Source organism: Dendrobates tinctorius, unplaced genomic scaffold (assembly GCF_039654945.1).
Source record: "Dendrobates tinctorius isolate UK_male_01 unplaced genomic scaffold, ASM3965494v1 ptg000107l, whole genome shotgun sequence".
Lineage (NCBI taxonomy): Eukaryota > Metazoa > Chordata > Amphibia > Anura > Dendrobatidae > Dendrobates > Dendrobates tinctorius.
In genome coordinates, this window is record NW_027361775.1 from 8194097 (window position 1) to 8315992 (window position 121896).

General features: G+C 43.5%; 1 protein-coding gene across 2 annotated transcripts; it reads left to right on the forward strand.

Moving 5' to 3' along the window:
* The first annotated feature begins 26924 nt into the window (after positions 1-26924).
* Positions 26925-121495, forward strand: GCM1 (glial cells missing transcription factor 1). Of its 2 annotated transcripts, XM_073589450.1 has the most exons (6): positions 26925-27082; positions 87426-87549; positions 89458-89710; positions 94922-95034; positions 98749-98877; positions 120747-121495. In XM_073589450.1, exons 3-6 carry the CDS (start codon positions 89563-89565, stop codon positions 121275-121277), a joined length of 921 nt encoding a protein of 306 aa, XP_073445551.1. In that variant the 5' UTR covers positions 26925-27082; positions 87426-87549; positions 89458-89562; the 3' UTR covers positions 121278-121495. The 2 variants fall into 2 exon arrangements, with proteins under 2 accessions (XP_073445551.1, XP_073445550.1); XM_073589449.1 differs by lacking the exon at positions 87426-87549.
* Positions 121496-121896: the final 401 nt, after the last annotated feature.

Consider the following 121896-nt stretch of genomic DNA (forward strand, 5'->3'; position numbering starts at 1 on the left):
AGATTGGTTGGGTTTCTTATGTGTTGCAGGATAGGAGTTAGAAATAGAAGTGTATGGAGGCACAGGGTTTGGAGAGATGTTGTCAGCGACTAGGACAAGGAGAAAAAAGAGAGCAGATGGTTCAATGATTTGTGTGAGCATTTTGTGTGCTGTATGGTGGTAATGGATGGTTTTGTATAATTGAGTAATGTCAGTAGGGCCTCAGAGTTGTACATGGAAGAGGGCGGGAGAGAGGGACTGATGTATAGAGACTGTGTAGAATATTCAAAGGGTGGTAGAGGTAAAGGGGAGCAGCAGTTAGAATTGGTGTAGTGCAACTGAACAAGAAGCATGTTTGTTTTAATGTCTGGCATAGCTTACCTGTCTCCTGCCCTGTCAACTTCCCATGATTAGCTGGCGAGATACTTTAAAAAACACATAGAATAAATTTCACATGTGCCCCAGCACACGTGCTCTCTTTAAGGCTTCTTTTCCACTTGCTGTGTTTTTGCAGGCCGTTTTTACGGCCCTAATAGATTTCTATGGGGCCGTAAAAATTTGTCGGAGCGCCGTATGGCCATGAGGGCTGTATTTACGGCCATGAAAAAAAGATCAAGCCTGCTCGATATTTTTCCCGGCTTACGGACACGGCCCCCATTGAAATCAATGGAGCCGCAGAAACAACGGAAGCTTGCTCAGTGTGCTGATTTTGCACTACACAGTGAAGACCGTATTTGCGGAACGCCGTATTTTTACTAGGACACTCCCATGTACTTTCTGTTTATCACTTCGAAGGCCTGCAGAAATCCGAGAAGATTTTTGCTGCCCGTTTTTGCAGCAGACCGTGAAAATTATGGCAATACTACCCGCAAAAAAAAACACAGCAAGTGTAGAAAAAAAAGCCTAAGCCAGATCTGGATATACAGTGGGTATGGAAAGTAATCATACCCCTTTAAATTTTTCACTTTGTTTCATTGTAGCCATTTGGTAAAATCAAAAAAGTTCATTTTTTTTCTCATTAATGTACAATCTGCACCCCATCTTGACTGAAAAATCAGAAATGTAGAAATTTTTGCAAATTTATTAAAAAAGAAAAACTGAAATGTCACATGGTCATAAGTATTCAGACCCTTTACTCAGTCTTGAGTAGAAGCACCCTTTTGAACTAGCACAGCCTTGAGTCTTCTTGGGAATGATGCAACAAGTTTTTCACATCTGGGTTTGGGGATCCTCTGCCATTCTTTCTTGCAGATCCTCTCCAGTTCTGTAAGGTTGGATGGTGATCATTGGTGGACAGCTATTTTCGGGTCTCTCCAGAAATGCTCAATTGGGTTTAGGTCAGGGCTCTGGCTGGGCCAGTCAAGAATGGTCATAGAGTTGTTCCAAAGCCACTCCTTTGTTATTTTAGCTATGTGCTTAGGGTCATTGTCTTGTTGGAAGGTGAACCTTCGGCCAAGTCTGAGGTTTTCATCCAGGATATCTCTGTACTTTGCCACATTCATGTTTCCTTCAATTGCAACCAGTCGTCCTGTCCGTGCAGCTGAAAAACACCCTCATAGCATGATGCTGCTACCACCATGTTTCACTGTTGGGATTGTATTGGGAAGGTGATGAGCAGTGCCTGGTTTTCGCCACACATACCACTTAGAATTATCAACAAAAGATCTGTCTTTGTCTCATCAGACCAGAGAATCTTATTTCTCATAGTCTGGGAGTCCTTCATGTGTTTTTTAGCAAACTCTATGCGGGCTTTCATATGTCTGGCACTAAGGAAAGGCTTCCATCGGGCCATTCTGCTATAAAGGCCCGACTGGTGGAGGGCTGCAGTGATAGTTGACTTTGTTGAACTTTCTCCCATCTCCCTACTGCATCTGTTGAGCTCAGCCATAGTGATCTTGGGTTTCTTTTTTACCTCTCTCACAAAGGCTCTTCTCCCACGATTGCCCAGTTTGGCTGGACGGCCAGCTCTAGGAAGACTTCTGGTGGCCCCAATCTTCTTCCATTTAAGGATTATGGAGGCCACTATGCTCTAAGGAACCTTGAGTACAGCTGAAATTCTTTTGTAACCTTGGCCAGATCTGTGCCTTGCCACAATTCTGTCTGAGCTCCTTGGCCAGTTCCTTTGACCTCATGATTCTCATTTGGTCTGACATGCACTGTGAGTTGTGAGGTCTTAGGGTACGTGCACACGCTGCGGATTGCAGTGTGGATTTGGCCGCGCGGATTTTGTAAAATCCGCAGGTAAATCTGCAGGTCAAAAGTCCTGCGGTTTTACCTGCGGATTTCTAGGTTGAATCCAGGGTGAGCCGACGGTGAGCGGGGGCACCATATTGCACACAAGTTAGGGTGCCAACCTCCACTGTAAGGAAGGCTGTACTAGGGTTTAATAGGGCATTTTAGGGTATATTGCAAATCACAGCCACTCAGCTCTTTTGCTGTTTGCAGTCTTTTGATAAATTTGTCTGTGAGAATATTTTAATTGTTTAATAAAATTTTGTTTTAGGTTATAGTATTCATGATAGACTTATATGTGTAACCATTGCTTATATAGTGTATTGTCTAGTGTGTCCTTAAGGCAATTAAATGAATAATTTAACCTGGGGCTGCTCTTTTATCCCAATCCACGAATCCACACGTCTGTTTCTCGGTTTAACTTTCCATGCTACCAGGGCTGGTTTCTGGTCCAGCATAATCCCATTAATAGACCAGGCTTATATCTAGCGAGGAACTTGTGGCAGTCCTACCGGGCTGGCAGGGCTCTGTTTCACTGGTGCTAGTGAAAGGGGCCTCTCAGCCTGTCAGGATAGGGAGTGAGTGTGCATTAATCAGAGCCTGGATGTGCAACTACAGACAGGTTTGTATTACTCTGAAATTCTTTTGTGGTTCAGATTGAACATTATTTTAAAGGCTTCTCCCTGCCCCTCTCAAGTTGATTGACAGGTCTATCCTTACAGCCTCTGACTTTCCAAGCTATGGAGCTGATTCGTCAAAGTTTTTACAACAGAAAAGTGAAATAAAAGTTTTGCAAACTTTGCAACTTTTTTTTTCACCCCAAGTTGAATCAGCTCCATTGAAATGAGCAAAGCTTGAAAGGAGCCAAGATGGGGCATGGCCATGCATGCTCTCCTGTTCAATTAATGAAAATTACCTGCTTTTTAAATGCAGAAATGCGAATGGAGTAGCATTTTTGCCACAGTGTATGGAAGTGCAGGCTACTCAGAAGATAACCCTAATTTATAAAGTTGTGTGTGCTACTTAATTAATTTGATGCTTTGCACTCCAGTAAGAATGTTTAAGTACGAGAATGGGCTATGCCAGTCTCATTGAATTGACCCTGTTGTTTATAGGCTGTGATGTACCGGGACTAAAATGGTGAATATAAATTCCATAATTATTTTACCGTCTGTATGCAGCTCATTTATTATCTTGGAAACCCCTGCATAGATTTTGCCATATATATTTAAAAAAATGTATACATAAAGCACTCAGCAATTTTATTTAAAGGGGTTTTCCAGGCCAGGCAGCAACTTAAGCTGTCATGATTGGGCTCCACTTACTGTTTTGAGAAGCTGCCCTGTGACACTTCATACATGCATTTTTGTCATGGTTTTTCGACAATCACTTAAAAATGTTCCTCATACTCCCTCCTGTGACATCATTTCTTTTTAAAAGAAGCTATGCTTAAATATTAATGGCTAGATCACAATGCAGCTCCACATGGGACAAGTGTGATTGTGATTTTTACAAATGCAGCTTTCATGGCCTGGGAAAATAAGTTGATGTTAAGGGTTTACCATTAAAAGAATACAAATTTTCAAGTTTATACAAGAAAATACCGTATATTCGCGTGTATAAGCCGAGATTTTTAGCCCATTTTTTGGGCTGAAAGTCCCCCTCTCAGCTTATACGCCAGTCATATACCAGGTGCGGGTGGGGGAGGGGGAGTGGGGGTATCAGAGACCATACTCACCGCCTCCTGGCATGTTTCTGCAGCCCCTTCTTCTCCCTCGGTCATCTGCTTTCTGCGTTCAGCGGTCACGTGGTACCGCTCATTAAACTCATGAATATGCGCATATTTGAGTTTAATGAGCGGTACCACGTGACCGCTGAATGCAGGAAGCAGACGACCGAGGGAGAAGCAGGGGCTGCAAAGAAGATGCCAGGAGGGGTGAATATGATTGGGCAGAGCAATATTCACCTGTTCCCGTTCCATCGCTTGTCCCCGTTCCTTGCCAATCCCGGACATACATACATACATACACTTTTTCCCCATTATGTACCTAGGGGCAAAATTGTTTGGTGAATTGGAACGCGCAGGGTTAAAATTTCACCTCACAACATAGCCTATGACGCTCTCGGGGCCCAGACATGTGACTGTGCAAAATTTTGTGGCTGTAGCTACGACAGTGCAGATGCCAATCCCGGACATACATACATACATACATACATACATACATACACACATACATACATACACACACACACACACACACATTCAGCTTTATATATTAGATTACCCCTTATGCCAGCATTTATAAATAACCCATACTGTGCAACGAGGACCCTTAGGACTTATGTTTGTTGCCCCCCATAGGTTAACCAGGTACCTTTAATCTGGTGTTGAGTGACTATTTAGTTCACTTTACATTTTCCCCTGTAGTAAAAGAATTTACAAAGTTTGGCAATCTTCTTTTAATAATTACCCATAGGCTTTTCAGAAATGTTACAATGATTGGTAGACACAATTCTTAAATGCGAAGGATTCATATTACAAGAACTCACGTTTCACTTTTTAATGCTGACTAGAAGTAGCTATAGGGTTTCTAGGTAAAAAAAACAATCACACAACACGGCAAAGCTTTCAGCGCAGGAAAATAGCCCAACTAGAAACCCGATTTGTAGAAACTTATTTTGGGATATTTTCCCCTCATCACTGCAAAGCAGTAGATCTAATTTGATCAAGTGAGAAACCTCTGAGAAATGGTCTAAGGAGGAACGTTTCTCTTTGTAGAGTGCCAAGCCAGCATAAGAAAACTAATAGGCCATGCAATGCTCCCATGTTAATTTACATATGCAAGTAGCCTCTTAAAAGAGAAAGAGAATTTGAACTCTAGTGCCACTTATTGGATGTAGCAATCCTAAAAGTTTCTATCAACTTTTAAACAAGCCTTGCCACATGACTTAGAATAAGAAGCAGAAATTTAAACTCCATTTTTATGGTATGAATATGGTACAAATATGACACGAATATGGCACATCGGATTTGGCGATCGTTTTCCGATTATATTCACTCATCTCTACTAAACACCAATGATAATGGAAGATGCGAGATAATAAACTTTATAAACCTCCCACAAAGTCTGTTAAGTTGCAAACTTTGTAGTGATTACACTCTATTTTTTAAAACCATGGAACTTTTGGGAACATCCTTTGACTTGTTTCTGGATTGTAAAAGTAAATGTATCATGAGAATGAAAGTCCCACCTTCTCTTTGAGGGGTTTAGGCCTTTACCCTAAATTCCACTTGGCATCATAAAGCCCTTTAAAGATGCTCTAGGTTATACTTTCATATGACTTGAATAATATCTGTTTCCAGTCCATTATTTCATACCTATCCCCTATAATGGATTATTTTGCGATTATCTCTCAATGGAGCTCATATAAATAAATAACAAAAATCAAGAACCACTTTATATTCATGGTGCTGTTTAACAGAATACTGTCACTATGTTCAGTACGTCAATCCATGACCAAAGGTGCATGATCAGTTAAAGTTCTTTATTGTATTTCACGAAGCGGATTCAGGTAGAACATGACGTCAATGAGTTCATCAAAATGAATGTAACTTTTTCACCATTAATCCAGTGTTAGCTTCACATTTTGTCGTCACATTTATGTTATCTGTACATTTGCCTTAGTTTTGTGAAGTAACTTCTGAAACTAGTTTTTCAGGCAAGACAAGATGGATTTTTCCTCTAAACTATCTTGTTTGTGTCACTTGTTGCAGTAGAGTTAGGAAGTGACTTCCTTGTCATAACTGCTTGGAAGTGGTCAGATCTAGCTAAAAGCGCACATTCTGTCCACAGACCCCCAGCAATCACTGCATGCTCAAGTGTAGCCAGTCTACCATGGAGCAGAAGGTCCTACTTTCCCAAAACAAAGTTCTCAACTGGGACATTAATGATATGAAGCTTCCACAGGTATGGCTCTTATTATGCAAACTTGCTGTTTTCTCTCTTTATCACTTTCAGTGTTGATGAACTTCGCACCGGGCTCTAAGATGTATGGGCTTTCAGCTCCTTTTCACTCCATACTTGTCCTTCTAGGTATTGTAACTTTCTCTATCCATGAGCTACAAAGCAGTGATTCACCACAAATCTATGAGAGACACTCTCCTATTGTACAGATGTGGCAGAGTTACACTTGTCATTTGTGACCTGAAGTCCTATGAAGAGTGGAACCCTAACTAACAAACTTAGAACTGCTATATTATGTTAATTATATATTATGCTATATTATGTAAATTTCATATATAGACTTTTTCATTAGCTAAGAAACGTAGTGTATGTATATGAGTATATATCAGAGTCTATTATAATGTATGCGAACATTCATGATTGAAATGTGATCGGAGCTTTATAATTATGTGCAACATAAGCACAGCAATTTCAGATTTCTTGCAAGAATAGACAATCTGTAATTTGAGAAAATTGTAAATTGTATCAATGAGTTTTTTGAGAGATATATATATACATATAAATGCACATATACAGTACAGTTAGGTTCAGAAATATTTAAACAGTGGCTGAATCTTTGTGATTTGGTCTCTGCATGACACTATTTTTGATTTAAAAAGAATCAACTGAGATTCAAGTGAAGTGAAGACTTTCATGTCTGATTAAAAGTGTTGAACACAAATATCCAGTGAAATGTTTGAAAACTGCAGCCATTTTTTTTACAATGCCTCCTCATTTCAGGAGCTCAGAAGTAAATGGAAAAATTACGGTAACATTACCATAAATAAAATGAATAAAATGTTCAATTTTAGTATTTTGTAGAAAAATTAGTCAATGACTGCCTAATGTCTGGAAGCAGGGCCGGGTTTTGCAAAGTGGGGACCTGGGAAAAAGTTTAAAGTCGGGCCCCAAATGCTCACATATTGCACCCTCACACTCAAACATTTAGGTTTGCATTTACATATGCTGAGTTCAGACCATTAATCAAGCGCTATTGACAATATTGAGGTCGTTCGGCATTTGTTTCTAGGCCCTTTTTACACAGGTTGACAAATAATGATGGGCACAGAACAATCGTTATTAGATCAATCTGTCCTCATATATCATATCATGTTATCAGCAGCACATCTGCAGTTTACTCCAGGTGATGTGCACTGAGAACAATGATTTTTGTTCCACCATAAGCAATTCAAATAACTGACGAATGAGCAGCAGTTTGCTCATTCCTTAAAGGGAATCTGTCACCCATATTTAGTGATATCATGTAAAGATATCACCCAATCGTGCGTCCCATAAGGATTCTATTAGGGCTTTTCACTCCCCCAACCCCGCACCTTTGAGGCATAAATACCTTTTTTATCTTGTTGGGGATGTATGCAAATCGCCGCGGTCCGGTCCGATGGCCGTGGCTTAGTCGGCTTCTCCCCCCCTCCTCGGCTTGCTGCACGTAATCTTCATCTGTGAATATCACAGATAATGTTGGTTTCCGCGCTTGCACATTGTAAAGCCTCCGGCACCTGCGCAGTATGCTTTGCCTAACTGCGGGCGAAGCATATAATCACTAATGCGCATGCGCCGGTATTTTCCAGCGCGGTCTATGCCCCGGAAGTGTGTCCTGCATGTGAAGACTTCCGGGGCATAGACCGCGCTGGACAATACCGGCGCATGCGCAGTAGTGATTATATGCTTCGCCCACAGTTGGGCAACGCATACTGCGCAGGCGCCGGAGGCTTTACAATGCGCAAGCGCAGAAACCAACGTTATCTGTGATATTCACAGATGAAGATTACGTGCAGCAAGCCGAGGAGGGGGGGAAAGAAGCCGACTAAGCTACGCCAATCGGACCGAACCATGGCGATTTGCATACATCCCCAACAAGATAAAAAAGGTATTTATGCCTCAAAGGTGCGGGGTCGGGGGAGTCAATATGTATAGTCATCTTTTACTTTTTAAAAATTACAAAAAGAAAAATGGGCCGATGCAAAAGTTTTTCATGGTTAGTACTTCGAAGCACCCCCTTTTCAAGATATCACAGCTTGTAAGTGCTTTTAGTAGCCAGCCAAGAGGTTTTCAATAGTTCTTTGAGGAATTCTCATCCATTCTTCTTTGGAAAATTCTTTCACTTCTGTGAGATTCCTGGGTTGTCTTGCATTCACTGCTATTTTGAGGTCTAGCCACAGATTTTCATTAATGATCAGAACAGGGGACTGTGAGGGCCATTGTAAAACCTTCAGCTTACACCTTTTGAGGTAGTCTATTGTGGATTTTGATGTATGATTAGGATCATTATCCATTTGTAGAAGCCATACTCTTTTGAACTTCAGCTTTTTTATAGATGATGTTACGTTTGCATGAAGAATTTGATGAAATTTCATTGAATCCATTCTTTCCTCTACTCGTGAAATGTTCCCTGTGCCATTGGCTGCAACACAACCCCAAAAGCATGATTGATCCACCCCCATGATTAATGGTAGGTGAGATGTTCTTTTCCTGAAATTTTGTGTAATTTTTTCTCCACACCTACCTGTGATCATTATGACCAAAGAGTACCATTTTAACCTAATCAGTCCACATGACTTGTTTCCAAAATTTATCAGATTTGTTGAGATGTTCTTTTGAATTCTTCTGAAGCTGAATTTTATGGTGAGGATGCAGGAGAGGTTTTCTTTTGCTGACACTTCCATGAAGGCTATATTTATGTAGGTGTTTCTGAACAGTAGAGCAATGTACCACAACTCCAGAATCTGGTAAATCTTTCTGATGGTGTTTTGCAGTCATGCAGGGGTTCTGAGTTTCCTGCATGTAGCCCTCACTGAAATTTTGTTTGGTCTTCCAGACCTTATCTTCACCTCCACTGTTCCGGTTAACTGACATTTCTTAATTATATTTAGAACTGACGAAAGGGAAACTTGAAAACACTTTGCTGTCTTCTTATAGCCTTCAGATGCTTTGTGGTCCTCCACCATTTTCAGAGTGCTAGGTAGCTTCTAAGAAGAACCCTGGCTGCTGTTTTTTGGCACAAGGTTAGATGAGGCTGCGTCTTTATAAAGCTGGGAAATTTGCATCACCTGGCCTTTCCTAACGATGATAGTGAACAAGCCATAACCCTAGCAGGATATTTAAGATCTGAAATCTTGATCAAAGTCATTCAAGCACACAAATCTCCAAAGATGCCTAAACTTTTGCATCAGTTCATTTTCCTTTTTGGAATTTTTAAAATGTAAAAAAAATCACTATATATAGACCACTGCACAGCTTTCTAAAAATTACCATCTCTACATGTTTGAGAGCCATTCCATTCCAGTGTCAGTTGAATTCCAACCAAAGTACACCTCATTCTACTTAATGTGCTTCTGATTAGGTGATCATCACCTGAACCAAATATTATTTAACGAGGGAAAGTATAAAAAACCCTGCTGTGGTGTTCACAATCCTCTTGCAATAGGACTGTCATGATCACGTGTGTCAGGACGCAGATGTTTCCGCAAGGCGAACCCATATGACACACGTGACCCTGGATACACCGCCTCCAGTGGGGCGCATTTAAATAATAAAACGTGCAGGTGGATACGCCGCCTCCACCTGGCGAATTTGGGTATTACACGTTATATACATAAAATCTGGAAACCCCGCCTCCAGTACGGCGAATTTAAATAATAAAGGGGGAACCTGGGAAACTTTAACAATGGTGGGCCCTGCGATAGGGAAGGGGACATGGAGACCTCCTAAGCTCCCCTGAGCCAGTGTCCCTGCACTCCTGACATTCCCTATACAGGCTCCGAACCTGTCGCCGCACTCGTACCTTAACGCCCTTGCTCACCCTGACCCTAAACCCTCATTAGGGAATGGGTCGGTGCGGAGACTAATCCCACCACTGCACTAATAACACACATGAGGAAAGAGACAATACAGGGGAAACACCACTTAGCTTTGCTCTGTTGCGTGCACTCCTAGCAACAGAGCCCTCCACCTGAGTGCATCTTCTCCTCCACCCGGATCCATCACCATAACAGGATCCTTCACCTTAGTGCAGCCTTGGAGCAGAGTCCACCACCAGTTGCAGCTGCTTAGAACCAGAGTCCCAAGGATGAGTTCAGCTGCTGACACGAAGTCGAGCATGCTTGAGTCCAGCTCAGCGGCCAAGTCCCACATGGTGAGTGCCACTCTCCATAGTCGCCACTCCACCAGCCCATGCAGACACTTCCCGCTGACACCATCACTGCGACTCCACCACGCCATGCCAGCCCTTCGTCCAGACACCATAGCTGAAACACATCCCCCCTGGCTAAGCTGCGCAGGACTCCTCACCAGCTCCATCCTTCATCCAGGCTCTCCAACTCAAAGTGAACACAAACTCACAATATCACAGGCCGTGATTGCACCCCCTAGCACACCTTTATAGGGTGTCACACCTGATCCCTAATTAAGTGCACAAAAACCTAAATAAAATGCAATACTGCTAACCACCACCGGGGACAGTCAAGACACCTTGGAACTTTCCAAAGTAAAAAAAGTTCACCCAGTGCAATTTAAAACTGTCAGATCATGACAGTACCCCCCCCTTAATGAGGGGCCTCTGGACCCTCAAGACCACCCCTCATTAGGGAAACACCTACAGCGGGGACGCCCAGATCCTGAGTTCACCCCACCACTACCTGACACTTCAGGTTTATGACAAACACACCGCTGGTATTGGCAATAAAGTTCCTTTTGGAGGCACCACTCATCTCCAGAGCGCCGACCTGGGGAACGAAATTATGTATGTGTATGTTTGTTTGTTATGAGCTGATCAGGCTCCACAACACACTTCCACGATGTTTTTTGGTGGCACACATACATGCTCGTTCACACACAGGTCCGGACCTGAACGTTTATTGCACACATACATTTGTCATTTTTTGGTGAACTCACTCTGAACTAGACAACAGAGGCGTCCCCCTGTGTCACCACACTCACACCCCCGCTATTCACCAAGGGACACCACCCTCCAACCCTTTCACCATGAGGACTGCGCCTCCTAGGGTTGGTTAATGGCGAGGGTTGAGATTTGTCCCTACTCCCCCGCAGCACACCTGCTGCTCACACCAGGAGGAGAGGGAACGCATATGGAGGAAATATACACTCACTGGCCGCCTCCACACGGAAAAGTCCCACATGGTGAGTGCCACTCACCATAGTCGCCACTCCACCAGCCCATGCAGACACTTCCCGCTGACACCATCACTGCGACTCCACCACGCCATGCCAGCCCTTCGTCCAGACACCATAGCTGAAACACATCCCCCCTGGCTAAGCTGCGCAGGACTCCTCACCAGCTCCATCCTTCATCCAGGCTCTCCAACTCAAAGTGAACACAAACTCACAATATCACAGGCCGTGATAATGTCATGATCACGTGTGTCAGGACGCAGATGTTTCCGCAAGGCGAACCCATATGACACACGAGACCCTGGATACACCGCCTCCAGTGGGGCGCATTTAAATAATAAAACGTGCAGGTGGATACGCCGCCTCCACCCGGCGAATTTGGGTATTACACGTTATATACATAAAATCTGGAAACCCCGCCTCCAGTACGGCGAATTTAAATAATAAAGGGGGAACCTGGGAAACTTTAACAATGGTGAGCCCTGCGATAGGGAAGGGGACATGGAGACCTCCTAAGCTCCCCTGAGCCAGTGTCCCTGCACTCCTGACATTCCCTATACAGGCTCCGAACCTGTCGCCGCACGCGTACCTTAACGCCCTTGCTCACCCTGACCCTAAACCCTCATTAGGGAATGGGTCGGTGCGGAGACTAATCCCACCACTGCACTAATAACACACATGAGGAAAGAGACAATACAGGGGAAACACCACTTAGCTTTACTCTGTTGCGTGCGCTCCTAGCAACAGAGCCCTCCACCTGAGTGCATCTTCTCCTCCACCCGGATCCATCACCATAACAGGATCCTTCACCTTAGTGCAGCCTTGGAGCAGAGTCCACCACCAGTTGCAGCTGCTTAGAACCAGAGTCCCAAGGATGAGTTCAGCTGCTAACACGAAGTCGAGCATGCTTGAGTCCAGCTCAGCGGCCAAGTCCCACATGGTGAGTGCCACTCTCCATAGTCGCCACTCCACCAGCCCATGCAGACACTTCCCGCTGACACCATCACTGCGACTCCACCACACCATGCCAGCCCTTCGTCCAGACACCATAGCTGAAACACATCCCCCCTGGCTAAGCTGCGCAGGACTCCTCACCAGCTCCATCCTTCCTCCAGGCTCTCCAAAAACAGAGTGAACACAAACTCACAATATCACAGGCCGTGATTGCACCCCCTAGCACACCTTTATAGGGTGTCACACCTGATCCCTAATTAAGTGCACAAAAACCTAAAGTGCAATACTGCTAACCACCACCGGGGACAGTCAAGACACCTTGGAACTTTCCAAAGTAAAAAAAGTTCACCCAGTGCAATTTAAAACTGTCAGATCATGACAAGGACAAGCTGGATGGCCAAACAAGTGTTAGGAATAGCTCAAAATTAATTTGAATGAAAAAATAACTTTTAACCATGCCAAAGGAATTGAAAATAAAAGTCTTGAGTGAGATAAAGAAGGGCTCAATTCTGGCTTTACTAGCAGAGTGATACAGTGAGCGTCATGTTGCCTCCATTCTTAAAATTTCTAAGACGGCAGTCCATTACAAGGTCAAGCAGCAGACATTGGGGACAACAAAGCTACAGACCGGCAGAGGGCGAAAGCGACTCTCCGCTGACTGTCATCTTATTCGTCACTCAGCAACTGCAGGATGACATCAAGTGATCTACAAAAGGAATGGCAAATGGCAGCTGGGGTGAAGTGCACGGCAAGAACAGTTCGTAACAGGCTCCTAGAGGCAGGGATCAAGTCATGTAAAGCTAGAAAAAAAGCCTTTCATCAATGAGAAGCAAAGGAGAGACAGGTTGAAGTTTGCTAAAGACCATAAGGATTGGACCATAGAGGACTAGAGTAAGGTAACCTTCTCTGATGAGTCTAATTTTCAGCTTTGCCCAACACCTGGTCATCTAATGGTTAGATGGAGACCTGTAGAGGTGTACAAGCCAGAGTGTCTTGCACCCACTGTAAAATTTGGTGGTGGATCAGTGATGACCTGGGGATGCTTCAGCAAGGCTGGAATTGGGCAGGTTAATCTTTGCAAAGGACATATGAATCAATCTGTATACAAGGTTATCCTTGAAAAATACACGCTTCATTCTGCTCAGGCAATGTTCCCCAACTCTGAGGACTGTTTTTTCCAGCAGGACAATGCCCCATGCCACACAGCTAGGTAAATCAATGTGTGGATGAAGGAGCACCACATCAAGACACTGTCATGGCCAGCCCAATCTCCAGACCTGAACCCCACTCAAAACCTCTGGAATGTAATCAAGAGGAAGATGGATAGTCACAAGCCAACAAAGAAGAACTGCTTAAATTTTTGTGCTAGGAGTGGCAAAAGGTCACCGAAAATCAATGTGAAAGACTGGTGGAAAGCATACCAAGACGCATGAAAGCTGTGATTAAAAATCATAGCTATTTGACCAAATATTGATTTCTGAACTCTTCCTGAGTTAAAACATGAGTATTGTTGTTTCTACATGAATAATAACTTGTTTTCTTTGCATTATTTGAGGTCTGAAAGCACTAGTTTTTTTTTGTTATTTTGTCGATTTCTCATTTGCTGCAAATAAATACAAAATTTTTAGCTTTAAATTTGGGAGACATGTTGTCAGTAGTTTATAGAATAATGCAACAAAGTACATTTTACTCAAAAAATATACCTATAAAGAGAAAAATCAGAGAAACAGAAAATTTTGCAGTGATCTCTTAATTTTTGCCAGAGCTGTATGTGCCGGAAATACAAAGAAAATGTGTCATCTTTAACTTTAGGCCTTTTAGAGATCATTTCATCTTCTACTTGCTTAACTGTTCACAATAACAGTCATTTTGGCCAGGGGTGCCAAACTTTTACATGTAACTGAATATACGTACCAGGAGCCCATACATTCTGATGACTTCACTCATATATACCTACCAAGAACTCATACATTCTAGGCTCAACCACACAAAGAGAGACACACAGAGACACAAACATACACAGATTGATACAAAGACAGACACACAAACAATAGAGGACTTGCCACCAGTCCATCTCCTCTTCAGCTCTTCTGACTCCCACATAGCGCAGGACCTGTGATTATATCATGGTAATATGACTTTCCACATGATTGTGATGTCATCAAAGGTCCTAAATTCCCGAAGAGTACAAGACCTGAGGTGACATCACTGTCAAATGATTGGTCATGTGATTGTAATATCATCATCATCAAAGTTCCTGAAGTCCCACAGAGTACAAGAATTGAGGTGACATCATGGTCACATGACTGGGCATATGATCGTGATGTCACCAAACGTCCTGAAGCAGTCTCCACATAGGAAGCTACAGTGATAAAGCCATTAGTGTAGCTCAAACTGTAAAAACTGAGGGCCCCGAAGGGAGTGGGGACTTTGAACAAATGCCTAGTGTTTTTCTTCCCTAACGTTGGCCCTATCTGGAAGCCATGGATGTCACGAAACGCTGTGATGCTTTACCAGGATGTTACTGTAGCTAACTTCAGTTGTTGGTTGTTTGTGGGTCTTTCTGTCTTAAGTTTTGCCTTAAGCATGTGAAATGTATGCTCAATGGGGTTGAAATCTGGTGTTTGACTCGACTATTGCAGAAGATTCCACTTTTTTGCATAAAAAAAACTCCTGGGTTACTATTTCAGTATGTTTTGGGTCATTGTCTGTACGGTGAAGTGCTGTTCAATCAACCATGCTGCATTTGGTTGAATCTGAGCAGAAAGTGTCGCACTCAGAATTCATGCTTTTGCCTTCAGTCACATCATCAAAAAGCACTAGTAATCCAGTGCTATTGGAAGCCATGCATGCCCATGCCATTCCACTGCCTCCGCCATGTTTTACAGAGGATGTGGTGTGCTTTGGATCATGAGCCGTTCTAAGCCTTCGACATACATTTTTCTTCCCATCATTCTGGTATAAGTTGATCTTAGTTTCACCTGATCAAAAAATGCTTTTCCAGAACTAGGTTGTCTGATTTTTTTGGCAAAGTCTAATCTGGTCTAGTCTATTTTTAAGGCTGACTAATAGTTTTCACCTTGTGGTGAAAACTCTCTATTTACTCTTATTAAGTCTTCTCTTTGCTACGAGGTAAATGCAGAAACACATACTTCCTGGAGAGTGTTCTTCATTTCGATTGATGTTGTGAAGGGTTTTTATTCTCTATGGAAAGCATTATCACCTCTGATGTCTTCCCTGAATATCCAGGCATTCCAAGTTCATCATTGTGCTCATTTTTTTGCATAACCAAACTGTTGATTTGGCCACTCCTAACATTTTTGCTATCTCTCTGCTGCATTTCTTTTTTTTTTTTCAGCTTAATGATGGTCTGTTTCTTTTACATTGAGAGCTTCCTTGCCCACTTGTTGTGGGTTCGCAGCGACAGACTCCAAATGCAAATGCTACATCTAGTATCAGCTCCATAACTTTTACTTGCTTACTTGATGATAGATTAACGAGGGAACAGCCCATACAGCCCATTAAAAAGCTTTCGCGATAACTGTCCAGTTACTTTTGGTCCCTTGAAAAAGAGGCAGCTACATATTAAAGAACTATAATTCCTTATCTCATGCTTCAATTAGGATGTACAGTGGGGAAAAAAAGTATTTAGTCAGTCAGCAATAGTGCAAGTTCCACCACTTAAAAAGATGAGAGGCGTCTGTAATTTACATCATAGGTAGACCTCAACTATGGGAGACAAACTGAGAAAAAAAAATCCAGAAAATCACATTGTCTGTTTTTTTTTCATTTTATTTGCATATTATGGTGGAAAATAAGTATTTGGTCAGAAACAAGCAATCAAGATTTCTGGCTCTCACAGACCTGTAACTTCTTCTTTAAGAGTCTCCTCTTTCCTCCACTCATTACCTGTAGTAATGGCACCTGTTTAAACTTGTTATCAGTATAAAAAGACACCTGTGCACACCCTCAAACAGTCTGACTCCAAACTCCACTATGGTGAATACCAAAGAGCTGTCAAAGGACACCAGAAACAAAATTGTAGCCCTGCACCAGGCTGGGAAGACTGAATCTGCAATAGCCAACCAGCTTGGAGTGAAGAAATCAACTGTGGGAGCAATAATTAGAAAATGGAAGACATACAAGACCACTGATAATCTCCCTCGATCTGGTGCTCCACGCAAAATCCCACCCCGTGGGGTCAGAATGATCACAAGAACGGTGAGCAAAAATCCCAGAACCACGCGGGGGGACCTAGTGAATGAACTGCAGAGAGCTGGGACCAATGTAACAAGGCCTACCATAAGTAACACACTACGCCACCATGGACTCAGACCCTGCAGTGCCAGACGTGTCCCACTGCTTAAGCCTGTACATGTCCGGGCCCGTCTGAAGTTTGCTAGAGAGCATTTGGATGATCCAGAGGAGTTTTGGGAGAATGTCCTATGGTCTGATGAAACCAAACTGGAACTGTTTGGTAGAAACACAACTTGTCGTGTTTGGAGGAAAAAGAATACTGAGTTGCATCCATCAAACACCATACCTACTGTAAAGCATGGTGGTGGAAACATCATGCTTTGGGGCTGTTTCTATGCAAAGGGGCCAGGACGACTGATCCGGGTACATGAAAGAATGAATGGGGCCATGTATCGTGAGATTTTGAGTGCAAACCTCCTTCCATCAGCAAGGGCATTGAAGTTGAAACGTGGCTGGGTCTTTCAACATGACAATGATCCAAAGCACACCGCCAGGGCAACGAAGGAGTGGCTTCGTAAGAAGCATTTCAAGGTCCTGGAGTGGCCTAGCCAGTCTCCAGATCTCAACCCTATAGAAAACCTTTGGAGGGAGTTGAAAGTCCGTGTTGCCAAGCGAAAAGCCAAAAACATCACTGCTCTAGAGGAGATCTGCATGGAGGAGTGGGCCAACATACCAACAACAGTGTGTGGCAACCTTGTGAAGACTTACAGAAAACGTTTGACCTCTGTCATTGCCAACAAAGGATATATCACAAAGTATTGAGATGAAATTTTGTTTCTGACCAAATACTTATTTTCCACCATAATATGCAAATAAAATGAAAAAAAAACAGACAATGTGATTTTCTGGATTTTTTTTTCTCAGTTTGTCTCCCATAGTTGAGGTCTACCTATGATGTAAATTACAGACGCCTCTCATCTTTTTAAGTGGTGGAACTTGCACTATTGCTGACTGACTAAATACTTTTTTTCCCCACTGTAAATGCCCTCAAATTAAAGCTGAGAATCTTCACTTTAAGCCCACATCTCTATATATAAAAATTAATGTGTGTGTATCACCAACCAATCACGAAGCATCTTTCATTTCACCAGAGCTGTTCAGAAGCACCGGAGCTGTGATTGGTTGCTATGAGCAACAGTTTTCCTTGCAAACAATTACTAAGCATCTCTCATTTCACCAGAGCTGGTTAAAAGACATACTGAAAGGGAATTTAGATTGTGAGCCCCATCGGGGACAGTGATGATAATGTGTGCAAACTGTAAAGCGCTGCGGAATATGTTAGCGCTATATAAAAATAAAGATTATTATTATTATTATTATTATTATTATTAAAAGTAGCTGAGCTGTGATTGATTGCTATGACCAACAGTTTTCCCACTTGACAACACCTCAGCAGACACTGACATGGTGGTAGAAATAGAGCATCCCTGTGAACATAAGCTCCCAGCCATTGTCTGCCCCCCTGAAAGGAGCAGAGAGCACATGACAGAAATGAATCCCCCCACCCGTGCCTATATCCCCATCACACATCCTCCATCCTGAAGGCACATCTTCGCTATTAAAAGGGATCATTGGTATGGAAGTCAGAGCAAATCAATCCAGTGTTTGGTACTGACCCCAGGGTCTTTTAAAGGCATCATTGGTATGGAATTTAGGGCAAATCCACTCTGCGCTTTGGTACTGACCCCAGGCCTTTCTTAAAGCGATCTCCGGTATGGAAGTCAGGGCAAATCCATCCAGCGCTTTAATTCTGACCCCAGGCCTCTCTTAAAGGGATGTCCGGTATGAAAGTCACGGCAAATGCCTTCAAATGCTCTGGTATTGACCCCAGGCTCTCTAAAAGGGATCCCCGGTATGGAAGTTAGGGCAAATCCACTCAGCGCTCTGGTTCTGACCCAAGTCCCCTCTTAAAGGGATCATCAGTACAGAAGTGAGGGAAAATCCATTCTGTGCTTTGGTACTGACCCCAGGCCTCTCTTAAAAGAATCTCCGGTATGGAAGTTAGGGTAAATCCCTCTGGGCTCTGATTCTCACCTCAGGCTTCTATTAAAGGGATCATTCATATGGAAGTCAGGGCAAATCCACTCAGCGCTCTGGTTCTGATGCCAGGCCTCTCAAATGGATCCCCAGTATGGAAGTTAGGACCGTTCAACTCAGCACTCTGGTTCTGATTCCAGGCTGACGGGATGATGTGGGATAATAGTGCTAGTTGTCCGGTGGCTCTGGCTGACGGGATGATGTGGGATATTATGGGTAGTAGTCCGGTAGCTCTGGCTGACGGGATGATGTGGGATATTAGTGGTAGTAGTCCGGTGGCTCTGGCTGATGGGACAATGTGGGATATTATGGGTAGTAGTCCGGTAGCTCTGGCTGACGTAATGATGTGGGATATTAGTGGTAGTAGTCCGGTGGCTCTGGCTGATTGGACGATGTGGGATATTATGGGTAGCAGTCCGGTAGCTCTGGCTGACGGGATGATGTGGGATATTAGTGGTAGTTGTCCCAGGGCTCTGGCTGATGGGATGATGTGGGATATTAGGGGTAGTAGTCCAGTGGCTCTGGCTGACTGGATGATGTGGGATATTATGGGTAGTAGCCCGGTAGCTCTGCCTGACAGGATGATGTGGGATATTATAGTGAATGTGGCTATGCGGAATTGGCGGGGCTCTATACTCATCTTTATTTTTATAGATATAATCATTTTAATTTGTTATAGGGTACCGTTACACTTAGCGATGCACCAGCGATTCCGACAACGATATGCATCGCTAAGTGGTCGCTAGTGAGCTGCCACACAGGCAGATCTCACCAGCGACATCACTGGGGTCGGGGGTCGCTACTTACCTGTCAGACGCGGCGATCCTGACGTCCTCCCGCCCGCGTCCACGCGTCGCTCGTTGGCGCCACAGGAAGCCCAGCAGGAAGCGCCCGACGAGAAATGATCCAGGACCTTCTCGCGTGACCAGCGATAATCAGCGGGGGAGCCGGTCGGAGGTAAGTATCACATGTAGCAATATTGCTGCTACGTCACAAAATCGGTGACTTTACAGCGATATTGCTAGCGATATCACAGTGTGTAACGGGGGCTTAACTGTAGTTACTGTAGTTATTATGCCCGGGCAGCGCCGGGCTCTTCAGCTAGTTTATTATATAACTGAAATAATTGCACTATTTTTGCACTTTATTCACAATTTGGGTATATTTCAGCAGCACGCAGGAATAGAGTTACCACGTGCTCAGATTTTTCTTACTTTAGGGGTACATCTCTGATATTAGACTATTGTTAATAGGTTCATACCCTATTTTTTTTCCTGTCGTACGCTCTGTATTAATTTGTGTGGGGATATTTTGTTTAGTCCTTTTAAATTATCAGTAAAACTTATATTTTATAGGGTCACCTTTTTTTCTCTGTTTTTCTGCTCACTGGGTGGTAACTTTTTCTTTAAATCTAAAAAAATATTTTATACTGAAAGTGACATGTCTCTACCATATATTCAGGATAGTGAAAACATGAGTACTAAAGAGATACAGTGGCTTTTATACTCAGGATGACATCAGACTCTTTTGAAGCTTTCCTTGTTAAGTGAAAATAAAAGATAGATTTTTAATATGTTTTACTGTGGAAATGTATAACTTTCTGAAAACATAGGATTGCAAATAAAACTACTTTATAATGGGTGGAGAAGGAGGTATAACTAACCTGCAAGTAGGAATGAGGAGTACCTAAATCCCAAATAATAAATGTTGAAACACAAATGTCACCAGTTTTGTAAAAAAAATACCCATAACATATGACACAATATATTCTATGTAATAAACACATAGTACAGATTGTGCTACATATTTGTTGTGATTTCCTTCAATGACAGTGTAAGAACATTCAAAGCTAACAACTTCTTAAAGGGCTATATGGCTATAGCAACACACTGCTTCACAACCTCTTTCTACCTTGTTACTGTGGGGCTGGTACTACACTTTATGTGACAGTACTGATTCAGTAGCTCCATTCTACTGCTGAATTTATGCTACTTTGACATATTATCAGGCTTTCAGTGTTTGTTATGATGTCTACAGTGTTCTCACTATATTTTCATATACAGATAACAATTCTAAGGATAACAAGCCCAAGGATAAAGTGAGCAGTGAAAAGGAGAAATACTTTGGAAACTGCCTATGGTAGGGGCCATGGGCAAATGTGATTTTGCAGGACTGATAACAGCAGCTGTGGCACAGGAGCTGAAAGGGAGAGTAGGGAAGGTGAGAGGCTGTTTAGCTGCTATATAGAAATCATTATTCTACAAAGAGCTGGCTAGGATCTCAAGAGTTGTCTCCTCAGCTTGAAATGTAATCAAGGCACACACTTGGCCAGGATCTTGTGGTCGATCTCCTTTGTAACATGTTGTAAACTATGTAAGATCAAAGCTCTCATAGCAGGAGAATGAGGACAGAATGACTTGCTTTTATAACTACTTACTTTTATGTCAACTATACCAATTTTAAAACATGAGGCTGGCCTTTTAAAGTGTAACTAGCATTATACAAGTATAAATAAATACTACAGTACTGTGCAGAAGTTTTAGGTAAGTATGAAATAAATGCTACATAGTAAGAATGCTTTTAAAAATAAAGATGTTAATTGCATTTCGATAACTGATAAAAAATAAACAATGAATGAACAAAAGAGAAATCTGAAATAAAATATCTAGTGTGACCAACCCTTGTATTTAAAACAGCATCAATACATCGAGGTCACTCATTTTTTTAAAAACTTGGCAGGGAGGTTGTTCCAAGTACCTAATACAAAGAACCACAACAGATCGTCCGTAGATGTAAGCTTGCACATCCTTCTGTGTTTTTATGTAACTCCAACCAAACTCGATGATGTTGATATCAGGGCTCTGGGGCCATATCTTCACTTTCAGGACTCCTAGTTTTTCTTTGTGCGGAAGATAGTTCTTACTGATATTGGCTACAGTATATGTTTGAGGTTGTTGTCGTCCTGCTACAGAATATATAGAAAATCAGATGTTTTTTTTTTGGAGTATTGCATGACGGATAGGTACCATCGAATATTTCTTAGCATTGAGGACATCATTAATACTGACCAAATCATTAACTCCTTTTGCTGAAATGCAGCCCATAATTTGCAAGGACCCTCCACTAGAGTTGAGCGACTTTGGTCGGATCGGGTTTCATGAAACAAAATTTGTTTCAGATGAAACTGGTCCGACTAGGGCAAAAAAAGTCAGAGTTTCATCCGAAACCCGACCCCAATGCAAGTCAATGGGAAATAAAAGTCGGCATTGAGTGGATGACATTCATCCACTCAATGCCGACTTTTATTCCCCATTGACTTGCATTGGGGCCGGGTTTCGGATGAAACTACGACTTTTTTTTGCCCTAGTCGGACCAGTTTCATCTGAAACAAATTTTGTTTCATGAAACCCGATCCGACCAAAGTCGCTCAACTCTACCCTCCACCATTCTTCACTGTTACTTGCAAAAACTTATTATTGTACTGCTCTCTAGTCCTTAGGTCAACAAACCGGTCTCTGTTACAGCCAAATATTTCACATTTTGACTCATCAATCCAGAGAACCTGCTGCACTTTTTCTGCATCCGTCATGCATAGCTGAGTCGGCCTTGTATCCAGGTTGAAGGTATGGTTCTTGGTTGCAATTTTTCAATGAGCACCAGTCGTGAATCTGAGGCTCACATCGTGGCCAGGAGTAATGATCTCCTGTGCTTGAATTAAAATTATGACAGCACACTTCATTACATTAAATGACCGATCACATAAATCTCCTCATGTACCTATGATAAGTATTGGTGAAATGTGTTGAGGTGCCTAAAATGTATTGTTGGGGAGCTCCTTAACTAACAGAAAGTGTGTATTAGCATTAGATGGGTGGAAATGATATGGTCCACTGAGTGCTTAATAACATAGTGTGATGATTTAATACAACGGAGAAATGCTGATGAATAAGGACCACACAGATTTAGGAAAGAGCAACTATAAGTGCAGTTTTAGCATATTGATTGATTGCGTTAGGGTATTGTCTGATCTATAGGTGCTTCGTCTGTAGCAGTAACAATAATGAGAAACTGCTATTACAGGGGTGGATACTGACAGCTTGGTGCCCCTGTGCAAGAAATGTGCCTGGGCCCCCTTCCTTTTATTGCGACAACGCTACATATGGCTGATGGAGCATGGGAAAGCTTCCTTTCCAATGTAGGAGCTGATGGACTGGTAGTCTGGTCACCGGCTGCTCCATCAGCAGTCATTTTATATCTAAAAAGAGAGGGGAGTATGTAATAAAAGAGGGCGCTGTGAATAAGAAAATTAACAAGAATACACTATGTAAGAGAAAGCACTGTACATAACAGCAGAGGAAGCTATATAATAAGGGACAGCACCACATATAACTAGAGAGGATGGTACGTAATAAGGGACGATGTTATACATAATAAAAGAGAAAAATATGCAACTCTATGGGATGGACGATATGTATGACGGGTATATGGGCACTGGACTATGGGATGGAGGATATGTATGACGGGTATATGGGCAATGGGACTATGGGATGGAGGATGTGTGATGGGTATATGGGCACTCAACTATGGGATGGCGAATATGTATGATGGGTATATGGGCATGGGACTATGGGATGGAGGATATGTATGACGGGTATATGGGCACGTGACTATGGGATGGAGGATGTGTCATGGGTATATGGGCACTCAACTATGGGATGGAGGATATGTATGATGGGTATATGGGCACGGGCCTATGGGATCGTGGATATGTGTGATGGGTATATGGGCACGGGCCTAAGGGATCGTGGATATGTATGATAGGTATATGGGCACGGGCCTATGGGATGGAGGATAATTATAATTTGTTAGTCAGTTAGTTACTATGCCCGGGCAGCGCCGGGCCCTTCAGCTAGTACATAATAAAAGAGAAAAATATGCAACTAAGGATGGTGTTATACAGAATTAGTGAGTACACTATATACTAAGGGACTGTGTTGTACATACACTATATACTAAGGGACTGTGTTGGACATAATAAGTGAGTACACTATATACTAAGGGACTGTGTTAGACATAATATGCAATAATAATGTCTTCCTCCACCTCCCCCTGTTCCTAAGTCCTTCTCCCCATCACCCCATCATTGCTTTCTCCGCATCACCCCCATCATTGCCTTCTCCCCATCACCCCATCATTGCCTTCTCCCCATCACCCCATCATGGCCTTCTCCATCACCCCATCATTGCCTTCTCCATCACCCCATCATTTCCTACTCCCCATCATTGCCTCCTCTCCATCACCCCCATCATTGCCCTCGTCTCCACCTACACACACAGACACACACAGCACCATTCACCGCTCTGCACATTCCTGGCGCAACGCTACGCATGTACACACACACACACACACCACCCATCTCCACACACACACAGCACGTACATGCAACAAAACACACACAGCACCTCTCACCTGTTCGCACGCTCTCCCGCAGCATCACTGCCTCCGGCTGCTTCCTCTCTCTGGCACAGCCAGCCGCTGATTGATGACATCATCCAGCGGCGCTGTTGTCTGTGTCAGAGACAGGAAGTGCAGGCGCCGGGCAGGAAGCAGGAAAGATCCCTGCAGCTCCTCTCCGCTGCTATTTTCTCTTGTAGGCAGCGGAGCTGCTGGGATCGCTCCCTGCCCACCGCATATGAAGGCAAGGTGGCCAGGGGCCCCCCCGAAGCCTCGGGCCCGGAGAAACAGGTCAGATTGCCCTCATTATTAGCTGCCATGCAGGGGCCCCCCTCCACCTCTGGGCCCCGATGCAGCTTCACAGGTGGTATGTCCGCCCATGCTGCTATAATATATGATTCAATTTATTCTGGTAGTCCGTTGTCTGAATGAGGGCAAAGTGCAATAATAAGGGATTCCAATATCTATTTATTGCCGAAGGATTTAGGTGTGCAAGAAATAGAAGGAGGCACACTGGAATCATATGATAATTGATGTCCAATAGCAATATCTGAGGGCAAGTGCAAAAATGGAGGATTCGAAAATATATACATTGTGGAAATATTGAGACGAAGGAATATAAAAGTGCTTCTCACAAAATTAGAATATCATCCAAAAGTTAATTTATTTCAGTTCTTCAATACAAAAAAATTGAAACTTGTATATAATATAGATTCATTACAAACAAAGTGATTTATTTCAAGTGTTTATTTCTGTTAATCTTGATGATTATGGCTTACAGCTAGAGTTGAGCGACTTTGGTCGGATCGGGTTGCGTGAAACTCGAATGAAACAAAATTTGAGTCGGATGAAACTGATCCGACTAGGGCAAAAAAAAGTAAGAGTTTCGTCCAAAACCCGACCCCAATGCAAGTCAATGGGAAATAAAAGTCGGCATTGAGCGGATGACATTCATAGCTCGTCTGCATTGTTGGGTCTGGTGTCTCTCATCTTCCTCTTGAAAATACCCCATGGATTATTTATGGGGTTAAGGTCAGTCGAGTTTGTTGGCCAATCAAGCACAATGATTCTGTTGTTTTTAAACCAAGTATTGGTACTTTTGGCAGTGTGGACAGGTGCCAATTCCTGCTGGAGAATGAAATTTCCATCTCCCAAAAGCTTGTCGGCAGAGGGAAGCATGAAGTGCTCTAAAATTTTCTGGTAGATGGCTGTGCTGACTTTGGTCTTGATAAAACACAGTGGACCTACACCAGCAGATGAGATGGCTCCCCAAACCATCACTGATTGTGGACACTTCACACTAGACCTCAAGCAGCTTGGATTGTGTGCCTCTCCACTCTTCCTCCAGACTCTGGGACCTTGATTTCCAAATGAAATGCAAAATTGACTTTCATCTGAAAACAACACCTTGGACCACTGAGCAACAGTCCAGTTCTTTTTCTCCTTGGCCCAGGTAAGATGCATCTGGCATTGTCTATTGGTCATGGTCGGCTTGACACAAGGAATCTGACACTTGTAGCCCATGTCCTGAATACGTCTGTGTGTGGTGGCTTTAGAAGCAATGACTCCAGCAGCAGTCCACTCCTTGTGAATCTCTCCCAAATTTTTGAATGACCTTTTCTTAACAATCCTTTGCTTGGATACAGCACTCTGAACAGCCAGCTTCTTTAGCAATGACCTTTTGTGGCTTACTCTCCCTATGGAGTGTGTCGATGACTGCCTTCTGGACATCTGTCAAGTCAGCAGTCTTCACCATGATTATGGAGCCTACTGAAACAGAATAAGGGACCTTTTTAAATGCTTAGTAAGTTTTTTAATTTTTTTTTCATTAATGATTCTAATTTACTGAGATAATGACTTTTGTGTTTTCAATGGCTGCAAGCCATAATCATCAACATTAATAGAAATCAACACTTGAAATAGATCACTCTGATTGTAATGACTCTATAAAATATATGGGTTTCACTTTTTGTATTGAAGAAATGAAATAAATTATATTTTGGATGATATTCTAATTTTGTGAGAAGCGCTTGTTTAAGGCCGGTTTCACACTAGCGCATTTTCAACGCGCGCACGGCCGGGGGTAGCTCCGCCCCCGATCTGGCTCTCTGCCCGGCGTGCCCGCCCCTTCCTTGTAGCGCCGCCTCCTAGCGGACAGCGGCGCCTGCGATCGGCGCACCCTATCTTTAGCATAGGGTGCGCCGATCGTGCGCAGGCCGTGCGCTAGTTGCGCTTTGACCTGCGCTGCGCACTTTTGACGGTGCGCCGTGCGCGCCAAAATCCGAAAAGTTTGATTTTGGCGCGCACGGCGCACCGTCAAAAGTGCACAGCGCAGGTCAAAGCGCAACTAGCGCACGGCCTGCGCACGATCGGCGCACCCTATGCTAAAGATAGGGTGCGCCGATCGCAGGCGCCGCTGTCCGCTAGGAGGCGGCGCTACAAGGAAGGGGCGGGCACGCCGGGCAGAGAGCCGGATCGGGGGCGGAGCTACCCCCGGCCGTGCGCGCGTTGAAAATGCGCTAGTGTGAAACCGGCCTAAGGGTGAAAATTGAGATAATTTTGAAAACAATTGTCAAAACCTTATAAGTTGGTCTCTTCTTACCAGCAATAGGATATAGTATTGAACTAGATCATAACAATACTTGTATGTGTGTGCATATTAGTTTTTTTGTATTTGTATCCAATTTTGACACTGTTCTGCCTCTTAATAGGGCAAATAATGTTTTATTATGTGCTGGGTTAATTATAACACCATCTAGTGGTGGCTGAATTTATAGCAGTGTCTTCAATAGCATTATAAAGCCTGTGACTTTAACAGAAGCAATGCACTATGGGATTAAAGCAGTGCTTTGTGGGAAGGAAGCAAGGTATTCTGGGATGAAGAAGGGCCATTTTGCTTCTGTGGATCTCATGGGATGCACATGTTATTTTGTCCTCCTGTGTAACCTTTGTTTTTCCTGCAACTTCTCTACTTGAGTCACTACATTATGGAACAGAGTGGATAGACTGCCCATAAGGTACAGTGGTAAAATTGGCAATTTTAATTATTTGTAATACAAGTGATTTTTAAAGATAGGGATTCCACCGCAGTCATTGATTTATAAACACCGGTTCTGGCCAGACTTCTGTGAACGCTTGTTGCTACCAGTTCTGAGCAGATTCAATTTGGACATCTTCCAATTTAGAAGGATAGTATGATAGGTCTTTCATACATCTTTGAGTCTATGGTCCTCAATGTTATTTATTTCTTGGTGTACTCAATGCTGAGAAATACAGGAAGGCCCTTATACATCATGCAATCCTATAAGGGGGAGTCTGACTAGGTCCAAAATTATTGTGCAGCAAGGCAGTGACCCCAACCATGCAGCCACTGTCAATAAGAACTATCTTCATCTTAAAAAGGGAGTTCTTCAAGTGATTATACGGCCCCCACAGAACCTTGAACATGGAGTCTGTCTGGAATTACAAGAGGAGCAAAAAGATTTGCTCAAGCCTGCAGCCATAGAAGATCTGTGTTGATTCTCCAAGATGTTTGAAGCAACCTGCTGCTAAATTCCTTCAAAAACTGTGTGCAATGTACCTAGAAGAACTGATGGTTTGATGCGGCTTTGAATGGGGAAACACGTCAGGGACCCAGTCTCCGTTTTATGGATGGCTAGCAAAATTTGAGCTAGAGAACATACAGCAATAGGAAATGGTTGTCCCTCTACAAAGCCCTGGTTAGATAGAAGCTGAGCTAATTTGCATTTGGCTGCACAATCTGGATTATGATAGATGCTGTGATGGATACCGTTCTATATGTCCACACGATGAATGCGGCAGTTTCCTTTCAATTACTTGTCTTGTACTTAAGTGACAGCTTCTACAGTAACATACACACCATTAAAATAGCACCTTCACATAAGGACAGCGGCTCCATTAACATGTGGAACGCCACCGGCATTTAGCTTAGCATACAGCTTCTGCCCTAGTGTTGTCAAGATCTCATTATACCGATACTGTGTTCCAGGCATACATTCTTTTGCACAAGAACTGATGACTATTAACCCTTGGGTTGCTATCTGTCCTTTCCCCTTTATACAGTGTCATTATGGCTTCAGTGCTTTAATCTTGTGCTTCAGTGACAGTTTCTCTAATTATAGTGGTTTGAAAAAACCACTATCTTGTAATCCGAACGCTGCTAACTTATTCTTCTTATTATAGTGGTTTGAAAAAACCACTATATTGTAATCCGAACGCTGCTAACTTATTCTTCTTCTTATTATTATTATTATTATTATTAAGTTGATTTCCGCAATTAATACAGCCCGAACCGCTACACGCACAGACTCCGTTGAGGTGTCGTTTCGAAGCCAGCGTCCATGAGAGGTGTGCTAAGTATTTTTCGTGTCGATCGGATTTGTAGTTTTTGCGCAATTTGCGTTTGAAAATTTTTTTTCCCGTCATTGGAATGCACTGTCTCAATGCATTTGAATGGGGAAATGTTGCTATAGACAAAACATGCCCTGAGGCGATTGAAATGGCAGTTGAGCTCATTGATATGCGCAGGCAGACCCAGTTACTATGCCAACGCCGACGAACGTCACATGACCTCTCCAAGACAGAGCTTCTGCCATATAATATCAGCTCTTAAAGCAAAACCCACAGAACAAATGCAAATCTATCTTCATCACATGACGTATGCCCCTGAGAGAGAATGTGCGCCAAAGTGTATTTAGAAGCCCAGTGAGTCACCCTGGCTCTTAAAAGGCCGACGCGCCAAAGTGATTCTTAAAGAGCCGGCGCACTAAAATGAGTCTTAAAGGGCCGGCGCGCCAAATCGAAAGCTGAGTGACCCAAGGCTCCAAATCGGAGGCTGATAGACCCTGGCCTACAAAAAGGAGGCTGAGCCACCCTGGCATCCAAATTGGACCCAGGGTGGCCCCGCCCACCAAATCGGACCCAGAGTGGCCCAGCCCACCAAATCAGACCCAGAGTGGCCCCACCCACCAAATTGGACCCTGAGGGGCCGCACCCACAAAATCGGACCCTGAGGGGCCCCGGCCACAAAATCGGACCCTGAGGGGCCCCACCCACAAAATCGGACCCTGAGGGGTTCCGGCCACAAAATCAGACCCTGAGGGGCCCCGGCCACAACATCGGACCCTGAGGGGCCCCACCCACAAAATCGGACCCTGAAGGGCCCCGCCCACCAAATTAGACCCTGAGGGGCCCCACCCTCAAAATCAGACCCTGAGGGGCCACAGCCACAAAATCAGACCCTGAGGGTCCCCAGCCACAAAATCGGACCCTGAGGGGCCCCACCCACAAAATCGGACCCTAAGGGGCCCCACCCACAAATCCAGACCCTGAGGGGCCCCAGCCACAAAATCGGACACTGAGAGACCCCGGCCACAAAATCGGACCCTGAGGGGCCCCAACCACAAAATCAAACCCTGAGGGGCCCCACCCACAAAATCAGACCCTGAGGGACCCCAGCCACAAAATCAGACCCTGAGGGGCCCCAGCCACAAAATCGGACCCTGAGGGGCCCCACCCACAAAATCGGACCCTGAGGGGCCCCGCCCACCAAATTAGACCCTGAGGGGCCCCACCCTCAAAATCGGTCCCTGAGGGGCCCCGGCCACAAAATCGGACCCTGAGGGGCCCCGGCCAAAAAATCGGACCCTGAGGGGCCCCAACCACAAAATCGGACCCTGAGGGGCCCCAACCACAAAATCGGACCCTGAGAGACCCCGGCCACAAAATCGAACCCAGAAGGGCCCCACCCACAAAATTGGACCCTGAGGGGCCCCGCCCACAAAATCGGACCCTGAGGGGCCCCGCCCTCAAAATCGGACCCTGAGGGGCCCCGCCCTCAAAATCGGACCCTGAGAGGCCCCGCCCACCAAATCGGACCCTGAGGGGCCCCGCCAACCAAATCGGACTTGGAGGGGCCCCACCCACAAAATCGGACCCTGAGGGCCCCCAACCACAAAATCGGACCCTAAGAGGCCCCGGCCACAAAATCGGACCCTGAGAGACCCCGGCCACAAAATCGAACCCAGAGGGGCCCCGCCCACAAAATCAGACCCTCAGGGGCCCCGCCCTCAAAATCGGACCCTGAGGGGCCCCGCCCTCAAAATCGGACCCTGAGGGGCCCCGCCTACCAAATCGGACCCTGAGGGGCCCCGCCAACCAAATCGGACTCTGAGGGGCCCCACCCACAAAATCGGACCCTGAGGTGCCCCACCCTCAAAATCGGACCCTGAGGTGCCCCGCCCTCAAAATCGGACTCTGAGGGGCCCCGCCTACCAAATCGGACCCTGAGGGGCCCCGCCAACCAAATCGGACTCTAAGGGGCCCCACCCTCAAAATCGGACCCTGAGGGGCCCAACCAACAAAATCGGACCCTGAGCGGCCCCAGCCACAAAATCGGGCCCTGAGGGGCCCCGGCCACAAAATCGGACCCTGAGGGGCCCCGGCCACAAAATCGGACCCTGAGGGGCCCAGACCACAAAATCGGACCCTGAGGGGTCCCGGCCACAAAATCGGACCCTGAGGGGTGCCACCCACAAAATCAGACCCTGAGGGGCCCCGGCCATAAAATCAGACCCTGAGGGGCCCCGGCCATAAAATCGGACCCTGAGGGGCCCCACCCACAAAATCGTACCCTGAGGGGCCCCACCCACAAAATCAGCCATGAGGGGCCCCACCCACAAAATCGGACCCTGAGGAGCCCCACCCACAAAATCGGACCCTGAGGGGACCCACCCACAAAATCGGACCCTGAGGGGCCCCACCCACAAAATTGGACCCTGAGGAATCCCGGCCACTAATTCAAATCCTTATTAGCCCAGGCCACCGAATCGGATCCTGAGGGGCCCCACCCACCAAATCAGACCCTGAGGCCAAAGTGGCCCCTGAGAGGCACCCACATTTAAAACAGATCCTGAGTTGAAAGTCTTGCAGGGGCAGCAGGCAAGTCTCTCTTAAAGGGGCAGCCCAGGCACCATTTCAAACCACTATCTGTACTTCCTTCAGGAAATACACATCTAGTTATTATTATTATTAAGTTGATTTCCGCAATTAATGCGGCCCGAACCGCTACACGCACAGACTCCGTTGAGGTGTCGTTTCGAAGCCAGCGTCCATGAGAGGTGTGCTAAGTATTTTTCGTGTCGATCGGATTTGTAGTTTTTGCGCAATTTGCGTTTGAAAATTTTTTTTCCCGTCATTGGAATGCACTGTCTCCAATGCTTTTCAATAGGAAATGGCAAAACGTGCCCTGAGGCGATTGAAATGACAGTTGAGCTCATTGATATGCGCAGGCAGACCCAGTTACTATGCCAACGCCTACGAACTTCACCTGAACCCCAGCACAGAGCCTCTGCCACATAATATCAGCTCTTAAAGCGAAACCCACAGCACAAATGCAAATATAGCTTCATCACATGACACATGCCCCTGAGAGAGAATGTGTGCGCCAAAGTGGATTTAAAAGAAGCCCAGTGAGCCAAACTAGCTCTTAAAGGGCCAACGCGCCAAAGTGATTGTTAAAGGGCCAGCGCACCCAAATGAGTCTTAAAGGGCCGACACACCAAATCGGAGACTGAGCCACCCCGGCCTCTAAATCGGACGCTGATCCACCCCGGCCTCCAAATCGGACGCTGATCCACCCCGGCCTCCAAATCGGACGCTGATCCACCCCGGCCTCCAAATCGGAGGCTGATCCACCCCGGTCACCAAATCGGAGGCTGATCCACCCCGGTCACCAAATCGGAGGCTGATCCACCCCGGCCTCCAAATCGGAGGCTGATCCACCCCGGCCTCCAAATCGGAGGCTGATCCACCCCGGCCTCCAAATCGGAGGCTGATCCACCCCGGCCTCCAAATCGGAGGCTGAGCCACCCCGGCCTCCAAATCGGAGGCTGAGCCACCCCGGCCTCCAAATCGGAGGCTGAGCCACCCCGGCCTCCAAATCGGAGGCTGAGCCACCCCGGCCTCCAAATCGGAGGCTGAGCCACCCCGGCCTCCAAATCGGAGGCTGAGCCACCCCGGCCTCCAAATCGGAGGCTGAGCCACCCCGGCCTCCAAATCGGAGGCTGAGCCACCCCGGCTTCCAAATCGGAGGCTGAGCCACCCCGGCTTCCAAATCGGAGGCTGAGCCACCCCGGCCTCCAAATCGGAGGCTGAGCCACCCCGGCCTCCAAATCGGAGGCTGAGCCACCCCGGCCTCCAAATCGGAGGCTGAGCCACCTCGGCCTCCAAATCGGAGGCTGAGCCACCTCGGCCTCCAAATCGGAGGCTGAGCCACCCCGGCCTCCAAATCGGAGGCTGAGCCACCCCGGCCTCCAAATCGGAGGCTGAGCCACCTCGGCCTCCAAATCGGAGGCTGAGCCACCCCGGCCTCCAAATCGGACGCTGATCCACCCCGGCCTCCAAATCGGAGGCTGATCCACCCCGGCCTCCAAACCGGAGGCTGATCCACCCCGGCCTCCAAATCGGAGGCTGATCCACCCCGGCCTCCAAATCGGAGGCTGATCCACCCCGGCCTCCAAATCGGAGGCTGATCCACCCCGGCCTCCAAATAGGAGGCTGAGCCACCCCGGCCTCCAAATAGGAGGCTGAGCCACCCCGGCCTCCAAATAGGAGGCTGAGCCACCCCGGCCTCCAAATAGGAGGCTGAGCCACCCCGGCCTCCAAATAGGAGGCTGAGCCACCCCGGCCTCCAAATAGGAGGCTGAGCCACCCCGGCCTCCAAATCGGAGGCTGAGCCACCCCGGCCTCCAAATCGGAGGCTGAGCCACCCCGGCCTCCAAATCGGTGGCTGAGCCACCCCGGCCTCCAAATCGGAGGCTGAGCCACCCCGGCCTCCAAATCGGAGGCTGATCCACCCCGGCCTCCAAATCGGAGGCTGATCCGCCCCGGCCTCCAAATCGGAGGCTGAGCCACCCCGGCCTCCAAATCGGAGGCTGAGCCACCCCGGCCTCCAAATCGGAGGCTGATCCACCCCGGCCTCCAAATCGGAGGCTGATCCACCCCGGCCTCCAAATCGGAGGCTGATCCACCCCGGCCTCCAAATTGGAGGCTGAGCGACCCCAGCCTCCAAATCTTACCCAGAGTGGCCCCACCCACCAAATCGGACCCTGTGGGGCCCCGCTCACCAAATCGGACCCAGAGTGGTTCCGCCCACCAAATTGGACCCAGAGTGGTTCCGCCCACCAAATTGGACCCAGAGTGGTTCCGCCCACCAAATTGGACCCAGAGTGGTCCCGCCCACTAAATTGGACCCAGAGGGGCTCCGCCCACAAAATCAGACCCAGAGGGGCCGCGGCCACAAAATCGGACCCTGATAGGCCCCGGACACAAAATCGGACCCTGAGGGGCCCCAACCACAAAATCGGACCCTGAGGGGACCCAACCACAAAATCGGACCCTGAGAGGTCCCGCCCACCAAATTGGACCCAGAGTGGTCCCGCCCACCAAATTGGACTCAGAGGGGCCCCACCCACAAAATCGGACCCTGAGGGGCCCCTGCCACAAAATCGGACCCTGAGGGGCCGCGGCCACAAAATCAGACCCTGAGGGGCCGCGGCCACAAAATCGGACCCTGAGGGGCCCCAACCACAAAATCGGACCCTGAGGGGCCCCGGCCACAAAATCGGACCCTGAGGGGCCCAATCCACAAAATCGGACCCTGAGGGGCCCTGCCCACCAAATTGGACCCTGAGGGGCCCCGCCCACCAAATTGGACCCTGAGAGGCCCCACCCACAAAATCGGACCCTGACGGGCCCCAGCCACAAAATCGGACCCTGAGGGGCCCCACCCACAAAATTGGACCCTGAGGGGTTCCGGACACAAAAATTGGATCCTGAGTGGCCCGGCCACAAAATCAGACCCTGAGGGGCCCCAGCCACCAAATCGGACCTTGAGGGGCCCCACCCACCAAATCAGACCCTGAGGGGCCCCGGCCACCAAATCGGACCCTGAGGGGCCCCGGCCACCAAATCGGACCCTGAGGGGCCCCACCCACAAAATCAGGCCCTGAGGGGCCCCACCCACAAAATCAGACCCTGAAGCCAAAGTGGCCCCTGAGAGGCACCCACAGTTAAATCGTATCCTGAGTTGAAAGTCTTGCAGGGGCAGCAGGCAAGTCTCTCTTAAAGGGGCAGCCCGGGCACCATTTCAAACCACTATCTGTACTTCCTTCAGGAAATACACATCTAGTTATTTTTGAAGAGACCTGTCATCTACTATAAGAGCTGTACGATGATATCACTGCACATGCTTTTATTTCTAAGCACAATGACTTCATTATAACGCATAAATAATAATATTTGGGAACCCTTCAAGTGATTTTTACTGACCGGAAGGAGATTTAGATGTTATTCGTAATTAGAAATGCAGTGACTTTGCCATATGATCTCAAACAAACTGATCACGATTAAATTTAGACTTTTATAGTCATTGTTAGCCTATAAGTTTAATAGAAATATTAATCCATATTTTTATGATTCATTTTACAACAATCTAATGTAACTGGCTGGTTATCCTTTCCGGTTATGGTTTATATAACCGCTTTATATTAAAGGCACAGTGTCTTGTACCATACACAGATTGACAAAAAAAATTCTATAGTCATCTATGAGATTATACTGAGAATTTTTGTAATTAATATGCCAGATTAAGTAAGCCACTGATTTTATATATCAGATAAACTCAACAACCAATTGTATTAATCTTATCAGGTAATTAAAAGTTATATTTTAATTCACATTTTTTTCCCTTTTCCATGTTTTTCTTATATATAAATGAGCTGTTTAGAGCTATGGGCTAGATACTGATTGGCATATAACCAAAATGCCCATATAGATGAATTAGGAGGGTGGATTCTACTGACAAATTCCCCTTAATAGCTCAAAATACACTATTAACACTTCTAAATATTAAAAAGTGATTTTTATTATTCAAACAATTAAAAAACACCTAATGAACAAACAAGGCAACCTCCATTGTGGGACACAAAAATAGCTTGTCATTGTCACCCCTTTAAACACATCATATGTGAGCAACAGGTAGAGATTAATAAAAGGTTTCTACAACCAATATATGCCGTTCAATCAAAATAGGACACTGTGCACTATTCAATGCACTTGAAACAAGCTGGAGTATTTATAGCCCGGCTACAGCCATAGCTTATATATGCCACTAAACAAATGGTGCATACCAAATAGTCCGCATGTGAAATGAACAAAATCACTCGAAACCAATCTCACCTAGCTCTCTTGCATGTGTAGAATGAATGCAGAGTCCCTCACCCCGACGCACATTTCATCCTTCTTCAGGGAGCGTCAAGAAGAAGAGGACGAAACGCGCGTCAGGGTGAGGGACTCTGCATTCGTTCCACACATGCAAGAGAGCTAGGTGAGTTTGGTTTCGTGTGATTTTGTTCATTTCACAGGCGGACTATTTGCTATGCACCATTTGTTTAGTGGCATATATAAGCTATGGCTGTAGCCGGGCTATAAATACTCCAGCTTGTTTCAAGCGCATTGAATAATGTCCTATTTTGATTGAATGACATATATTGGCTGTAGAAACCTTATATTAATCTCTACCTGTTGCTCACATATGATGTAAGATAAGATAAGATAAGATAATCCTTTAATCGTCCCACCATGGGGAAATTCAGAGCATTACAGCAGCAAGGCAGGAACAAGTACAGATACAGATGCATAAAGGCATTACATTGACAGTAGGTAGGTACATATACGAAAAAAAAAAATATATAACCGGACTGTCACAACTTTGGATCTATCAGTTCTCTGCTTGGGTCGTTCAAAGGGGTGACTAGCTATTTTTGTGTCCCACAATGGAGGTTGCCTTGTTAGTTCATTAGGTGTTTTTTAATTGTTTGAATAATAAAAATCACTTTTTAATTTTTTTTGCATTTGTGCTTTTTCTAGTATTGTCATGCATCAGAAGGAACCCAGGGTCCAGTGCATATGGTCTCACAATGGGTCTGAGAATCTCATCCTGGTACCTAATGGCAGTCAGGGCACATCTGGCTAGCACATAGAGGGCTGTGTGTCCATCCAAAGAAATGCATCCCTACACCATTACTGACCCATTGCCAAACTGGTCATGCTGGAGGATGTTGAAGGCAGCAGAACATTCTCCACGGCATCTCCAGACTCTGTCAAGTGTGTCATGTGTGCTTAGTGTGAACCTGCTCTCATCCGTAAAGAGCACAGGGTTTTAATGTCAAATCTGCCAATCTTGGTGTTCTCTGGCAAATACCAACCACCCTGCATGACATTGGGTTGTAAGCACAACACCTACCTGTGGACATCGGGCCCTCATACCACCCTTATGGAGTCTTTTTCTAAAAGTTTGAGCAGACACATGGATGTTAATGGCCTGCTGGAGGTCACATTTTGCACATTTTGCAGGGCTCTGGCACAGCTCCTTTTGTTCCTCCTTATACAAAGGAGGATTTAGCATTCCTGCTGACAGGTTGTTGCCCTCCTACAACTCCTGGTGTACTGACCTGTCTCCTGGTATCTGCTCCATGCTCTACACTATGTGCTGACAGACACAGCTTTCCTTCTTGCAACAGCTTGCAGTAATGTGCCATCCTGGATGAGCTGCCACTTGTGAGGGTTGGACTGTAGACACCGACTCATGCTACTGTTCAGTACCTGTAGAGAGCATAGAAAAAATGCAAAAGCGACCAAAACAACAGCCAAAAAGGATTAGAACAGAGAAATGGTCTGTGGTCACCCCTGCCGAAATCCTTTATAAGGGTTGTCTTGCTAATTGCCTATCATTTGTACCTGTTGTCTACTACATTTGCACAACAGCAGGAAAAATTGATTCACAATCAGTGTTGCTTTATAACTAGACAGGTTGACACAGAATTGTGCCTGACACAGAGTTATATTGTGTTGTTTAAGTGTTCCCTTTATTTTTTGAGCAGTATATCATGGAATATACTATCTTTTATTTGAATGACACTGTGCACTGTGCATAGCTGCTGATTGTTGGGGGTCCAGGTCCTATACTGCCCACCGATTTCTCAAGACACTGCGCATAGCTGCTGATTGTTGGGGGTCCAGGTCCTATACTGCCCAGCGATTTCTCAAGACACTGCTCTGAAGAGTGCTGCTCCTGTGTTCTGTGCCTGGTGCAGAGCATGAATTATAGGTGTTTATATCTATACACACACTCTCATAGAGTCCTTTAAAATCTGCAGACTTCAAACATGATTTCAGTAAAGACATACTAACACAATCATACATAATTAAAAATGTTTAATGCTCTCTGAGGACCCAATCATGGTATAAAAAGCAAAAAATACATGTTTACAGGTTTTCTTATTTCATAAAACCCCTGTCCCTCGGCTGTACATTGTTTTAAAAAACAAACTGACCTTTACACATTCTCCCGGGTTTAAGGCTGAATCTCCACCGCTGCTTCCAGTGTCTGTTATTGGCTTCATTGCTGGTGTAACGTCAACAGCACTGCAGCCAAATCAGTGACTCATATCGGCAACTCGAGCAGAGCTGCTGAGCTCAGTAACTGGCTGAAGCGCTGTCCATGTGACGTCAATTTGCAGACAATGACACTCTCCAGCAAGGGCGGAGACTCAGTGCTGGATCCGTGACATGTGAGTAAGGACAGTTTTTTGTTAGTTTTTTTAAAAACAAACTACAGCCAAAGAAGAGTTTTTTTAAAAAAACAGGAAAACCCCTACAACACCTGCTAAATGTTCCTCTGATAAATCAGTACATGTTGACATGTCACTAAGACATTTATATTCACGTGCCTTTCAGATTTTGCCACTGATTTGCAGAGGGTAAAATTTGCTGCAGCAATCAGCTGTATACAGAATACATACTGTATAGAGCAGTGATGGCCAACCTTTGAGCTCGGTGTGTGAAAATTCATTAAAAAAACTGCAAATTTTACATTCAAGAAGTGAAAGAGCACTCCTTTCCTTCCGAGCCCTGCCGTGTGCCCAAACATTACCTTTCCCCCACATATGGGGAATCAGCATGCCCAAGAGAAACTGCACAACAAATTATATGGTATATTTTCTCCTGTTACCCTTGCGAAAGTAAAAACAATTTGGTCTAAAAGGAAAATTTTTGTGAAAGTAAATGTTTACTTTTTCCTTCTACATTCCAAAAATTCCTGTGAATCACCTAAAGGGTTAATAAACTTTTTGAATGTGGTTTTGAGTACCTTGAGCGGTTCAGTTTTTAGAATGGTGTCATTTTAGGTATTTTCTGTCATATAGGTCCTCAAAGTCACATCAAATGTGAGGTGGTCCCTAAAAAAAATGGTTTTGCAAATTTTGTTGTAAAAATGAGAAATCGCTGGTCAACTTTTAACCCTTATAATTTCCTAACAGAAAAATTATGTTTCAAAAATTGTGCTGGTGTAAAGTAGATATGTGGTAAATATTATTTATTAACTATTTTGTAAAATATGACTCTCTGATTTAGGGGCATAAAAATAAAAATTTTGAAAATTGTGAAATTTTCATCAAATTTCCATTTTTTTCACAAATAAATGCAAGTCATATCATATGTCACGAGAAAACAATCTCAGAATCAGTGAGGTTCATTGAAGCATTCCAGAGTTATGACCTCATAAAGTTATAGTGATCAAAATTGTAAAAATAGAAATGGTCAGGAAGAAGAAAACAGGCTTGGTGTGAAGGGGTTAAATTTGCAGAGCCTCTTACAAATTTAAGGCTAGAATTTGACTGACTCTTTGACGTGTAGCTGCCTGGAAATGCATTCTCCTTCCTTTCATCCTTACTTTTTTCACGAGCTGAGAAGGATTAGTTTCAAAATGTCTATTTATATTACACATTCCGATTACTACCGTTTCGTTACACAGTACGCAAAATGATTTTCTGTTTCTGTCGATAATACCATACAGGGTCTGCTACTGCTACTATCACTTCCTTTATTTAATCTTGCTTTTTATTTTTTGGGTTCTCCGTCAAGGAAGATGTGACAGGAGATAGATAACCCTTAATTGCCTGCAGGGCTAACAGGCTAACTCGAGTCTCAGATGAGGTGTTCCATTGTCCCAGAATTGCTGAACAGTAACTGTGTTTGGGTACAGTGGCAGCACAGTGAGGCCTTGGCAGGGTTAACTGTCTCTGATGGGGTGTTCTCTCCTCCTAGTACTGCTGAGCGGTAATTGTGGTGGGTATACTGGTAGCAGAGTGAGATTTTGGTAGCTCCTAAGAGATTGCCCAGGGTGTAAGGAGCACACACCAGATATTACTCACCTATTGTCATGTTGGACACTGTTCACACCAGGGTGTCCGGCAGACAGCGGTAATACCCTGTTGGGTATTCTGTTCCAGTCGGGATAGGGTTAACCAGGTTGTCATGCTGGCTGAGGGCGGGGCCACGCCCTAGGTCTTTAAATACTTCGTCCTGACTATGGGCGTCGCCGACTATAGCTTTAGCCTAGTGCTAGCAATACCGGTCAGCAGTGGTGGTGTTGGAGCGTCTGATATCTGGTGCAGTATATCCCTCAGTGGTTCTTTCTCCAATCTGTTATATATATATTAGGTTGCCCTTGCACATTATTGTATTCCCTTGTGTATTTACTGTGTGGTGTTTTCTTTTACCCCTGTCCATACGTATTTGTGGGGTCTGGTGTCTGGTCCCCTCACTGGGTGGAGGGAGGTGGGTTCAGCTTAGGGCTGGACAGGAGACAGGGACAGGGTGGAGGCTCAGGCAGGCACACCTTCAGTGTAAACCCTGGGTAGAGGGACAGACAGGGTTCCCCTAGTCTGAGGGACATCACAGGGGTCCCGGGGTTTTTGCCTAAAGTAACCTAGGCATTCCATGACATTATAGTCGGCCCAAATAATAAAGTGAAAGAAAAGAAAAAAAAAAAAAAAAGGAATATAGGGGTTACTTACTATGGATCCTATACTTTCCCTAACCAAGCAGCTGGAGGCTCTATCCATACAGGTCACTGAACTCAGGGGGGCGGTCCAGCAACAAGGCCTGTCAGCTCCTGCAGTACCTGCTGAGGCTGCAGCCAGGGCAGCTGAGCCCAAGTTTCCCCTTCCTGAACGATTTGCTGGTGATCGTGGTAAGTTCACGGTGTTTCGTGAATCATGCAAATTGTATTTCCGTATGCGTCCACATTCCTCAGGTAATGAGGCTCAACGCGTGGGCTTGGTGATTTCTTTGCTGAGTGGTGACCCACAGGCCTGGGCCTTTTCACTCCCTTCAGACTCACCGGCATTTGAATCTGTAGATTTTTTTTTCTCTGCTCTGGGTTTGATCTATGACGATCCAGATAGATTAAACTTAGCAGAGTCTAAGATACGCTCACTGCTACAGGGTGATCGACCAGCTGAGGATTACTGCACGGAATTCCGGCGCTGGGCGGTGGACACGCAGTGGAATGACCCTGCGCTTAGAAGTCAATTTTTGCATGGGGTTTCTGGAAGGGTTAAACAGACTCTCCTAATGTACGAGACTCCCGCCTCTCTGGAGGCTGCGATGGCACTTGTAGTACGCATAGACCGACGTCTCCGTCAGGGGGCGCTGGTTTCGTTGCCTCCGGGAGGTGGGGGAGTGGTCGGTGAGGTTGCCGCGGGTGAATCCGTGGAACCCATGCAGATCGCTGGTATAGCACAGTCACTGAGTAACAAGCCTAAACGTCCTTGGCACAGAAGGCAGGGGCTCTGTTTTTTTTGTGGCAAAGGAGGACATTTTATTAACGCTTGCCCCCTGGTACCTAAGAAGGGCACGCCGGCGGAAAACTGATAGGCTCAGAGGGTTTGGAGGAGTCTAGTCTGAGCCTTTGTGTATCCTCCGTCATGGTTTCCCAGTGTATGCTCCCTGCTAGGGTGGTACTTGGGGGGCAAATGCTCTCTATTACAGTATTTATTGATAGTGGCTCAGCTGCCAATCTCATTGATGAGAGGTTCGCGCATACAGCGGGATTTCCGGTGGAGAAATTGCCGAACCCCATCCGGGTGGTTACCATCAATGCTTCCCCGTTGTCTCAAGGGGAGATCACAGAGTGTGTGTTGGATATACAACTCCACATCGGAGTATTACACTCAGAGCGGGTAACTTGTAAGGTGCTTAGTAACTTACCGGCTCAGATGGTTCTGGGCTTTCCATGGTTGTCAATGCATAATCCTGTTATTGATTGGAAGACCCAGGACATAATTCAGTGGAGCAGGGAGTGTCAGGAGAGGTGCCTGGCTACATGTATTTCCGCTTTGACCCCCAGTATCCCGGAGCCGTTGCTGGATTATGCGGATGTATTTTCTGAGAAGGGTTGTTCGGAACTACCACCGCATCGCCCCTATGACTGTGCTATTAGGTTGAAACCAGGGGCCAAGTTACCTAAAGCTAGAATGTTTAATATCTCAGGTCCCGAGAGGCTAGCTCTCAAGGAATACATTGCGGATAGCCTGAGCAAGGGTCATATTAGACCTTCCTCTTCTCCTCTGGCTGCTGGCTTCTTCTTTGTTAAAAAGAAGGATGGCGGTTTACGCCCGTGTCTGGATTTCAGAGAACTCAACCAGATTACGGTCCGTGATCCTTACCCTATGCCACTTATACCCGATTTATTCAACCAAGTGGTTGGTGCCAGGTGGTTCTCCAAACTGGACCTCAGGGGGGCGTACAATCTTATAAGAGTCCGTCAGGGGGATGAGTGGAAGACAGCGTTCAATACCCCTGAGGGTCACTTTGAGAGTTTGGTAATGCCGTTTGGGTTGACTATGGCACCGGCGGTCTTTCAACACTTCATTAATGATGTCTTCTCTCAGTTGTTGGGGAGGTTCGTTATAATTTATCTTGACGACATCCTCATTTTCTCTCGCGACCATGATACACATATAGAGCATGTTAGACAGGTTCTGCAGTTGCTCAGAGAGAACAGGCTCTATGTCAAGCTTGAAAAATGTGTGTTTTTCGTACAGGAGCTACCGTTCTTGGGTTATATAATCTCCGCCTCAGGTTTTAAGATGGACACCGCAAAGGTGCAGGCGGTACTACATTGGGATCGGCCTGATAATCTTAAGGCGCTTCAGCGATTTCTTGGCTTCTCCAATTACTATAGGAAATTTATTAAGAACTTCTCTATGATTGCCAAACCACTGACTGACATGACTAAGAAGGGTACCGACTTTTCTGACTGGTCTGAGCCTGCGGTACAGGCGTTTGAATTCCTCAAGAATAGTTTTGCCTCAGCGCAGCCCGATGTCTCCTTACCGTTTGTCGTGGAGGTGGATGCTTCGGAGGTTGGAGTGGGGGCTGTACTGTCTCAGGGCCCTTCTTGGGCCAAGTTGCATCCGTGTGCCTTCTCCAAGAAGCTGTCGCCTGCGGAGCGTAATTATGATATTGGCAACAGGGAACTATTGGCCATCAAATTGGCATTTGAGGAGTGGCGACACTTCTTGGAGGGGGCTGTTCATCAGATTACTGTGATAACCGACCATAAGAATTTGCTTTATTTAGAATCTGCTAAGCGCCTGTCCTCCAGACAGGCTCGCTGGGCATTATTCTTCACCCGGTTCAACTTCATTGTTACCTATCGCCCTGGGTCGAAGAATGTTAAGGCAGACGCTTTATCCAGGTGTTTTCCTGGTGGAGAGTTATGTGAAGAGCCGGTGCCTATTCTCTAAAAGGGTGTGGTGGTATCTGCCATCACGACAGAGATTGAGGCAGAGATTGCGGAGGCTCAGGAGGTGGTACCGCCGGGGTTGCCTGCTAATAAATCTTTTGTGCCGCTACATCTACGCTCTAGAGTGTTGGGCGAACATCACGACACGGTACTGGCAGGTCATCCAGGGGTTAAGAAGACTCTGGAACTGGTATCGCGTCGTTTTTGGTGGCCTAAAATCCGGCAGGATGTGGCCTCATATGTGGCTTCCTGTAACACGTGCGCACGGGCCAAGACTCCTCGTTCCCGTCCCGCTGGTAGCTTGCAGCCTCTCGGGGTGCCCAGTAAGCCATGGACTGAGATTTACATGGATTTTATTACTGACTTGCCCGCCTCGGCAGGGAACTCGGTCATTTTGGTAATTGTTGATAGGTTCTCCAAAATGTCACATTTCGTTGCTTTACCGTCTTTGCCCAATGCTAAGACTCTTGCTCAGATATTTATTCGCGAGGTGGTCAGACTTCATGGTGTCCCGTCTGACATTGTGTCTGATCGAGGTACGCAGTTTGTGGCAAAGTTTTGGAGAGCTTTTTGTTCTCGCCTTGGAATCAAATTATCTCATTCATCGGCTTTCCACCCTCAGTCGAATGGACAGACTGAGCGGATGAACCAAAACCTGGAGCAATACTTGCGCTGCTTTATTTCCGACAATCAGGAAGAGTGGTCAGCGTTTCTTCCTCTGGCAGAATTCGCAATAAACAACCATTGCCAGGAATCGTCTGGAGAATCTTTTTTTTGTGTGTATGGTCAACATCCTCAATTTTGCACCTTGCGTCAGGGGTGCTCAGTTGGCGTCCCTGAGGAGGACCAGTTGGGAGCTCAATTGTTGTCTGTTTGGAGGAGAGTCAAGCAGCGCTTGTTGAAGGTGGGTTCCAGGTACAAACGGGTGGCTGACTGCAGACGTGTGCCAGGTCCGGACCTGTGTGTGGGTGATTGGGTGTGGTTATCTACTAGGAACATTAAGCTCAAGATACCGTCACTTAAGTTGGGTCCCAGGTTCATTGGCACATTTAGAATCTCCGCAGTGATCAACCCCGTGGCATTTCGTTTGGAGTTGCCGGCTGTGTATAAGATTCATAATGTATTTCACAAAGCATTGCTAAAGAAGGTCGTGGGTTTGGTGGATGGATCCCCCGGGCCACCACCTCCCGTCTTGGTGGATGGCGCGTTGGAATTTGAGGTGTCAAAAGTGGTGGACTCTAGGGTTGTGCGTCGCACTCTACAGTACCTGGTCCACTGGCGTGGCTATGGTCCTGAGGAGAGGACATGGGTGCCGGCCTCTGACATTCATGCTGATCGACTGGTTACTATGTTCCATCGTCGCCATCCGGACAAGCCAGGTCCTCGACATGGTGAGGTTCCGGAGGTCCCTCGTAGAAGGCGGGGTACTGTCATGTTGGACACTGTTCACACCAGGGTGTCCGGCAGACAGCGGTAATACCCTGTTGGGTATTCTGTTCCAGTCGGGATAGGGTTAACCAGGTTGTCATGCTGGCTGAGGGCTGGGCCACGCCCTAGGTCTTTAAATAGTTAGTCCTGACTATGGGCGTCGCCGACTATAGCTTTAGCCTAGTGCTAGCAATACCGGTCAGCAGTGGTGGTGTTGGAGCGTCTGATATCTGGTGCAGTATATCCCTCAGTGGTTCTTTCTCCAATCTGTTATATATATATTTGGTTGCCCTTGCACATTATTGTATTCCCTTGTGTATTTACTGTGTGGTGTTTTCTTTTACCCCTGTCCATACGTATTTGTGGGGTCTGGTGTCTGGTCCCCTCACTGGGTGGAGGGAGGTGGGTTCAGCTTAGGGCTGGACAGGAGACAGGGACAGGGTGGAGGCTCAGGCAGGCACACCTTCAGTGTAAACCCTGGGTAGAGGGACAGACAGGGTTCCCCTAGTCTGAGGGACATCACAGGGGTCCCGGGGTTTTTGCCTAAAGTAACCTAGGCATTCCATGACACCTATCCCACTGTAGTCACTGGAATGGACCTTGGTCCAACCGTCTGCCGCTGACAGTGCAACTGTGAGACACAGTTCTAGTGTTCCCAGCTGTCTGGATGCAAGTCCGCAATAAATTTAGTGCGGGTGGGAGCTCTGGCTTCATTGCCTAACAGCCTTCACTGATGGAGGTAAGATGGCCGCCATTCACGCCATGCTCTCTGCAGGAGAGTTGCCCCTCTTCCAGATGCTGTCAGTTTGCTGCGTGTCAACAAAAAGGTCTCGGCGTGTCACCTCTGACACGCGTGTCATAGGTTAGCCATCACAGGTATAGAGCATACTACAGATTTTATATCTTATTTTTTTTTATTTATTTTTTTTAACCCCCTTCCTGACATGAGACGTACTATCCCGTCCATGGGACCCGGGCCCCTATGCCCATGGACGGGATAGTACGTCTCATGTCAGGAAGGGGTTAAAAAAAAAAAATAAAAAAAATAAGATATCAAATCTTGGTGAGCGCCGCTGATTGCGGCCGGGTGTCAGCTGATTATCACAGCTGACACCCGGCACAATGTTCAGGGGCGGTCACGGACCGCCCCCGACACGTTAACCCCTTGTACACCGCGATCAAACACGATCGCGGTGTACCGCGGGTTAAAGGGAAGCATCAGCAGGGAGGGGGCTTCAGGGGCCTGCAGGAAGCTGGCTTCCTCAGTGCCTGCAAAGCGCAGGCATGAGGAAGCCTTCTGCAGTGCCTGTGACAGATTGCTGATCTGTCACAGTGATCTGTGATGTGACAGATCAGCGATCTGTCACAGGACAGTGATGTCCCACCTGGGACTATTTAATAAAGTAAAAAAAAAAAAAAAAAAAAAGTGTTAAAATAAATTAAAAAAAATCGCCAAATAAATTAGAAAAAAAAAAAAATATTCCCCCAAATAAATCCATTTTTTAGAAATAAAAAAAAAACCAAACAATAAAATTACACATATTAGGTATCGCCGCGTCCGTAACGACCTGCCCTATAAAACTGTCCCATTAGTTAACCCCTTTAGCGAACCCCTTAAAAAATAAAAATAAAAAACGAAGCAAAAAATAATGATTTATTATCATACCGCCAAACAAAAAGTGTAATAACGCGCGATCAAAAGACGCATATAAATATCCATGGTACCGCTGAAAACATCATCTTGTCCCGCAAAAAACAAGCTGCCACACAGCATCATCTGCAAAAAAATAAAAAAGTTATAGCTCGCAGAATAAAGCAATGCAAAAATAATTATTTTTTATATAAAATAGTTTTCATTGCATAAAAGCGCCAAAACATAAAAAAACGACCTAAATGAGGTATCGCTGTAACCGTACTGACCCGAAGAATAAAACCGCTTTATTAATTTTATCGCACGCGGAACGGTGTAAACGCACCCCCCCAAAAGAAATTCATGAAACGTTGTTTTTTGTTCATTCTGCGTCCCAAAAATCGGAATAAAAAGCGATCAAAAAATGTCACGTGCCCGAAAATGGTACCAATAAAAACGTCAACTCGTCCCGCAAAAAATAAGACCTCACATGACTCGGTGGGTCAAAATACGGAAAAATTAGAGCTCTCAATATGTGGTAATGCAAAAACTATTTTTACAATAAAAAGCGTCTTTTAGCGTGTGACAGCCGCCAAACATAAAAACCGCCATAAATACTAAATCAAACCCCCCCGTTATCACCCCCTTAGTTAGGGAAAAATAATAAAATAAAAAAATGTATTTATTTCCATTTTTCCGTTAGGGTTAGGGTTAGGGCTAGGGTTAGGGTTAGGGTAGGGTTAGGGCTAGGGTTAGGGCTGAGATTAGGGTTAGGGGTGTGTTGGGGTTCGGGTTGGAGTTAGAATTGGGGGTTTCCACTGTTTGGGCACATCAGGGGCTCTCCAAATGCAACATGGCGTCTGATCTCAATTCCAGCCAATTCTGAGTTGAAAAAGTCAAATGGTGTTCCTTCCCTTCCAAGCTCTGCCATGCGCCCAAACAGTGTTTTACCCCCACATGTAGGGTATCAGCCTACTCAGGTCAAATTGCAAAACAATTTTTGGGGTCCAATTTCTCCTGTTACCCTTAGGAAAATAAAAAATTGGGGGCAAAAATATCATTTTTGTGGAAAAAAATGATTTTTTTTATTTTCACGCCCGAGCGTTATAAACTTCTGTGAAGCACTTGGGGGTTCAAAGTGCTCACCACACATCTAGATAAGTTCCGTGGGGGGCCTAGTGTCGAAAACGGGGTCACTTGTGGGTGTTTCAATAGTTTAGGTACATCAGGGGCTCTCCAAACGCACATGACACCCGCAGACCATTCCATCAAAGTCTGCATTCCAAAATGTCACTGCTTCCCTTCCGAGCCCCGACGTGTGTCCATACAGTAGTTTTCTCCCACATATGGGGTGTCAGCGTACTCATGACAAATTGGACAACAACTTTTGGGGTCCAATTTCTCCTGTTACCCTTGGGAAAATAAAAAAATTGGGGACTAATTGATCATGTTTGTGGAAAAAATACGATTTTTTTTATTTTCATGCCCGGGCATTATAATCTTCTGTGAAGCCCTTGGGGGTTCAAAGTGCTCACCACACATCTAGATAAGTTCCTTGGGGGGGTCTCGTTTCCAAAATGGGGTCATTTGTGGGGGTTTCCACTGTTTAGGTACATTAGGGGCTCTCCAAAGGCAACATGACACCCGCAGACCATTCCATCAAAGTCTGCATTCCAAAACGTCACTACTTCCCTTCCGAGCCCCGACGTGTGCCCATACAGTAGTTTTCTCCCACATATGGGGTATCAGCATACTCAGGACAAATTGGAAAACAACTTTTGGGGTCCAATTTCTCCTGGTACCCTTGGGAAAATAAAAAAAATGGTGACTAAAAGATCATGTTTGTGGAAAAAATACAAATTTTTTATTTTCACGCCCGGGCGTTATAAACTTCTGTGAAGCACTGGGGGGTTCAAAGTGCTCACCACACATCTAGATAAGTTCCTTGGGGTGTCTAGTTTACAAAATGGGGTCATTTGTGGGGGGTTTCCACTGTTTAGGCAATTCAGGGGTTTTCCAATCGCAACATGGTGTCCGATCTCAATTCCAGCCAAAAACGTCAAATGGCGCTGCTTCCCTTCCGAGCTCTGCCATGCGCCCAAATAGTGGTTTACCCCCACATCTGGGGTATCAGCGTACTCAGGACAAATTGCACAATAACTTTTAGGGTCCTGTTACCCTTGGAAAAATAAGAATTGAGGGTGAAAAGATCATTTTTGTGGAAAAAATATGATTTTTTAATTGTACAGCTTTATGTTATAAACTTCTGTGAAGCCCTTGGGGGTTCAAAGTTCTCACCACACATCTAGATAAGTTCCTTAGGGGGTCTAGTTTCCAAAATGGTGTCATTTGTGGGGGGTTTCCACTGTTTTGGTACATCAGGGGTTTTCCAATCGCGACATGGTGTCCAATCTCAATTCCAGCCAAAAACGTCAAATGGCGCAGCTTCCCTTCCGAGCTCTGCCATGTGCCCAAATAGTGGTTTACCCCCACATGTGGGGTATCAGCGTACTCAGGACAAATTGCACAATAACTTTTAGGGTCCTGTTACGCTTGGGGAAATAAAAATTGGGGTGAAAAGATCATTTTTGTGGAAAAAATATGATTTTTTAATTGTACCGCTGTACGTTATAAACTTCTGTAAAGCCCTTGTGGGTTCAAAGTTCTCACCACATATCTAGATAAGTTCCTTGGGGGGTCTAGTTTCCAAAATGGGGTCACTTGTAGGGGGTTTCCACTGTTTAGATACATCAGGGACTCTCCAAACGTGACATGGCATCCGATCTGAATTCCAGCCAATTTTGCATTGAAAAAGTCAAACGGCGCTCCTTCCATTCTGAGCTCTGCCATGCGCCGAAACAGTCGTTCCCCCCCACATATCAGGTATCAGCGTACTCAGGACAAATTGCACAATAACTTTTGCAGTCCAATTTCTCCTGTTACCCTTGGTCAAATAAAAAAAATTGAACCTGAAGTATTTTTTTTGTGAAAAAAAGTTAGATGTTCATTTTTTTTTTTTTTTTAAATATTCAAAAAAAATTCCTGTGACGCACCTAAAGGGTTAATAAACTTCTTGAATGTTTTTTTGAGCACCTTAAGGGGTGCAGTTTTTAGAATGGTGTCACTTTTGTGTATTTTCTATCATATAGACCCCTCAAAGTGACCTCAAATGTGATGTGGTCCTAAAAATAAAATGGTGTTGTAAAAATGAGAAATCGCTGGTCAACTTTTAACCCTTATAACTTCCTAACAAAAAAAAATTTTGGTTCCAAAATTGTGCTGATGTAAAGTAAACATATGGGAAATGTTAGTTATCAAGTTTTTGTGTGCTGTATCTCTGTGATTTAAGGACATAAAAATTCAAAGTTGGAAAATGGCGAAATTTTCAAAATTTTCGCCAAATTTCCGTTTTTCTCACAAATAAACGCAAGTTATTTGAATGAAATTTTACCACTAACATGAAGTACAATATGTCACGAGAAAACAATGTCAGAATCACCGGGATCCATGGAAGCGTTCCAGAGTTATGACCTCATAAAGGTACAGTGGTCAGAATTGTAAAAATTGGCCCGGTCATGAACGTGCAAACCACCCTTGGGGGTGAAGGGGTTAAACCAACACTTGACTTATACTGTGAATTGCTGTAGATGTTTGGTGCAGAATTCTGTAACAAGCATGTGCAATAATGATGTCACATATGAATCTCTTAAAATTAAAAAGTCATTTGTCCTTCAGCAGAGACCATTTGCAGATAGCTTGGGTGCTGTTAGTAAGTCCTCATGTTGGTTAAGAATGTGGCTTTGTCTATACAGTATGTGCAACCACTAGGGATTAATAAATTTATTTATGGAGAGCTTTTTATCATTTACTACAGGACTTGTCTGATGTTCAAAGTACAACGTACAATCTAAAATATACCAAATATCTACAACTACAAGGATAGACAGGTGTTAAATGTAATCAATAAAACAAAAAAATTCCAAATGAGAAAAAATGTATACAATTTGCATTGTAAACATTTTTTCTCTGTTGTTTTTCTCTGTTGTCAATGAAAATATTTGTCTCAGTTTCTTTTTTTGACAAGATATTTACATAGAATCACTCTCCTTCACTATCCCCAAACCCCTGCAACCTAGAACCAAATAACAATCTCCCCCTCTCTCTTACCCCCCCACCTCGCTTCATCTTCAGACATACTCCTTAACCTCAGACCTCTCCTACTAAAATACAATACGAGACAATCACTCTCCTTCACCCACCTGCTTTCCCTTTCTCTGCTTCTCACTGCTGGTGACATATCCCCCAATCCTGGCCCCCCTGCCTCATACATCCCACTAATCCCCACCCCTATCTTACTCACACTAAGAGAAACTACCGCAATCCCTCAAACTTAAAACCTGTGCCACTGACCCCCTCCCTCCCACACCCTTTTTCTGGAGCACTTTGGAATGCTTGCTCCGTCTGCAACAAGCTCCCCGTGATCCACGACCTCTCTACCTCCTGCAAACTTTCTTTCCTGGCCCTCACTGAGACCTGGCTGACACCCCCTGACACGGCCTCCCCGGCCGCCCTGAGTTAAGGCGGCCTCCACTTTACCCACACTCCTCGCCCTGGCAACAGGCAAGGTGGAGGAGTGGGTTTCCTCCTTTCTAAACACTGCTCCTTCAACCCTATCCAACCCCCACCCTCCCTTATCCTCCCTTCTTTCGAGGTTCACTCTGTCCGCATTTACTCTCCCTCTAATCTCCAAATGGCTGCCATATACTGACCACCGGGCTCAGCCACTGCCTTCATCGACCAATTCTCCACCTGGCTCCTCCACTTTCTTCTGACATCCCCACCATCATCATGGGGGACTTCAACATCCCCATTGACACCCAACAGCCAGCAGCCTCCAAACTCCTGCCACTTACCTCATCCTTTGGGCTTACTCAGTGGTCCTCCACAGCCACCGCACAGATGGACATACATTAGACCTCAGAAAAGAAGCAGCCAACAGCACACGAATTGAATAGGATGCACGTTCCAAAGATCCCAGGACCCAAAGGGACCAACGTATAGCCAAAGGAAAAAAGGGGAACAGCACCCACTCCAGGTGAAGAGGTAAATATCTTTTATTCCGCCAAAAATAGATACAACGTTTCGACCATAAGGTACTTGATAAAGACCTTATGGTCGAAACGTTATACATTAGACCTCATCTTCACCCGCCTCTGTTCCCTATCTAATCTCACAACCTCTCCCTTCCCCCTATCTTACCACCATCTACTCACCTTCTCATCCTTGTCCTCCTCACCTGCCCCCCATGTCCAGCCACTAGCACATCCTCGCAGAAACCTCGCACAGCTAGACATCCACAGACTCTCAGACTCTCTTCTACCTCTGTCCTCCATATCTTCACACCACAACATGGACAGTGCCACCGCTTTCTACAACGCCACCCTCACATCAGCCATAGACTCAGTTGCTCCTCTCATGCATGGCAAAGTGCGACAAACCAATAGGCAACCCTGGCACAACAACCTCACCAAAAAACTTCGACAAGCATCCAGGGTCGCGGAGCGGCATTGGAAGAAAACATGCCTGCCAGACGACTACACTACTTTTAAACAAGCTACACTTGCCTTTAAATCAGCCCTCACCTCTGCTAAACAGACCTATTTCACAAACCTTGTATCTTCATTATCCCACAACCCTAAACAACTGTTCAGCACATTTAACTCTCTCCTCTGCCCACGACTGCCACCTCCAACTCCCCTCATCTCTGCTGAGGACTTTGCCACCTACTTCAAAAACAAGATCGACCAAACAAGGCAAACCTTTACAGTTCCAGCACCCCAACCTCTCCACATACCAGACCTCTGCCCTTCACTAATAACCTCCCTCTCCAACATCACTGAAGGAGAGCTTACTCATCTCCTTTCCAAATCACGCCTCACCACCTGTGCACTTGACCCCATCCCTTCCCACCTGCTCCCCAACCTCACTAACATGATCATTCCAGCCCTAACCCATCTCTTCAACCTATCCCTAACTTCTGGTACCTTCCCCTCTGCCTTCAAATATGCCACCATAACACCCATCCTCAAAAAATCAAACCTTGACCCAACTGCTATGCCCAGCTATCGCCCCATATCACTGCTCCCGTTTGCTTCCAAACTCCTCGAACAGCATGTCCATGCTCAACTTTCCTCCCACCTCTCGTCTAACTCCCTCCCTGACATCCTGCAATCTGGCTCCCGCCCCCACCACTCCACTGAAACTGCCCTGACCAAAATTACTAATGACTTACTCACAGCCAAAGCTAACAGACAGTTCTCCATCCTCCTCCTTCTTGACCTGTCCTCTGCCTTTGACACAGTTGACCACTGCCTACTGCTACAGATTCTTTCTTCCCTTGGCATAAAAGACCTTGCCCTGTCCTGGATTTCCTGATACCTTTCTGACCGCACATTCAGCGTTTCCCACTCCCACACTACCTCCTCATCCTGCCCCCTCTCTGTTGGAGTCCCCCAAGGCTCTGTCTTGGGGTCCCTACTTTTTTCCATCTATACTCTTGGCCTAGGACAACTCATAAAGTCTCATGGCTTCCAGTACCACCTGAATGCAGCTGACACTACCTCTCTGGCCCAGATGTCACCTCTCTGCTGTCCAGAATCCCAAAGTGTCTATCAGCCATATCCTCCTTTTTCACCTTTCGCTTCCTAAAACTCAACGTTGACAAAACTAAACTCATTATCTTTCCTCCATCTCACGTATCTTCTCTACCCGATCTATCTATTATGGTAAATGGCATCACGCTCTCTCCCGCACCTGAAATCCGCTGCCTCTGAGTAACTCTTGACTCTGCCCTGTCCTTCAAACCACATGTCCAAACTCTTGCCACCTCCTGTCGCCTCCAACTCAAAAATATTTCCAGAATCCGTGCCTTCCTCAGTCCTCAATCTACTAAAACTCTTGTATATGCCCTCATCATCTCCCACCTTGACTACTGCAACACTCTCTTCTGTGTCCTCCCTGCTAACTCTCTTGCACCACTCCAGTCTGTCCTCAACTCTGCTGCCAGACTAATCCACCTCTCTCCTCGCTACTCCCCTGTCTCTCCCCTCTGCAAATCTCTTCACTGGCTCCCAATTCCCCAACGATTCCAGTTCAAACTACTAACACTGACCTACAAAGCTATCCACAACCTTTCCCCTCCCTATATCTCTGAACTAATCTCCCAATATCTTCCCTCACGTAATCTTCGATCCTCCCAAGACCTCCACAAGGACAGGGTCCTCTCCCCTCTGTACCAGTCCATCATTGTAAATTTGCTTACTGTTAACGATATCTATAACTTTGTATGTAACCCCCCTTCCCATGTATAGCACCATGGAATTAATCGTGCTATATAAATAAATAATAATAAAACAGACTCAAGTGTTTACTAAAGATTTAAGTTTTGCAAAAAAATAAACTGATCACACCAAAACATTTCCATAGGAAGTCCTAATTAAAAATACCTGTATGTTTAGAAGATTTCAAATCGGGGGGGGGGGGAGGGATGGGATCAGAGCCGGCTCCAGATTTCTGTGAGCCCCGGGAAACAGTCTCAGTGGGCCCCTTTAATATATATCACGATTCATGATGCACAGATACAGCAGAGAAATATAGGCCAAAGATTTCACTAACTTCTTACATTACTTGAGTAATAGCTATTGTTAATTCTACAATAGCTCAGAAACCTGTGAATCCTCGCAGCACACAGTGTGTGCGTTAGGGGATTCGAAAGTCTGCAATCAGTGACTGCAGGGTTTTCATTTTAGACTGGATAGTATAATTCTCTATACAGTAATATGCGCACAACAAAATCCTCTATACAGTATGATGGACCCCATATATTGCTCCATACAGTATAATGAGCCCCATATAGCGCTCTATACAGAATAATTGACCCCTTATAATGCTCCATACAGAATGGGCTCATATCTAATATATAAAGCTCAAGTGTGTGTATGTATGTATGTATGTATGTGTGTATGTCCGGGATTGGCATCCGCACCGTCGAAGCTACAGCCACAAAATTTGGCACAGTCACACGTCTGGACCCCGAGAGTGTCCTAGGCTATGTTGTGAGGTGAAATTTGAACCCTGCGCTTTCCAATTCACCAAACAACTTTGCCCCTATCTACCTAATGGGGAAAAAGTGTGTGCATCAAGCCCCGCCCCTCATTATGATGTCATAATGGTTGCCATGGCGACGCTGATGTCATCATAGGATGCAAGCCCCGCCGCTCATTATGATGTCATAATGGTTGACTATGGGATGGAAGATGTGTGATGGGTATATGGGCACTCGACTATGGGATGGAGGCTGTATGATGGGTATATGGGCACTCTACTATGGGATGGAGGATGTGTGATGGGTATATGGGCATGGGACTATGGGATGGAGGATGTGTGGTGGGTATATGGGCACGGGACTATGGGATGGAGGATAATTATAATTTGCTATAACTAACCACAGTTAGTTACTATGCCCGGGCAGCGCCGGGCTCTTCAGCTAGTATTGCATAAAAAATAATCAAATAGTTACCTCTCCTCATTCCTTGCTGTCTGCAGCTTCGGTTTCTTCAACATCTTGTGACCCTCTGCACTGTTCAGCGCAGAGAGCGCGCTGTATTGACATCATTGCGCCCTCTGCCCTGAGATGTTACAGATTCAGAAGATGCAGAAGAGGCCGGAGCTGAGGAGGAACAGGGAGAGGCAATTATTTAAAACAGTTTAAAGCACAATGGTGGCAAAGCTTACACTGGAACTGGGCCCCCCCGCAACTCACACACCCTATAGCGTGCCAGTGTCCCCGATGGCAAGTTGGCCCCCCTGTTTGCTCAGAGCCCCGACACGCCAGCCCTAGGTGGGATCATAACTATTAAATTACCACTAGTTGAACCTGCCCATTTCAGCAGGACAAGCTGTCAATATAATTACCTCCTTCACACCAAAAAGCCCATTTTCACCTTCATGACCAGGCCAAATTTTACAATTCTGACCAGTGTCACTTTATGTGGTAATAAATCAGGAATGCTTCAATAGATGCCACTGATTCTGAGATTGTTTTTCATGACATACAGTACTTTATTATGGTGGTAAAATTTCATCGATATGACTTGCGTTTATTTGTGAGGAATCGGATATTTGGTGAAAATGTAGCAATTTTCAAACTTTTAATTTTTATGCCCTTAAATCAGAGAGGTATGTCACAAAAAATAGATAATAAATATCATTTCCCACATGTCTATTTTACAGCAGCACAATTTTTTAAACATAATTTTTTTTTGTTAGGAAGTTATAAGGGCCAAAAGTTGACCGTTAATTTCTCACTTTTCCAACAAAATTTACAGAACCATTTTTGGGACCGCATCACGTTTGAAGTGTCATTCTAAAAACTGCACCCCTCAAGGTGCTCAAAAGAACATTCAAGAAGTTTATTAACCCTTCAGGTGATTCACAATAATTATTACTGCTTCACAATATTTAATGGAATATGGAAGGAAAAAAATTAAAATTTTACTTTAGACCAAATTTTTTTTATTTTCACATGGGTAAAAGGAAAAAATGGACCTCAACATTTGTTGTGCAATTTCTCCTGGGAGGAGGAGATCGTGGCCATTTTGTTGTAGCCTGCAACGTATGCTGTGGGCTTTATTTTCTCCTGTCATTGTACACACCGCTCAGTGCGTGCGATGACAGAAGCTGCCGGTCAGAGCGCTGCGGGGTCACGTTGTCACATGTCAGCGTGACCCCGCAGCTGTGACTGTCACCCGCAGTAACGCTACTGTCGCTCACAGCGCTATGGGATCATGCTGGCAGATGTCAGCATGATTCCGCAGCTGACTGTGACCTGCAGCAGTGACCGGTGGTAAAAAAGCAGGCGTGGGCAGATGAGACTACTGCTCCCATCGGGCTATGTCTGCTGTCACTGATAACCGTGAAAGCAGGTGTCGCTGATGGGAGAGTAGTATCATCTGTCAGTACCTGTGCTCAGAGTTAAAAAAAAAAAAAAAAAAAAAAAAAAAAAAGTTGAATTACAGTACATACATATTCACATAAATAAAAAAAACATTATACTTACCTCACCTCAATACCATGTATTTTCGCACATGTGAACATGTGTATTTTCCTTTCTGTGAGTGTGCATGTGTATTTCCCAGTTTATGATACAGCGGGCAGCACCAACTAACAGATTCATTGCTGCCTGCCATCCTCGGTGACCGTCTACTTGTCAGTATAACTTTGCAGTCACCAACAAAATGGCTCCGCACTGTGTTCCTAAATCACATCCTTTCTTATCCCTTAGCAAACACCCAGAAGGGGAGGAGAGGAATGACATCACACACAAGTGAGCAGATTCAGCCCATATTTACTGCAGTTGTAATGTGAGCTAGTTGTACACTAGGTTTTTGTGTCAAATTAGTGTTTAAAAGTGGAAATACCAAACCTTTTAAAATTATTTTTCACATTTTAATAAATTATAAACAAATAGTAATATTTTTTAACAAAATGTAAACATTAATTCTTTACATTTTTTCAATTGCTGAAAAAAAACATTTTTTTGGATGGCACCTTCCCTTTAAAAAGACGGACACCATCGGATAATAGATGGCGTCCACATTGCCATCATCTGTCTCATTATAGGGAATCTTCTGCGGAGGGTTCTGTCTGACTCACGTATTTCAGAAATTTACACGGAAACATATAATCGTAGAGATGGAAGGGACCTCCTGGACCATCTGGTCCAACCCCCTGCTCAAAGCAGGATTCGCTAAATCATCCCAGACAGGTGTCTGTCCAGCCTCTGTTTGAAGACTTCCATTGAAGGAGAACTCACCACTTCTCATGGCAGCCTGTTCCACTCATTGATCACTCTAACTGTCAAAAAGTTATTTCTAATATCTAATCTGTCTCCTCCCATTCAGTTTCATCCCATTGCTTCTAGTCTTTCCTTGTGCAAATGAGAATAAAGATGATCCTTCTACAATGGGACAGCCCTTGAGATATTTGTAGACAGCTATTAAGTCTCCGCTCAGTCTTCTCTTTTGCAAACTAAACATTCCAAAATCATGCAACCTTTCCTCATAAGACAGGGTTTGCAGACCGGTCACCATTCTGGTCGCTCTTTTCTGAACTTGCTCCAGTTTGTTGATGTCTTTTTTAAAATGTGGTGCCCAAAACTGGACACAGTATTCCAGATGAGGTCTGACCAAAGAGGAGTAGAGGGCAATAATGACTTCACGTGATCTAGACTGTATGCTTCTGTTAATACATCCTAGAATTGCATTTGCCTTTTTTGCTGCTGCATCACACTCTTGACTCATATTCAGTCTGTGATCTATTAGTATACCCAAGTCTTTTTCACATGTGCTGTTGCTTAGTGCTATTCCTCCCATTCTATAAACGCTTTTTTCATTTTTATTGCCCAGATGTAGTACTTTGGATTTTTCCCTGCTAAAAACCATTCTGTTAGTTGCTGCCCACTGCTACAGTTTATTTATATCTTTTTGAATCCTCTCTCTCTCTTCTCTAGTATTAGCTATCCCTCCTAGCTTTGTGTCATCAGCAAATTTAATCAGTTTACCCTCAATTCCTTCATCTAAATAATTGATAAAGATGTTGAACAATACAGGGACCAGGACAGAGCCCTGTGGTACCTCACTTGAGACATTCTTCCAACTGGATGTGCAGCCATTTACGACCACTCTTTGGGTCCGATCACTAAGCCAGTTAGGAATCTACCTAACAGTTGCCTTGTCCATTCCATACCTAGTCATTTTTTCAATAAGGCTTGTGTGAGATACTTTGTCAAATGCTTTGCTGAAGTCAAGATATACTATATCTACAGCATTTCCCTGATCCACCCAATCAGTGATTCCGTCATAGAAGGAAATTAAGTTAGTCTGACATGACTTATTAGTTACAAACCCATGCTGACTCTGTTTAATCACTTCATTCTTATCCAGGTACTGACATACATGTTGTTTAATAATTTGTTCAAAGATCTTTCCTGGTATAGAAGTCAGACTCACCGGCCTATAGTTGCCTGGGTCCACCTTCTTCCCCTTTTTGAAGATAGGAACAACATTTGCTCTTCTCCAGTCTTCTGGGACTTCTCCTGTTCTCCAAGAATTTTCAAAGATTATGGTTCAAAAATTTATTATGCTATCTCCTTCAGTACTCTGGCGTGTAATTCATCTGAACCTGGAGACTTGTATTCATTTAGGCTAGCTAAGTGTTTCCTCACTATCTTTCTGTTTATAGATATCCTGGATTCTTCTATAACCTTAATAGGAGAGTGAAGAACAGTTGATGTTACATTCCTTTTTTGAGTTAAACAGATGCAAAATAGGAATTTAAAAGTTCGGCCTTCTCAACATCCTGTCTTACCATTTCATCATTTTCATCCTGTAAAAATTCTATAGCATCTTTGACTTTTCTTTTACTTTTGACATATCCCCAAAATCCTTTATTATTGCTTTGACGTCTCTTGCAAGCCTCAATTCATTGTCAGCTTTAGATAATCTTATTTATGCACTGCAGGTTCTGCAGACAGCATTATATTCTTCTTTAGATATGCCTCCCGCTTTCCATTTTATAAACATATCTTTCTTCCTTTTTAGCATGTGCTTAAGTTCTGTGTTCATCCATCCTGGTTTCCTTAAATGCTTCCTATTCTTCCCTCTTTTTGGAATTGTTAACAATTGTGCTTTGAGAATTTCATTTTTCAAGATTTCTCTTCCTTCCTGGACATTTTTGTCTTTAAGGATATCCAGCCAATGTTTAAGAATATCCAGCCAATTCCTCCAATTCTCTTTCTGATTCCCTTAAAACCTGCCTTTCTGAAATCTAACCTTGATGTCTGAGTCTTCACAGGCCTTCCTCCTCTAGTTATCCAAAATTCTAAAATAGCATGGTTGCTACCTCCAAGGGTCCCAGCCACTTTTACCTCCTCAACCATTTCCTCCCTGTTTATAAGGATTACATCCAAGATAGCAGATCCCCTTGTTTTCTCCCTACCTTTTGGAAGATAAAGTTGTCAGCAAGAGAGGATAAGAATTTCCTTGACCTGTCAGCTTTGCCTGAGAGAGATTCCCAACAAATGTCTGGATAGTTGAAATCTCCCATGACAACTATGTCAAGTTTTTGGAAGAACTTGGCCATTTGATGCATAAAGAGTTCATCCATATCTTCAGCTTGCACAGGCGGCCTGTAGTAAATGCCTACAATGGTGTCCTTTCCATTGTTCTGTCCTTGTATTCTTACCCTAACAGTTTCCACAGAACTGCCAGTCTCTGAAGCTCCAATCTCTGTGCAGATATACGTGTTTCTAACATACAATGCGACACCTCCTCCTCGTTTATCAAGTCTGTTTCTTGCAAATAAGTTGTATCCTTCTAGTCTTGTATTCCAATCATGTGTAACGTCCCACCAAGTTTCAGTGATTCCAATGACATCATATTTCTTTTCCTGTGTTAGTAGTTCCAGTTCTCCTTGTTTGTTGCCCATGCTTTGTGCATTAGTATAGAAACATTTTAGTTTGTGATTGGTTTCTCTTTCTCCAATATTTTTATTATTTAGATTTTTTTTGTCTTTGTTCTTTCCTCCCATTTCTGATAGCATAGTTCTCAATAGAAACCCCGGTGTAAGCGCATAGCAAAGAGCGCAGGATAAATGTGAGCCAAGCCTTACTGTGATCTTTGGAAGGCATTTTTATTTTTCAGTAATTTTTCTAGCTTTTACATATGCAGAAATGATATTTAAAAAATTATATAATTAATTTAAAAGGGTTTTCCCCTATATCATGTTGAAGATTAAAGAGGGAAGGGAATCTGCTCCGCAGTCTAGCACTGCTGCCCAAATGGTCTCTTCTGGACCAAAAGTGATGACACTCCAACTACCAGTTACTCGACCCTACAGCCAATCAGTGGCTACATCAGTGAGGTCACTGGTGGTTGTGACATCATCATATGGAGACCATTAGGCCAGCAGTGACAGAGAGGGACTCGGTTTCCCATGGGAAGTATGCGTTCTTTTTTCTTTCAACACGATAACTCCACATTGATAACTACCGTATATAGTGGAGGCTTATTAAAAATTTCATAGTACAGTATAATCCTCACACTCTAACATTTATAGCAATTGTAAATTTATATTCTTTTCACAACATAGTTGTTATAACACCCTATAACAAGGGTCCCCATAGTCGCTCTACCATAACCTGATATATAAGATACATAAATGAACAAACTACCTGTATACAGACATGTTTATTCCAGGTGGTAAAGGCAGTTACAGTAGGACAGAGAGATGTACATTATTTGCAGTTAATTATCGGCAGGGATTTGGGATTAATATTTGCATGATATTGACACATTATTACAAGGAGGAACATTTCATTCTGCAATAACTGTAAAAAAAAAAACCCATAGACAACATACCCAAAACTTATACGTTGACCTACTAAGACTAAGCAAAAATGTACAAAACTTGGCTCGGCTGCCATCATGATCAGAATGTATGCAGCCAATTGTCACATCACGGCGTACCTCTTATTGGATCCCTAACCCTAAAGGTGCAGTTCTGTGCAGTGACCATACTAGCAGGGGGACACCTCAAGTGCCCCATAGAACACATGCTGCAAAGCAAAGCCCCACAGCTCAAGGTCACACCACCCCACACAACACCAGAGCAAAATTGGCTGCCACAAAGCACCAACACCAAGTGAAAAGAGCTTAAAAAACCCTCCATTTACACATGATCTTAGTCAAAAAGCTGAGCGCAAAATAGGCAGTACCTCTCTTGCCGTCTACTGCTGACTTAAAAATACCTGGGCTGTGCTGGTATCAAACGAAACACCGTTTCGCAAATGCTTCCTCTACCACGCCCCCATAGAGGAAGCATTTGCGAAGCGGTGCTGTCTGGGTGAGAACACGCTGCTTTTGGGACCTGCATTTTCAGCACTTTACAGGTATTTTTCATATACAATTTTTTGTATATTCATTCAAAGTATATCTTTTTCGGTTGCCTGATTTTATATCCTCAGCTATTTTGCAAATTAACAATTTGCACAATGTTTTCATGCTCCTTTAATAGTGTTTTTTGTCATACTGCCTTATTCAGGTATTTACATGCATGCACTTTATTTATAAAACACTATTGTTACATTTTTTTAAGTGGTATTTACCCTGTGATTTGTGAGCATGTTCTTTATCTTTAAATATTGATGGATATATTTGTTATTGTATCAGGCTTCATTATTATCTAGGGTTTTTTTTACTGTGCACTTGGCACTTAATTTATTACATATTATTGTGAGTAAATTTACTACTTTTGAGTAATCTTTTTTTGAATACCCTGAGTGCATATATACATTTTTGGTATTTATATACTACAACCAGTACCCCATACTTATATGAAGGGCACAAGAAGAGATTCCACAATAAGTCAATATAAAACATAAATTTTATTAAAAAATATCTAAAAACAGAGTAAAAGAAGCAAGATTGCAATGATAGGGGACACCAGACCAAAAAATGAATTCAATAAATAATGGGCTATAGCACAATACAATACACCTCATGATATCACAGTCAATGTGCCAAAAATACCAAAGTAGAGTACCCCCATAGCAAGGTTAATACAGTGCAATTAAATTAACAAAAAATACCTAGAAGGCACAATGTAAGATAATAACCACACAATGAGAATATGAGCAAAGCTCTAACTATACAATCCATCGATTCTCACGCAACATGGGTGTGTGAAAAAGCCCTAAACAGATATAAGCCCCATGATAGTCAAATATACAGACAAATAGAGTCAATTGACAGTGCAAATGGGCGCTAAGCAAGGTATTACCTGTAGCAAATAATCTCCTGGCGTCCCCTTACCCCAACGCGCGTTTCACCGCCAGTTTCTTTCAGAAGGAAGGTGATTGGCTGCAGCGCTTCCCTGACATGAAAAATGTCACTCGAGTCCCAGAAGAACAGGTGCCGAGATTGCTGGAATAGCAACCACACCTGAGACAAATAGTTGCTAATATTTGACATAGGGAAAGTATGGTGATTGAGAATGGGTTGTCCAAGGAGTGTAAAACACCTTTAAACTGTCATCCGTATACACTGGATTGCTGGGAGGACACAGATCATATTGCAGTTGATAGCCCATGGCAACAGCCTGTTGCAGGAATGAAGCTTCTTGCTTTCCTACATTTGTCTCCCAATGCTAAACAGCGTTCACTTGAGAAGTTCACTTGAAGTTCTAGTACATAATTAGAATTATATTTGTGAAAATATTTTCAAAATATTTTCAAATTATATTTAGAAACGTAGGTTAAATTTACATGTCCGTAAAAGCATCCTCAGAAAAATATAACAGCTACCAAATTATTGAGACCTGAACAAATCTCATTCACGTGCTGTAGAAACTTTTCATTGAAATGCTAACTAGTGGCAAGCTCACCACGCTAGTTCGTAATTCTCCGGAGCACAGATTGGCGCCACTGATCATGCGGAAAGTTAGATAAACAAAGTAAGGCTGCATCCAGCTACATACATAAAAATTTCTGAACTTTCATTAATTCATATTAAAAATTCCGCCAAACATCCTTTACAGACCAAAAGCAAAACACCCCAACATTTTTCTGGCGCATGTAGTGCCCTTTGACATGGTCTGTGACAGATTCCCCTATCTTCTCCATATATATTGTCTACATCCTGCAGAGGACAACTCCCTCTAGAAGACTTTTCATTGCAAATTTGGGGTGGTCAACTCAACGAGGTTTCACTTTATATCTTTATTGATTCTTCACTTGACTTACAATGTCCTCAAGTCTCATATTTAAAATATAATTGTCTTTCCCTGGCCATGATAACTTGAAACCACATTTATCGTACAATTCGTCATTGTAGATCTATGGAACATGTGATTGGATCTTCTAACTAAGCAAGCAGCATGGCCATTTCACTTATAAAACATGTATTATTGGCGTGCACACACTGATTGCCTGTCTAGTGCTGCCTTTCTACGGTACAGTACAATACTAAATGACCTACCTAGATATAGATTTTGAGGCATGGCTGTCTGCAGCTGAAAGTAGCGAATCTTACTACATACTGTCTATACATTTCCCTCAATAACAATACACTATGCAGCTGTAGAAAGCCAGAAGGTTACCTTTTAAATCTTTATCTATGCAGTGAATTTGGAACTCTGTATTAGAAAAACAAAAAGTGTTGCCCTCTAAAAAACCCTCATTAATAAGATAGCACAGAACTATGGACCTAAAAATGTGATGCTAAGATTGCCGGAGATTCACTGTAAGCTAAGAGTATATTTCCGGAAAACATGAGTTAATAACAAAATCTTTATACTAGTTTTTACTTCCATGCATTGGGGACATTGCACACTGTTTTCTAATTCAAAACATGAAGAGAAATATATAGAATTTGTAGCTACGTTACAGAAAATAACAAAAAATGGGCTGTTCTAAAAAATAGCATTGTCTGCATTTGTTTTTACAAACAATATGGACTTTTTTGTGGATGTAGCATTCCTGTGAATCACTAACCTAATATTTAGTTCTATGCCCACAGTTTTTTAGAACTGCTTCACATCTATGTTGCATAGAGTCAACCAACTTCTGGCACATGTCAACTGTTATTCCAGCCCAGGATGCCTGGACTACATCCCACAATGTTTTGGTATTTGTTGGCTTTGCCTATGAAATGGCATTTTTAATATCACCCCACCAGTGTTCTATCGGATTAAGGTCCAGGGATTGGGCTGGCCACTCCATAACCTCAATTTTGTTGGACAGGAACCAAGATTTTTGCTCGTTTATTGGTCTGTTTAACCCCTTCACCCCCAAGGGTGGTTTGCACATTCATGACCGGGCCAATTTTTACAATTCTGACCACTGTACCTTTATGAGGTCATAACTCTGGAACGCTTCCATGGATCCCGGTGATTCTGACATTGTTTTCTCGTGACATATTGTACTTCATGTTAGTGGTAAAATTTCATTCAAATAACTTGCGTTTATTTGTGAAAAAAATGGAAATTTGGCAAAAATTTTGAAAATTTCGCAATTTTCCAACTTTGAAGTTTTATGCCCTTAAATCACAGAGATACGGCACACAAAAAACTTGATAAGTAACATTTCCCACATGTTTACTTTACATCAGCACAATTTTGGAACCAAAATTTTTTTTTGTTAGGAAGTTATAAGGGTTAAAAGTTGACCAGCGATTTCTCATTTTTACAACACCATTTTATTTTTAGGCCCACATCACATTTGAAGCCACTTTGAGGGGTCTATATGATAGAAAATACCCAAAAGTGACACCATTCTAAAAACTGCACCCCTTAAGGTGCTCAAAACCACATTCAAGAAGTTTATTAACCCTTTAGGTGCGTCACAGGAATTTTTTTGAATATTTAAAAAAAATGAACATCTAACTTTTTTTCATAAAAAAAATAATTCAGGTTCAATTTTTTTTATTTTACCAAGGGTAACAGGAGAAATTTGACTGCAAAAGTTATTGTGCAATTTGTCCTGAGTACGCAGATACCTGATATGTGGGGGGGAACGACTGTTTCGGCGCATGGCAGAGCTCAGAATGGAAGGAGCGCCGTTTGACTTTTTCAATGCAAAATTGGCTGGAATTCAGATTGGACGCCATGTCACGTTTGGAGAGTCCCTGATGTACCTAAACAGTGGAAACCCCCTACAAGTGACCCCATTTTGGAAACTAGACCCCCTAAGGAACTTATCTAGATGTGTGGTGAGAACTTTGAACCCCCATGGGCTTCACAGAAGTTTATAACATAAAGCCATACAATTAAAAAATCATATTTTTTCCACAAAAATGATCTTTTCACCCTCAATTCTTATTTTTCCAAGGGTAACAGGACCCTAAAAGTTATTGTGCAATTTGTCCTGAGTACGCTGATACCCCACATGTGGGGGTAAACCACTATTTGGGCGCATGGCAGAGCTCGGAAGGGAAGCAGCGCCATTTGACGTTTTGGGCTGGAATTGAGATCGGACTCCATGTCGCGTTTGGAAAACCCCTGATGTACCAAAACAGTGGAAACCCCCCACAAATGACACCATTTTGGAAACTAGACCCCCTAAGGAACTTATCTAGATGTGTGGTGAGAACTTTGAACCCCCCATGGGCTTCACAGAAGTTTATAACATAAAGCCATACAATTAAAAAATCATATTTTTTCCACAAAAATGATCTTTTCACCCTCAATTCTTATTTTTCCAAGGGTAACAGGACCCTAAAAGTTATTGTGCAATTTGTCCTGAGTACGCTGATACCCCACATGTGGGGGTAAACCACTATTTGGGCGCATGGCAGAGCTCGGAAGGGAAGCAGCGCCATTTGACGTTTTTGGCTGGAATTGAGATCGGACACCATGTCGCGTTTGGAAAACCCCTGATGTACCAAAACAGTGGAAACCCCCCACAAATGACACCATTTTGGAAACTAGACCCCCTAAGGAACTTATCTAGATGTGTGGTGAGAACTTTGAACTCCCATGGGCTTCACAGAAGTTTATAACATAAAGCCATACAATTAAAAAATCATATTTTTTCCACAAAAATGATCTTTTCACCCTCAATTCTTATTTTTCCAAGGGTAACAGGACCCTAAAAGTTATTGTGCAATTTGTCCTGAGTACGCTGATACCCCACATGTGGGGTAAACCACTATTTGGGCGAATGGCAGAGCTCGGAAGGGAAGCAGCGCCATTTGACGTTTTTGGCTGGAATTGAGATCGGACACCATGTCGCGTTTGGAAAACCCCTGATGTACCAAAACAGTGGAAACCCCCCACAAATGACACCATTTTGGAAACTAGACCCCCCAAGGAACTTATCTAGATGTGTGGTGAGCACTTTGAACCCCCCAGTGCTTCACAGAAGTTTATAATGCCCGGGCGTGAAAATAAAAAATTCGTATTTTTTCCACAAACATGATCTTTTAGTCACCATTTTTTTATTTTCCCAAGGGTACCAGGAGAAATTGGACCCCAAAAGTTGTCCAATTTGTCCTGAGTATGCTGATACCCCATATGTGGGAGAAAACTACTGTATTGGCACACGTCGGGGCTCGGAAGGGAAGTAGTGACGTTTTGGAATGCAGACTTTGATGGAATGGTCTGCGGGTGTCATGTTGCCTTTGGAGAGCCCCTAATGTACCTAAACAGTGGAAACCCCCCACAAATGACACCATTTTGTAAACTAGACCCCCCAAGGAACTTATCTAGATGTGTGGTGAGCACTTTGAACCCCCCAGTGCTTCACAGAAGTTTATAATGCCCGGGCGTGAAAATAAAAAATTCGTATTTTTTCCACAAACATGATCTTTTAGTCACCATTTTTTTATTTTCCCAAGGGTACCAGGAGAAATTGGACCCCAAAAGTTGTTGTCCAATTTGTCCTGAGTATGCTGATACCCCATATGTGGGAGAAAACTACTGTATGGGCACACGTCGGGGCTCGGAAGGGAAGTAGTGACGTTTTGGAATGCAGACTTTGATGGAATGGTCTGCGGGTGTCATGTTGCCTTTGGAGAGCCCCTAATGTACCTAAACAGTGGAAACCCCCACAAATGACCCCATTTTGAAAACTAGACCCACTAAGGAACTTATCTAGATGTGAGGTGAGCACTTTGAACCCCCAAGGGCTTCACTGAAGTTTATAATGCCAGGGCATGAAAATAAAAAAATCGTATTTTTTCCAGAAACATGATCAATTAGTCCCCAATTTTTTCATTTTCCCAAGGGTAACAGGAGAAATTGGACCCCAAAAGTTGTTTTCCAATTTGGCCTGAGTACGCTGACACCCCATATGTGGGAGAAAACTACTGTATGGACACACGTCTGGGCTCGGAAGGGAAGAAGTGACGTTTTGGAATGCAGACTTTGATGGAATGGTCTGCGGGTGTCATGTGCGTTTGGAGAGCCCCTGATGTACCTAAACTATTGAAACTCCCCACATGTGACCCCATTTTGGACACTAGACCCCCCACGGAACTTATCTAGATGTGTGGTGAGCACTTTGAACCCCCAAGTGTTTCACAGAAGTTTATAACACTCGGACGTGAAAATAAAAAAATCATTTTTTTCCACAAAAATGATATTTTTGCCCCCAATTTTTTATTTTCCTAAGGGTAACAGGAGAAATTGGACCCCAAAAATTGTTTTGCAATTTGTCCTGAGTAGGCTGATACCCTACATGTGGGGGTAAAACACTGTTTGGGCGCATGGCAGAGCTTGGAAGGGAAGGAGCACCATTTGACTTTTTCAACTCAGAATTGGGTGGAATTGAGATCAGACGCCATGTTGCATTTGGAGAGCCCCTGATGTGCCCAAACAGTGGAAACTCCCAATTATAACTCCAGCCCTAACCCTAAGGCTGTGTTCACATGCTGCGGATTTTGCTGCGGTTCCGCAGCAGTTTTGGCCGCTGCGGACCAGCAGCAGTTTTTGCTGCGGTGTACAGTACCATGATTCCCTATGGGAATCAAAAACCGCAGTGCAGACGGTGCGGAATTTTCCGCGCGGATTATCTGCGATTTTCAATCCGCAGAAAGAATTGACATGTCAATTCTTTCTGCGGATTCTCCTGCGGTTTGCCATCTCCTCTATTGAGGAGATGAAAAACCGCAGGACAAAACCGCAGAGCAATCCGCAGGTAAAACCGCAGGTCTTTTGACCTGCGGTTTCACCTGCGGATTTTACAAAATCTGCGCGGGTGAATCCGCACCTAATCCGCAGCGTGTGCACACAGCCTTACCCTAACGGGAAAATGGAGATAAATACTTTTTTTTTAGTTTTATTATTTTTCCCTAACTAAGGGGGTGATAACGGGGGGTTTGACTTACTATTTATGGCGGTTTTTATGTTTGGCGGCTGTCAGACGCTAAAAGACGCTTTTTATTGTAAAATAGTTTTTGCATCACCACATATTGAGAGCTATAATTTTTCCGTATTTTGACCCACCGAGTCATGTGAGGTCTTATTTTTTGCGGGACGAGTTGACGTTTTTATTGGTACCATTTTCGGGCACGTGACATTTTTTGATCGCTTTTTATTCCTATTTTTGGGACGCAGAATGAACAAAAACCAGCGTTTCATGAATTTCTTTTGGGGGGGTGCGTTTACACTGTTCCGCGTGCGGTAAAATTGATAAAGCGGTTTTATTCTTCGGGTCAGTACGGTTACAGCGATACCTCATTTAGGTCGTTTTTTTATGTTTTTGTCGGTTTTATGCAATGAAAACAATTTTATATAAAAAATAATTATTTTTGCATCGCTTTATTCTGTGAGCTATAACTTTTTTATTTTTTCGCTGATGATGCTGTATTGTGGCTCGTTTTTTGCGGGACAAGATGACGTTTTCAGAGGTACCATGGATATTTATATGCGTCTTTTTGATCGCGCGTTATTACTAGTGTTGAGCATTCCGATACCGCAAGTATCGGGTATCGGCCGATACTTGCTGTATCGGAATTCCGATACCGACTTCCGATATTTTTTCAATATCGGAATTCGGCATCGGAATCGGAAGTTCAGTTGATTGACGGCCTGACGTCATCATGATGCGCGGTGTGTGCGCATCATGATGCGCCGTCATTTCGGGCCTTCCGGGGGTCTCTGCCGGCCTGCCGGGGGGCTGTGCCGGCCTGCCGGGGGGCTGTGTGGACTGCCCGGGGTCTGTACCGGCCTGCCGGGGGGGCTGTGCCGGCCTGCCGGTGGTCTGTGCACCCTGTGGGGGTCTGTACCGGCCTGCCGGGGGGCTGTGCCGGCCTGCCGGGGGGCTGTGCTGATGTCCGGGGGTCTGTGCAAGCATCGTCCGATGGGACTACAAGTCCCATCGGGCGATGCCTGCTACCATGACAGTGATTGACACATTAGCCAATGATGGGACAGTAGTAGTCCCATCATCCGGCTAATGTGTTAAATGTTAAAAAAAAAAAAAAAAAAAAAAATGCTACATACATACTACATGCATGCGACATACATACTACATATATACTACATACATACTACATACATGCTACATACATACTACATGCATGCTACATACATACTACATGCTACATACATACTACATATATACTACATACATACTACATACATGCTACATACATACTGCATGCTACATACATACTACATACATACTACATACATACTACATGCATGCTACATACATACTACATATATACTACATACATACTACATACATGCTACATACATACTGCATGCTACATACATACTACATACATACTACATACATACTACATGCATGCTACATACATACTACATATATACTACATACATGCTACATACATACTACATGCATGCTACATACATACTACATGCTACATACATACTACATACATGCTACATACATACTGCATGCTACATACATACTACATACATACTACATACATACTACATGCATGCTACATACATACTACATGCATGCTACATACATACTACATGCATGCTACATGCATGCTACATACATACTACATGCTACATACATACTACATACTACATATATACTACATGCATGCTACATACATACTACATGCTACATACATACCACATACATACTACATACATACTACATACATACTACATGCTACATACATACTACATATATACTACATGCATGCTACATACATACTACATGCTACATACATACCACATACATACTACATACATACTACATACATACTACATGCTACATACATACTACATATATACTACATGCATGCTACATACATACTACATACCACATACATACCACATACATACTACATACATAGAATCATAGAATCATAGAATCGTAGAGTTGGAAGGGACCTCCTGGGCCATCTGGTCCAACCCCCTGCTCAAAGCAGGATTCGCTAAATCATCCCAGTCAGATGTCTGTCCAGCCTCTGTTTGAAGACTTCCATTGAAGGAGAACTCACCACTTCTCGTGGCAGCCTGTTCCACTCATTGATCACTCTAACTGTCAAAAAGTTTTTTCTAATATCTAATCTGTGTCTCTTCCCATTCAGTTTCATCCCATTGCTTCTAGTCTTTCCTTGTGCAAATGAGAATAAAGTTGATCCTTCTACAATGTGACAGCCCTTTAGATATTTGTAGACAGCTATTAAGTCTCCTCTCAGTCTTCTCTTTTGCAAACTAAACATTCCTAAATCCTGCAACCTTTCTTCATAAGACAGGGTTTGCAGACCGGTCACCATTCTGGTCGCTCTTTTCTGAACTTGCTCCAGTTTGTTGATGTCTTTTTTAAAATGTGGTGCCCAAAACTGGACACAATATTCCAGATGAGGTCTGACCAAAGAGGAGTAGAGGGAAATAATGACTTCACGTGATCTAGACTGTATGCTTCTGTTAATACATCCTAGAATTGCATTTGCCTTTTTTGCTGCTGCATCACACTGTTGACTCATATTCAGTCTGTGATCTATTAGTATACCCAAGTCTTTTTCACATGTGCTGTCACTTAGCCCTATTCCTCCCATTCTATATATGCTTTTTTCATTTTTATTGCCCAGATGTAGTACTTTGCATTTCTCCCTGTTAAAAACCATTCTGTTAGTTGCTGCCCACTTCTCCAGTTTATTTAAATCTTTTTGAATCCTCTCTCTCTCTTCTCTAGTATTAGCTATCCCTCCTAGCTTTGTGTCATCAGCAAATTTAATCAGTTTACCCTCAATTCCTTCATCTAAATCATTGATAAAGATGTTGAACAATACAGGGCCCAGGACAGAGCCCTGTGGTACCCCACTTGAGACATTCTTCCAACTGGATGTGCAGCCATTTACGACCACTCTTTGGGTCCGATCACTAAGCCAGTTATGAATCCACCTAACAGTTGCCTTGTCCATTCCATACTTAGTCATTTTTTCAATAAGGATTGTATGAGAGACTTTGTCAAATGCTTTGCTGAAGTCAAGATATACTATATCTACAGCATTTCCTTGATCCACCCAATCAGTGATACCGTCATAGAAGGAAATTAAGTTAGTCTGACATGACTTATTAGTTAGAAACCCATGCTGACTCTGTTTAATCACTTCATTCTTATCCAGGTATTGACATACATGTTGTTTAATAATTTGTTCAAAGATCTTTCCTGGTATAGAAGTCAGACTCACCGGCCTATAGTTGCCTGGGTCCACCTTCTTCCCCTTTTTGAAGATAGGAACAACATTTGCTCTTCTCCAGTCTTCTGGCACTTCTCCTGTTCTCCAAGAATTTTCAAAGATTATGGAGAGGGGTTCAAAAATTTCTTCTGCTATCTCCTTCAGTACTCTGGGGTGTAATTCATCTGGACCTGGAGACTTGAATTCATTTAGGTTAGCTAAGTGTTTCCTCACTATCTTTCTGTTTATAGATATCCTGGATTCTTCTATTCCCTTAATAGGACAGTGAATAACAGTTGATGTTGCATTTCCTTTCTGAGAGAAAACAGATGCAAAATAGGAATTTAAAAGTTCAGCCTTCTCAACATCCTGTCTTACCATTTCATCATTTTCATCCTGTAAAAATCCTATAGCATCTTTGACTTTTCTTTTACTTTTGACATATCCCCAAAATCCTTTATTATTGCTTTTGACATCTCTTGCAAGCCTCAGTTCATTTTCAGCTTTAGCTAATCTGATTTGTGCCCTGCAGGTTCTGCAGACAGCATTATATTCTTCTTTAGATATGCCTCCCTCTTTCCATTTTATAAACATTTTTTTCTTCCTTTTCAGCATGTGCTTAAGTTCTGTGTTCATCCATCCTGGTTTCCTTAAATGCTTCCTATTCTTCCCTCTTTTCGGAATTGTTAACAACTGTGCTTTGAGAATTTCATTTTTCAAGATTTCCCATCCTTCCTGGACATTTTTGTCTTTAAGGATATCCAGCCATTGGATCCCTCCAATTCTCTTTCTGAATCCCTTAAAATCTGCCTTTCTGAAATCTAACCTTGACGTCTGAGTCTTCACAGGTCTTCCACCTCTAGTAATCCAAAATTCTAAAATAGCATGGTCGCTACCTCCTAGGGTCCCAGCCACTTTTACCTCCTCAACCATTTCCTCCCTGTTTATAAGGATTAGATCCAAGGTAGCAGTTCCCCTTGTTTTCTCCCTTACCTTTTGGAAGATAAAGTTGTCAGCAAGAGAGGATAAGAATTTCCTTGACCTGTTAGTTTTGCCTGAGAGAGATTCCCAACAAATGTCTGGATAGTTGAAATCTCCCATGACAACTGTGTCATATTTTTTGGAGAACTTGGCCATCTGATGCATAAAGAGTTCATCTATATCTTCGGCTTGCACAGGCGGCCTGTAGTAAATGCCTACAATGGTGTCCTTTCCATTGTTCTGTCCTTGTATTCTTACCCAAACAGTTTCCACAGAACTCCCAGTCTCTGAAGCTTCAATCTCTGTGCAGATATACGCGTTTCGAACATACAATGCGACACCCCCTCCTCGTTTATCAAGTCTGTTTCTTGCAAATAAGTTGTATCCTTCTAGTCTTGTATTCCAATCATGTGTATTGTCCCACCAAGTTTCTGTGATTCCAATTACATCATATTTCTGTTCCTGTGTTAGTAGTTCCAATTCTCCTTGTTTGTTGCCCATGCTTTGTGCATTAGTATAGAAACATTTTAGTTTGTGATTGGTTTCTCTTTCTCCAATATTTTTATTAATTAGATTCTTTCGTCTTTGTTCTTCCTTTCCACTTCTAATAGCAGAGTTCTCAATAGCATTTGTCAGGTGTATGGCTTTTTCTGGTCTTTTGCTTCCCTTCCCATGTTGTTCTAGTTTAAAGCTCTCCTTACAAGTGTAGCAAGGCGACTTCCAAATACATGCTTTCCAGTCTTCGTAAGGTGCACCCCATCTCTAGCAAGTAGTCCATCGTATAAGTAGTTCACTCCGTGATCCAGAAATCCAAATCGTTGCTGACGGCACCATCGACGTAGCCAGTTGTTCACCTGCAGAATTTTATTCCACCTCCTTGTTCCATGGCCATCCACTGGGAGGATGGAAGAGAAGACCACCTGCGCTCCCAGTTCTTTCACTTTCTTGCCTAAGTCTTCAAAGTCTCTGCAGATGGTTTCCAGGTCGTTTCTTGCGGTGTCATTTGTCCCCACATGTAGTAGCAGGAATGGGTAGTCATCTGTAGGTCTGAGGAGTCCTGATATCCTGTCAGTCACATCTTTAATTTTTGCACCTGGAAGACAGCACATTTCTCTTGTAGTTATATCCGGTCTGCAGATAGCGGCCTCTGTTCCTCTCAGCAGGGAATCCCCCATGACCACCACTCTCCGTTTCTTCTTCACAACATTTTTCTTTCTCCATCCAGGAGGACTCTGAGGGCGTACAAGGTTGCTGTTTGTTGGCAAAGTCTTATCCTGATGTATTTCTTCATCGTTTTCCTGCGTGAGAGCCTGGTACTGGTTCCTGAGCAGTATGGGTGCTGACTGCCTCCTGATCCTCCTGCTTCTCTGGGTCACATGTCTCCATTCCTCTGTTTCTTCAGGTGCACTTCGAATTTCTTCTCTTTCTGTAACATGAAGAGATAATTGTGCTCTGTCCAAGAACTCTTCACCTTCCTTAATGATCTTCAACGTAGCTAACCTCTCTTCGAGATTTTGCAACTTTTCCTCCAACAGGGACACAAGCTTGCATTTGTGGCATGTGAAGTTCGGCTTTTCCACTGGTAAATCTGTGAACATGTAGCAAGAAATGCAGCTCACCAAATGGCTCCTGGCCTCTTCCATCTGGAGATTTCTTAAAAACGATGAAAGATGAGCCAAATTTCGCGCGCCGATAGGCGCGCGGTTTTTCCGATTTCCTCTTTTCAGCTGCAACGGCCAAAAGCCAGTGATCGTTGAGCTCGCGGAGACTCTTCACTTATCCCAGAAGGCACTGGGAATATGCAAATGATCTCCTCAAGACTCTTCCCCTGGTTTTCCGATTTCCTCTTTTCAGCTGCAACGGCCAAAAGCCAGTGATCGTTGAGCTCGCGGAGACTCTTCACTTATCCCAGAAGGCACTGGGAATATGCAAATGATCTCCTCAAGACTCTTCCCCTGGTTTTATATATATGCTACATATATACTACATGCATGCTACATACATACTACATGCATGCTACATACATACTACATGCTACATACATACTACATATATACTACATACATACTACATACATGCTACATACATACTACATGCATGCTACATACATACTACATGCTACATACATACTACATGCATGCTACATACATACTACATATATACTACATACATACTACATACATGCTACATACATACTGCATGCTACATACATACTACATACATACTACATACATACTACATGCATGCTACATACATACTACATATATACTACATACATGCTACATACATACTACATGCATGCTACATACATACTACATGCTACATACATACTACATATATACTACATACATACTACATACATGCTACATACATACTGCATGCTACATACATACTACATACATACTACATACATACTACATGCATGCTACATACATACTACATGCATGCTACATACATACTCCATGCATGCTACATGCATGCTACATACATACTACATGCTACATACATACTACATACATACTACATATATACTACATGCATGCTACATACATACTACATGCTACATACATACCACATACATACTACATACATACTACATACATACTACATGCTACATACATACTACATATATACTACATGCATGCTACATACATACTACATGCTACATACATACCACATACATACTACATACATGCTACATATATACTACATGCATGCTACATACATACTACATATATACTACATGCATGCTACATACATACTACATGCTACATGCATGCTACATACATACTACATACATACTACATGCTACATACATACCACATATATACTACATACATACAATACATTCATACAATACATACATAGACATACAGTACATATAACATAGAGTAACATACTTACCAATACTTGTCACATTGTTCCCCGAAGCCATTGTCTTTTCCGGAATAAATATTAACATAACAAACCACAAAAATACTCACCCACGATCCGAAGCAGTCCACGAGTGTGTCCCACGACGATCTTGGGTAGAGAACTGCAGCATCAGATGATGCTGCCGTTCTCTACGGGCTGCAGGAATCCAATGACGGAAGGTAGGTATCCTTCCGCACTGTATTCCTCCGCCACTTAAAAAAAAAAAAAGTCCCTAGTCTCACTTTATGCCATTGCTGCGTGGGAATTTCCCACACAGCAATGGCATAAAGTGAGACTAGGGACTTTTTTTTTTTTTAAGTGGCGGAGGAATACAGTGCGGAAGGATACCTACCTTCCGTCATTGGATTTCTGCAGCCCGTAGAGAACGGCAGCAACAGCTGATGCTGCAGTTCTCTACCCAAGATCGTCGTGGGACACACTCGTGGACTGCTTCGGATCGTGGGTGAGTATTTTTGTGGTTTGTTATGTTAATATTTATTCCGGAAAAGACAATGGCTTCGGGGAACAATGTGACAAGTATTGGTAAGTATGTTACTCTATGCTATATGTACTGTATGTCTATGTATGTATTGTATGAATGTATTGTATGTATGTAGTATATATGTGGTATGTATGTAGCATGTAGTATGTATGTAGTATGTATGTAGCATGCATGTAGCATGCAGTATGTATGTAGCATGCATGTAGTATGTATGTAGTATGTATGTGGTATGTATGTAGCATGTAGTATGTATGTAGCATGCATGTAGTATGTATGTAGCATGCATGTAGTATATATGTAGTATGTATGTAGCATGTAGTATGTATGTAGCATGTAGTATGTATGTAGCATGCATGTAGTATATATGTAGTATGTATGTAGCATGTAGCATGCATGTAGTATATATGTAGTATGTATGTAGCATGTAGTATGTATGTAGCATGCATGTAGTAAGTATGTAGCATGCATGTAGTATGTATATGGTATGTATGTAGCATGTAGTATGTATGTAGCATGCATGTAGTATATATGTGTTATGTATGTGGTATGTATGTAGCATGCATGTAGTATGTATGTAGTATGTATGTAGTATATATGTAGTATGTATGTAGCATGTAGTATGTATGTAGCATGCATGTAGCATGCAGTATGTATGTAGCATGCATGTAGTATATATGTAGTATGTATGTAGCATGTAGTATGTAGCATGCATGTAGTATATATGTAGTATGTAGCATGTAGTATGTATGTAGCATGCATGTAGTATATATGTGTTATGTATGTAGCATGTAGCATGCATGTAGCATGCATGTAGTATGTATGTAGTATATATGTGGTATGTATGTAGCATGCAGTATGTATGTAGCATGCATGTAGTATATATGTAGTATGTATGTTGCATGTAGTATTTATGTAGTATGAATGTAGCATGTATGTAGTATGTAGTATGAATGTAGCATGTATGTAGTATGCATGTTGTATGTATGTAGCATGTAATTTTTTTTTTTTTTTTACATTTAACACATTAGCCGGATGATGGGACTACTACTGTCCCATCATTGGCTAATGTGTCAATCACTGTCATGGTAGCAGGCATCGCCCGATGGGACTTGTAGTCCCATCGGACGATGCCTGCACAGACCCCCGGAGCCTGCACAGCCCCCCGGCAGGCCGGCACAGCCCCCCGGCAGGCCGGCACAGCCCCCCGGAGCCTGCACAGCCCCCCGGCAGGCCGGCACAGCCCCCCGGCAGGCCGGCACAGCCCCCCGGAGCCTGCACAGCCCCCCGGCAGGCCGGCACAGCCCCCCGGCAGGCCGGCACAGCCCCCCGGAGCCTGCACAGACCACCGGCAGGCCGGCACAGACCACCGGAGCCTGCACAGACCCCCTGGCAGGCCGGCACAGCCCCCCGAAAGGCCCGTACAGACCCCAGAGAGGCTGTACAAGGGCAGGAAAGGGTTTTTCTTATTCCGATACCGGAAGTCCCATAGACTTGAATGGGACTTCCGGTATCGGAATCGGCGATACCGATACTTTTTTTAAAGATCGGCCGATACCATCCGATACGATACTTTGAAGTATCGGACGGTATCGCTCAACTCTAGTTATTACACTTTTTGTTTGGCGGTATGATAATAAATCATTATTTTTTGCTTCGTTTTTTATTTTTATTTTTTAAGGGGTTCGCTTAAAGGGTTAACTAATGGGACAGTTTTATAGGGCTGGTCATTACGGACGCGGCGATACCTTATATGTGTACTTTTATTGTTTGTTTTTTTTATTATTTCCAAAAAATGGATTTATTGGGGGAATATTTTTTTTTTTTTTTCTAATTTATTTGGCGATTTTTTTTAATTTATTTTTACATTTTTTTTTTATTTTTTTTTACTTTATTACATAGTCCCAGGTGGGACATCACTGTCCTGTGACAGATCGCTGATCTGTCACATCACAGATCACTGTGACAGATCAGCAATCTGTCACAGGCATTGAAGCAGACTTCCTCTTGCCTGCGCTTTGCAGGCACTGAGGAAGCCAGCTTCCTCAGGTCCCCGAAGGCCCCCGTCGCCATCTTGGATTCGGGGGCCTGGAGGATAGGAGCCCCCCGCAGCAGCGCTGCACTTTGCGCTGCCGTGGGGGGCTCAGGGAAGCACGGAGGGAGCCCCCTCCCTCCCGATGCTTCCCTTTAAATCCCGGTACACCGCGATCATGTTTGATCGCGGTGTGCAAGGGGTTAACGTGTCGGGGGCGGTCCGTGACCGCCCCTGACACATAGTGCCGGGTGTCAGCTGTGATAATCAGCTGACACCCGGCCGCGATCAGCGGCGCTCACCACGTGGGCGCCGCTGATCGCGGTAGACGTACTATCCCGTCCACGGTCATACGGGCCCGGGTACCGTGGACGGGATAGTACGTCGGATGTCAGGAAGGGGTTAAAGTTGTTGTCTTGTTGAAACACCCATTTCATGGGTATATCCTCTTCAGTGTAAGATAACATGACCTCTTCAAGTATTATAATATATGCAAACTGGTCTATGATCCCTGGTATGCGGTAAACAGGTCCGAACACAGTTGTTCTTTGTCAAAGCTTATTTTGGAATGACCAAGTAATAGCCTTAAATGCATAGATAATCAATTAAAATCAACACACGGGAAAATATTTCAACAATTAAGACCAACATGCAGATTGAAGAAGCCAAGAAACCAAATAAATTGTGAAAGAAAAATAAATAAAATAGAAAATAAATAAAAATAAAAATAAAAATGAATAAAAAATCAAAAAGGGGAAGGAATTCAACTGGAAAAAAATTGTAAACTCAATAATGGTATGCAATTTCATTTCTCAGATTAAGACCTAAAGGAAACCGAGTACCTAGATTAAAGATCCAGAAAGCTTCTCTCACCATTAAGCGTCTTCGCATATCACCACCTCAAGCGGGTCTATTAACCTTTTCAAAACCAAAGATTTTTAAAGAGGAAATATTTGCACGGTGTGTGGATACAATGTCTGAATGCAGAGGATATGTGCGGGTGCTGTGACTACCATTGACGATATCAATAATGGGTTTGTTGATACATATTATTAATTTGCGCAATGCGCAACCAATGTACAATTTATTGCAAACTGCACATTCAATTGCATAAATAACATGGTCAGTATTGCAATTAATAAATTACTTAATACCATAGTTAGGCAAAGTCCTGCATCGCAGAGCACCACAGCGAAAAAAGCCTTTGAAATTAAGCCAGGTATAATTATTCGGGAAAATAAAAATTAAATTTATTGATTTGGAATTCACCGATATAGTGGATTAATATATTGTTTCTTCCATATTCAGGAATCCATTGGCAGGAAATACTATTAATGGAATACAAAAGTAGTCAACCGAAACATAGCTACCGTATATACGCCGACCCGTGTATAAGCCGACCCCCTAATTTTGCCACAAAAAACTGGGAAAACCTATTGACTCGCGTATAAGCCTAGGGTGGAAAATGCAGCAGTTACTGGTAAATTTCAAAAATAAAAATAGATACCAATAAAAGTAAAATTAATTGAGACATCAGTAGGTTAAATGTTTTTGAATATCCATATTGAATCAGGAGCCCCATATAATGCTCCATACAGTTCATGATGGGCCCCATAAGATGCTCCATACAAAATACACCCCATATAATGCTGCACAAAGGTTATTAATGCCCCCATAAGATGCTCCATAGAATAATATGCCCCATATAGTGCTCCATAGATTATGTCCCCATAAGATGCTCTATAGATTATGTCCCCATAAGATGCTCCATAGATTATGCCCCAATAAGATTCTCCATAGATTATGCCCCCATATGCTGCCCCATAGAATATGCCCCCATATGCTGCTCCATAGAATATGCTCCCATATGCTGCTCCATAGAATATGCCCGCCATATAATATGCCCCCATATGCTGCTCCATATATTATGCCCCCATATGCTGCTGCAAAAAAAAAAATGCCATACTCACCTCTCCTGCTCAGGACCCGGCACCTGAGATATTCCCCTGTCCCCCCGTTCCCACGCTGCTCACCGCTGTCCGCCACGTCATCTGTCAGTGACGTTCAGGCAGCAGAGGGCACGGCACACACTAACCACATCACCGCGCCCTCTGCTGGCTAAACATCCCTGACAGAGGATGCAACAGACAGCGGTGAGCAGCAATGGACCCGGGACAGGTGAATATCGCTATACTTACCCCCTCCTGGCGCGGTCTCTGCAGCCCTGCTTCTCCACGGTCTCCCTTCCTGCCTTCAGCAGTCACATGGTACTGCTCATTACACTCAAGAATATGCGCATATTCATGAGTTTAATGAGCGGTACCACGTGACCACCGAAGGCAGGAAGGGAGACCATGGAGAAGCGGGGGACTGCAGAGACCGCGCCAGGGGGTAAGTATGATCGATGACACCCCCGCTCCCCCTTCCCCCGCCGACCCCCCAGGTATATGACTCGTGTATAAGCCGAGAGGGGGACTTCAGCTCAAAAAAATGGGCTGAAAATCTCAGCTTATACACGAGTATATATGGTAAATCTGTCCCCACTGGCGAATACATTTGAATTAAAAGGAATTGTAGCAACCCCATTGATTGTACATTAAAAAAAACAACCATTTAGACATTAGACTTGCAAAGCGGGGATCTCCTCCCTGGGTACTCAAAAGAGCATGCTCCACTGTACACAAAAAAAACCAATCTTCATTTCTTGGATACAAAAGTCCAATCAAAACACTGCTAATAATTCTCACAAACTGTTTTTCTCCACACAATATAGTCCCTAATTTCCTCACATTAAAAACATTGTGCAGAGACATTTACCTTTGCTCTTAGATGACATTCTTTCTTCTATTCTGAGATCAGGATGTTCAGTGATAGCAAAGAAAGTATCTTCATCAGCAAATCAACTTTCACCTCGTTTTTATTTTCGCAAACAAAGCCAGTTATTCCTCGCTTTATTTCAAAGGCTTTTTTGGCTGTGGTGCTCAGCGATGCAGGACTCGCAAACTTGCCCGACAATGTTCCTCTTTCTCCAATTCAACAAACAGCTAAAACTATGGTATTAAGCAATTTATTAATTGCAATACTGGCCATGTTATTTATGCAATTAAATGCTCAGATTGCAATAAAATTATACATTGGACGCGCATCCCGCAATTTAAAAATAAGTATCAACGAACACATTAATGATATCATCAATGGTAATCACACCACCCGCACATATCCTCTACATTTTATCCACACACCGTGGGAATATTCTGTCTTTAAACATTTTTGCGTTTGAAAAGGTTAATAGACCCGCTCGAGGCCGTGATTTGTGAAGACATATATTGGTGAGAGAAGCTTTCAGGATCTTTAATTTAGGTACTTGGCTTCCTTTAGGTCTTAATTTGAGAAATGAAATGGCATACCATTTTTGAGTTTACAATTTTTTTCCTGTTGTATTCCTTCCCCTTTTTGACTATTCTTTTTTTTTTAACTTTGTATTTTATTTTTCTTTCACAATTTATTTGGTTTCTTTGTTTCTTCACATCTACTTGACAGTCTTAATTGTTGAATTATTTTCCCATGTGTGTTGATTTTAAATTGATCACCTGTGCATTTAACGCTGTTACTTGGTCATTCCAAACTAAGCTTTGACAAGGAACCTGTCGCTTATTGGCCATCTTGCCTTGGAATTTTTTAACTTTGATTAAATAAAATGGATACACCTGAATTTTACCAGAAGCTGGAACTTCCTGTACTTGCTTTCATATTCCTAACACGAGTGGTCGGTTCGTGGTTCCATGAGCTGGCATTATCTCCTTTTTTCTTGTGCGGTAATTAGGTCCGGCACCATAGTAAGAGAAACATGCCCACATCATGATGTTTGCACCACCAGAGTGTACGGTGGCTTGAATGCAGAGTTTGGGGGTCGTTTGATGAACTGTCTGCGGCCCTTGGACCCAAACAGAACAATTTTACTTTCATCAGTCCACAAAATGTTCCTCCTTTTCCCTTTAGGCCAGTTGATGTGTTCTTTGGCAAATTCTATCCACTTCAGTACATGTCTTTTCCTTTTAACAGTAGTGAGACTTTGTGAGGACTTCTTGCCAACAGATTAGCTTCACACAGGAATCTTCTGTCACAGTCATCACAGGTAACTTGAGACTGTCTTTGATCATACTGGAGCTGATCATTGGCTGAGCCTTTGCCATTCTGGCTATTCTTCTAACCATTTGCATGGTAGTCTTCAGTTTTCTTCCACGTCTCTCTGGTTTGGCTTTCCATTTTAAAATATTGGAGACCATTTTAGCTGAACAGCCTGTCATTGTCTGCACTTCTTTATAAGTTTTACCCTCTCCAATCAACTTTTTAATCAAAGTACACTGTTTCTTCTGAGCAATGTCTCGAACGACCCATATTTCTCTGGCTTTTAAGGAGAAATGCATGTACAACATGTCCTGGCTTCACCCTTAACTAAGGGCCACCTGATTCACACCTGTATCTTCACAGAATGATTGACCTCACTAATTGAACACACTGATATTATTTTGAACACCCCTTTCAATTAGTTATTCTATTACACAGACTCAAAAACATGCAGCTCATGAATACTGAGACTGTTGGTTTTCTTAGAATCTACTGCACCAACTGGTTAATTGTTTGACATGCGGTAATATAATTCATACCAAAAACAGTGATTAATCTGGACACTACTATAGCTTGGTTGCTCAATTCTCAATAATCAGGCAGTGAAAACAGGTTACCATCCACTGTTCAATGGATGAAATTATTTTTAAGCTTGCTTAAAAATTATCATTCTTGGCAGCTGTGCACACAGAACGTGTGCTGCCAAAAGCATTGACAAGCTATGTGCACAGAACAGTCTATTAAGAATAATTCTGTGTACATCAGAAGTGATGTCGGCCTGTCTAAACAGGCTATTAAATGACCATGGGTCGGCCAGGACAATGTAAACTAGGAGGTAGAAAGTACATTTCCTTTTCATGACTGTTCATAAATATTTTTACAATGAACTTTGGACAGCCTTTTTATCGCCTCAGAAATGTTTCCACTCTTTTTATTTAATGAGGATTCTTTTCTTAGTGTGGGTGAATAATATATAGAATGTACAGTATTTACTATATTCAGGGATAGTTCCCAAAGCATGCTTTAAAGGGAACCTGTCAACAGAAATAACTCTGCTAACCTGTCCTGTACATTAACTGCATATGTGCAGGTTAACAGTGTTATGATGCTGTCCGGCGCCTGCATGCAGCTGAATGCAGCGGGGAGAAAATAATCTTTATTTTCCCTGCCAGCATTCAGTGTTCAGTCATGGAGGGTGGCGCTGGAGCTGGATCAGTCACTGCTCTGAGTATACAGAGCGGCCGCTGTAACCACGCCTCCAGCAGCCGCTATGTTTACTGATCTGGCACCGCCGCTAGGACTGAATACCATAAGTTTGCAGGAAAAATAAGATCATTTTCTCCCCGCTGCATTCAGCTGTGTGCAGGCGATGGACAGCATCATAACGCTGTTAACCTGCAGATTAACCCCAAATCTGCAGGTTAACAGTGCTATTTCTGATGACAGGATCCCTTTAACCCCTTGACCCCCCAAGGGTGGTTTGCATGTTAATGACCGGGCCAATTTTTATAATTCTGACCACTGTCCCTTTATGAGGAAATAACTCTGGAACGCTGCCATGGATCCCGGTGATTCTGACTTTGTTTTCTCGTGACATATTGTACTTCATGTTAGTGGTAAAATTTCATTCATATAACTTGCGTTTATATGTGAAAAAAAAAAGAAATTTGGTGAAAATTTCACAATTTTCCAAATTTGAATTTTTATGCCCTTAAGTCACAGAGATATGGCACACAAAAAACTTAATAAATAACATTTCCCACATGTCTACTTTGCATCAGCACAATTTTGGAACCAACATTTTTTTTTTTTAGGAAGTTAGAAGGCTTAAAAGTTGACCAGCGATTTCTCATTGTTACAACACCATTTTATTTTTAGGGACCACATCACATTTGAAGTCACCTTGAGGGGTCTATATGATAGATAATACCCAAAAGTGACACCATTCTAAAAACTGCACCCCTCAAGGTGTTCAAAACCACATTCAAGAAGTTTATTAACCCTTCAGGTGCTTCACAGGAATTTTTTGAATGTTTAAAAAAAATGAATATTTAACTTTTTTTCACACAAAAATTACTTCAGGTCCAATTTTTTTATTTTACCAAGGGTAACAGGAGAAATTGGACTGCAAAAGTTATTGTGCAATTTGTCCTGATTACGCTGATACCTGATATGTGGGGGTATTCCACTGTTTTGGCACATGGCAGAGCTCAGAAGGGAAGGAGCGCCGGTTGACTTTTTTTAACGCAAAATTGGCTGGAATTCAGATCGGACGCCATGTCACGTTTGGAGAGCCCCTGATGTGCCTAAACAGTGGAAACTCCCCACAAATGACCTCATTTTGGAAACTAGACCCCCCCCAAGGAACTTATCTAGATATGTGGTGAGAACTTTGAACCCCCAAGGGCTTCACAGAAGTTTATAACGCCCGGGCATGAAAATAAAAACATAATATTTTTTCCACAAACATGATCATTTAGTCCGCAATTTTTTTATTTTCCCAAGGGTAACAGGAGAAATTGGACCCCAAAAGTTGTTGTCCAATTTGTCCTGAGTATGCTGATACCCCATATGTGGGAGAAAACTACTGTATGGGCACACGTCGGGGCTCGGAAGGGAAGTAGTGAAGTTTTGGAATGCAGATTTTGATGGAATGGTCTGAGGGTGTCATGTTGCATTTGCAGAGCCCCTGATGTGCCTAAACTGTGGAAACCCCCCACATGTGACCCCATTTTGGAAACTAGACCCCCCAAGGAACTTATCTAGATGTGTGGTGAGCACACATATGATATTTTTGCCCCCAATTTTTTATTTTCCCAAGGGTAATAGGAGAAATTGAACCCCAAAATTTGTTGTGCAATTTGTCCTGAGTAGGATGATACCCCGTATGTGGGGGTAAATCACTGTTTGGTCACATGGTAGAGCTTGGAAGGGAAGGAGCACCGTTTGACTTTTTGAACGCAGAATTGGCTGGAATTGAGATCAGACGCCATGTTGCGTTTGGAGAGCCCCTGATGTGCCCAAACAGTGGAAACCCCCCCAATTCTAACTTCAACCCTAACCCCGACACACCCCTAACCCTAATCCGCACTAAATCAGCAGGTAAAATGCAGGTCATTTGACCTGCAGATTTACCTGCTGATTTAGCAAAATCTGCGCGGAAAAATCCGCAGCAGAATCCGCATCATGTGCACACAGTCTTACCCTAGCCCTAGCCCGAATGGGAAAATGGAAATAAATACATTTTTTTAATCTTATTATTTTTCCCCAACTAAGGGGGTGATAAAGGGGGGTTTGATTTACTATTTATGGCGGGTTTTTATGTTTGGCAGCTGTCGCACGCTAAAAGATGCTTTTTATTGTAAAAAAAAGTTTTTGCATCACCACATTTTGAGAGCTATAATTTTTCCATATTTTGACCCACTGAGTCATGGGAAGTCTTATTTTTTGCCGGACAAGTTGACGTTTTTATTGGTACCATTTTCGGGCACGTGCTATTTGATCGCTTTTTATTCCAATTTTGGGACGCAGAATGAACAAAAACCAGCATTTCATTAATTTCTTTTGGGGGATGCGTTTACACTGTTCCGCGTGTGGTAAAATTGATAAAGCGGTTTTATTCTTTGGGTCAGTACGATTACAGCGATACCTCATTTATGTGTTTTTTTATGTTTTGGCGCTTTTATGCAATGAAAACAATTTTATATAAAAAATAATTATTTTTGCATCGCTTTATTCTGTGAGCTATAACTTTATTTTTTCACTGATGACGCTGTATGTCGGCTCGTTTTTTGCAGGACAAGATGACGTTATCAGCGGCACCATGTTTATTTATATTTGTCTTTTTGATGGCGCACTATTGCACTTTTTTGTTCGGCGGTATGATGATAAAGCATTGTTTTTTGCTTCGTTTTTTAAGGGCTTAACTAAAGGGGTTAACTAGTTGGACAGTTTTATAGGGCAGGTCGTTATGGACGCAGCGATAGTAAATATGTGCATTTTTATGTTGTTTTTTTAATTTGCAAAAAAAAGAATTTATTGGGGAATTTTTTTTTTTATTATTTATTTGGTTATTTTTTATAAATTTTTACACTTTTTTTTAACTTTATTATATTGTCCCAGGTGGGGACATCACTATAAGGTTTCAGATCGCTGATCTGACAGTTTGGACAGCACTCTGTCAGATCAACGATCTGACAGGCGCTGCTGCAGGCTTCCTCGTGCCTGCTGCCTCTCTGCAGGTCCCCCGAAGGCAAAGAGGAGACCCTCGGAGGGACACAGCACATTGCATCGTTCCGAGGGTTGCAGGGAAGCAAGGAGGGAGCCCCCTCCCTGCGCGCTTCTCTCCTATGCCCCCGGTATACTGCGATCATGTTTGATCGCAGTGTGCCAGGGGATAATGTGCCGGGGGTGGTCCATGGCCGCCCCTGACACATAGTGCCGGATGTCAGCTGTGATAATCAGCTGACACCCAGCCGCGATCAGCGGCGCTCCCCCGGGGGCAAATTTTGCAGCTCTTACTCTGTATACAAAGCTTCAAAATAGTCTGATACTACCTGTTTTTTTTAGATATCACGATTCAGTAGTTAGTTCATTTTCATCACAGACAGGATTACAATGATGGGTAGCAGTTACTGTTGTGCTCAAAATTTTACATGCCCCACCAGAATTTTTGCTTTCTTGGCCTTTCTTTCAGAGAATATGAATGATATCAACAAAACTTTTTCTCTACTTATGGTTAGTGGTTGGGTGAAGCCAATTATTGTCAAACTACTGTGTTTTCTCTCTTTTTAAATCATAATGACAATCCAAAACATCCAAATGACCATGATCAAAAGTTCACATACCCTATTTCTTAATACCGTGTATTGCCCCCTCTTGCATCAATGACAGCTTGAAGTCTTTTGTGGTAGTTGTGGATGAGGTTCTTTATTTTCTCAGATGGTAAAGCTGTCCACTCTTCTTGGCATAAAGCCTCCAGTTCCTGTAAATTCCTGGGCTGTCTAGCATGAACTGTGCGCATGAGATCTCCCCAGAGTGGCTCAATGATATTGAGGTCAGGGGACTGAGATGAACACTTCAGAACCTTCACTTTGTTCTGCTGTAGCCAATGACGGGTCGACTTGGCCTTGTGTTTTGGATCATTGTCATGTTGGAACTTCCAAGTAGGTCCCATGCGTAGCTTCCGGGCTGATGATTGCAAGTTTGCCTCCAGTATTTGCTGATAACTTGCTGCATTCATCTTTCCTTCAACTTTGACAAAGTTTCCTGTGCCTTTGTAGCTCACACATCCCCAAAACATCAGCGAACCACCTCCGTGCTTTACAGTAGGAATGGTGTTCCTTTCATCATAGGCCTTGTTGACCTCTCTCCATATGTAACATTTATGGTTGTGGCCAAAAAGTTCAATTTTGGTCTCATCACTCCAAATTACCTTGTTCCAGAAGTTTTGAGGCTTGTCTCTGTGCTGTTTTGCGCATTGTAGGTGAGATACTTTGTGGCATTTGCACAGCAATGACTTTCTTCTGGCGACTTGACCACGCAGCCATTTTTCTTCAAGTACCTCCTTATTGTACAACTTGAAACAGCCATACCGCTAGTTTTCAGAGAGTCCAGTATTTCAGCCGATGTTATTTGTGGGTTTTTCTTTGCATCCCGAACAATTTTCCTGGCAGTTGTGGACAAAATTTTTGTTGGTCTATCTGACCGTGGCTTTGTTTTTACAGAGTCCCTGATTTTCCATTTGTTAATCACAGTTTGAACGCTGCTGAATGGCATTATCAATTCCTTGGATATCCTTTTATATCCCTTTTCTGTTTTATACAGTTCAACTACCTTTTTCCATAGATCCTTTGACTCACAATCCAGAAACGTCAGTGGCTGGATGAAGGATGCAAGAGTCTGTCTGGATCCCAGAAACTCACTCAGCTCTTATGCGCACACACACTGATTACAAGCAAACAGGTCACAGGTGAGGATGTTACCTTTAGTAGCCATTCAGATCCATTTGTGTCAACTTCTGTGCATGTTATCAGGCCAAAATGACCAGGGTATTTAAACTTTTTATCAGGGTCATTTGGATGTTTTGGGTTGTCATTATGATTTAAAAAGAGAAAACACAGTAATTTGACAATAAATGGCTTCACCCAACTGCTAATCATGAGTGGAGAAAAAGCTTTGGTGTTATCATTCACATTCTGTGAAAAAAGGCCAAGAAAACAAAAATTCTGCAGGGGTATCTAAACTTTTGAGCACAACTGAATATGCAGATAAAACACCATCCACCATTTTTACAACAACCTCTGCATTAGTCACAGGACAGGTCTATAAAATGAACCCATAGAAGTCAATGAACATCTCTAATTTACTTTTTCAATATAGCTGATGTAAAGCATTTCTATGAATGCTCTTGCCATTTGCCCAGGCAAGAAGAACCCCCAATAATCATGTGAAAACAGTAGAATAATGAAAATTACCATTAGAAAATTGAAATAGATTAGAAAAAATATCAATATCTAATTTTAAATAGTGAAAAAAGATAAAAAGAAATAAATAAAAGAGCGTGCTTACTTGAGTTGGCTGTGTTGTGAATTCTATCCCACAAAATCAAAGAATAAGGCATATTAAAATCCAATGTGCCTGATTCTTCTTTCCCTTAACATCTCCTGTTGGAGAAAGTTAGGAAATCCTCATATTAAAAGGGGTATTCCCATCTCCAAGATCTGATCCCAACATCTATCATGTGTAAGAATAATATTATCTACAAGTACCTCCAATTAGAAATGTAATATAGTACTTCTGATTAGCTATGTTGCTTACCCCATGTGCAGGGCATTGCAGTAACTTAGGCATCCATGGTTACAACCATTCAAATATTGACAGTTAGTTGTTAGTGGTCATAAACATGGATGTCTAAGCTACTGCAATGCCCTTCACATGGGGTACAAGCCACATAGAAACGTAGTAGAGTTCTTCTGATTAGCTAAATGAAGGTATTTGCTATTATTATTGTTACACCTAGTACTTGGGATATGATCTTGAAGATGGGAATACCACTTTAATGCCCACAAGAAAATGCCATCTAACTTATTGTAAAGGTACGGTAAGTATTTTTTATGCTTTAACTGCATGAGGTCCCTTCTAACTCTACCATTCTGTGATTCTATGTGAATCCTGCATTGAGCAGGGGATTGGACCAGATGACCCAGGAGATCCCTTTCAGCTCTACCATTCAATGATTCTACAAAAATGAAAAAAAAAAATTAGAAAAGGTGTGGCTTTAAGGCAACTGAGGGAAGAGAGACTTGGTCCTGAATAATTGAATGTCTCCCAGTTGTGCCTGATAAAAGTGGTTTATATAAACCTAAGGCTTGTGAAACCTAGAGAGGAGTGACTCTGCAATACTTGGGAGGGGTCACATTGAAATGCCTGAGAGGAGTGACTCAGAAATACCTGAGAATAGTGACACTGTGATTCCTGAGAGGAATGACAATATGTTACACGGGACGAGTCTTTTAGTACAATAAAGTGGGAGAGTCACCCATCCACCCTTTCTTATCAACTCTATCAGTGTAACAGCACAGATAGGAGGTTTAGGCTGGACAAAACTTGTCTGTCTTGGCCTGTCAACTTTATCCTTTAGGAAACTGGTCTTACCAGTTCTTTGTGCTGATCACTTTCTTTCATTGAAACGGTAGAACACTATTATTAATTATTTTGATATTTAATTGGTGTTAATGCCCTGGCCAGAAGCGTGATTGCCGTGCCATTAGCTCCAATCTTGTGGCTTTTCTATTAAACTTGAAATGTAAGATGATATTGTCACCTCTGAGCAAGTTTAGTTTAATAAGTGTATTACATTGTTTATTCTTCTTTCCAGGATTTGGAGAAAACAGATTGGTTCCAAGAGTGGCCTGATTCTTACGTGAAACATATTTATAGCTCTACAGACAAAAATGCACAGAGACACCTGAGTGGTTGGGCAATGCGAAATACCAATAATCATAATTCACGAATCTTGAAGAAGTCATGTCTTGGTGTCTTAGTCTGCAGCAATGACTGTACGACAGTAAATGGCAGGAAGATATACCTAAGGCCTGCCATATGTGACAAAGCTCGACAAAAGCAGCAAAGTAAGCTCAGATACAAGGACTGTTACTATTGCTACAAGCTAGCGCAATCAGATGACCAGGAATCCTAATTATAGGCTACAGCTCTATATTTTTAAATTAAAATTTTAACCTAGAAAACAATAATTACCAAGAACATTTAATTAAGATGAGCAAAACCAATAAAACAGATTTTATTACTGATGCTGAGACAATAGAGGTAACAATTGTCAGAGGTGATAGTAAAATTTACCATACAGTACAACCCTTTAAAACCATGTTCACTTGCACTGTATCATAAACTACTATTTATTACCTATCTACAGGATAATTGTAGGATCGCCTGAAGCTAAGGGGTGGAGAGCCCCCCAATCCTGAGAACAGGAGTCTCATAGAACCCTGTATAAATTTAGTGTTAGTAAGATTATGCAATGACCACTCTGTTAGTAATTCTGTCGGTATGTGATGTACAGGTGCGTCTCACAAAATTAGAATAACATCAAAAAGTTAATTTATTTCAGTTCTTCAATACAAAAAGTGAAAACCATATCCTATATAGAGTCATTACAAACAGAGTGATCTATTTCAAGTGTTTATTTCTGGTAATGTTGATGATTATGACTTACAGCCAATGAAAACCCAAAAGTCATTATCTCAGTAAATTAGAATAATTAACAAAAAACACCTGCAAAGGCTTCCTAAGCAGTTAAAAAGATCCCTTAGTCTGTTTCAGTAGGCTCCACAATCATGGGGAAGGCTGCTGACTTGACAGATATCCAGACAGCAGTCATTGACAGAATCCACAAGGAGGGTAAGCCACAAAAGGTCATTGCTAAAGAAGCTGGCTGTTCACAGAGTGCTGTATCCAAGCGTATTAATGGAAAGTTGAGTGGAAGGAAAAAATGTGGTAGGAAAAGGTGCACAAACAACCGGGATAACCGCAGCCTTGAAAGGATTGTGTTATGAATGGGTCACCAAGGAGGAAAACAAGACCAAGCTAAGTTACAGAAAACCAGAGAGGTTGGTAACTACACGGATTGCAGACCCCTGATCCTAACCACACAACTAACAGCAGCCGTGGAGCGTACCTACGATGATTCTAGACGCCTCGTCACAGCCGGAGGACTAAATAAGCCTAAAGCAAGAAAAGGGGAAATCTAAACTGCCCCAGAGCAGACCCCAAAGGAATAGCCAGCCCCCACACATGTACTGATGGTGAGACAAGATGAAAGCACAAACACAGGAAGGAAAATAGGCTGAGCAAACGATGGGGCCCACACTAACTAGAAAGGACAGGAAAGGAAAGCTACTGTCTGCAATCACGCCAAAAAACCCTGCAAAAATGTCCAACACTTCTGATAGCAAAAAAAACCCTGAAGTCACTAGACTTCTCCCACTATATCAGCACTCTGGCATATTCTGAGAACAGAGCAAAAAGAGGCCAATCTTATAAGGGACAAAAAGCAAACTGGCACATACAGTGACATAAGAATGGAAATTCAGCACAGCCCCAGCCGGGGCTGGCTGACCACACAAAAAACTGAATAGACCAAACCAAAACAAATGTGGACATTAGCAGAGAACACTTAGCTTGAGAAGACAGGAACTGAACTGGAAACCAAGACCTCAGGAGGCAGGAAAAAATCACCAGCATAGGAATAGGGTGTCGGCTGTCTTAAATCCAGTCTGAGAATCCAGATGTCCAATCCTCATCCTCATTATCAGGTGGCAGGTCTCTGTTAATTAGATCAGCTTCATTACCTCCTGCCACCACCAGAGGGAGCCCGGAAAGAGAACTCACAACTCCTCTGTCAGCACAAGCAGCTCCCTCACCAGAAACCAGAGGCAGACCAGAAAATGAGTTCACAACAGATTGTCAAGAAAAGGCCATTAAAAAATTTGGGGGAGATTCACAAGTGAACTGCTGCTGGAGTCATTGCTTCAAGAGCCACCACACACAGACTTATCCAGGACATGCGCTACAAGTGTCGCATTCCTTGTGTCAAGCCACTCATGACCAATAGACAATGCCAGAAGAGTCTTACCCGGGCCAAGGTAAAAAAAAACTGGACTGTTGCTCAGTGGTCCACGGTGTTGTTTTCAGATGAAAGTAAATTTTGCACATCATCTGGAAATCAATATCCCAGAGGAAGACTAGAGATGCACACAATCCAAGCTGCTTAAGGTCTAGTGTGAAGTTTCCACAATCAGTAATGGTTTGGGGAGCCATATCATCTGCTGGTGTAGGTACACTGTGTTTTATTAAGACCAAAGTCAGCACAGCCATCTACCAGGAAATTTTGGAGCACTTCATGCTTCCCTCTGCCGACAAGCTTTTTGGAGATGGAAATTTAATTCTCCAGCAGAACTTGGCACCTGTCCACACTGCCAAAAGTACCAATACCTTGGTTAAAAACAAAAGTATCACTGTGCTTAATTGGCCAGCAAACTCGCCTGACCTTCACCCCATAGAGAATCTATGGGGTATTGTCAAGAAGAAGATGAGAGATCCCAACAATGCAGATGAGCTGAAGCTTGCTTTCAAAGCATTCTGGACTTCCAAAACACCTCAGCAGTGTCCCAGGCTGATTGCCTTCATGCCACACCGCATTGAAGCAGGAATTGATGCAAAAGGAGCCCCGACCAAGTATTGAGTGCATTTACTGAACATACATTTCAGTAGGCCAAAATTTCGGATTTTAAAATAATTTTTCAAGCTGGTGTTATAAAGTACCGTATATACTCGTGTATAAGCCGAGATTTTCAGCCCATTTTTTTGGGCTAAAAGTCCCCCTCTTGGCATATACACGAGTCATATACCTGGGGTTGGTGGGGGAGCGGGGGTGTCAGGTCATACTTACCCCTCCTGGCACGGTCTCTGCAGCCTCCCCCGCTTCTCCCACGGTCTCCCTTCGTGCCTTCAGAGGTCACGTGGTACCGCTCATTAAACTCATGAATATGCGCATATTCATGAGTTTGAGTTTAATGAGCGGTACAACATGACCACTGAAGGAAGGGAGACCGTGGGAGAAGCGGGGCTGCAGAGACCGCGCCAGGAGGGGGTAAGTATATCCAATATTCAGCTGTCCCGGGTCCATCGCTGCTCACCGCTGCCGACTGCGTCCTCTGTCAGTGATTTATAGGCAGCAGAGTGTGCGGTGACGTGGTTAATGCATGCCGCGCCCCCTGCTGGCTGAAGTCACTGACACAGGAAGCAGCAGACAGTGGTGAGCAGCGATGGACTCGGGACAGGTGAATATCTCAGGTGCCGGGTCCTGAGCGAGTGGCGACATCGGCAACTGGCCCCCAGCGAGGAGGTGAGTATGGCATTTTTTCCAGCATATGGGGGCATAATATATGGAGCATCTTATGGGGGCAGCATATGGGGTCTTATTCTATGGATCAGAATATGGGGGCATATTCTATGGGGCAGCATATGGGGGCATATTCTATGGAGCAGCATGTGGGGGCATATTCTATGGGGCAGCATATGGGGGCATAATCTACGGAGCATCTTATGGGGCATAATCTATGGAGCATTTTATGGGGGCATAATCTGTGGAGCAGCATATGGTGGCATAATCTATGGAGCATCATATGGGAGCATAATCTATGGAGCATCTTATGGGGGCATAATCTATGGAGCATCTTATTGGGGCATAATCTATGGAACATTTTATGGGGCATAATCTATAGAGCATTTTATGAGGCATATTCTATGGAGCATTTTATGGAGCATCTTATGGGGCATATTCTATGGAGCATTTTATGGGGCCATAACTTTATGGAGCAGCATATGGGGCATATTATTCTATGGAGCATATTATGGGGCCATTATTAACCTTTGTGCAGCATTATATGGGGTGTATTTTGTATGGAGTATCTTATGGGGCCATCATGAACTGTATGGAGCATTATATGGGGCTCCTGATTCAATATGGATATTCAAAAACATTTAACCTACTGATGTCTCAATTAATTTTACTTTTATTGATATCTATTTTTATTTTTGAAATTTACCAGTAGCTGCTGCATTTTCCACCCTAGGCTTATACACGAGTCAATAAGTTTTCCCAGTTTTTTGTGGCAAAATTAGGGGGTCGGGTTGGCTTATACTCGGGTCGGCTTATACACGAGTATATACGATATTCTAATTTACTGAGATAATAACTTTTGGGTTTTCATTGGTTATAAGCCATAATCACTTGAAATAGATTACTCTATATTAAATAGGTATGAGTTTCACTTTTTGTATTGAAGAACTGAAATCAACTTTTTGAAGAAATTCTAATTTTGTGAGAAGCACCTTTATGCTGATTATGAGATAACTCCTTTTGCAAACCAAGGTTTAACCAGACTGATTGCAGATACAGCTTTTGCCATAACCTTTAAACCTCAGGTTGGAGGCACAGAACCAAACTTTATCAGACATTTTATGATTCTTTAAACACATTAAATGATCATTTCAGTCCATGAAATTGTACAAGTATTTTTGGTTTTCATGGACTTATCTCCTATTTGAAATTAATCACAAAGTTTATCACCAAGAGTAAATTAATACCATAGTAAATAAAGGTACTTCATCATTAAAAGGTAATCTTTTATTAATACAAAGATAAAACAGTGTAATAAAAGAGTGCAAAAAGAAAGGTGCTAGATCAATAAAAAGAAGGACTTAACACCATGGGGTACCACGTGATTAAGAAAAATCATAAAATATTACCTTTTAATAATGAAACACCTTTGTTTGCTATGGTATTAATTTACTTTTGGTGGTAAACTTTGTGATTAATTTCAAACAGGAGATAAGTCCATGAAAACCAAAAATAAAAGGTACAAAATATTACATTTTAATGATGAAGTACCTTTGTTTACCATGGTATTAATTTACTTTTAGTGATAATCTTTGTGATTAGTTATTATTTATGGGGGTACAGTAACCCAAATATTGCATGGGTCAAATACTTTAGGACATCAATGTGTTATAATCTCCTATTTGAAATTGTATTAATTTGTAGCAAAGTTCATCTTTGCTATAGGTCTCATTCATAATGGTACTTCTAGCCTTTGTAAAAATAAAAAAAATACACAAAATCCATACCCCAGTCCATAGATATCACCTTTCCTGGAGAAAACCCCAGGATTGAGAATGGATATGATTTGATCACTACAGGATATATCAATGTTATTTAGATCAATGCAGAGTAGCATACATGAAATGTCTAAATCTTCTAGGTAAACTATGCCCAAACTGTAAAGGATCATTGACACTAGTGTCATGTCGTGGCCATGGTGGATTTCCAGTAACCAACTTTTGGAGACATGAAGGTCCATTCATATATTTTCAGGTTAGTGACAAACCAAATTTTCATGTGGCATGTACTAACAATGTATGTGCAACAGAGACAAACTAATAGAAAACTTCCTCCTATCTGCCAGCATCCTCAGAGTGGCGTGACATTGTGGTTGCATCATGCCACAACGATAAACTCATGCCTACCCAGCTATTAAAAAAAAAAGGTCTAGGTGTGCCAGTAGGTAGGACGGTATACAAACAAGGATATTGGATCAGGGTCATTCAAATATATTCACTCATCTTCAGTAAACACTTATCGTGAAGTGTGAGGGAGAAAGGCATGATATCCCACATGACAAAGATCATATCATGGGCTTTCATTGCATTACTGTTGCATTACTTTATTACAATCAGCACAAAGTTTGTAAATGTTGCTAGTAATAACATTAATTTGCAATGGGGAAAATGGAGTATAGAGCCCATAACAATAGTCTGAAAAAGTATCAATATAAAAATGATTTTAATGATACAAATATATAAGAACAGACTGCAATTATTGTACAAAGTGACAGATAAATACAGAGCTAAATGATCAAGGTCAAGGTGCACATTTCATCCATTCCTCTCTCGTTCCCTCTCCCCTGGGCATCTTACTGTTGGATGCTGTAGGGAAACAAATCTCTAGGAATAGATGTTGTTATTTGGTCCCCCATTTTTTGGATTTTACTCTGCACTGTCAGTTTGTATATACCGTACATATTTTTTTGGGATAAATTGTGTATGATATATACGCTTTATGGAGGACCCTACTCGTGCTTTGTGCTCGTGGAATGGCACGCTTTTTCTATAATTGGTGCACCTGCCAGGGAGGGACTGATCAACTAACAATTGTGGCTACTTGACGGACTATCCCATCTGGCATTTGAATTGCCAGATGGCCAGCCTGGCCCTGGCACGCAGTATTAAACATGTTGAAATTCAACATATTCAGTTGTTCATGATCTACTGTATATACAGTTGCAATCAAAAGTATTAACCCCCCATTGCAAATCAGACTTATTAGCAACATTTACAAACTTTCAGCTGTTTGCAATAAACCAATAAAACAAGAACAATTTAAATATCTCATCATACCTAATATAGCAATTGAAAATGCAACACAAAATGCCAATATTACTACTCCAGTCCAAGAATTATTCAACACCATCATGACGTCTTTAGTATTTTGGCTGTTATAACCTGCTGCAAATGTGATCTACAGACAGATACCAACTTATGGTAGAGTTCCTTAATCTTGGTCTATTGCTCACGTGCAATGACCTCCAGTTCACTAGTATTCTTGGGTTGTCAATAGTGGCCAAAAAGTTAAAATAGATCATTGTCATGCACAAACAAGGAAATTTATACAAAAATATAGATAGGGTATTGAATGTTCCAAGAGACAGAGTTGGTAGAATAGTTCACAAGATCAAGGTGACAGGAAAACTGGCTACACTACATGGGTGTGGCAGAAAAAGGAAACCACCAGATTCCCGAGGAGGCAAGTGGTCAAAAACACTCATGTGATCTGCAGAAAAATTTGATGTCTGACACAGAAGTTTCATTTTCCACAGTAATGCGCATACCAGTAGCATAGCTCCCGAGGGGGCAGAGGGAGGAGGCCCCGCATTTAGAGACGCCCACCTGGAGTTATGTTACCCTTACCTGATCAGCATGCACAGCACGTTGTTACAGTTCAACCCTGCAGGAGAGCATAGAGACATGGTGTTCCCGCACTACTGCTCTTCATTCTGTAGACCTCAGGTCACTTTAAGCCTGTGGTCTACAGAACTGCTGAGGTACTGGTGCATGCACAGGATGTCAGAGTCCCAGTGCGGTGATATCTTTGCATTGCACCAGGACTCTGACATTCTGTGCATCCGCCAACAATATAGCGGCGCGTTGCATTGCTGCTGGACTAGTCAGGATCCTGATGTAAAGACACACTAGCTGTGTCTCCAGAGAGAAAGCCTAGGGGGTGCTGCACGAGGAACGTAGTCTAGCCAGGAGGCGTGCAGACACTGCAACGTGTGATGTGCACTGGAGCAGGACCTGGCGGGACACGTCACTGCTGAGGAAGCAGCAGGGGGGCGGAGCCAACCAACGTGAGTGGCCTGGAGACAACTGTCAAAGATGTGCCAGGGACGTAGTCAGGAGAGCCGAGGTCAGAAACCGGAGAGACTTGTAAGAGCCAAAGGACAAGACAGGAGAATGGTGGGGGACGAGCCGAGGTCAGAAGTCAGACGGGAACGTGGGATCCAGAGGGTAAGACAGGGGGAGGTCAGAGACAAAGCCAAGGATCAGTACCAGAGAGTTCAAAATATTACTGAATCAGAAGGCAGAAGCGGAACCAGGGACTAGCTGAGTCATACACGGGGTAAAAGTATTGAAAGCAGGTTCAGAGAAGACAGGCTAGCGGACCGCCAAACTTAAGGGACGAGATGAAGGAGGTCCACTGAAGCTCCAGCCAGGTGCCTCAAAAGAGGAATAAATAAGGTGCAAAATACCCCGGTCACAAGGGAGCACGAAGGACACAAATGAGGAAGTTAAAAATGTCTTTGTTTATTGATATCCTCAACGTGTTTCGACGGAACAACTCCGTCTTCATCAGGTGGCAATATACAGACAATGGGCAGGAGTGAGTATATAAAGACACATCAACCAATGAAAATTAAGGAGCAATTATTCAAGACACATGATTAATTAAAATGCAAATTGCAAACACAATTTGAATGAGATATATAAAAAAAAGAAGCTGGGATCTGTTTATGCAGCACATTTGCAGTAGGTTATAAAAGCCAAAATAAGCTCAACTAAGTACTAAGGATACTTATCATGAATGGACGAATATTTCTGAGAATGCAGTGGTCAGTAAAAGTGTAATTTTGTGTTGAATTTGAAGAAACTTTGTTATATTACTTGTGTTGAAATATTTAACTTGCTCTTGGTTGATTGGTTTATTATAAACAGCAAAAAGTTTATACATTTTACTAATAAACCTAATTTGCAATGGAGATTTGAATCATTTTGATTGCAACTGTAATGTGCCTCCATGCAAATGAGATTTTCAGCTAGAATTGGCCACCTTAATATTTGTTTCTATTATCCCACGATTACTGAGATGCATATGCTATTTTAATATTTGAATTCCACACATAGCAGCTCGGCAACTTATTGTCTTAAAGGTCATCAATGTGCGGTATGCACAAACAATATCTTTAATCGTAACAATAAATTTGGAATTGGAAAATCATAAATCAAAGTTCATGTCATCTTGATCCTCTTATGTAAGTCTCTTTTCTTGCTTTTACTGAATAGCCATCACCAACAATCTCTTACTTATTATATCAATAAACCTTTATGATTGTACCTTGACTTAAAAGACCTTTAAGAAATCTACATCTTCATAATATATACATCATGCTGCACATCCATATCGAACTATTTGAAGTTCTTTTGGGACTGAAGAATTTATAGTACTACTCTGTGTTGAAGGACTATGACAACCAAACAGAATAAACAGGAGCTGCTTACAGGCACATGCCACAAGATGTACCCAGAGCGTAGAAAATCATTTTATTACAACCTCTTGTTTATATAGAATCTCTAAAGGATCAATTAGAATTCCAACCTATGTTTCACAGGTTTTTTTTATTATAGCTTACAGGAAAGAGATGTTTAGTAGAATTAATACATCTACTTATATAACCCTTTTTTTTCCCTCAAGACAAAAGGTGTTCATGACCATCCGAAACCAGAAACAAAACTAGAGTCAGATGGCAGAAAGCCTACACAGAAGAAGCGCACAACCATTGTATCTACATCTGCAGAGATTAAGCAAAATCCTGATATTGAGGTAGAGTATTGATTGTAGTTTTTTTTTCTTGTGTGAGTAAATACACATATATCGGAGGCAAATCAAGGTTTTCCTGCAAAAATTCAGTTTGTTTCCCCCTCCTATACACAAATTAAGGCTAGTTTCACATTAGCGTTTACGGCCGCAGCGTTGGGCTGTGCACGGCCGCCGCTAAGCCCCGCCCCTGCCGCGCCTCCACCGGTAGCTCCGCCTACGGCGCATGACGCTGCATGCGTCCTGCGTCCCCTATCTTTATCACTGGGGACGCAGGCCGTGCGCAGTATGCGTTTGGCGGCCCATGCGTCCTTTTGACGGTGCGCCAAGCGCAACCAAATTGCAACAGGTTGCGTTTGGCGCTGGTCGGTGCAGTCAGTATATTACACACTGTTTGGATTTGGTTTGCTACAGTACTTAATAACCCTTAACTTGTCAGGCAGCAGAATTATTAATGTAGCTATATGTCACATTATCTGAAAAGGTATGGATTGCTACATTAACCCTTTAATGATCAGAGGTATTTTGGAATTTGCATTTTCATTTTTTGCTCCCTTCTTCCCAGAACCATAACTTTTTTATTTTTTGGATCAATATGGCCCTGTGAGGGCTTGTTTTTTGCGGGATGAGTTGTACTTTTGAACGACACCATTGGTTTTGGGAAAAAAATTCCAAGTGCGGTGAAATTGCAAAAAAAAAGTGCAATACCACAGTTGTTTTTGTTTTTTTTTCACCATGTTCACTAAATGCTAAAACTGACCTGCCATTATTATTCTCCAGGTCATTATGAGTTTATTGACATGAAACATGTCTGTGTTCTTTTTTATCTAAGTAGTGAAAAACAAATTCAAACTGTGTTAAAAAAATTGGTGCCATTTTCCGATACCAGTAGCGTCTCCATTTTTCGTGATCTTGGGTTGGGTGAGGGCTTATTTTTTGCGTGCCGAGCTGACGTTTTCAATGATACCAGTTTGGTGCAGATATTAATTTTTTATTGTCTGTTATTGCATTTTAATGTAATGTCGCGGTGACCAAGAAAACATAATTCCATTTTGACTTTTTTCTCGCTACGCCGTTTAGCGATCAGGTTAATCCTTTTTTATATTCATAGATCAGGTGATTCTGAACTCAGGGATACCAAATATGTGTATGTTTGATTTTTTTACTGTTTTATTTTGAATGTGGCGAAAGGGGGGTGATTTGAACTTGTGTATTTTTTTTATTGTGCAGTGTCTAAAAGCAAATGGAGAAAAAAAAGGGCTCTGGATTGCTTTGCAATAAAATAATCTCTATTAACCTGGCAAAAAATTTTTCTCTAGCCAATTATACCTGCGGCTAGGTATATACGGTCAATATATGCTATGGGTAGCAGCAGCAGCAGACAGTAATGGGGTGGACCCTCTTGATGTGTGCAATGATATCTATATATACACATACAGTGACTATAGGCCTCGCATTGATATGTATAGAGCGACGTACAATCCCCTGCCTACCTAACACTGCAACCTATATACTCCGGAAGAACTGATGGTTTAGCTGGATTTGAGTTGTTTAGGATGGTAGACCCCACACTGACTAATAAATCCCCAAATCTGACCCTATCTCGACAGCAGCTCTCCCTACACTAATTCAATCCGGAGCTGAATGCGCCAAGCAGGGCGACGTCTGGTCTCTTATACCCCTGATGATGCTGTGCGACCAGCCAATCACTGCAAGACCACAAAAAAGATGGCTGCGGCGTTACAGTGCCTGGCAGACAATCCCTGCATGGCGATTGGGTTTCTAAAGACCACCAAAAATGCTGGGTGGAGACCCGAGTTCCCGCCGAGTAATCCTGGACATGCTCGGTGCTCACCGAGTACAGTGATATTCCGGCGAGTAACGATTAGTGTCGAACATGTTCGCACATCACTAGTCAACAACCCTGTCTTTGGCTTCTACGTAAAGTGTACAGGGGTCTTCACACTGGGTTGTAGAGATAGCAGCATAGAAAAACACCCATCCATATTTTGAGAAACTGAAAGTAAGTCTCCTCAAAAGGATGGATGTTATAAGAGATATATATATACCGTATTTTCCGCTTTGTAAGACGCACTTTTTTCCCCCCAAAATTTGGGGAGAAAACAGGGGTGCATCTTACAAAGCAGACATGCCTTACCTAGGCTGTGATCGGGGGCGTCCGGCGGTTGCTGGCCGCTGCTGCGGGTGTGTCCGGTGCCGCGTTGTGTGCCCGTCGATGCCCGGGGCTCTGCCAACATTGAGCGACAGGCCAGAGCCCCGGCATTTCCTCAGTTCCCTGTGTGCCGGTAAAAAGATGGCCGCCGGCGCGTGCGCAGATGGGATCTCGGGACCCAGTTCTCGAGAGATGAGATTTGAAATCTCATCTCTCGAGAGGTGGGTCCCGAGATCCCATCTGCGCACGCGCCGGCGGCCATTTTCCCTGGGTTCCCTGTGTGCGCGCGGTGGTGCCTGCAAAAAAATGGCTGCCGCGCGTGCGCAGATGGGATCTCGGGATCCAGCTCTCGAGAGATGAGATTTCAGATCTCATCTCTCGAGAACTGGTCCCGAGATCCCATCTGCGCACGCGCCGGCGGCCATTTTTTTTTTACCGGCACTTCAGCGCACATATACAGGGAACCGAGGAAATGCTGGGGCTCTGGTCTGTCGAACAATGTCGGCAGAGCCCCGGGCATCGATGGGCACACAACGCCGCACCGGAGCACCCGCAGCACCGGCTTCCAACCGCCGGACAAGTGGAGAAACCTGACACCAGCACAAGACTCTGCAGCAGCAACAGCACACATCGGAGCCCCCCCTCATCCCTGAATGCGGCCTGCAGCATCACTCCACACCTGCCTCCTCCAGCAGCGAGCCTGGGATCCCTCTACACCGCAGCCACCAACCCCGGTAAGCAATAAGATGCAAGGATTATAAGAGGCACCACCATTTTATTAAAAAATATTTTTTTCTTATTTTTCTCCTCAAAAATTGTGGTGCGTCTTATAATCCGGAGCGTCTTATAAAGCGAAAAATACGGGTATATATATATATATATATATATATATACACAATATATACATACATATATATACACTTTTCTAAGTAAAGTGAACACAAACAGCCTGTTGCAAATGGAATGGTGTTCCCTTTATATTTTTGAGCAGTATATATATTTACATATATATATGTACACAGTATATACACACACTTTATATATATATATATATATATACGTATATACACACTATATATATATATATACACACACATATACACACACGCACACAGCTCTGGCAAAAATTAAGAGACCATTGCAAAATTTTCAGTCTGTCTGATTTTTCTCTTTATAGGTATATTTTTGAGTAAAATGTAAATTGCTCTTTTATTCTATAAACTACTGACAGCATGTCGTAGAATTTCCAAGCACTAAATTTTGTATTTATTTTTCAGAAAATGAGAAATGGTCAAAATAACAAAAAATGCAGTGCTTGCAGACCTCAAATAATGCTAAGAAAACAAGTTCATAATCATATAGAAACAACAATACTAATGTTTTAAATCAGTAAGAGTTCACAAATCAATATTTTGTGGAATAACCATGATCTTTAATTACAGCTTTCATGCGTCTTGGCATGCTTTCCACCAGTCTTTCACACTGCTTTTGGGTGACCTTATGCCACTCCTGGTACAAAAATGTAAGCAGTTCTTCTTTGTTTGATGGCGTATGACTATCCATCTTCCTCTTGATTACATTCCAGAGGTTTTCAATGGGGTTCAGGTCTGGAGATTGGGCTGGCCATGACAGGGATTTGATGTGGTGGTCCTTCATCCACACATTGATTGACCTACACTACTGTTCAAAAGTTTAGGGTCACTTAGAAATTTCCTTATTTTTGAAAGAAAAGCACAGTTTTTTTCCAATGAAGCTAACATTAAATGATTCAAAAATACACTCTATACATTGTTAATGTGGTAAATGACTATTCTAGCTGCAAACATCTGGTTTGTAATGCAATATGTTACAATCATAGAATCGTAGAGTTGGAAGGGACCTCCTGGGCCATCTGGTCCAACCACCTGCTCAAAGCAGGATTCGCTAAATCATCCCAGTCAGATGTCTGTCCAGCCTCAGTTTGAAGACTTCCATTGAAGGAGAACTCACCACTTCTCGTGGCAGCTTGTTCCACTCATTGATCACTCTAACTGTCAAAAAGTTTTTTCTAATATCTAATCTGTGTCTCCTCCCATTCAGTTTCATCCCATTGCTTCTAGTCTTTCCTTGTGCAAATGAAAATAAAGTTGATCCTTCTACAATGTGACAGCCGTTGGGATATTTGTAGACAGCTATTAAGTCTCCTCTCAGTCTTATCTTTTGCAAACTAAACATTCCCAAATCCTGCAACCTTTCCTCATAAGAGAGGGTTTGCAGACCAGTCACCATTCTGGTCGCTCTTTTCTGAACTTGCTCCAGTTTGTTGATGTCTTTTTTAAAATGTGGTGCCCAAAACTGGACACAATATTCCAGATGAGGTCTGACCAAAGAGGAGTAGAGGGAAATAATGACTTCACGTGATCTAGACTGTATGCTTCTGTTAATACATCCTAGAATTGCATTTGCCTTTTTTGCTGCTGCATCACACTGTTGACTCATATTCAGTCTGTGATCTATTAGTATACCCAAGTATTTTTCACATGTGCTGTTGCTTAGCCCTATTCCTCCCATTCTGTATATGCTTTTTTCATTTTTATTGCCCAGATGTAGTACTTTGCATTTTTCCCTGTTAAAAACCATTCTGTTGAATTGTTACATGTATATTGATATCCACTGTTTATTGTTTAAAATCTTTTGAAACCTAAATAAAAATAACTGGTTTTAAAAAAAACAAAAACATTCTGTTAGTTGCTGCCCACTTCTCCAGTTTATTTATATCTTTTTGAATCCTCTCTCTCTCTTCTCTAGTATTAGCTCTCCCTCCTAACTTTGTGTCATCAGCAAACTTAATCAGTTTACCCTCAATTCCTTCATCTAATTCGTTGATAAAGATGTTGAACAATACAGGGCCCAGGACAGAGCCCTGTGGTACCCCACTTGAGACATTCTTCCAACTGGATGTGCAGCCATTTACGACCACTCTTTGGGTCCGATCACTAAGCCAGTTATGAATCTACCTAACAGTTGCCTTGTCCATTCCATACTTAGTCATTTTTTCAATAAGGATTATATGAGATACTTTGTCAAATGCTTTGCTGAAGTCAAGATATACTATATCTACAGCATTTCCTTGATCCACCCAATCAGTGATTCCGTCATAGAAGGAAATTAAGTTAGTCTGACATGACTTATTAGTTACAAACCCATGCTGACTGTGTTTAATCACTTCATTCTTATCCAGGTACTGACATACATGTTGCTTAATAATTTGTTCAAAGATCTTTCCTGGTATAGAAGTCAGACTCACCGGCCTATAGTTGCCTGGGTCCACCTTCTTCCCCTTTTTGAAGATAGGAACAACATTTGCTCTTCTCCAGTCTTCTGGGACTTCTCCTGTTCTCCAAGAATTTTCAAAGATTATGGAGAGGGGTTCAAAAATTTCTTCTGCTATCTCCTTCAGTACTCTGGGGTGTAATTCGTCTGGACCTGGAGACTTAATACGTGTATAGAGGCCCATTTCCAACAACCAACACTCCAGTGTCCTTATGGTACTTTGTGTTTGCTAACTATGTAAGAAGGCTAATGGATGGTTAGAATACACTTGAAAACCCTTGTGCAAGTATGTTAGCACAGCTGAAAACAGTTTGGCTCACTAGAGAAGCTATAAACCTGACCTTCCTTTGAGCTAGTTGAGAATCTGGAGCAAAATGAACTGTCCAAAATCACACAGTGCACAGCAAGCGATATCCTCCGGATCACAGCCGGGAAAACACAGACAGTCCTTGAGCGGTTCCTGTGGGTGACTGCACCGCCGTATACACTGAGGGTGCCAGGCCTTTTGGCTCCCCTTGGCTCTGTGTTGCCTCACACCGATTGTGCTCTGCAAAGCCTTCTGCTCTGCCTTGCTCCAAGACCAAATCTGACATACCCAACAGAACCTATGGCCGTAGGTCACATGGAAAACGTGGGGCCCAGGGAGAAAATGGACCGCCCCACTACCATCCTGTTGTGCATTTAAAAAGTACAAGCCCAAGGCAGGTTTTCTTAAATCTGCCTTGGACAAATAGCTTACCCAAGGATCAACACTTGCTTCTATTCTGCGTTGCAATCACAGCTATGTCTGTGACTGCAATGCACTCCCACGTCCTCGATATGCTTCTTTACACATCCTGGGGGACACATAGCAACCCTCGCATATGACACCGGTCACTGCCTCACATTTCCCCCCATTCAAACTTGTGGGGTTAAACATTTGTCACCATGCAGGGAGCCCGTAACAGGGCATCTGCATTTCCCTGTGACTTCCCCGCCCGGTGTTCCACTGAGAAACTAAAAGTTTGGTAGGGACAGGAACCATCTGGTGACTCGAGCATTCCTCTCTTTTGCATTTCTCACCCAGACGAGGGGTGAATGGTCCGTTACTAAACTAAACTGACGCCTGAGCAAATAATAGTGTAGGGACTCCAAGGCCCAATTAATAGCCAAGCACTCCTTCACACCTGTTCAGAGCGGCCTATCACATTCACTAATCAAAGTCATTCTCTGTGTAAGTGTGCGTGCGTAGCCCATTCACTATCTCCATCCATCCTTCACTCCTGCAAGATGGCTGGACCTTCATTGTAAATACACCATTGTAAATACACACCTGTACTCTGTATCTCCCTCACCTCATTGTAGATTGTACGCTCTCACGAGCAGGGTCGTCTTATTTTGCTTTAATTATTGTATTGTTATCGTTGTTACTTATGACTTGTGTTTTAAAACTGTTAAACTGTAAAGCGCTGCGGAATATGTTGGCGCTATATAAATAAAGATTATTATTATTATTATTCACTATGCTATAATTTTTCTCCGCTGGGGTCAGATTCCTGCTCAAATAGGAGACTAGATGATCATCCCTGTTCACCTCTAGTGACAGCACCACTCCTAGGCCTACCTCTGAGGCATCTGTTTGCACGATAAAGGTTTCCTTGAAGTTGGGGCTGATGAGGACTGTCTGTTCACACAACGCCGACTTCAGGGACTGGAATGCTTCCTCCGTTTGATGATTCCACCAGACTATCAGCGTCTTCTTACCTTTTAGCAGGTCTGTTAGAGGTGCTGATTTCCCAGCAAAATTGGGTATAAACCAGCGGCAGTACCCAATGATGCCAAGGAATGCCCTCACCTGTTTGGTACTTAATGGCTTGGGCCAGTTTTGAATTGTTTACTTGGGGTCTGATAACCCAGCCACCGATCACGTAGCCTAAGTACTGAGCTTCCGTGAGTCCTATTGCGCATTTCTTTGGGGTTTCTGTTAACCCCACGATTCTGGGAGACTCCAGCACTGCTTGCACCTGGGACAGGTGGGTATCCCAGTTGGTGGTAAAGATGACTATGTCATCCAAATAGGCCGTCGATTAATTCCGATGAGGCTTTAAATACAATGGCCATCAGCTTCTGGAATGGGGCCGGAGCCCCATGTAACCCGAAAGACAAGACAATATACAGATAGAGACCCTCTGTTATGATAAAAGCGGTCTTTGCTTTTGCCAATGCCATTAACGGGACCTGCCAGTAATCTTTGATGAGATCGAGCATGGTGAAGTACTAGGCTTCTCCCAGTCTCTCAATTAGCTCGTCCACCCAGGGCATTGAATAGAGGTCAAACTTAGATACCTCATTCAATTTCCTGAAGACATTACAAAAATGGAATGACCCGTCTGGCTTTGGGATCAGCACAATGGGGCTAGCCCACTCACTCAGGGACTCCTTAATGGCTCCCAACTGAAGCATTTGCTTCACTTCGGCCGTGATGGCTTGCCTTCGGGCTTCTGGCACTTGTGACAGTTTCATCCGTACCCTTACACTGGGCATGGTGACAATTTCATGTTGTATCACAGAGGTCCAGTCCAGCAGTTTTGAGAATATATCCATATTACGCTGCACCAGAGCCCGAGCCTCCCGCCACTGCTGTTTGTTTATTTTAACCTGACCCCCAGCTGTGATCTTGCCAGAGATCCCCGTTGGTACGACCGGAGACACCTTTGTGACCAAACATTTCCAGTCCTTCCAGGCTTTTAGCAGGTTGACATGGTATAGTTGCTCTGGTTTCCTTTTTCTGGGTGGGTAAACTCTATAATTCACCTCTCCTACCTTCCCCCTTATCTCATATGGCCCTTGCCACTTGACCATGAGCTTCCTCTATGGCGTGGGCACTAGTACCAACACCCGCCACCATTCTTTAAAGGTCCTGACCGTGGCTCTCTTATTGTATGTGCGGCTTTGCGTGGCCTGGGGATCCAGTAGATGCTCTTTTACTATGGGCCGGTCTTGCGTGCTCGCCACGTGCTCAATTACGCTCAGATGTGGAGTTGGCTCCTGTTCCCATGTCTCCTTAGCTACATCGAGCAGTTCCCTGGGATGCCTGCCATACAAGAGCACAAACAAGGAACAACCAGTGGACACCTGTACCTCACGGAGGGCGAACTTCAGATTAGGCAATAACATTTCCCAATCCCACCTATCCTTGGCGACCATCTTTTTGAGCATGGTTTTGGGGGTCTTATTGAACCTCCACCAACCCGTCGGTTTGTGGATGGTACACCGTCATACATAGCTTTTTAATCAGGAGCAGCTTACATAGCTCCCTGGTCACCTTGGACATAAAAGGAGCCCCCTGATCTGTAAGGCTCTCCTTTGTGGCCCAAGGCAACAAAACATGGCAAAGAGCTTGTGGGCTATTAGCTTGGCTGATGTGTGGCGAAGAGGTATCGCCTCTGAGTACTGGGTGGCATAGTCCACTATGACCAAAATATGTTGATGGCCAGGGGTGGATTTCACTATGAGGCCTACCCGATCCATGGCGATCTGCTCAAATGGTACCTCTATGATGGGCAGAGGTACCAATGGACTCCGGTAGTTCGCGGTGGGTGAGAATAGTTGGCACTCCGGACACGTGTCGCAGTACCTCTGCATCGCCGCGTAGACCCCAGGCCAAAAAAATGCTGTAGAATGTGCTCCTGTGTCTTTGTGGCCCCCAAGTGCCCTCCTAGCATGTCGGTGTGGGCTATGTCGAGCACCGCCCAATGGTAGGATTGGGGCCCCACCAGCTGTTCCACCACCTCATCATGGATTTTATGTACCCGATACAACTCCTGGTGGATGGCCATGCGAGGAAAAACTGTTTCAGCACCTGGTTGCTGAGCTATTCCATTAATTTCAACCATCCTTTCCAGGGGACACCTCAGGCTCAGGGATCGGTGGGGTCTCCTTGACCTCTCCTGCCACTACCTCTAGGGAGAGCCTATCGGGGTTATATTCTGTCCCTATGTTGGTGACCCCTACGGCAGGTGTCCCTGACTCAGGATCCTTGGGTTCCGCGCCCGAAATAACATTTACCTTAGGAGTGCTAACCCTGGTCTCCCAAAGGGACCAGAATAGGAGCAAGTCTCTTCTCAACATAGTCCCATATGGAAGGGTCTTCACCACTCCTGACACATTTGATTTCTCCTCACGGTGTGGAAAAAGTAACCTCTGTGGTTGGGAACTCTCGGAGTTCCCCATGGCTACATACTACCCCCACTTTATGTCCATAGGGGTTGTCCCCGGCATCAAGGGACCCATGTACCAGAGTCACTAAGCTCCCTGAGTCCAAAAGAGCCTCCATCTGGTACCCATTGATGTGTACCTGGCACAGTTGGGGTTCGCAGCCGGCTGTGCCCATAGAGGCGGTACAGACTGGCTGGGCATACATAGACACCCGGTTAGTATATCCACAGTCCATGGGCTCAGATTGTTAGGGGGAAGTTGGCAGCCACATGTCCGGGCCACTGACACCGCCAACACTTAATAGCCGCAGCAGGCGGGGACCTTGGGGCTGATTTAGGGAACACAGGTCTGTTGTCACTTTCGGGATACCACCTCAGTACATGCTCGGACCTGATTGGCCCCAGTAGAGGGACGTGGACTTTTCCCAGGCTCCTGGGTTGATGGGACCCGACATGATAGTCGCAGCAGAGCAGTGTCCCGTAAAAACTCCTGGGTGGCCGTATACCTCTCAATCAGTGCTACCACCTAGTCCAGCGTGCCCGGGTCCCTTGTCCCACTCAACAGTGTATGGCTGCTGGCAGCACCCTCACCAGCCCATTGACACCATCCTCTCTACCATTTGAAAAGGATTTACGGTCTCAGACTGGAGCCATTTTTTAACCAGCTGCAGCAAGTCATATGCCTGAGACCTGGCGGGACGAGTCTCCACAAAAGAGCACTGGAATACCCTTTGAGCCCTCACGTATGTATTAACCCCCCAGTCGGGCAAGGATCTCACCTTTCAGCTTCCCATAGTCCAGGGCATCGTTCCAACTGAGGTCCAGGTAGGCCTTCTGGGCCTCTCCTCTCAGAAAGGGGGCTATCACTTCAGCCCACAGGGTCATCGGCAAGCTCTCCCGCTCTGCTGTGCATTCAAACATGGTGAGAAAGGCCTCCATATCGTCCTCAGGACTCATCTTTCTTAAGGCTGACAGAAATTTATACCGAGCCTTCGAACGGATTGAGGTTGCTGGTGGGGCTGCTTTTTGCATAGCCGCGATCTGCTGCATCAATAGGTTGTCTGCTGCTGTTGCTGATTAAATATCTCCTGCTGCTGCTGCTCATGTTGCCGCTGCTGAGCGAGGACCAACTGCTTCAGAAGCTCCTCCATCTTGTCAGCAGGTTTGAGCTGTAGCGATGCTGGCTTGACTACTGACATGTAGCATGCTTTAGGGTATGCCTCAGTTCACACTTCCCGCATTCTCCACCATATGTAGTGCAGCAGGGTTTGTGCAGTGTGACGAACAGGCAGTGGCCACAGGAAAGTTCACAGCAAAACGTGTTTAATGTCCAAACTCGCACAGTGCACAGCCCTCGGTGTCCTCCGGATCGCGGCCCGGAAAACACAGACAGTCTGTGAGCAGTTGCCGTGGGTGACTGCACTGCCGCATGCACTGATTGTGCCAGGTCTTTTGGCTCCACCTGGCCCTGTGTTGTCTCACACCAGTTGATCTCTGCAAAGCCTTTTGCGCTGCCTGCTTGCAAGACCAAAACCCTTTACTGCAGGGTTTTTACAACAGAACCTGTGGCCATAGGCCACATGAAAAACCTGGAGCTGGAGGAGGAAATGGACCGCTCCATTACCATCCTGTAGTCCATTTCAAAAATACAAGCCCAAGGCAGGTTTTCTTAAGTTCGCCTTGGACAAATAGCTTGCCCAAGATCAACACTTACTTCTATTCTGCCTTGCAATCACAGCTATGCCTGTGACTGCAATGCACTCCCACAGCCTCAATATGCTTCTTTACACATCCTGAGGACACATAGCCACCCTCGCATAGGACACCGGTCACTGCCTCACAATACATACATTTTCTTATTGGTCATTTACTGAGTACAAAGTGTTCTTGAACCTGATCTGTGTCCTTTCCCATTTGTATGACATACAGCCACGCTGCAGGGTTACAATCTTTCCACAGTGACATCTTTAATAAATGATTTAAATAGCAGTGTTAGTGTACTTGTACTTTCTCTGTAAAAATCCTTGCAACCTACTAAATGAAATGTTAAAACATTCCACTGACTACACGTGCATGCTCTGAACTATGCCGGAGGGTAAAACACACTTTACCTACTTTTTAGGACACCTTCATTGCAATATACGGTACATAAAAAAGCCATGCCAACTTGCTCTACAGCATTTTACAACAGTGCTCAGCTTTGATTTGTCATTATCATTATTTCGACCATTACTTATTGCAGCAGGATACATAAATGTGAACTAAAAAGAAAATGGCCTGTCTCACTAGGTAAAAACCACTGTTATTTTTCAGGAGTTGACTTTTGCAACTTTGTCTACCTAAGGATCTGGTTTACATCAAGTATTTTGTTTGCGCCTAATAAATTACATAGATTGAATAGATTGAAAAAAGACATTGGTCCATTGAATGAGAAGAGTTCAACTTTTCTCATTCATTTAGACTGGGTTCTCATCACGATTTAGCCAAAAGCCAGTATCTCCATCGGGGCTTCAGTCAAGCATATCCACCATTGACTTTAATTAAATAGATAGAGTCCCTTTGTGTTCTGTCAAACTTCCTTTTTGGCAGTGTCCGCTTTTTTCAGATGGGCAAAATTACTCAGTCAACCGGGCTATTTGGACATTGCCAAAAATGAGGTCAGACAGAGCACAAGCTGATTGTTTGCTTCTTTAAAGTCAACGATCCTTTTAGCGGCTAAGCCTGAATCCAATTTTTTAGGACTTAAGGCCCCGTCACACTAAGCGACATACCAGCGATCCCGACACCGATATCAAGGTGTCAGGATCGCTAGTAAGTCGCTATGTGATCGCTGGTGAGCTGTCACACAGACAGCTTCACCAGCGATCAGCACAGCGATGCCGAGCGCCCGGCATCGCTGGCCATCGCTGAAAAAAATAGAATCAAAATAAAAAATATAGTTATTCTCACCTTCCGACGTCCCGTTCAGCCATCCTGCCTCTCTCCACGCTCCGGTCCCAGTGATCCTTTGCACGAATGACCGCGAGATGTCACGGTCTCGAGGAATAAGAAAGTCTCGCGGTCATTTGTGCAACGGATCACTGGGACCGGAGCGTGGAGAGAGGCAGGATGGCTGAACGGGACGTCGGAAGGTGAGAATAACTATATTTTTTATTTTTTTTATTATTTTTTACACCTGATCGCTGGTCTCCCGCCTGTCACACACATCGATGCGTGCTGGTCAGCGGGAGACCAGCGACCAAAGAAATGTCCAGAGATTTCTTGCAGCGATCAGCGATACCGGCAGGGGGGCCGCTCGCTGATCACTGTCACACATAGTGATCTCGCTGGTGAGATCGCTGTTACGTCACAAAAGTTGTGACTCAGCAGCGATCTCGCTACCGAGATCGCTTAGTGAGACGGGGCCTTTAGACGGAAGCCCAGATGAAGCTACTAAAGTGTGGCTAAAATGTGATGTGAACATAGCCTAACACATTATATGTTGCTAGATTATACACCTCAATGCCATTTGTTACAAAAAAAATGGATCCAGACCATTTTTAAATGCTGACATACTGTACTATCTGGCAATACTACAGCTTATTTTAGGGCATTCTACGGTCTGACTACTGTGAGGCAGTGACAGGTGTTACATGTGAGGGTCCCTGTATGTCCCCTGGGATACGCACGGAGGCGTATTTAGGCCATGAGAGGGTATTAGTCACAGGCATAGCTGTGGCTGCAATGTGGACTAAAGTGAGTATAGGTCTTGGACATGCTAGTTGTCCAAGGCAGATTTAGGGAAAACCTGCTCTTGGTTTTGGTGTTTTGAAACAGACTGCAGGATGTTATTGGCGCAGTCTGTTTCATTCCTTGCCTGGGTTTTTCATGTGGACCAAGGCCACAGGTTTCTAGTTAAAAGCCCTGCAGTAAAGGGTTTGAGTGTGTCAGGTTGAGTCTCAGTCTGGTGTGTGCTAAAGGGCAGAGCAGTTGGCTCTGCTGTGCTCCATCTGTGTAAGGCAACACTGATAAGCAGAGCCAGAGCAGCCAGGGCAGCTCAGGGGCCTGGAACCCACAGAGTACACAGCAGTGCAGTCGCCAACAGCAACTCATCTCGGAGGTGGACTGTCTTCTGCCCAGCGGTGGACAGGAGGTAGACAGTCCTATGTCCGAAGGAGGACTAGCATGTTTATCGGCTGCAAACTGGAGGGTATGGTTCCCGGCTGCGATCCGGAGGATACCGGGTACTATGTAGTGCTGTGAATTGGACATTAATTGTGTATACTTGTGTGATTTGGACATTAATGCTGTGAAGTAACCGCATTAAAGAGACTTTGGTTTGGAACTTTGTTGGGTCACTGCCTCCTTACTGCATAAGTATGCTACCACTACTCTAAGGGTAGGTACACACGTTCATTATTTGTTGCAAAAAAATCTGCTACAAATACTGACGTGTTGACAGGAAAGCGCCTAGTAACATACAAGAAAATTGCTAAAAACCGCTTAAAGAATTGAAATGCTATAACTGTGAAACTGCTTCAAATCCAAAAGGAAAAAATAAATAACATGTACATGAGATTTCAGGAATCTCATTCACTTTGCTGTAATAGTAAAATGCTGCATTTGTAGTTGGAAAAATGCACGGGGAAAAAAAGCACCATAAAGAATCCATTCACATTTAGCTAGCAAAATCACCCTTCCTGCTCATGTAATGAAGGTCACCTAGTGATTTGTAAGGTTCTTGAAAGGAATAAATCCTTTGTATTGACCATACATGTATTTGTAATGTACACTGCTTAAAAAATAAAGGGAACACTTAAACAACAAAATATAACTCCAAGTAAATAAAACTTCTGTGAAATCAAACTGTCCACTTAGGAAGCAACAATGATTAACAATCAATTTCACATGCTGTTGTGCAAATGGAATAGACAACAGATGGAAATTATTGGCAATTATCAAGACACACTCAATAAAGGAGTGGTTCTGCAGGTGGGGACCACAGACCACACCTCAGAACCAATGCTTCCTGGCTGATGTTTTGGTCACTTTTGAATGTTGGTTGTACTTTCACATTTGTGGTAGCATGACACGGACTCTACAACCCACACAAGTGGCTCAGGTAGTGCAACTCATTCAGGATCGCACATCAATGCGAGCTGTGGCAAGGTTTGCTGGGTCTGTCAGCATAGTGTCCAGAGGCTGGAAGCGCTACCAGGAGACAGGCCAGTAGACCAGGAAATGTGGATGGGGCCTTAGGAGGGCAACAACCCAGCAGCAGGACTGCTACCTCCACCTTTGTGCAAGGAGAAACACTGCCAGAGCCATGCAAAATGACCTCCAGCAGGCCACAAATGTGCATGTGTCTGCACAAACTGTTAGAAACCGACTCCACAGATGGGGGTTGTGCTCACAGCCCAACACTGTGCAGGACGCTTGGAATTTGCCATAGAACACCAGGATTGGCAAACTCACCACTGGCGCCCTGTGCTCTTCACAGATGAAAGTAGGTTCACACATGTGACAGACGTGACAGAGTCTGTAAAACACAAGCCGCGGAGACACCATCACATGTTTCTCAACGCAAGCAATGACTAGCTTCAATGCCTTCATCTTGCAGGAACTTTTGGGGTATTGCCCCTCATCAGTGCGGAGTAGGAAACTGGCCAGTAGGAGCAATGCCTAGTAGAAGACTGTGAAAAGTGAGAATGAATGAACTCATGGAGATCAACATCCAACACTGCGGAGACACCATCACATGTTTCTCAACACAGTGATTCTAGAGCAAAGCCCCCATCCCTTATGGGAAATATGTAAAAATATGCGAAACATTTTTCACAGTGACAGAGTCTGTAGACACCGTGGAGAATGATCTGCTGCCTGCAACATCCTTCAGTATGACCGGTTTGGCAGTGGGTCAGTAATGGTGTGGGGTGGCATTTCTTTCCAGGGCTGCACAGCCCTCCATGTGCTCGCCAGAGGTAGCCTGACTGTCATTAGGTACCGAGATGAGATCCTCAGACTCCTTGTGAAACCATATGCTGGTGCGGTTAGCCCTGGATTCCTCCTAATGCAGGACAATGCCAGACCTCAAGTGGCTGGAGTGTGTCAGCAGTTCCTGCAAGATGAAGGCATTGAAGCTATGGACTGGCCTGCCTGTTCACCAGACCTAAATCCGATTGAACACATCTGGGACATCATGTCTCGCTCCATCCACCAACATCACGTTGCACCACAGACTGTCCAGGAGTTGTCAGATGCTTTAGTCCAGGTCTGGGAAGAGATCCCTCATGAAAACATCCGCCGACTCATTAGGAGCATGCCCAGGTGTTGTAGGGAGGTCACACAGGCACGTGGAGGCCACACACACTACTGAGCATCATTTCCTTGTCTTGAGGCAATTCCACTGAAGTTGGATCAACCTGTAAATGATTTTCCACTTGGATTTTGAGTATCATTGACCATTTTTATGTTTTCTTGTTCTCAACACATGCCACTAAGTAATGAATAAAGATTTGCAGCTGCGATATTTCATTCAGTAATATCTACAATGTGGTATCTTAGCGTTCCCTTTATTTTTTTGAGCAGTGTATTTTATATGTATAGTCATGACCAAAAGTGTTGGAATCCTTGAAAATCTTCCAGAAAATGTATTTCTCACATAAAAATTTTTGCAATTACACTTTTTGTTATAAATCTGTGTATTTCCTTTGTGTGCATTGGAACAACACAAATAAAACAGAGAAAAGGGCAAATTGGACATAATTTCACAGAAAAAGCCCAAAACGGGCCGGAATTAATATTTGGTTGCACACCCTTTGGAATAAATAACTGCAATCAATTGCTTCCTATAACCATCAACAAACTTTACGCCTCTCAACTGGAATTTTGGACCACTCTTCTTTTGCAAACTGCTCCAGCTCTCTCATATTTGAAGGGTCCTTCTTCCAACAGCAATTTTAAGATCTCTCCACAGGTGTATTTAATGGGAGTTAGATCCGGACACATTGCTGGCCACTTGAGAAGCCTCCATCGTTTTGTTTCCATCCATTTCTGGATGCTTCTTGAAGTATGTTTTTTGGTAAAATTAAAAAGGAAACTTTATTCTTCAGGTCAGTATGATTACAGAGATATCACAAATTTTTTTATGTTTTGACGCTTTTACACAATAAAAACTATTTTATAGAAAAAAATATTTTTGCATCGCTTTGTTCTTAGAGCTATAACTTTTTTATTTCTCTGCTGACTGAACTTTATGGCAGCTTGACGTTTTTAGGGGTACCATTTTTATTTACATTTTATCAGGGTTTTTTTGCCTCTTTTTCATTTACTGAAGGGTTTAACTAGTGGTACAGCTTTATAGAGCAGATTGTTCTGGATGCGGCAATTCCAAATATGTGTATTTTTTGTTTAAATGAATGTGTCTATTGTAATTGTTTTTGTTGTTCTTTATTTGGGGATTTTTTAATATTTTTATATTTCATAATTATTTTTTTTTTAAACTTTTTTACATTGTCCCACTATGGGACATCATCCTTTGGCCACATGCACACATCCAGTATTTGGTGAATGAATTTTTACCTCAGTATTTGTAAGCCAAAACCAGGAGTGGAACGGTCAGAGGAAAAGCATAATAGAAACATTTGCATCCCTTCTGAATTTATCACCCACTCCTGGTTTTGGCTTACAAATACAGGGGTAAAAAATTCACCAGATACTGGATGTGTGCATGTGGCCTTATACTGACAGATCGCTGATCTGAAACTCTGCAATACTTCTGCACTGCACGGCATCAGAGCTGCATCTGACAGGCAGGGGAGGAGGCGTGTCAGCTCCTTTTCTTAGCAGGTGCTCACAGGCCACATTCCCTGCAGGACCATGAAGGACCCGCGGCTATCTTGCAGCTGGTGGTCATCATTGAGGCATCATGTTGTACTGATGGGAGCAGACAGGGAGCTCACTCCCTGAGCAATGCTCCTTGATGTCGCTGTCACTATTGACAGCGGCATCAGAGAGGTTAAACGTGGGCGTTGCTGCAGGGTGTCAGCTCTCACAGTCAAAAGATCTTGGCGCCCTACATATACTGCCGTTTACGAGAATGCAGCTCCCGTGGCGTTGAATATGTTTGGCACACGTTGGGAAAGGGTTAGTATGTTTGTATGTTTGGTATTTTTCTTTATCCCTGTTCGTATTACCTTGTTAGTTTGGTTAGTGGATTACGGTACACTACTACTCCCCTCTTCCCTGGGTGGGGGAAGGGTACAGACTGGGGCAGATTCAGGAGCTAAGGCAAGGTATGTAGCCCCAGCATCTTCACCATCAGAAGTAATCTGGGGAACAGGGCAAACTAGGGCACCCCGGGACACCCGACAACAGAGTTTTGACAATTACACAGTAATTCCATCCAAAGACTTACATAGCTCAGTTACATTCTCTAGCATGCAATGGAAAAAGTGCTTTTAAAATGTTTGCCCATAGGATTTAACAAGTACGTCCTAGAGGTGGTGAGAGAGTGAGCCTTAATTCTGGAGGTTCTACAGGTCATCCCAAAAAAATCAGTTCTATGTTAAATGCACTGCTAAGATCAACAAATGGGTATGCAAGAGGAAATTGGTGACAGTATAGCAAGCAGCAATTTTAGCTGATGAAATTCTCATGAACAAGCATCACTGGAAGCTGCTGGTGGATAGAGGGGACTTCCAACATCACTCCACTGGTCCATTATCCTCCAGTCCCTAATGTCAATCCTTAAACGAAAGTGTGACACAGTGCAGATCTTATGGATGTGGGCAGCCTGGGCATCTGCAGTCCACTTGCCCTGCTGATAGATGAAGGAGGAACCATGCACCAAACCATCTCAATAATCTACAGGAAACTTTATTGACAGAAGAGGTGGCATCATTTGGCTTCCAAAAGACACATGTCTGACCACTAGGAGGAGTTTATAAAGTATGAGGCACAGGCACACATTCTTTTTTCAAAGTAAGCACTTACAGGAGGTTGTACTGGATGATGGAGGAGTTGTTGGCAGGACTCGGGAGTCTTTCTTATTACACAGAAGGATTTTGAACATAATTTTTGTTTGGTTTAAAGTACCTCATTTTGGCATTTGAAAAATTATTATTCAAAGACCTTGTCAAGTACATTCTTGGAAATACACAATTACACTGAAATTGGACAGAAACTCTTGGAGAGCTACAAAATTCTTGGCTCTAAAAAATTACGTTTTCGGTTGTGTGTACATTTTGTATGGTTTTGGGGTCGAGTATCCTATAGCTTAAAAAGTTGTTGTGATAATTGAAAACTAAGGTCACTTTTGGATTCCAAAGCCGAAAACAAGTGTCATATCACTTCCAGTCTGTCTCCATGGACCACAACTAGGACCACGCTCATCTCTAACCATAACACAATCAGGCCCTCCATTGGAATTTCCTGTCCTGCATTTGGGTGGCTGGAGGGGGATGTGTGTCTATTTTCCTTATGCAGGGTTCTTCACTTATACAATCTTGAGACTATACAGAAACTTGACTTCAGTAACCTTCCACACTTTGAGGCGCATGTACAAGATGTTTTACAGGGTGTAGGATGTGTACACCTCTGACCACCTTGGGACTGATCCTAAGAGGGTAAAAAAAGCTAAAAAAAAAGAATAGCTCATGGTCCAAAATCACCAGATTGCCCTCTTTATCTGAAGGTTTGATTATTATATTTTAGTTTCTCCCCAGGTCCTCTAGAGCAGTCTTCTCATTAACAGTGAGGTTTAAGCTTCTGCCTTGTCTGACATGTACAGTGGCTTGCGTAAGTAATTACCCCCTTGAAATTTTTTGTGTTTTGCTACTTGACAACCTAGAATTGCAGTTTTTTAAGGGTTTCATCAGTTTATGTAAAGAATATGCCTACAACTGTGAACATTTAGTTTTCTTTTTTTTTTTGAGAAGTGAACAATAAATAGGATAAAATAACCGAAAACTTCAGTGTGCATAACTATTCACCTCTAAAGTCAGTACTTTGTAGAGCCTCTTTTTTTTGCAACAATTACAGCTGCTCCAGCTTCTTCAAGTTTGCTATTTACCAGAGAAAACCATCTATCTTCAAGTCAGACTACAGATTTTCAATTGGACCAAGTCTGGGATTTAAGTGGGTCACTCCAAAACATTTAAACATTTCCCCTTAATCCACTTTGAGTGTTGCTTTAGCAGTATGCTTTGGGTCATTGTTTTGTTGGAAGGTGAACCTCTGTTCCAGTCCCAAATCACTGACAAACAGGTTTTTCTCAAGAATATCCCTGTATTATTATTATTTATATAGCAGCCTTAATTCCATGGTCCTGTACATGAGAAGGGGGGTTACATACAAAGTTATAGATATTGTTTACAGTAAACAAATTTACAATGACAGACTGGTACAGAGGGGAGAGGACCCTGTACTTGCGGACTTACATTCTACGGGATAATGTGGAACAGACAGAAGGTCGGGGGTGCAGCAGCTCAGTCGGTGGTAAGGCGGCAGAATGGTTATTGCAGGCTGTAAGCTTTCCTGAAGAGATGGGTTTTCAGGTTCCGTCTGAAGGATCCGAGGGTGGTGGATAATCGGACGTGTTGAGGCATGGAATTCCAGAGGATATTCGGGAGAAATCTTGGAGGTGGTTGTGTGAGGAACGAATAAGTGTGGAGGAGAGTAGGAAGTCTTGGGAGGATCAAAGATTACGTGAGGGAAGCTATTGGGAGATTAGTTCAGAGATATAGGGAGGGGAAAGGTTGTGGATGGCTTTGTAGGCCAGTGTTAGTAATTTGAACTTGATACGCTGAGGGAGTGGGATCCAGTAAAGAGATTTGCAGAGGGGAGAAGCGGAGGAGTAGCGAGGAGAGAGATGAATTAGTCAGGCAGCAGAGTTAAGGACTGGGGAGGTGCGAGGGTATTAGCAGGGAGGCCACAGAAAAGGATGTTGCAATAGTCGAGACGGGAGATGATGAGGGCATGCACAAGCATTGGGAGCCAATGAATGGATTTGCAGAGGGGAGAGAAAGGGGATTAGCGAGGAGAGGTGGATTAGTTGGGCAGCAGCGTTGAGGACAGACTGGAGTGGCGCAAGAGAGTTAGCAGGGAGGCCACAGAGGAGAGTGTTGCAGTAGTCAAGGCGGGAGATAATGAGGGCATGTACAAGAGTTTTAGCAGGTTAAGGGCTGAGGAAGGGACGGATTCTGGAAATACTTTTGAGTTGGAGGCGACAGGAGGTGGCAAGAGATTGGACGTGTGGTTTGAAGGACAGGGCAGAGTCGAGAGTTACTCCGAGGCAGCGGATTTCAGGTGCAGGAGAGAGCGTGATGCCGTTTACCATAATAGATAGATCGGGTAGGGAAGATACGTGAGATGGAGGAAAGATGGTGAGTTCAGTTTTGTCTACATTGAGTTTTAGGAAGCGAGAGGTGAAGAAGGAGGATTTGGCTGATAGACACTCTGGGATTCTGGACAGCAGAGGTGACATCTGGGCCAGAGAGGTAGATCTGAGTGTCATCTGCATACAGGTGGAACTGGAAGCCATGACGTCACAAAGGTCCTTCGCGCAAAGCACGCCTGAGAACGGAACGTAGCGGGAGCGCCGCTAAGGATATTGGGGGCTGTCAGAATGTGAGAATAACCATAATTTTTTTTGATTATTTTTAACATTCTATCTTTTACTATTGATGCTGCATAGGCAGCATCAATAGTAAAAAGTTGGTCACACTTGTCAAACACTATGCTTGACAAGTGTGACCAACCTGTCAATCACTTTTCCAAGTGATGCTTCAAATCGCTTGGAAATGCGCAAGCATTCTGCAAGCTAAAAACGCTTGCAAAACGCTTGTGTTTTACTCGTGTCAAGGAGTTGCGGAAATGCTGTGGACATTTCTGCAACGTGGGCACATAGCCTTAATGTTTCCTATGCCCAGTAAGCGGTATGACCGCTATGTAGTTTTGATAGCAAGATGGAATAGATTAGACATGTACATTCTGGATGTATTGGCTCCTTCATAAAGGAATACTATTGTGAAGTACATTGCAGAATCATACCCTTTATCTTATTATGGGATATCAGCAGATATAACTTCCCATAACACAAAAGTGTGAATTTTGTTTTACAATTGTCATTCATAAATTATGAACGTACAAGTTACCTTCCTCACAAGATAAGATCTATAGAGAATGTAATGCATTGATTGTCCCTTCTTTTCCAGCTCCCTTTCTCGGGAGAGATAAGGAACCATGAAGACCTTGCAAGCACAGCTTTAGGTCAACAGGGCTGTCCTCCTTTCCTTCACTTGGAGATGGATCAGTCAACCAATGAGCACATGATGAAAAACTACTTTACTGAAAATGTAAATGATTTGGAGTGGAGTAAAAATCCTCGAAGTAGCAGCTTCAACGAGAGTGAAGAGTACAACGACGGAGATTGGCTTGCTTCTGCTATGGATTTTGATCTGCAAAGTGATGAAGACCAGCATGCAGGGAATACAAATCATGATGTAAATGACTCAGATTTCAACTACATACAACTACTGGAAAATCAGGCCTGGGTAACGTCACCTATACATAACTCACAGTACCCAAACTTAGAGCCTTCTTTAGTTTTGGATTCTACATCTAAAGATTGTGTGGTCAACTTGCATTTCAATGTAGATGATGACCTACCTGCTTTTTATAACCACAACCAGGAGGAATCATATATGTACAGATACTGTGCTTCTCAACTATCTCCACCTTTATAGAACTGAAAGAAAAGGAAGGTGCTTTACATGATGAATAAATGTGCTGGACTACTAAATGGAACCCACAGAGAGACAAATAATTGGTTCCACATAGTGTAAATATTGGTTCAAAGCCATTTAGATGTTGGGCACTTCATCTGTGGGAAATACTGTAGTATAAATGTAAGTATAACTACATATGTTACACTGTGGTTATATACAATAAATTTTTTATTTTACATTTTGTTAAAGTGTAATTTCCGTCATAGTTGAAGGGAAGACAGAAGGTGGCTGGCTTAACTAATGAACTAACTTACCCACCCAGCCTCATTACGTTACCAACAGACATGGAGGGAAATATTCTGAGAAGAGAACTGTGCAGTCTGTGATGTCTATACTAACAGGAGGAAAACCTGAAATACATACTAGCAAATGCCACAAAGTTCCCAGCACAATTATTAAAATAAAGTGGCCAACCTTTTAAAAGGCAGACATTAAAGGGGTTGTCCGGGCTTTTCACATAATCTCAGTACATATCTGGGCTGCAGATTTATGACAATAAGTAATTTACTTTCTGTCACTAGTTTGCACGGATTTCTAGATATTCTGAACAAAACGTCCAAGGGGGGGTGTGTGTTAT

Excerpts from the sequence above, each read along its gene's own strand:
- GCM1 (XM_073589450.1), top strand. The coding sequence starts at position 89,563 with ATGCGAAATACCAATAATCATAATTCACGAATCTTGAAGAAGTCATGT. Across the intron at positions 89,711-94,921 it reads AGCTCGACAAAAGCAGCAAA|GTAAACTATGCCCAAACTGT; the intron begins GTAAGCTCAGAT and ends TAAATCTTCTAG. Across the intron at positions 95,035-98,748 it reads GTCCATTCATATATTTTCAG|ACAAAAGGTGTTCATGACCA; the intron begins GTTAGTGACAAA and ends TTTTCCCTCAAG.